This window comes from Oenanthe melanoleuca, chromosome 3 (assembly GCF_029582105.1).
Source record: "Oenanthe melanoleuca isolate GR-GAL-2019-014 chromosome 3, OMel1.0, whole genome shotgun sequence".
Classification (NCBI taxonomy): Eukaryota; Metazoa; Chordata; class Aves; order Passeriformes; family Muscicapidae; genus Oenanthe; species Oenanthe melanoleuca.
In genome coordinates this window covers 62,605,986-62,750,164 of record NC_079336.1, presented here as the reverse complement: position 1 = coordinate 62,750,164, position 144,179 = coordinate 62,605,986, and the positions used below count along the sequence as shown (strand labels likewise).

Sequence of the window (144,179 nt, the reverse complement as noted above, 5' to 3'; positions counted from 1 at the left end):
GGGAGCTTTTATGTTTGCAGTATTCCTCACAGATATGATTTGTGCATAGTTTAAGCTTTTATTTCCATACAGGCAGAACAGCTTCGACAGCATTATATGAGTAAATCCAATGCAGAAGTTGCAGAAGCCCATCAGGCCTTACAGCCAGTCCTTCAAACCATTCGGGAACTTCAAAGAAAGGCAGGTACCTCTTAAAGGCTTTGTCTCTTGACTTCTGTCATCTTTAAATAATATTATTTTCACCTGTTTATCCAGAACTCTATCTGTTTATCTTCTTTCTCCTATTAAAATTACAAGGTCACTTCAGTGTTGCTCTATTAATTTCACAAGGAACCTTGCTTTTTCTGATTAAATGATCTTTTCATCTCCTTTTGGGAGAGAGAAGGAAGAAATTTTAGGACCACAGTATTTCTGTGGCTGTTCTGTGTAGATAGCCTTGGTGAATCTGACTCTACTGAAGGGATATAAAGGTGTGAAGAATGTAGATAGTTTCTTAGTCATGTGTTTACATATCAAGAGAAAATGGGATATTTTTAAATCACACTCTCATCCTCCACTTTTTGTGGAATTAGCCAGTGTTTGACCATGGACTAAAGAGCAGTATATGCCTGTGCTGTATTGAGTAAATTGGTTTTCTGTTGAATGTTCAAGGATAAATCTCTTGTTTTTTATACAGATACATTCAGGTTCTCCTTGGTGGTTGGATGTCATCCAGACAGCAATACAGTATGCCATCGATGAGGAGCTTGTTCAACGTGTGCAAAATGAAATAACCTGCAACTACAAACAACAGACGAGTAAACTCTCCATGGCAGAGAAGTAAGAGGATAACTGAAATAGGCTCTTAAGTAAAATCTACTCAGGTCTTCTTACTAGTTTGTGCTAACAGCTGCAATTAGCATACATTCTTGCTTCAGAGCATCTGGACTGCAATTATGTTTCAAAACCAGTCCCTGAAAAAGCACAACTAGATAGAAGACTTGGAAAGAACAGCAGGAAAATTACTGTTTTCTCTTAGATAAGCATTCTTTGAAATGTTCTTCTGTATTATCTACTGTGGTTTTGCAGTCTTCTATACTTGTAAAACTGCTGAGTAAGAAGAATTCAAACATAACGTAAATTATAACATTAAAATTGAGTAACCTGTAGAAGACATTGGCTTGCTTAAATACAAAGTAGACAGACAGTATCAGAAAAACCTTGTTTGACACCATAAAATAGCATCGGTGCATTTCTGAGCAAAGAATTTGAGGTTGGTTTCATGTTCAGGACAACAGTATACCACTTCTTTTTGGGTTCAATTACAAAGTAGTGAATTCAGAAGGGACATTCAGAGGTCACTTAAATCAACCCCCATCTTTAGGTCCAGACTCCGTGCTGTTCAATCCAGTAAAGTTGCACAGGGATTTGACCTGTTAAGTATCTCCAAGGAGGGACATTCAATAGTCTCTGTGTGAAACCTGTTCAAGTATTTGGCCCACTTGGTGGAAAAGAAAAGGCATTAAAATTCTTTTACCCAGTTAATATTTGCATGTTGCATCTTGTGTACATTGTCTCTTGTTCTTGTGCCAGGTGCCTTTGACGAAAGTTTGACTCTGTCTTCTCTGTACCTTCCAGTTAGATAAATATAGAAGGCAATAAGGTCTTCCCTAAATTTTAGGATGGAATATACCCTTTTCTCTTAACTCCCTCTTGTACATTCTGGATAAAGGTCTGTAGGTTCGTCGCAGAAAAGGGAGACATAGGAAGGACAGTGCTCTGATAGTTTAACTTCAGGCAATTTTCTCATATTCTCATATTCTCATTTTTTATGCTCTTAAATACAGTCTTTCTGAATCATGTTTTAGTCAAATACATTTTTATTATATTTATTATATATATAAATATATGTATATAAATGTATATACATCTGTGTACATGTTTATAAAGTGTGTGTATAAATTTAAATACTTAAGATACACACGTATTTTAATTCCATATGTAAAGATGTATCTTCCACTCTGACTACTCTGCCATCATGATTCCAAAAGGTTGAAATTTCTTCTTGAGGGAAGTAAATGTATCTTTATTTTCAGTACTTAACAAAAATCTATTGAAAAATCTACATAAAGATACAAAACTCTTTTTTCTTCTGCACAAGAGGCAATGGGCACAAACTGTTCCCTCTGAACATCAGGGAACGGTTTTTTCTGTGAGGGTGACTGAGCACTAGAACAAGTACCCTAGAGATGTTTGTGGGGTCTCCATCCTTCAGATACTCAAAAGTTGTCTGGGCATGGTCCTGGGCAACCAGCTCTAGGTCACCCTACTTGAGGAGAGCATTTGAGCAAGACAATACCTTAGGGCCCCTTCCAACATCAAACAGTCTGTGAGTCTGTTTCATGGTTATTTGAGAGTGATAGCATCACATTCTGGTCAAAATAAATATGAGGAAAGGCTTGTTTGCATGTTCATGCAAAACTTTTATGCCTGTGCCTCCATTTGTATCTTAGCTTGTTTCACTGATTTTTTTTTTCCTTGGTTGAAATTAGGTATTCAGAAAGTATCTTCTTAAATTGCTGCTTACAGATTGTATAACTTTGCAAAAACTATCTGTGACTAAACTCTTTTATTCTCTTTATAGTGATAAAACTTATTTCCTTTTCAATTTATTTTAGCATATGAGATAAAACTTAAAAAACAATGTCTTATCAAGTGCTACTGGTCAGTGGTGGAAACAACAAGTACTCTTAATTGAATACTGGATATGATTAATCCATGATATAGTGAAGGAGATTTTTATAAAGCCGGTGTTATTTGGCAACTGATGATATCAACAGCAGACTTGTGGTTGCAATTTAAATTTATTTTCAGACTACCTGGTTAGGCATACTTTATCTATGTTTCTTTAAAATGCACATTACTGAAGTAGGTCATACTGAATGCCAAGCTTTAGTAGGGTTAAACCTGTGCTTTGCTCTCTGTACTGTAAAAAATGGATCAAACTTTCCATATTGTGTAGAAGTACAGTTTTGTAAATCAATGTCAGACCTTTTAGGAATGATGCACTTTCAGCAAGAGACTTCTGCTCTCAGGAAAAGTGGGAAGTGTTTAACTTGTGTTCATGTTTGTGTTCATTACTGCAACACCCCTCCAGTCACAAAAGACAGCTATCTTTTAGGAAAATAGTTTACTGTTGTGTCCATTTAATAAATTTAACTTTGAAAGCTAACTTGCTGAATGAAGTGTATTTTTGTGGTGGGTGCATGTATCTGCTGTGAATTGCACAAGTGCATTGAAAAGCATTTTGTTGCCCAGCAGACACAAGTAAGACTGTAAGTATGTGAAATGGTTAACCTTTAGTAGATTTGCACTGTGGACCAGAATATCACAGGTTGGTGTTCACTACTAGTATTTGGCCACGCCTCTCAAGTCTAGAAGGAGTCTTTCTGTTCTAAAAATACCAGGCATCAGCTCTGGGGATATAGTCAAGTGATTTCTGACAGCATTGCATGTAGTAGTAATAAGCATTTGCTTGTGGTACACACTTTTTATGTTGTCCTAGATTGCTATTTAGCTACTTCTCTTCTACGTTAAAATACTGAATCAAGTCTGGATTTGGTGTCTTGGTGTGCAGTATCTTCCCTTTTTCTTTAAATCAGATTCCGTGACTGCAGAGGCCTTCAATACCTACTCACAACCCAGCTGGATGAGGTGAAGAAGTTCCAGAAGATTGTAAGAGAAGCAGTGAAAAACTTAGAAGGCCCTCCTTCCAAGCAGGTTATTGAGGCTGCCACTATCTGCCACTTGCGACCTGTTAGACTGCCACTTAACAAGTAGGTCTTGAAAACAGAAAATACACCTTAGATGTGTGTTTCTAGATTTTCCTTTATTTGAAATAACATACTTAAGTTTTTATTATGTACTCAGGAACTGTATGCATGCAGATATCACAGATCCATTTGTTAGAATCATGACTTTTGGTTTTATTTTTATAAAATCTAGTGTCAGCTATATTATTGTACATACGATTGTTATTTTGCTCTTTTTAAACAGTTTTGTGTAGTTTTATATGTTGGGTTAAGAGTTATGGTAATTTGGTTTCTGATGAAATTCTGAGTGCATCTATTTTGTGTTTTCTATGTTGAAGCTGTGTCTTTTGTAAGGCTGACGAGTTGTTCACGGAATACGAGTCAAAGCTCTTTATGCATAGGTAAGTTCATAGCTTTATAAATTTTTCACTGTTAGAAAAAGTGAAAGTTGAATTAGTTTGTTTTCTGAAATTAATTTGACTAAATGACAGTGACTTCTTGCTGATGGCTTTGAGAGCAGTTCTATTAGGTTTAATTTTCTTTGTAAATTTCATTTGAGGAAATGGTATTTAAGGAATGAATACATGCCACTTTCTGTCAAGCCTCTATAACATGACCATACATTTGAGATGAAGTGGTGGCATGTTCAGAAAGCATGTGTATAAATACAAGTATGCTAATTTAACACATATTCCTATTTGTGCAAATATTTATTTGCAGTCCAGCTGCAAGTGGTATAATACCACCCTTATTCAATGTTACAATGAGAGATCTCACAATGAAGCTGAAAGGTCACACCAGCATGGGGTGTCAGAGAAGTATGCATAGTGGGCAGTACTGAGAGACATAGATTATAGCTCTCTGCATGCTTTCTCTTGGACTTCTCTCTCTCATATCTCCTACAATGTCAAAATTGGACTGAAAAGTCTTGAGGTTACTGAGAAAACATTTTGAGAAGTCTTTATCTGTTGCCTCATGACTGCTGGAATCAGGAAGAATTGATGTATTTCAGAATTACCATTATTTGTCAAGGAGAGAGCTGGGAAGCTGTACTGTTCTTTCACAGTGAAATACACAGTAAATTTTGCATCAGAGTTTTAACTGTAATTCTTGTTCATGTAAACAATCAGAACTGAAATTTTTTTAATGAATGTGACATTAATAACTACAGAAAGATGGTTTAGATGTGTAAGCATTTACAAAAGCTGTTGATGATTTTGAGCTGACAAAATGGCCTGAGGATTGGTACCGAGGTCACTGTGTTCAAAGCAAACTTTTGGTTAGGTAATAAAACAGCTGTTTATATTTGCTTGATTTGCATTATCCTTTAATCATATATGAGAAGGCTGAAATAGATGATGAATAAGTACAGATGGTTGTGGAAGTACAAAATCAGAGCTAATTGCTGTATTTGATTTGTTTTGAAGTGTTAAAGGCCAAATGGCAATATTTGAGGAGATGATAGAAGACCAAGAAGGGCTTGTTGATGACCGTTTGCCCACCACAAGCAGAGGGCTCTGGGCAACCAGTGAAACTGAGCGTGCCTTGAAAGCGCTTCTCTCCTTTGCCAAAGCTCACCGAATGGATGCTAGGCTAACTGAAGAAGGGACTGTATTCCTGGAGCTCTTTGAAGCATGGAAAAAGGAGTATAAGGTACAGTAAATTACATGGTGATCAAACAGTTGTGTGGTCCATTTAATTTATTATAAACAAATTGCAGCTGAGTATTAGCACATCTAAGTCATATTCCTGAAATTAGGTTTTGCCTACACCAACTTTTTCCACAATGCTTATTACAGATTTTGATTTTAAATTATTTTTATATGATTTAAGAGTTTCTAAAAGCTGTGCTGGCTACTAATCGAATTAGTAAGCAATGTAATTGCATCTATTAAGATGGTATAAAGATAAAATTAAATTTGTTCATCAGTTTACTTGAATGAGAATGTAGCAAGACTCAGCAAATCCAACACTGGTCCATTCTTTAATTCAGTTTACCTTCAGTCTTGTGAAGAAGGAACACAGTTTTTTTTCATGTGCTTTTATGTTAGGAAACAAAAGATGGTACTAATATGCCAATGAGAATGAAGACAGTGTTATAATTCTGTCTGTTGTGACTTGAAAATACTGACTCACTGGCCTGTACTACTCTAAAAATACACTGAGTTACAAGGGTGATACTCTGTAAAATAACTCTTTTTTTATTCAGCAGGGTTTTTTTTTGTTTTGCAAGGCATTTTTTTTTCTGAAGTTTTAGCTACATTAATTATTGTAATACTGTAATAAAATTATTGTAATATTGTACAAAGTAGAAGAAATGAGAGACAGCTATTTATAGTTGTTTATACAGAGAGGCTAGAAAAGAGAAGAGGCAAAATGATGCTTGTTTTCCTTTATAATTAGTTGTTGTTGTGTCTGGATACTGTCGAGATACAACAGGACGCTGTAAAGAAATATTATCTCTTCCTCCAAAAAGATTCTTGCATTTTATTTTACATTGTGTGGCAGAGTCATGTAAATGTAACTCAACTCAGTTCTGCTGTTCATTTGTTTGGGGTTTTCCTACAGTTGCTTCATGAGTACTGGATGGTCCTTAGGGATCACGTGTCTGCTATTGATGAACTGGCAATGGCGACAGAGCGACTGAGAGTGCGTCACCCTGACGAGCCAAAGCCAAACCCACCAGTGCTCCACATTATAGAACCACATGAGGTAGAGTACTGGGCAGGAAAGAATGGTTTCTTTTTGAAGGAACTTACCTCCTACAAAAAAAAAATCCGCATCTGAATCTTACGTGTAATGTCTATAATGTGTCTCTGTTTTCATTTCAGACAGGCTTGATGGAGTATAGAATTCTTACCTATTTCTACATTAAGTACATAGACCATTTTGAGCTTGTAATTGTTCCTTTAATGTATTTTTGTTAGCCTTCTGACAGAGTGGCATGTTTCCAAAAGACTGCTGTCCTTTCAGCAGCAGCAATTTCCTTCCTTTCTCTACAGTTGCCCAGTTTTCCAAGCTGGTGGAAAATTAAGTTGAACTGATTTCTTGCCTGTATTGATACTTTCCACAAACACTTATATAAAACAGAAGTGAACACCTCAAAGAAAAATATTTTTTTCAGTATATTGAAATTTTCTGAGCTACCCCTCACTCTGTTTATGATGATAGAGAAAATGCTGGGTTGATTTAACCTCTTAATTTTTTTGCACCAATAGAAGTATATTTTCTATAGACACATTTTGTGCTTTTTTTCTGTGAGATTGAGTTAGATAAAAGTGCTTCTTTCTATAGGGAAATGAATTTCATCTTTGTATTAAAACAGTTTTTAAAAAGGAGCACTTTGCTTAACAAATGCCTTATGAAGTCTTAAGATTTATGCATGTATATGCAGCCATAAAAGGAACACCAATTACTTTGGCCTTCATCCTTCAGGTCCCCATCTGTTCTGTAGTATTACACTTCTACACTGTCAGCAGTAATTAATCTAAAAAAAAAGTCATTTTGATGTTTCTGTCTTTGTATAGGTTAAATCAAAAGTGGAAATTTCTAAGAAATACAAAGAAAATAATTGTCTCTTACACATTATTTTTGGAACCAGCAGTTGATTCTAAGAAAATAGACAATAAATTGAATGGAGTTCAAAAGAAACTTCTAAAAGTTTGGGTTATTTTAATTGTTTGTTTCTGTAAAGAACCAATAATGTAGATAAAACAACAAAAAGCAGTTTTGTTTATCTTCAGCATCTCAGCCCATTCACAGTGCTGTGTTCATACTAGATACAGGAAAGGAATAGATAATCAATTTTGCTTGGGGAGAAGTATATCTTAAATTTCCAGCATGAGCTGTCACCAGTAAATTACCCAGCTGAATTTCACAAAAAAATATAATTTAAGCCTTATTGTAAAACTCAACTTTTTTTCAGCCTTAACACATATTTAATGTTGTTTTCTTAGGTAGAGCAAAATCGAGTGAAACTTCTGAATGACAAGGCAGTTGCCAAATCACAACTTCAAAAGAAATTAGGACAACTTCTGTACCTCACTAATCTGGAGAAAGTAAGATTAATGATTCCTTGGTCTTTACCTAAGTGATGTACTCTGTTTACCTGTGGAAGGGAAGAAACCTACCATTATTTTTAATTAAAACTTCCATCTTAAAGAAATTCTAGTTTGTGTGGAGATCCATCACATTTTGAAATTCGGTGTGCTGTTCTTTGTGTTACTTTGTGCTCATAAAACTATTTATTGCATTATATATTTTAGTTACTTGCTTAATTACATGCTTATTGAACTATGAACTAGTTTTAGATGCTTAAAGTTTTTATTAAAACTAACTGGGCCATGTTTAGTAGAAGCCTTATAAAATTATGTATGTCTCTGCATACCTTTGGCATTTTACAAAGAGATTACCTGAAATAGAAAGATAATCAAGTCTGGAGTTTAAGTAAGTGTTTAAAAAAAACAAACCAAAACAGACAACCTCCATGTATTATATGTTATTTCAATCACAGTATTCGAGTAAGTGCATTTATGTTAAAGTAAGCATAATTAAGCAAAATTTAACTATTTTTGCAACAATATGAAGCTGATAGAAAATATGTGGTGTTTCTTGTTTGGAGCTTGCAATTTACCAGGATTTTTCAGAGCTGTTATAGAGCTGAAGATGCCAGATAATGGACTGGAGAATGAAAAGTGTTCCTTTTGCTTACCATAAATTACATATTTTTTTACACCCTCAAGATGGACTTAAGTACATGAATGTTTTTAATTTTCTCACACAGTGTTTTGGTTTGATTTGGTTTCTTTTAAGGGCTTCATTATTAATTTTTTTTTTTTTTCTAGAAGCTTGTTTTAAATATAGAATAACAAAACACAAAACTTTTTTTTTTTTTTTTTTTTTTCCTAATTTGTAGTCTCAGGATAAAACTACTGGAGGAGTTAACCCAGAACCGTGTCCAATCTGTGCACGTCAACTGGGGAGTCAGGTAAGATACTTACTCAGCACGTTTTAGTTTTAGAACATCTTTAGCTAGAGTTGAGCCAGTTGTGTGTCAGATTGTCAAGATCTGTTTTTAAATGAATGTTGTAATGAAACAGGGAAAATGAGCTGTTTCCTGTAATGTACCAACCAGCTTCTCCCCAGAAATAACATCTTTCTCAGATATAAGCATTTCTGCTTCTTTTAGCTTTTGACATCAGTGCTTTAGTGTTCCAAAAATGTGTGTTCAAGATTGTTTTATAACTCTGAAGTTATACTTTTGGCAGAAAGATTTATTTCCCATTTATAAGCTAAAAGAAAGAAGTAGTAGCTAAAGTTCTTCTGTATACTATTGTATTTTACAGTAATTATTCTTATTGATAGTATTTTCTTCTGAAGAAGAAAAGGTCATTGATTGTGCAAACAGTAGCAAAATCCAATAGAATAAATACTGGCAATGTGGATTTCTTTCCCCACCACTTCCCTGCTGAACTGCAGGAGCTGAAATTCAAGTGAGACTTAATCTATATAATAAAGTACAAAGACATAGTTTAAACTTGGCTTACTATGCATTAGGGAAAAACATGAAAGGACTCCTATATGGTCAAACTAAATTGTCTCTTTCTTTTAGGGTAGCTATTTTAAGGAGGTTTAGCTTCTCTTTGTATTGTAGACCTATGTAAGCGTGAACTGCTGTCCTGCCATGTTTCCAAAATCTCCTCTGTGCTCTTTTTCCAAGGGTAATACAGGTTTTTACAGAGAACAGCTGTTAGTCCTGTTAACTGCCATTATTCTTTATCTCAGAGCTGGAGGAGCTCACTGAAAGGGAAAATAATCTTACCTTTCTTTATCTTTCCTTAGCAGCAAGACTGCTGCTTTAGATGATAGCAGCTTTCATGTTGCAAAGTAGTTTTAAAATACTTTGCATCTGGTTTCTGCACAAAAGAAAAAACTTTACTAAGCCTGAAAAACTTTCTTCTTGGTAATCAGTGGTTTAGTCAATTCTTTTGATATTTGGTCCCATTAAAACTTTCAGTTTTTCCTCTTGGAATGGCCTAAAGAAATAGTACAGCAAAAGATACTGTTTTGAATTTCAAAACTACTGGTCTACAAATTGCTTCTCTGTTATGGAAGGTTGCAGCTGACATGTAGATGCTCTAGGCTCACAAGGGCAGAACAGCTTCTGCAATGCAATCTTCTGTTTCACATATGTTCTGTCAAAAAGAGATTGAGACACTATGTACCAAATCTTTCTTCTAAAGTCCAAAGATGTTGTCTAGGACTTACCAGTAAGGAAAAATGAAAGCATTTTTTGGTCATTCATTAAATAAGACTAATCTAGTATGAATGCACAGATAAAGAATTTTACAGAAGGCAAATAAAAATATTTTTGGAATTTTAAAAAATTATATAAATACTTAACCTGTGTTTACATATAAAGCATTAAAAATCATCTTTCATGGAAATGAAAGATTGTAATGTCTTTCCTGAAGTTTAAAACTGAGAAAATGCAAACAACAAATGAAAAATGCCGAGACTTCCTTTAGCTCATGAATGTCTCTGTGCTGGAAAACTTTGAAATTCAGGCTTTTTAGCAGCTGAAGTGCCACAATTGTAAAATTCTTCTTTAATCTGATGAGTATCATGAAAATAACATAATTTCTCTATGAAAATGTAATTTATCAGAGATTAGTACACTGTTTTTATTTTTCACTGGTCCAAAACTGAAACTGTGTTGTGTTTGGGTTTTTTGTTTCCTGCATAGTGGGCAGTGCTGACATGTGGACACTGTTTTTGTAATGAGTGCATAGCAATCATCATCCAGCAGTACAGCGTTGGCACCCGCCGCAGCTCAATTAAATGTGCCATTTGCAGGCAGACAACATCTCATAAAGAAATATCTTATGTCTTCACTGCAGAAGCTGCAAATCAGGAGGATGATATTCCTGTAAAGGTGAGTTGTCTGCAGGAGCTCTGTGGTTCAGACTTCCGGCAGTGTATATTTGTTGTGTTTTGTAGCATACTGCAGTTAGGCAGACAAGTATACTATGTGGTTTTGTAAATAGTTTGTCCTAATGGCAAAACCTCCAGACACAAATGTGTAGGAATTCAGTCCTGATTGCACTGTTTTATCTGCTTTTTTTCACTAACAGAGGGTTTTCATTGGGTTGAAGAGACTGCATCAACATGAGTCTTTAGCAATACTGACATATATAGTGCTTAGGTACATGTTTGCTCTGCATGAATGTCTTGTAGAATGTTGCTGAAACAAAAAACCTATGTTTATTGCAGTTGTGGAAAACATAGAGGATTCTGGGCTAAAATGCAATGGTTAAATACATTGATAATACTTTGGTTTAGGGGATACTGCTGTCTTGCATTGAAATATGATTATAATACATCTGGACATAACTTGTCATAATTTTAATCTGATTTATAGTTAAAAATAATAATTAGTTGTGCTGACAGACTTCCATGATATCTGTGCAAATCTTCTTGAACCTTGCACAATTTCTAGGGTTGCTGCCCTGTATTGAAGACAATGTTACCACATTCATACCAGTTATTTCAACCTCCCTGGACAAATGGAATTCCATTTTATGAGTGGTTAATTCCTAACTCGAATTATTAAAGTAGTTGACAGTATATGGCACCAGGGGGAGTAAATGGGCTGTATTCTTCAAGTGCTTCTTCTTAAAACATCACTTCATGCAGGGCTTTTTGCATATTAATTCCATATACAGTTTAGTGATATCACCCTGTTTATAACAAAATTTCAAATATGTTTCATAAATTACATTAAAAAATAACCAGAACAACCAAATTTCATAAGTAAGACACTGAAGGGACATGTCATCTGCTATCCTGTGTAAAGAGTTGTAGTGTTTTCTTTAAGTATTTCTACATCAAAGACTTTGAACAAAGCAAAAATAAAGCAAAAATATAAATTCTGTATGAAATTGCTTGAGCAAAGCTCATTCTTAGTTAATGAAAAATTTAAAATTTACACTTCACTGTATTTACTGTCTAATCAAGCAACATTGTTAAAAATATTTCTACCTCATATTCCCTTATAGCACAGTTAAAAAAGAGTAACAAACTTATTATGGTTTCTATAGAATTCTGAGGTTAAGACCAGTATCTTTTGAGATAGATGTGCAAATTGTGTGATTTATTCAGTGTTTATATTTTAATCTGATCTTTCTCAATCCCTCCAGTCTCTTAAAGTATTTACTATCTCTCTTTTTCTATCTTACTCTTTATTGTACTGACACTAACCATCTTAAGGTAATGCCTTAGATGCAAAAGGACTACTGTAAATGGAAGCATTTTGTACTGAGAGAGATTACTGGCATCCCTGCATGTTTTGGTTTTGTAAAAGCTTCCTGTGTCTGGTCAGTATTACAGTTGCCAGCCTGTCATTTGAGACAGAAATTGTTTGTTAGAGGGTGGTTTTGGTTCTAATGTTAACTGTTCCATAATTCATTTGAACTAGGCAATTTCTTTATAAATAGTCATCTGAATATTCAACAAAATGGCAGACTCATGGCATAGGGGTAATGAGTAGGGTACCATTTTTTAAGACAGACTGAAAAACAAGGGTACTTATGTCAGTTTCATCTCTCCATAGAGAACAAAACTGAAGTCTTTGTGTGTTCTGGGAGCCAAAGTTTTAGTCACTAGTAAGTTCAAAAGGTCTAATATAGTTTAACATAATGTAGACAGAGGGATGAAGAACTTTACACAGTTATCTTGTTTAAAAAATAGAGTAAAAAGACTGTGACCACTTTGAGCCTTGTGCTGTTCTTTTCTGCACCATAGTTCCCCTTACTGATGTTGTGTGAAGTCACCTTTGACACCTGAGTCACAGGAATCTGAAGGGTGGAAAAATCAACAGCAGTGGCTAAAGCTGCTATCTGTTATAGCAGGGAAAAATAGAACCTGATAAGGTCTAAAAAGAGTTTCTGAGGAAAAGACAGTTAGAACAGACTAGCCAGGATTGTCATCACTGAATCAAAGATGAATGGTATTGGAAAAGCACATAAATGACCCTGGAATTATGTAGGAAGTCCTAAAAGCTAGTCTCAGATCTCCTAACTGTAGGTGTTTATGATCAGCAGGCAGCAGCCATAGGGCTGCAGATGTGTCATCCTTTCAGATCAGGACACCTGCCAATGAAAGCATTTCTAATTGTCCATCTGACTTTGCAAACAGTCAGATGGACAGTGTCTACCAGGCGCAACGGAAATGACACTGAAGAAAGCTGGTTAATGTCTGTGTCTGTGACATTGCAGAGTTGGAATCCCTGTGGAGGACCTTGGGTAACAAAATGGCAGTGCTTACTGCAGCCTTTGGTAAAACTGTCTGCAGAAAGTCTTTTGCATGTTAGCTTCCTAATGTGTTAGTGATCAAGCAGCCCAGCATTGGTTCTCAGCTTGTGCTGAGACTGCTGACATCCTTCCCAGCCAATTCTGCAAGCAGCATGACTTCAGTAAATTTGATCTGTCATTGTAGTGAGCCAACATAGTTAATTCAACGTTCAAAAGACAGGTGCAGACAGAAATAAAACAGTATTTGTCCGGCTTAATCTAGCACAGCTTGAAATTACTATGTGTGTAGGAACAAGTTAGAAAGTAAAGGCTTCTTTAAGAAAGACATTAGGAAAATTGCTGTAATACAAAGTATATACTGAAGGAGATGGAAAAAGAATTGCATCTCTTTGTATCCTGTTGCTGACCTAAGGGGAAAGGGAAGAGTACATAAATCAAAATGGGCAAAGATGTAGAATAAAGTATTGGATTTTTAAAGCACTGAAATACTTCTGAATGCAGAATAGAAAGATGTTTTCATTAAAGCTCACCGTCATTCAAAAATTAATTCTATTTAAAGTTCTTTTATTGCTTGAAATATAATTAACAAGCATCATAGTAACATAAGTTTGATGTTGCCAGAATGAGAAACAAAAGCAACATAAATAGCATTCAGGTAGGGTTTTTCTTGGTCCATTTTCAAGAGGTATGAAGGTAGGAAATTTTAATGTGTATTTGAAAGATTCTCTAAAGACTGTACCACAAAGCTAAACTGGAGGAGGTCTAATGGGCCTGTTTGGTGCCAATGCACTGCTTGGGCCTTTTGTTTTGCCTCATGCAGAACTAGAGGGTGTGTCTGATGGCACTTCACTCTTCCATGTGCACCACAGGCTGTTACACATTGCTGATCCTAATGCAGTACATTACAAGGGAGAGGTAAAAGTACTTTTGGTAGTGCTACTTAACCTGCCCTTCCTCAAGGCTGATAATTTTTAACTTTGTGTAAGGTGTATAAGAGATCTAATATAACATCATTTAATAAAGCAATGAATATGGAGGGAGTTTTTTACTATCCTACTTTACTAATGCGCTTCTTTGACTTTTCAAAGGGAAGTCACTCCACCAAAGTGGAAGCCGTGGTCCGAACACTGAAGAGAATTCAATTTAAAGATCCAGGGGCTAAGTCCTTAGTTTTCTCAACGGTATTAATCACCATTTTCTGTCTTGTCTTTGCATGTGTGCTTTGAGTTTAAAGCATTCACAATATTTTCGGGAACTAGTTTAGCTACCAAAATGTTGAATCACTCTGTACAAGCACTTGATTGTTTTGAGGATTTGTAGGGCAAGTCCTGTAACTGGAACAAGAATAATGATCATAGTCAGCAGATGTGAAAGCTTGCTTCTTTAAAGGGTAAATACTTAGATTTGTGTAGAAGCAGTAGAAATTCTAGATATTTTTAAATGTGATGTCGAGATGTTTTTGATACATTGTAAAACTGTTTTTGCAATTCCTTTTATTCAAGCTTATCTTTCTAATTACTTGTCTTAGTTTTATGAAAGATTTGGTTTCTAACACACATTTTTTTTAAAAAATTGCCAATACTAATCTTTTGAAAAGCTTTTTAATCTCTTTGTTAGGGAAGTTAATTATTGTTTTTTGGTTGTCATTGCTGTTTGTAATGTTGAGTTATTTTTATTGTGTTGTGTGGTTTTGTTTTGTTTTTTTTACAGTGGCAAGATGTGTTGGATATAATTTCAAAAGCTTTGTATGACAACAACATGGTTTTTTCTCAGATCAATGGAATTAGTAAATTTCAGGTACATAAAGGATATTTTTCTTAAATTATTTTCAGTGGGAAAGTCGTAGTTCATAGAAGTTAATCTGATCCTTTTTGCTTCATTGCTTCATTTCAGAAACTAAAAGAGCAGCAAATTTTTATGGCAGAAGCTTCAATCCAACTTATTCTAAAAATTATAATCTCAAAAAGTCCTAGTTTAAAGCATTTGGAGAAAAACAGCAAATTCTTCTTTTCATCTTTTGAGAAAGATGCATTGGCATGGAAGTTAATGATGGGACACACTGATCAGTGTTGCAAGAAGTTCATGCCTTCCTGAGTCTGTCATGTATCTGTTCTGGGATGACAAACCTGGAAGATTGTCAGTTTGGAGCCTATATTAGCTACTATAATTTGTTGAAAATATAGTCCTGTCCCCCTTCACTGAGGGACTTCTGTCACACTGCTGTGATTTTTGCCTTTCAGGAAAACCTGTCTGCATTTAAATATGATCCCAACATCAATATTTTGCTGCTGCCTCTTCACACTGGTTCCAATGGACTAAACATCATCGAAGCGACTCACGTTCTGCTCGTGGAGCCCATTCTGAATCCAGCACATGAGCTGCAGGCTATTGGCAGAGTACATCGTATTGGCCAAACAAAGTAAGATTTACAATTGGGTTCAGTGGTTTAGGTATGGTCCAGAAGAGAGGTGAAAAATCCTTATTCAGCTGCTGCCCTCTTTTATGTCTGCCATTGATGCCTTAGTTTTTAATTTTGTAGTTCTACTTGCAAAAATGTCCAGAAATGTTTTAGCTTTGCAAGTCCAAGCAACTCATCATTTATGTCATATATGGCCAAGTTCAGGCATGCTCTTTCTGAGCTTCCTTGAGAAGCTCTTTCTAACTGGTCATTCTCAACTCCACATTAGGAGCTGCATAAATTGTTGAGGTTTTATTTGTTTCCTTGTTTTGGTATGTTTTTTGGTTGGGTTGTTTTTCCAAAAAGAAAGTTATAGCACACTCTTGTTAGAACTGGTAAATTTTTAAATCACCCTCATCCCTGTCTTTTTAGAAGACATTGAGTTTGCATTTCTCTTGTTTGTTTCAGTGTTGTTGCTCTGGCATAGGTAGTACTGAAGACTTTTAGAAGGTTTTAAACTTTCAGGACAGCGAGTTGGTTCTCAACATATAAGATGTATGTGTTTTTCCTAAGGTCTTGTGACTTCAGGAAAAAAAAAACAAAACTTCAAGGCCCAGTATATGAAGAAGAAAAATAGCTGCAGTCAATTCTGGAATAACAATACTGTAGCATAATAGTTCTAAAAAAATAGTCTCTTTGAAATCAAAGAGAGGAGGACATGAAGGAGCACGTATATGAGAGAATGTTTATGAACAGGTGGATATTTGTGTGTGTTGGTAAAGATTTTGAGTTAACATGAGGGCATAGGAAAGATTGATTGCAACAGCCAACACTGCAGTTCTACATGATGCTGGCACAAAAGGTGTGGCAAAAACTTTGCAATAAAACCACCAAGAATACCTTGTACTTTTTAAGAATTAAGATTTCAGCAAGGCTTATTTTTAAAACAGGCTGTGCTCCAAGTACACTGAGCATTAAGTAATACTCTGTTTAGTGTCACTGCTGCAACTATTACCAGTTCAGTTCTTATTTACTTCTCTTTTCTGGGGGGTAGATCTTTGCCTGTGAATCCAAAAGTATTCCCCCTGCATTCTCCTGTGAAATGTTACCTGCCAGAGTTTCAACCTAAGATCTGAAAACCATCTAAGCATTTTCAAGGGTGCTTACCTTGAAAGATGTTTATACTGGAGAGCATAGGGTGCTTTTTCATTTTTATCCCTGGATCTGACATTTTTCCATTTCACTTTCTGATGCTTGGCATTTTTCTAAATGACTGCATTCTTTCTTGAAATTTTATTTCATAAATGGAATTTTCATTTTGTGTTCTGTTTACTGACATTTTGGGTTTCATATATTACCAGTGTTTACTGACTACAGTTATTGACTTCTTTTTGAAAAAATACTAATGTTTTGCTGTCTTCAAAAATAATTTTATTAAAACTCTGGTTTAATTATCCATCACATTGAGCTCTTGTCTCTTGGAATAATTTGTGACAATGAAGTATGAACATTGTATATAAACAGTGGGCAAAACTTTCTTCTTTGGGCTCTGGAGGAATGTTTCTAGTAAGGACACTGAAAGCAGAACTTTGCCCAGTATCTGCATTAGCTAATACAGCTAATTAGCTAATAGACCTTACATCCATTTAGTGTGTGATTGATAAAGTGAAAGTGTGCTTACAGGGAAGCACTAAGCATTATGAAATGTCAATAGAAAATGCTAATCACTTGTAACATTTATTTCTTAAAAACCAGAGGCATATTTTTAACACTTTTCATAGAACTAGCATGAGTTAAAATATGGTTATAAACTTCGGCAATAACAGTACAACTTCTGCTCACTTATGGTGGCATTTTCTTTTCTTCTAACACATTCAGATCTACGATTGTTCATAGGTTCCTGATAAAAGCAACAATAGAAGAGAGAATGCAGACTATGCTGAAAACTGTAGATAGAAGGTATGTGTTGAATTTTTTTTAAAATGTTGTTATTGTACTGAAAATGAAAAGATGGTTCTCCACCATACATGGTTAGGAATGTATATCTTATATATAAACTTCAACTGTTCTTCAAACTGTTTTGATTGGCAAAACAGTTTTAAGACTTCAAAAGTTTTAACCTGGTTCCAGTAACTTTCAGCTTAAGGTATTTTAATTCTCTGGAAAATATTTTGGTTATGTTTTGTATACCTTATTTCATAAAAGACCAAGTAATAAATTATGTGTTATGATATGATTTATCTTTTCAGTTGGTATATCTATCTTTCCATTGGTATAAAAACATTGCAACTGATGGAGTAGTATTAAGCCTGCCACTAGAGCAACAGTATCTGTTAAAAACTCTAGCGCAGGACATGGGTTGTTATTTTTTTAATCCTACAAACCTTGTCCGATCGTGCTGTGTTATACTCCTTGGTTTCAGAGTCCATGCAAGCATTGCCCAGATGCTAAGTCATACATCAGGCTGGTGTGCAGACACAGAAAGCAGTTCTCACTGTGGTTTATCTTATTTTCCTATAAGCAGTGACGGATTGGAGCAGGACCAAAAATGCTATTTACATTCCTTATGCAGACAGTGTAAGAGGTTTGTACCTTTTAAGATGGTACACACATGATAAATATAGGAAGAAGCCTTAGTATAAGGAAATTTTGCTTGTAACAGATTATGAAACTGAAAATTACATGCACATCTTTGGCTGTAGTTATGAAAGATTTCAGTTTTAGCTGTTGAAGAATGATTTATTCTCTTTATCTGTGAAGTAGCACTACTTTTGCACATTAATTTTGAATAAATGTACAGTGGTTGGATGATCCCATGAGGGCTAATGTTTTAAAAGTAATATTAAACCTCATGCTTGGAAGCTAAAGCAAATCCCTTAAATGTTAAGAGGTCAAAGTGGATTATCCCATGTTCTGCTGCCTTTGCAGTGTTTGGTGTTGACCACAGTTGGGGACAGTAGATGGACTTCTTATCTTACCTAGAATGTGCAAGAGCAGTAGCTGATGAGTGTATGTTTTCCTGGACAGAAGGTGTGTTTTCCTGCTGAGCCTCAAAGCTGAGCAGGTGTTGACTCTGAACTGTGTGCTCTGTCTTCAGTGCTCACAGCTCGTTACTTACACTGATTCTTTCTCTGATGCCCACATGCAATTTTTTCCCACAGCCACACAAGCTCTTCCTTGAAACAGTCAGAAGCCTCAGTGTTGACAGTGGCAGATTTGGCCGAACTTTTTACAGAGGAAACTGAAGAACTTGAGTAAAAACATAGATTTGACCTAATGAAATTGGAAAGTACCTTACCCAGTAAGCACCAGGATAAAATCCACTTGACCAGTCATTGCTGTCGACATCATCTAACAGTTGTACATAAGAGAGCAATTGAAATTAAGAAGTCTTAATTTTTACTGATTTATTCTTTGGTGATGTTCATAGCAGCACACACTTCTGATGGCACTGGATAAAAGTTGCACTTTGCACATTATGCAAAAACATGGAATTTTTTTTCCCAAAGAGCATTTGAGTTGGATGCTAAAACTGAGATCTTGGACCCTTGGTTGAGAGGATTTTTACCATCAGGCTTGATCGGCTAGTAGCTCAATCTGAGAGCAAAACTGTGTGGGTGGTTGGGTGGGAAAGGGAAGCAGAAAAATACAAATCTAATATTTTTTATTGTACAAAGAGTTGTTAGAAAAAATGACTGTAAATTAATATTCTTCTAGAAAAGGCCTGTTAGATTTAATGCAGAGTTATTAAATGTCTTATTGTTAACACTTCAAATTACAAATGTTTACTAATAGTTTGGATATTTGTATTAGGCTTTTAGATATTCATAAAGACTTTTGACAGTTAAATATTTCATTGTTAATGCTTACAGCAAAAAGATGAAAATTAAATTATGCTTTTTGTATGTGTGTTGGTCTGGTGATCAGTTAAAGACTTGAACTTGCTGTACATGTTTTCACTTGAAGCTGTGACTAAGTGCTCAGTTTGAAAAAAACAAGAAAAGCATTTGCTACAGAATTTTCAAAGACTAACTGGCTACACTGCTGATCACTTAGTAGTTATTTGATGTTTCTGTGCATTCTCTCACCCTGAGTTTTTTTTTGTCTAGTTCTTCCCCTTAAAGATGTAGCAATCTAATATATAAAATACATGAAATTATGGTTGGCAGGATGCCTGATCTAAGCTAGAAAAAGTGTGGAGAGAAATTTAACTTTTGTGAAGCTTCATCTTTAGATATGCAGTAACATTGTACCGCATCTTTGTTGACAGTAGATAGTTTGGAACAGAAATCTGGGCTAACTTTCAGTTAGCTGAAGTTAGGCACAATACATCTTAAGCCTTTTGGCATTGGATGTGGATGTGCATTTACATAACATTAATTTCTGAAGGTATTACAGAAGCAACATCAGTTGTGCAGTTGGTGCTAAACCCAATTTTGTGTTTAGTGAGCGGGCAAATGTGTATGCATAAGCAACAGGCTACTTCCCTCAGTTTGCAGCAGAGAAATGGAACAGATAGTGGACTCTTCTTTAGATAAGACAGATCAAGCAGTTTACACAGAAGCTGTGACATCCCCATCTTTGAACATACTGGGAACTCAAATAACCCTAAGCAACCTGATCCACCCTCGAAGTTGGTCCTGCCATGTGTGGTGTGTTGGACCAGATGACCTCCATGGATCTCTTCCAGCCTAAATTATTTTACAGTGTACTGGAGATCATGCTGTACAGACACTCCAGGAACTCTGAGGGCAGCAACATTCCAATTTCCTCATTAGCTTCAGATAATTTTGATATTGTATGATACAATATGACTGCACAAGAAGCTGCTATTCACTCTGGGAAATGATGTATCTGTGCTAAAAACTGTGGAAGCCCGTAGTGTTTGCATTCATAGCTCCCATTTTAATTAACTAGACATGGGAAGAATGGTTGTCAATGAATGTAAACACAGAAAGGCAAACTGAAAAATGTCAGCTATGAGAGGTTTCCCAACCTCTTTATGTTTTTGGCTTGATGCCTTTTTTGAGCTTACCTAGAAACAGAGGCCAAAGTTAAAAGGATAAAAGTGGATATATTTAATGAAGAGCCTTCAGGTACATTAAGGGCAGATGAAGCCTCCTCAAGGGGCTACACCCAAAATGGACAATGGTCACAAGACAGATACAAGTTTGGTCTGTTTGCAAATCAGGGGGTTAATCCTCCAATTACACTTTCAGGTAATGAAGTCATATCCCCCCAGTTCGTTCCCCCCTGCCAGTTCACTTTTCTTTACACTTTTTGGGACCTGAGGCTATAGGGCATCCTTGAGTTTTAGGCTAGAGGAATTGTGTCACTGACCAAAAAGGGAAGACAATAATTAACATTTTATGTGGAGCTTAGAGTTATGTACTAATGCAGTACAGGATTTGAAAAATATAAAGGCTAAAATCTTAAGGCATCAGGCTTATTTATATAAATATGGTGGTTTCATTGTTTATTTATAAATATGTGGCTTTTGAATTCCTGACCAAAAGCATAGCTTATCAAGCACTGCATGAGTCTTCAGTCCTGGCTTACTTTGTTTTATATTCATATAACAGCCTGGAATGCCAGAAAATCTGCTTCTAGGCACTCTCCTGAATGCCCTGGAGCAACAGCACCTAGAGGTCAGGAGGTATTACATTAAAATGTGGGCATGAGTCATGTTAAAGAGCCTTCTGAAACTGGAGGGTTGAACCACTGGAGTATATAGCCAGGTGTCAATAGTAAAATGAATTCTTCAAGCTTTACATAATACCAAACAAAGAGACCAAATTTCATGCTTTTTTCCATTCTTTGCAATATTTAATATCTTTGACAAAGGCTTTTCTTTCAGACAACTTAAGAGACTTTTCATAAAATTAATTATTTTTTCTTGCTAAGGGTGTAGATTGTACCTCTGCAGTGCTTTTCTCTTATGAAAGCACAATAAGCTTGTTTTCACGGTGCTGTCATGGTTTTGCTCTCTATCAAAACATTTTTGAAAGACAGTATCTTAGCTGAGAACAAAGTCTGCCCTATCCTAAGACTTCCAGCATGCTCATAAAAATGGGATTTTCCACAGAAGACAGAAACCTATAAATACTGACTGCAGTCTTTCCATAACATTTGTGTGGACATACCAGAGTCATCTACCAGATTCTCGTGTGTTCTTCTGCTAAAACATGTAAATGTGATCCAAGTTAACAGTATTATTTATCCAGTTAAGTCAGCCCCTTGAAAAATGAGGCTTCAGCTGTTTCCAAAGACCTCAGTGCTGACTTTTAATCTCTTTCATTTCCATGACAAAGAATGTTAAGAGTTTTTTTGATTGTAGTTGGTGAGGGTTTTGGGGCAGGTTTTCTCGCTGAATATAAAGTTCAGTGCCTTGTAGAACAGAGCTGTCATTTTGGTATCTGTAAAAGCTTGATGCAAATAATGAACTTCCTGGAACCACACAATATGATCATCTTGGAAACTGAGGTTTTAAAACTTCTGGTGTTAAATTGAGCTCTGTGAATGTCACTGTGGATCTTTAAGAGAATTTCTAAGTTAAGATTCCCCCTTTCTCTCTAAATCAGCAGGAGCCAGGGATAGGTTTATATCTTAACCTGTTAAATAACTTTCTAACATACTAATAAAACTCCAGGATGTACTACCATTTTCATGCAGGTCGGGTACCACAGAAGAATATTTACCTCATTCTTCTCTTGCATGTTCAAGTTTCATATTAAGGAGTGGACAGAGTTGATGATGCTTTTTGTGAGATAAGCCTTCCAAACTACATGTCTGCCACCGTGTAGATGTATTTAGAGTTATCTGTGAGTAGGATCCTACAGAGATAAAAAGTAGTCATGTCTGGTTAAACTCACAATTAGACATAAATCCTCCTGTACAATTCTGTCTGGACTAGTAGCTGGGGACCAGCTAACAGTTCTCTCCCACTGTTTCTCCTGTCCTCTTTTTATCCATTTTTGCAGTCCTTATGACTACATTACCTCTTTCAGGAGTCACAGAATTATTTGTTCAGTTAAAACTGTGCTTCAGTTAATTTGGCGGGAAAAAGGTCTGTATTGGTTAATCTTCCATTGACAAGTGTGGGAAAAAATTAACCTTGAAATTTATTGCTCTCCCAAGGTAAGCAATTAAATGAGTTTCTAAGGAAAACCTAGAAATCTAGGGGTTTGTGTAGCTGTAAATAAAGCCTGTCTCTGAAGCTTAATCTAAAGATTTACTGCTAAAAATCTGTATGCTGTTTTTCTCGAGACTGAAAGGCGAGTTACAAAGCCACTATACCTGTGGTTTTTTCCTTCCTTTTTTGATTGCCTGAAACAAGTGAGATCTTGACAAGATTGTGTGCTATAAATGTAGATGAGATGGATTTCATAATGGAGAAAAAAATAAGGTGCAAGACATCTGTCTCTCCCTCTGCCTGTGTTTTTCTCTTTTTCTGTGTTGGTCATCTCATCCAGCCCACCCTCCCACATCCAGCCCACCCCAGCCCCAGCTTGCTCAGTTTGTTACAAAGAATTTTTATGTTTGGTCAGTGGAAGTAGAGTAAAAGAGTTATAATCCATAAAATGGCTACAGTAATACTAGCTTACCGTATCACAGGAAAAGCATCTGAGGTAAAGGGAATTGTAGCTTGGTGTAAATTCTTTTTTGTACTGATAGTATTTTCATTTACCCCTATTCTTCACCACTGTAGAATCAGATACTGAATTTCTGTCTGTTAACTTGTATATATCTGGTTTTATATTGTACAGCTGACATACAAAAAGGACCCTAGTAGTCTATTTACTGAGTAAGCAGTGAGGCTTACAAGTTTTTACTAGCCAAGTCTATAGTTTTGGAATTCATAAAGTGCACCTGAACTACTGTCACAAATCACAGTGCATCCACTGTCTTGTCTCTAGAGAAGGAGGAAGGAATAGGTAGTCACAATAGCATTGGATTCACGTCCCAAGTACGCACTCTATTCTACAGTCATACACTGTGTAAAGAGGACAGGTAGTTGAAACTGTAGCTTTCAAATGTTGTTAAGGAATTAAGTGACCTGGCATAGATGAAATAGGGTTTCTAAGTACTAGAATAATTAATAGACAATTGGATTTAATATACCTGTAAACCCCTGCTTTGGTTTTCTTCTGTGTACAAGACATCAGCCTTCCAGGGCTAACTTCCAAGTTCCTTTGTTTTGTGTATTTATAGAGTTTACACAAGCAAGTGCCCCGCCCCATTCACTGAACTGGACACAAACCAAATCTTATCAGTTGAGGAACAGGTGTCATTGTTTCCATGATATAACATCTCTTGGTTTGATAACAACCTTCACATTGGGCAGAAACTACCTTTCTCAATTCTACCAAGTGTATGGTCTGACTGCTTATAGGGTGTCTCAAAATGTAAATTGTTGGTGTAAGCTGGCTTCAATAATTGTGGGGAGTTTTATGCTGCTTTTCCTTCTAATGGGATTCGTATTACCTTGCTGTGAATTGTTGCTTTTTTATGCTAACAGATGATCTTCATCTGATTTTCTCTTGGCTATGTCATTTGTTTAAGGAAGGAAATCTAGACTGCCTTTCTTGTTACCTTGATGGAATTTTGCCTTGTCACTGTTGGAGTCTCCTGAGATGGAGGTTCACTAGTGTGAGAAAGTGACTTTCCATTTGTGAATGCTGAAATTGTAAGGGACTAGCTGTACTGACTGAATGTTCGCAAGTCCATGGGGCCTGATGGGATTCATCCCAGCATTCTGAAGGAGTGGTGTATGGTATGGAAGAACCCCTCTTGATCATCCTACCAAAGATCTGGGAAGGTCCCTGCTGACTGGAATCTAGCTATTGTTGTTCCAGTTTACAAGAAGAACGTGAGCAAAGACCCTGGAAACTACAGACTTCTAATCTAACCTCAATTATTTTACCAAGTATTATGTGTTGTTTCTCTTCTAGCCTTCTACAAAATCTTAGTGCAGCAATGTAGGAGTTGTGGACATGATTACACCAGGTAACTGCTGTCCCCATTGTTCGATCTTGTAAGCAGATCTGGTTAGAAAACATTCTATCCTACAATTCCTGTCACAGAGGTAGAAAGCCCAGAGCACTTCACCACCAGCTAGAAAAGAGATGGAGGGACTATCTCTGAGACCAGGTGATCCATTAATTTCTACTGCTGTTGTACATGCTGCAGTAGAGGTGGAATCTGGACTAGATGGAGTTGGAGGAAATTGGAGGAGACTGGGGGGGAAAAATGAGGAATAGTTGTAAAATGTTCCTCTAAGTGCCCTTCTGCTGATTTTTCTGTGGGTGGAATGAGTCACTGATACAAGCAATGAATAAACAAAGGGTGAAAGATTGCAAGTATAGCCTGTTCATTGGAATTAAATGTTCATCTAAATGCAGGGGCACATTTTTGTGTTCCAGATTTGAGATATTAGTCACTTTCTTACTGCACGTTTTTGGGCTGTGAACACACAGGGCTTTGCAGTAGTTGAACAAATGGGAATACTGAAAAGTTTTAGATCCTGGGATACATGTTTTAATGTGCACCTAAGTCATAGGATTCCCTAGTCAAATGTATCCTGTGGACTTTTGAAGGATAATGGTTCAAACTTGTAATATATACTTTTATAGATTAACCTTGAACCAAACAGGCAAGTGCTGCTTAATAGAGGCAAGGTAATTAATCACCTCTGCTGTAAATTAGCAAGTGTCTCTGAAGGGGCAAGACAGTGGACTTTGTAATTGCCACTTGGGAAATTCTGCACCTTATGAATTCCTGCAGTGGGGATGAAAGGCAGTAAAGCCAGCCTAGTCCTCTTGTGCAGGGAAACAAATGCTGAGAAATCTTGCCAAAGATCTCAGCCAGATGTGTCAAATGAGGGACATGCCATAAATAATCCTAGGGAATCTCTCCTTTTGTGTACTGTAATCTTCAAACATCTTGTAAGCATATATTTTCTGAGAAGATTATAGAATTCTTAATATATGCTTCCTTCATCAACAAGCTACCACTGTTCAGTAGGACTTCTTTTTTTTCTCTGTGGAGCGTGTATTTCTTTTCTGTTGCTTGTTCTTAACAAAGGTGAATGACCCTGAATCATTTACAGCTCTCATTAAAAGCCTCTAGAATACAATTAGAGAACATGAAACACCAAAGGGGCAGAAAAAGCAAATTAAGTGAGGGAAGTTTTACTTTTGCTTACTTAGAGCTGCTGCTGCTGTAACAGGAGACAAATATGAGAGTGGGGAAATGGTAGAGAGGGGTGTCCAGCCCTGTCCTGGGGGTTTTGATTCCAAAACAGAGAAGAAAGGTTTTCTGAGTTGTATTAAAGTTTCCACTCACTCGCACTTTAGGAATGCTGCTGTTAGGCATAGGACACCGTTTGGCCATTTTTTGGGGACATGATTCTATAGAGAGCTTTTAAAGTCCAAAGCCACAACCCTGGACTTAAATCTGTAATTACACACATGTTGATATAAAACGTTTTCTTTCTTTTATTTTAAATTATACTGCTACTGAAATAATACTGACTGATGTATTAATTTCTTTTTCTTTCCATCTTCCTCATTTGTAGAAAAATAGCTGGTTCCCCTTCTGAAGAGACAGTGCTTAAATCATTTGTGTTCCCGTTCCTCAGTATGTAACTGAATTATCTGATAGATGTTACCTGTTAAATAGTATTGATTAATAGGAATGCTCTGCATATGTAAATGGTTGTTATTCAAAGCTGCACTTACAATATGTGTAGAAGTACAGGGGTCCATAATTATTCTTTCCAATGTGGTTGGTTAAAGCCAGCTCCAAAACTGCTGACTTCTGGAAACAGCTCACTCTTCCCTAGAGCAATTCTTCATTACAGTCTCCTGCTCTATGGAGACCAGGCCTGTGACATCTCCTCGATAAAGTTATCTGTTGGATCAGTTGTATCATATTTTCATTCCTAGAACTGTAAATCAGTCCTGGTCAATCCCAATATATACAAACTATTTTTAAGAGAGTGGTATAATTAGGAGACCTCTTCGGCCCTTTGGTGTATTGCAGTTCATGTGTTACTGGTTCTAATTTCTTTTAAGATTTTCAAAATTTAATAAAATATTAAAAAATGTGCACTTAGTAATACCTATATAGAACCTAAAGAATAAAGAAAATAACTGATACATTTCATAAAACCAAACTTCTTGACAAAGCATGAGAAGTTATATTGAAAAAAGGTATCTTAACTGAGTTGCAAGAGAGTACTGCAGCAGGGCCTTATTTTTCCTGGCATTGTACAAGTGGGATATAATCCAAAGTACAAATCTAAAACAGGATATTTTCTGTGGAGTTAAGTGGTCTGTGGAGCCGTTATACAGGGAGGGATAACCTGCCACCACAGAAGCTGCAAAGGGTTGAGGGTGGTGAAGGGACTTGCCCAAAGGCAGATGGCAGTGGAGTGGAGATGGAGCTGCAGCCCCCCCATTCCTTGGGGGGAGCAGCCAGCCCTGGCACGGTGCTGCTCCTGGGCTTCTGCATGCCCAGAGCTGCTGGCACGCTGGTGTTGGAGCCATGCAGCACAAGCTGTCGCGCACGGTGCCTGCTGGCACACAACAGGATCCTGTTCCTGCTTTTGCTGTGGTGTTCATTGTATATTGATGCAGCTCCACAAAGGCTTTTGTGACTTGCTGGGCTCCTTGCAACACTCCCTGCTACTGAGTGTGTTGTGCAGGCAGAACAGGATTGTCTTCCATGTCCCCCACACTCGGCTGACAGCTTTCAACAGCCACCCTGCACTGAGCAGCCAGGCAGTCTTCCTCAAGAGGTGTCAGTTCTAGCAATAATGTGGGGAAAAGTGTGACCCTGGGAAAAACACCACATCTCTTAACAGACCAGAGCATGCTACAACCTGATATGCTGAAGTACTTAGAGTGTAAATAGGCAGGAGATAAAGTTTTCCTATCCAGAAGGCAGTACACCAGTCAAAAACACTGCACCCATTGATCAAGGCTTTTATACATCTGTTACACTTTGGAACAAACAAATAGCAAAGTGTTAAGTATGTAAGAGGAAGGCACCAAGGCTCTTTGGGATGCAGTTGTTAAAAGATGGTTGCAGAGAAAGTCTACAGTGGAGTCTTGTAGATTCAGTAGCTGTGTGAATGAGATGCAGGCTTTCATTACAATGTGTTATTATGAGAGCACCTTATGACATCACCTGTACCAGCACTCTCACTAGAGAAGCACACCTATACCTGCTGCAAATATTGTAATGTGATGTAAAGGGTCAGGTAGGATTTCAATGGAATCATCCTGAAAACACCCATTTCATATTGAGGTTTGCCTGGGAAGGAGTTGGAAAGCCCCTCTGGCTTTGGGCAGGTGAGGATGTGTTACCCGTGGCATATGACTGAAGGTTGAATCCAAATCTGGCTCCTGACTTCCTCCTGGCTGATACTGCACAGGATGGTCCCTGTGTCAATTCCACAAGCCCCTGTGGTGAGCCCCTGGCTTAAGGAACTGTGAGTGCATGGCTGGGACCTGTAATCTTCATCCAGGGAGGATGGGAATGGGGATGTGTGAAGTAGAACTGCAAGAAGCAAAGTGGGAATGCATGGGTATTTCCTGGGGGAAAACTTTTTCCTTCTAGAATACACAATAAGAAATTACTGCTACATCTAATTTTCTTTTGCTTAGCTTTCCATGGTATCCTGAATAAGGAAGATGGTGTATTAATCAAACAGAAATTGTTAGGCATTCATATGGCAAAAGGAAAATCTGGACTTCCAACAGTTAAAAGCTAAACAGAAATCACAACTGGAGTGAAAGGTCAAAAGGTAAGGTGTGCTACTGGCTGTTTCCATTGAGATGTTCAAACATGTTGGTTCCTTTGGGTATATTTCAGTATCTAGGGACGTGTTTTGCTGTCAGTCAGTCCACTATAAATCTGGACCTTTATGGAGTTTGTCATACTCGTGCCAGTGCAACTGAGAGTAAACTCTGGCTCTGGTTACATCCATCTAGAGCAAGCTGAAGCTTGCCTTGTCCACAGAAGAATTCCTGTTGCCTTCATAGAAGTTTTTTATGAGTTGGGACATCTGGACTTGGTACAGTAATATTTAACATTGTGATGTTGCTGTAAACACTAGGATGTTTACAGAAAGGAGAGACAGATCAGACCCCTGCTAACTATTTCACAAGGAGCATAGGGTTTCTTCCAAGAAAAATATTTGAGCTCTCTAGGGCAGCATCTGCTCCCAGATTTCTATTCTGCAAGAAAACCTACATTCAGGAAGATTAAAATTAGCCTTTATGGATTCCTGGAGTCAGTTTGAGAATTTCTTGCAATTTCTAATTGTACTCATGCTCCTAAGTGTCAGTGAAACTGTAATGGGTGCTGAGCAATTGTGTCCTGTCCCTTGGGAGTTCCAGACTCAGTCTACACTGAGCCAGTGCATGCATCATTTGATAATTACAGGCTCAGCCTTTGTTCCAAGAGAACTGTAAGTGAACTACTATGAAAATTGAGGAGGAAGATGATGAATATTTAGAAAAGGAAAGCTGTGTTTTAGATGCACTTCCCTTGTACCTGGGCCTGAATTTTTGAGACTTTCTGAGTTAGATACACTGTATGGTTGCATTTCTGTTTCTCAGATGAACCCTTTCTTAAATTCAACTCACCCATTCAAAGCAGAAATTGATGTAGCCTATTTTTCTACATCCTGCAGCTCACAAGCCACTCCAGCATACAAAGTTAATATGAATAGTCACCAAGACAATTTGGATGGCAATTAGTACATAAAAACCATCATAAGCTGCATCAGTTACAGTAAGAATTGGTCCTAAACAAGCAGGAACTTTCTGTGGGAAGAGCATCTGCAGAGCTCTGTGTCAGGGGTTAGCTGGCAGTGAGAGGGAACTGCTGCTGCCAAGGTGGAAGTAACTGGCTGCAGCTTAATGTGGATTGGTCAAATTGATGTTAAGCTGGTGACTCAGTGGTAAACAGAGAGCTGGAGCTCTCCCTGTGTAAACTCTGCAAACACAAAAAAAAAAAATCTTCCCTTCATTTTGCAAAATACCAGAGCTTGTATAAATAATTGCAAAGGTTGGATAGAAAATATCAGGGTTTTTTCATCCTGGCCAATATAATTAAAATGCTCCCTGGCATGATCACCTTCCAGGGGTCTCAGCCCCAGCATTGAACCAGAGATGTAGCTGGAGTTCTGTCCCTCGTTTACCAGAGGGGGAAGTTCAGTACTTCTTGCTCTACCAGCATGGCTTCACTTGGTCAAGAACTGAGCCCCAGAGGATGTCACATTCAAGGTAACATCTCCTGTGGCTGGAGATCATCTCTTCCACATCACCAGCTGGATTTGCTATTCCAACAAAAAGTGAAGCTGAACATTACCTGTCTACTACTACTGCAATACTCAGCATTTCCTTGTTACTTTTCCCAGAGAGTTCATATATACACTAAAGGAAGGAGAAGACATAGCTGGACCTTCATCTGTCAGATAATTTTTCAGCTTGAGGGCTGCCCTTTCCACTACCAGCAGGAGGAGATTACTACAGTCTTCTGTGGAAGTGGCTGTGGGTCACTACTTGGTGCTTCAGAAGTTTTTCAGATCAGCTTCTCTGGTACTCAGCTGCACGTTGCTCAGCTGCCAGTGCAGCTGTAAATCAGAGTGAGCTGTACATGGCAAAAGGAAACTGTCAGGGCTGGTGTGGAGTCCTGTCCATCAGGACATCATCTGGTGTCAGAGTAGACACCTCCAAAGCCTTCTGGTTCCAGCAGCCTTACTGTGCAGTTCATCAAAATTCCCTTTTCATACTGAGAGGCAGGAAAGCCTCTGTGCTACACAGTCTGTGATAAACATTCCACTCTTCCCTACTCCATCCAAAGGTGTCAGTACATCCCAGTCTCTCAGTGTCTGTGCTTGTACCCAAGTCAGCCTTTGGAAGCAGCTGTGTAAGTGGCACACACTGTCCTCAGCACCAAGAGGGTCATTGCAAACAAGAACCTGAAAAACAAGCTACACGTGCCCTAATACAAACTCCACATTAGGATTTGTTTCTTGCTCTGATTGCTGAGGTCTGAGCAGAAGCATCTGACAGGAGAAATAAAGGATGTTCTTTTCCATTCCTGCCTTTTTTTTTCTGGAGACACCGTGTGCTAGGCACAGATGTGAGGGAAGAGGTGCTTCAGCTCCTGCACACAACACATAAATATTCTGGATCTCCACCAACCAGTATCCAGTTCTCCAGGATCTATGTTTAGCAGCACTAATGAAACTTAAAATAAACACCTTGGATTGCATTTAACAGATTGGAGGTTGTTGGATTTTTTGTTTGTTTGTTTGTTTTTTCCTTAATCCCTTAACCATTTTCCAGGTTCCCTCACTTGAAATTTCAGAGCCACATACAACTAAGCCATGCCTTGATTAGCTGCTAGTCTCAACCTTAACTCTGTGCTGTGGCTGTAAGTCCCCTTGGTAAAGCTCAGAAAGAGGAACCTCTGGTGTTACTAGTACTGGAGCATAGGGTAGGCTGGGTTTCTTGTACAGTTTTTACTCAGAAGACTTTTGTTGTCTTCTTAAGGAGACATTGGCATAGGAAAAGTTTACATTTCTATGAATTAATGTGATGTCCTTATTAATGAAATTGTGGTGTGTAGCTTGTGTAAGAGAAAAAAAGGTGTCAGGCCCAAATAGTTGCTTAAATTAACTCCCAAAGGATGTTTTTCAATACTGCAATGTATTTCACAACTGAAAAATTGACCTATGAAAAAGAAAAAAGATAGAATAACAAAATTGTTTTAATGATGGAGGTTGTTTGCTATCATACATGAAAGATTTATTGAGTCTCTATTGCTACCAGTGGAAAAGATAGGCTGGTTCCTAATTTCAGAGATTGTTAACCACATGTGTGACAAGGTGTGGGGCAAAAATTACTGTTTTTCTGACATATTGTAGCAGCCATCTCTGAGTCAGGAACTGCTAAATTAGATAAGAGCATGATAAGATTTCGTGAAGGGGCTCTGAGTCATCCCCTCAAACAACCAGGGATGAGAGTTTCCAGACTAACTTTTGTCTCCTGAGATGTCTATTCCCACTGCATTAGTTTCCTAAAGGAAAGGGCTGCCAAGCAGTCAGCCCAGCAGAGCCAAGGAAACCTCCCTAGGCACTGCTGCCTGCTCTCCTCGAGAGGTGTGTGCTGCACTATTGCTGAGAGCCAGGCACACACAGACTTTGCCTTTCAGCTTTGCAGAACAATGCAGAGCTCTTCAGTAAAGTCCATGCTTGAGATAAAAGACTGATCTGAACATCAGTCGAAGACAATAAATATTTTCCTAAAAATTAAACCAGTACATGAGCTGGCAAAATATTTCATTTTTTCAATGTTTTTGAAATGGCATTTTCAAAAAGCTGTTTTATGGAGAGGATATTTTCTATTCAGGATGTACATAATGATCAAAGTATTAGAAAATTATGAGAAATAGATATTCTGACTTTTCTGCCTTTGCTGTACTTATTTCATTGTACTTTTTGTGACTGAACCACAGAACAGCTGTATTTCTACATAAATTTCAATCCAGAAATCTTTTGTAGATCTTGAGGTAAGAAGGTTATAGTAAATCTGAATTAGAATTAATAGTAGGAGGAATTAAACTGGCCTTGGCTGTATGAAACCAAATGTTTAATTTCAATGTTTATACAGAAATCAGTAAACCCTTGTCTGTGCCAAAGACCTGACTGAGGTGGAGATTCTAAATACCATTCTTCTGAAAAGAGCCCTCAAATTCTAGGAAGTATTCATCCACATGAAACAAATAGGGTACTTTTATGCCTTCATCTGATGGGCTTTTTTCCCTTGTAATCTGTATAACTTCATTTTATTTCAGTGACAATTATGTATTCCTGTAGTCAGACTCACTGAATAATGTAAAACTTACCAAATTTGGACAGACAGATAATGTTAGACTGTGAATGTCATGGAGAAACAGCTCCTGCAGTACTGTGGGCTCTCTAGACTTTAGATGACTGAATGATGATCTGAATTTAGATGACTCATTAGACATCCTTGGGTCAGAAGAAAGAGCAAAAACCATTTTCTCTTTATTTCTTTATAATTCTTTCAGTAGTAAACAAAATAGGATTTTTCTTTTTGAAAAATAGAAATAGTGGTGGTAGCTCAAGGAGACAACTGCAGGCCATCAATGTGGTGCAAGACCAGAATGTTAGGGAAAAAAAATGACAAAACAACTTTTATCTCATTCCTTTTGTAAGTTCAACAGCAAGCCTCTTCTAATTATTGCAAGTACTTTCCATGACACAAGACCTGTCCATCTGGCATAAATCAGCAGAGGCACAGAGAAGTCAGGTGAGGAAGATCTTTCCTAAAGGCTCCTTCCTGAATTGATGAGAGGTTATTCCTGTCACTCAGTCATGGTTTCTGAAGCATTGACAAGGCCTCTGTCACTGTCCCCTCCAGCAGTACCTGGGAATCTTGCCTCATTCACTGTGAATTTTGATGGATAGCATGTTAAAATAATATCAGGAATCTTTAAATACAAGAGAGTTTGCAATGAAACCTTGGTCTTGTCATAGTTCTACTAATATTTCTACAAGAGTAAAGATTTGCTTTGCAATTCCCACCCTGGGATATTTTATCTGTCTCTTTTCTCTTACTTTCACACGAACAGATTACAATCTTTACATCCTGTATCACAAGTGACATAAGATTACATTTGGCTCAGTTTGTCATGTGAAAATCCATTTTTTGTCCTGTCTATTTGAGTCAAATGAAAATGTGTTGGTGGTTAAAAATCTTTATTTCCTCACTTTACCATGCATTTTGCTGAGCTGTGAGAGACTTGCATCTCTATTTGTTACCTGCCTACAGTCAATGGTGCACAGTGACTTGCATTTCAGGGTGCAAGAACAGATAATGTGGAAAATAGCATGAATACAAGAAAATCCAGCTGTTCTTTGCATTCATCTACTGGAACTGGATAGGAAGCATCTACATGGTGTTTACTGTTGTGCTTTGACTTCTTACATAATGTGAGCAACTTACTATTCTTCCAGACCATTAATCAAACCTAGTTGAAAAAATAATTTTTATGTGATAAGAAGGTGGGGTTGAGGGCAGAAACATAGAATTTTAAGTTGAATTTGGCAATATGCTCCAGTTAAACCAAAGAGGGCAGGATTATAAAAATACTGAAATATTTGCTATTTTAATAAATTGTTTCATGTTGGAAAAGTAAATAAATTATTTCAATGCCTCCAGAAAGAGATATATTATATGGCTTTAAAATCATATTTCTCATTTTGCAATTAACCTACGGGAAAAGCTGAACATTTGAATTGGTTCAAAATGTTCCTGTTTGTTGGTCTGCTTGCTTTATCAGAGATAAACATCCATTTAATTTCCATCCAGACAATTTTTTGTTGTTGTTTTCTTTCTTAAGTTTGGCATTTGATTAAAGAAAAGAAAGTGTCTAATTGTCTAAAGGTGCTAAGATTTAGGCTATGGGAAATGCCAGCTGCTGTGTAAGTGTGTGGTTTGACCAGCTGCTGACAAAGCCCCACGCAGACGCTCGCTTCCTCCCCACCAGGGCATGGGGGAGGGAATCAGAACAGTGACAAAACTTGGGGAAAACAAAAGCTGAGTGCATGAGCACAGAAAAACAAGGAATTCTTTCCCTGCTTCCCATGGGCAGGCAGGTGTTCAGCCACGCCCAGGAAAGCAGGGCTCCATCGCGTGTGTAGATTACTTCGGAAGACAAACACCATCACTTCTGCCTCCAGCTCTGTACACTGAGCATGATGTTGGATGGTTTGAATTATCCCTTTGGTCAGTTGGGGTCGGCTATCCCAGCTGTGTCCCCTCCCAAACCCTTGTGCACCCCCAGTGTCCTCGCTGGTGGAGTGGGGTGAGAGGTAGAAAAGGCTCTATGTAAGCCCTGCTCAGCAGTAACAAAGACATCTCTGAGTTATCAACACCATTTACAGCAAAAATCCAAAATAGCAAATCCAAAGTAGCACCAGCTACTGTGAAGAGATTTAATTCTACCCCAGCCAAAACCAGCCCAGTAAGAAAATGTTTTGCAGCAAAAATCAAACAGTAAAAGTGGAACAAGACATACTGGAGCTCCCTAAATCAAGCTCAGATGATTTTATTATAGCTGCCTTCCAATTCAGATGATCCAGGCAGATGATCAGACACACAGGGAGATTGGCTCCTTCCAATCCTACAGCAAAACTCTGCAAGAAAAAACCCAGTGCTTCTGCCTGCAGTATTTCAGGGCTGTCTATGGAGCCAAAATGGGAGCTTTACTCAGCCACCACAGAAATTCTGGGTAAATGAGGGTATTAATCTCCTGCAACTCAGCACCCTCCATCAGTGCAGCTCCTAGATGTCTACTGTGCATCCTGTGGGTGTGTGCTTCAGAGTTCCCCATGCCATGGCTGAAAGCTTGATTCTAAGAAAAGACCCAAGCCCCTATTTTGGTATTTTGAACCTATGGTCTTTCTGCTGTAGAACATAGCTATAATTAATAACTCCTTTTATTTTATTCTGTAGAAATTAAATGTTTCAGAGCCTAGGATATGTGTAGATAATGTAGCTACAAAACCACCCAATGTTAACACATTACAAGCTACTAAAAGTCATTATTTCATTCCAGATCCAGATTACACCTGAATGACCCCAAATGGTTTTGGAAAGGGAAATGTTTGTGTACAGTTTTAAAAAGAATTTGACTAAATGAGGAAGAAGACTGGCAATATGTGCCACGGCCTGCTCTCAGAAAGAAACCTATTTTTCCCTAAATGCTGTGTTTATTTCTTCTGGTGCTGCAGATGGGATGGCTTAAACTGCAGAATAGCACATATTTGAGGATTAAGCACACAGTTCTGTGCCTTCTCTGTCTTTTCTTCACACTGTTGACCTGTCTTAATTTCTTTTTATTCACTTGAACATCTGTGAGGCCTCCTGATGTTTCCACAAAATTTTACGACCATGAAGAATCTGTGTACATTTAATGCACCATTTGAATAACTAATATCAGTAGTAAGATATTACTAGCATTAGGAAAGGAGGGCAAGTATGCCTGTTCTGCAAAACTGTAAATTTTCTTTAAAAGACTGGCAGACACTAAGCAAGAAGCTGATGTTGCTCAAAGTCTATGGGAATAGATCTTTGCATAGACAAGAACACAAACTTGCCATGTGTGCAGTTTCAGAACATATATTAAACTATAAAGGAAGGTCAAATTCAGAAGATTTACTACAGGTATAATTTGAGAGGAGAAAATCCAGCAAGGCATGGCAGCTTTCTACACTTACATTCCTTGGACTAATAGCCATAATTGTAATTTGCAATGTGAATTATTAAAATGCACAAAAACTCATGACAAATAGAAGGGCACTTTGGGGAATTGAGAAGAACAACAGTTTCCCAGAAGCCAGGGTACTCTGCATGTGGAAGGAGGGGACAGGCGAATGAGACTGCCCAAATTCTAGCTTTTGAACACCTATTCAGAAAAGGTGATGTGTACTTTTTGCTTCACTGCCTTACTCAGTGTGGGTTTAATCATGTCTGGCACCAGCTGTTAGTTTGAAATTGCACTAATGAATGTTCATTTTCTCCTCTTAAGCTGCTCTGCTTTGAGAGCTAACAAAGCCAGTCTCCTTATGAATTTGCATGTCACCTCCCACCTCCACCCTGCTGCCATGGCACCAGCCTCTGCCAACCCCACCAACCACTGGCAACCCCTCCACTGCAAAGATTTATTTCCTTTCAGGTTTTCTAGAGCATCTACCTTCTGCCAAGCATTCACAGAACATGTTCCAGAGCCTCTGGGCTGGAAGACCAGTGCTCTTTCCTGGTGACCATGTGGTCCCAGCTTCTGCTGAAAGTTGCAGTTCATCCTGGACCTCATCAGCCCAAGCCTGGAGTGTTCCTTCCCCTAGACATCTGCACAGTGATGCCTCATGCTCTCCTTTACCTCCCTTTTGGTCCTTCACCAGCACCTCCAAGCACTCAGCACCCCCCCCACAGTGGCCTGTGGCTGGGTGGAAGGCAGCTTGGGGCTACTGAGCATCATGTTCATTGAGCCAAAGTGTCAATGGGGCAGCCAGCAGCTCACTTCCCAGGAGAGGGAAGGGAGAGATGTGGCCCTTCTTCCTCTCAGCACTGACAAAGTGTCCCTTCTCACCTGGGCATTCCTTTACACGTGGCACAGGTGGAACCTTGCTGTCCCTGGCAGCCACACCTCTATCAAACGTGGCTGAGTGTGGGCTCGGGGCTGCCAGGACCGTGCTGGAAAATGGATGGGGTGGTGCTCCAGGGAACTCCCTGCGCCTCCAGTCTTTGGGTGCCTCACTGCAATGCACTCAAGTGTCCCCTCAGAGCCACTAGGGTGATATTAGGGTGCTATTAGGGTGACAGCAAAAGCAAGCCTGGAGCACACGCCTAAGGCTCCCCTGAAACCACCCCATTCCAAAAGCCAAACTCTGGAGCAGAGCAGTCTCCCACCTCGCTGCCAACAAAATAAACATAATTGCTTTGAACAGTGATTTCTTTTAATGGAGCTGTGTGTGCATAAAGATGGAAATGTTCCCTTTAGGAAGGTTTGTACAAACACCAGCTGCTGACAAGTCTCCTAATATTTCTTCATTAACCTTCAGACTTCTGCTGGTGCACATACTGTCTTCACAAACACAATACAGAGCAGCTCCTCCAGAATAATTGCAAGAACCTCTATCAGTATTGTGTTTACTTGCCAACATCCATCCTATTAGTTACATGTCACAATGGCCTGAGAGGTAGAATAAAATTGGTGTCGACATTAGATAATTCTACTTTTCCCTTTAACTGGAGCTAATAAACTGTTCTGTTTAAAGACCTAGTAAGAGAAAAATTAAAGTCTAGGGATGTTCAGCACCTTAAAAGAATGCCTTTCCATATGGCCTCTGTAATAAAGGATGAGTCTGGCAGAATGGGCTCTGGTCTGCTTCAAACAGTAAGATCTCATGATTAACTCACTTGCATACAATGACTAAGTGCAGCTGTGGCCTCTCCCCAGGGCACAAAGCCTTACAAATTTTCAGTACATTTACTGGGATCCTACAGATAAAAGTCTCAGAGTCAGAAAGCTCTTGAGCTAATTCTTAGTTTGCCACAGGGGTTGTGACCAACACCTACAAACAGCTTCTGCCCCACGGGGAGAAGATTTACAGGACTGGCCACTTCTTTTTGTGGGAACCTAGTGTCCTGTGGTTTTGAGTGGGGAATTTCTGGGTCACACACTGGGCTAATGTCAGAATCACCCTGCACCAACAGTGTGGAGGGGACACATGCCTGCATGGACCAAGAGCTGATCTGACAGTATTGGCAGCTCTGGGCCAACTTCAGCATTCCTGTGAAAAGTTCAGCCTGGCTTTTCACACCATGGATCCCAACTCAGCAGAGCACTGAGCCCATGCTGCAGTTACTGTGTCTCTGCCCTAGTGACTTGAGTAAGAGTTAAGTTTTAGTTTCTGGCTTTGCTGAACTCAGGTTCATTTATCATCTCACAGTGGCATCAGAAGCACAGTGTGTCTGGCACCACCAGAGTTTGGAAAATATACTGGCTTATGTTATTTCAAGAACAGTCATTTTGTTTCTTAAAATAAGAGGCTATTCAAAGACACAAGAAGGCAAATAAAAACTAAAAGCACTTTACAGCATGGATAGCTGTAAAGCATGCAAAGAGTGATCTTTTCAGTTCAGACATGATTTTTATGAACTATTCATGGACTGTTTCACTTTAGCTATGTGATTGATCTGAATAGTTCACAGAACAATTACACCAAATACAGAAGATGCAAATTTAAGGATATATGAACTGTTACAGCATTTTTAACTCTAAAGGACAGCTTTTTTGTTAAAATCAGTTTGGTAAGTTATATGCTTATACTTTGATTGTGTGATAAGCTTTTGATTTTGTGGGAGGATACAGAGGTGGCTTCTGTGAGAAGATTCCAGAAGCTTCCTGTATGTCTGGTAGAACCAATGTATGTATGTATGTCTGGCTCCAGAACAGACCCACCAGCAGCCAAGATTAAGCCCATCAGTCACAGTGCCTGTGCCTCTGGGGTCATGTATTTAAGAAGGGGTGAAAAACTCTGCTGCACAGCACACCTGCCAAGAGGCATGCAAATGGAGAGGAGCAGCTCTGCAGGCACCCAATCAGTGCAGAAGGAGGGGAGGAGGTGCTCCAGGCACCGGAGCTGAGATTCCCCTGCAGCCCCTGGTGCAGCCCATGGAGAAGCAGCTGTGCCCTGCAGCCCAGGGAGGTCCATGGTGGAGCAGAGATCCACCTGCAGCCCATGGAGCAGCCCCATGCCAGAACAGGTGGATGCCCAAAGGAGGCTGTGACCCTGTGGGAAGGCGATGCTGGAACAGGATTTTGGCAGGACCTGTGGCTGTGTGCAGAGAGAGAGAGGAACCCATGCTGGAACATTTTCTGAAGAACTGCAGCCCATGGGAAGGACTCAGGTTGGAGAAGTCCATGGAAGACTCACTCTCATGGGAGTGATCTCCCACTGGAGCAGGAGAAGAGCGGGAGAAGTCCTTCCCCAGGAGGAAGGAGAGGCAGAGGCAATGTGAGATGAACTGACTGCAAAGCCCACTCCACTTTTCCCTGTGCAACACAGGGGAGGAGGTAGAGACATCAGAAATGAAGTCAAACATGGAAAGAAGGGAGGGGTGGGGGAAAGGTGATTTTAAGAATTGGGTTTATTTATTATTATTTTACTCTGATTTAGATTTGTAATAAATTCAATTAATTTTCCCCAAGTCAAGCCTGTTTTGCTTGCGATGGTAATGGGTGAGTGAGCTCTGCCTGTCCTCATCTCAACCCGTGATCTTGTGCTCCATTTTCTCTCCCTGTCCATCTGAGTAGGGGAAGGATAGAGTGGTTTTGCTGGGCACCTGATGTCAGCCAGGCTCAATCCATCAAAGTGATTTTTTTTTTTTCCTAAATACTTCTGAGGTGAAGGATGGAAGACAGATTGACACCAAAAAGCTTATACCACTACTGTGCTTCACAATCACAGAATCATTTAAGTTGGAAAAGACCTTTAAGATCATGAAGTCCAACTGTGAGAAAAAGAGAGCTCTCATTGATACTCCATAAACATCAACATTTAATCCAGGGAAGAGGCTTAATGATGTAACAAAGGAATAAATTCAGCTGTTAGCACAGGGGGTTTTAATATAAATATTCTCATTAAGAGTGAATTAAATAAAATAACTTTTGAAGGACAATGACTGCCATATTTCCTCTGAGGCCCAAGTGCTGAAATGGCAGTAGATAGAGAAGATTATGTATGACACAAAGCTGTGCCATGGGTTCTGTGCACTTTCTGTCACAGTGACAACCACCACCGTTACCACCCCAAGATGTAAGCCCTGCATCCTTCTCTTGACTCCTGTTTATGCTGTTCTATTCATGCTTCATTCTGGTTTCTAAAGTTTTCTCTTTTCATAGGAAAGTTCCATTGCACAGTTAGATCATGCTTTAGATTAATATAATGAGTGATGTGGCTTGCATCAGGTTTTGAGCCTTTGACTTTCCTATCCTGAGTTGGTGGAAAGGCACCCTTTGTTGTTTCCCCATAATGACAGAGGCAGTCAGATGGGGATGGAAAGTAAACAGCTCACAAGAAAAAGCATTTCATGAGTATTACACATAAAGGAAGCCACCAGAAAGGTTGTATCCTCACCTAGCTGGTATGTAATGCATGGCTTTTGGTCAAGAGAGGAGATCACAGAGAATGGGAGGCTTGAGAAACACAAAGCCTCATCTGACACACCTGCTGCAGCTGACCAAGGGAACAGGCATCCTTGCTGCCATGAGTCAGGCCAAACAGCATCCTCAGTACTTTTGTGGTTCATTTTTTCCCAGGCTGTTTTTTCTCTTGTTTCTGGAGCTCTCTGCCTGGCTCTCCTACTTTTGAGAAGAATATACAATGAAATTGAATAATTTTCCACAGGAATATATTGACTTTCATAAGAAAATAATGGAAAGAATTAATGCTTTGAAGAAAACCAGTGTGCTTCATTTAATAGGTTAATAGGACTTAATAGGTTATGAATTAGGTTGAAGCTATTTCAAACTAAAATCTTTACTTTATGAGATTAAGTACTGGAAAAAGAGCTGCCCAAAATTTTAAAATAGTAATTTCTTGAATTCTTACTTCGTGGAGAACAAAACAAAACAAAAAAAATATCCTTTCAATTCAGGTCAAAAGGAAAATCAAAGCAGAAATCTGCCACAGAGGAAAAATTCTCTATATTGACCAATTCTATTGCAGTATCATTAGCTGAACAACAAGTACACTCTGACCATAAAGCCATACATAATTTCATATTACTATAAGTTCCCATGTAATTTTACTACAGATTTTAATAGAGCATTGAAATAGTCACTAGCTTATTCAGGTAGGAAAGAAAACTTGTTAAGTAAATGTAGATTTTAATTGTGATACCTCTGTAAACCTGCACAAAACACATCCTTCTGCAAGGAGTTTGCAGTTCATCTCTGTGCATTACTAAAATGAAGACTGGCAATAATTTAAATATATTACCTTCTTTCTGATGATAATCTGAGCAGAAATACCGAGCTAATGTGTTTATCTGCCAGCAATAAATGAAATGACACGCCAGGGATGGGCAATAGCTGGTGCTGCAGACTGCAGGGACAGGTACATGGGCTTTGGTCTGACAAACCATCAGCTGCTCTTGATCCAGGTTAAGATATCCCTGGACTGCTGTCTCCCAGCTGCCCACCACATCTTCCTCTCTAAATCCTCATCTCTGCTGGTTTACCAGCTCAGCCCAGAGCCCTGGCTTGCCAAGAGCCCATACCAAGCAAGTATTTCTGTAGCATCAGGTTTTAATGTGGACCACTGTGCAAGGTTACTGACTATGAGCCAAATGGGCAAGCCAGCAGAAGCTGCCCCCCAGCAGGATTCTTTACAATGTATGTCCTTTCCTCAGGGCCTGCAGCTGGGTGCATGTAACTCTTCTTGCAATTTTTGGTGGGAGCACTCACATACTTCTGGAATTAATCCAAAAACAGGCATACCAGTAGTTTTAGGGTAGTCTGTCTTGCAATTTCAAGTTAAATCTTTCCACAAAATGATCATTACAGCTTTCACTCTACGGGACAATTTCAAATTTTACAGTGTGCAGGAAAACTAACAAATGTAAAGGGTTGAAATAAATAAAAAGAAATAAGTGTCACTGAACATTTCAGCCAATGAAAAGCTTTATTGAGGCAAATTTATTTACAGAGTCACTCTTCCCTGTCCTACTCCAAGTATACTAACTGTTTGCATATTTCATTAAAAACTGGAATCCAAATCTGTCTAAGAGCTTTTTGAAAAAATATTAAAATAATTTTGAGGTCTTTGTTCACTCCTAGCATTAAATCACATCCATCTCAGGAGTGACAGCAGACAGGTTACCTGCTCCAGCCCCTGAGGCAGCCCCTGTGGCTGCCCAGTCTCAAAGGAAAAGCCTGGGAGGCATCTCTGAGCCCCAGGCAAACAACAGGCATGGGCAAGGGGAAATGTTGTAAAAACACACCTGAGATAAGTGGTTGTATGACATCCAACACAGGGGCCAACACTGTATAGTTTAGACACCTCCTCATCCTTAGAAAAAGATTTTGTGACTCCACCCCAGGAATTCTTTGCTTTTGGTTTTTGATTTTATTCAAACTCTCACAGAAGAAAGCACAGACAAAAGAACAAAAGATTTTTTTTTTTCCTGCAGTCCTTCACTTTTTCTATCCTCTGGCAAATCTGGAAAAATTAAAGATGTTTTAAAAGTAGTGTAAAAATGTAAAATTATTATTTGAAAATTAAGTGGAAATTGGGACTTCTAATAGGGAAATGGAGTTAGTACCTTTTTCTTAAGAGACTTCTGAATAAGTAACCACTTTATTATTGAAATTTAGCAAATTCTCACTGCTTTTCACCATCTGATTTTGATTCCTTTAGTTCACAGTTAGGTTATTTTGTGGATTGCATGAATATCAAATCTAGTCACTGGATTCTGCTGTTTAGTTAAATCACTTCAGTGTCTGAGAAAACCAGTTCCACAGTCTAAAAGTTTAGTGGATCTAACTGCATCATAGCTTTTATTTTATATAGTTGCCCAAAAGTTGCTAAGGATGAAACCCTGTCTATACTGATGAATGGAATGTTTATGATTCAGGTGTTCAGATTTGTTGGTGTCTCTTGCAATTCCATTTTTTTGTATTGCAGAAGGCAGATGTGCCACAGGAGCTGTTTGCAAGCCCATAAGTTTTGCATGTGTGGTGTGAGGATAAAGATGAAGTTACATTTCCACTGGGCCAAGAGAGCAGGTTTCTTACATGGCAGTTTCTGAATCCCAGCCATCATTTAGCTGATACTTAGCCCAGAGCAGAGTGTTCAACCAGGGGGTTTTAGCATCCCCTTTACAAGAATAATAATTCTTGCAGCAAGCCTGTGCAATGACTTGGCAGAAATGAAACTAAGGAGCAATCAGGACACGTTTTTACTTTAGCTTTACTATTGCAGCTAGAGAGCAAACTATTTAACCATGATTAAAGAGGCAAAGATCCCATTAAAATCAATTTGTGTTTTGTCTACTTTATTTGACTGACACTTTATATTATTTCTAGAGCAGCCTGTCCAGTGATGTGCACAGGAAAAGTTCTGTAGTGATGGTGGTTTACAGCTCAAATGACACACTTGTAGTCCCAAAGGAAAACACACAGTAAAGAATCTGTCTCTGTCTGATCAGACAAGGCAGGTAGTGCCAGAAAGCACATGATAGTACTTGCTCCTACAGGAGTTATAACTAGGTGACATTTACAAGCATTCAGCTAATGAATTATGGGGTCTTGAAACAGGAGTTCTCTGATGGGAGCACTATAATATCCTAGAAGAACAGATTATTTTATGCTGTAGTGATGATAACAGCAAGAAGATTTATTATTCAAAGCCCAGGGGGAGAATACTTTGTAGATCAGATGAGAAAATATTATATCATATTCCTAGTGCTTGAGATACCATGACACAAAATACAATATCTACTTGATAGGTTTCAGGGGGTAGAGGCTTAGTCATTAATGGCAGCTGCCTCATGGCAACAAGGTTTTATGAACTAGTTTATCTCTTTAAAGATATATCTGAAAGTCACCACGCTGACATTAAACAAGGGAAAAAATCAAAGCAGGAGTCACTGTGACATTTTGGAAATGGATTCCAAAACAGATGCTAAGTCTGAAAGTCACAAGATTGTAAACGCACTCAACAAACAAAGCATGAGAAAAACAGTACTAGAGTTTGCTCTGCTTCCAGATATAAATGTCAGTTATTGCTTCAGACCTTGTCATCTAAGTCCACACAACAGCATGACTGCCTTTAAAGAGACAAAAACCCCAAAACTTTAGGAATGTGATCCTCTTAAACCACTGCTTAGTTCATCTTCTGATTCAAAACCTTGGCAAACCAATGCCATCACTTTTGAAGAGCATAAATAAGTAATTTACCATTGCATCTGATTTATTTTATTTTTCCAAGGAGGACCTAATCTAGCCTCATCTAATTATGAAGAAAAGGAGATCATGGTACCATAAGGGGCAGTTCATATTCCACATTGATTATTGCTCATGTGAGAAACAAAGACTCCTCAAGATGTATCTACAGAATGGGTCTTGATTTCATCACAGGTGGTTATCCATTAGTGGTTGAGTTAAAGTGATGTGAATTTCCTTTTGTGTGTATTACTATAAACTATAGCTGTTTTACATTTACTCATCCATATGAATAAAACTTATGGGGATGATAAGAAACCCTTAAAAATGCACTGCTGACCTTTTATCTTCTTTAAAATGTGCAACCTTATAACATCAGCATCTGTTTGCAGTAGCTGACTTCATCTTCTCTTTGTGGATTAGGGTAGATTTTCGCCATGCAGTTTTTTGGGGTTTTGGAAGAAAGTGACAATGATTTTATAGCCTATCATACAGCAAGTGGCCTTCCTCAGCTTTTTGCAGTTGTTAGCACTTGGGAGGTCTAAGGTCCATAAATCTGACAAGATTCAGTCTCTTGCTTCCAGACAAGAAATTGAAGTTCTGCCTAATTAATCCTTCTGCAGACCTCTTCCTTTCGTATTGCAAAATATATTTAACTGGGATATTCCCAAGCCTTCAGAACGTGTGTTTATGAAGCAGGAGGATCAGCTACAGCCCCAGTAACTTCTATGCACAGCTGTGATGGGAAGGAGTTATGGGCTGAGAGCCCAATCAGTGAAGCAAGTTTTTATTTTCGTCTGTGCAGCTGACCTGGATGTTCAGTTCTGGGTATGTTGCAAGGGTGTGAAAGGGGTAGGATTTCTGAATCCTGATCTGCTTTATTATGGATGGTGAAAGTTCTTCCTTAATTCATAGTCCTGTTTTTGAAATTCACTATTTTTGTGCAGAATTGAATCAAGGCAATGACATGCATATTAGGACCTTTCCCCAGATGACTGAGCACTTGGGGAATTCCCTTCCCCATTCCAACCAAGATGCTGAGAGATTCACCAGCATTGCTCACTGGAGTTCCCCAGCATCATTCGCTAGAACTTGATCTCTATATATAGGGCCAGGGGAGAGGGAAGGCTTTGTCCTTGGAAAAAGGGAGTGTGCAGCATGCCAGATTTAACCTGTCATTGCAGGCACAAGCAATTAATATGAAGGAATAACCTATCTTCTCTGTGCAGAGACTCTCAGCTTAATCAGCCTGCTTAGAAAAAAAAAAAAAATGGAACCAAGGACATTACTGTGAAAGGCAAATTGTACAATACTTTACAAACTTTAAAATAAATTGCTACTGTATATAATTTTGCCCATATACTTCTCAATATGAGCATTCATTGTAATATTGGTCTCTTGGTTAAATCCTACTAGAATTCTTCCTTTTAGAATCACATTGACAACCCTGTGTCTTCCACTGTCACATTAAAACTGCCTCTGATTTATCTCCTTGTGATGCATCTGTCAGTTTTGTCATGAAGAGGTAACAGTGTATTAGCCATTCTTTGAAACAGCCACAGTGGTTACTTGTCTTTACATCTGGTCACCAAAACTTAGACTTCTTGATGTACATGGAAGTTTGTTCCATGTAAGAGTAAGAAAATAGTTTCTTACTGGCAAAAAAATAATTTAATTTTATATAATACATAGAAATTGCATTTAACCATGTACAATATAGAAATATAATATTTAAAGGTATTCTATCTAAATATATATTATTCTATATATTACAGACAGAAATATAAGCAAATATGGACATTTCTTCTTGTCAAATGTGCAAATACTAGGGACAAAGAAACAGAAATCTTTCAAGCTCACGAGGTAAAATATCTTTCAAACCTGAGCTCAAATCCTAACACATGTTCTAGTATGTCCTTTGTCATCCTAGTAATTCACACTAATATGTACAAATAAACTTCTCAGTTTGGATGTGAACAGCATTGCTGATAACAGTTCTGAACCATAAGTACAATTGGGAGAGTCAATAAAGCCCCATTATCTTACTTTCATTGTTCTTGTTGCTGGGTGTATCCCTTGTATGACTAAAATCACATTTGATTAGGAATTAATTCTCAGAGACTGTTAGTACCTCCTTGTGAACAATGGTTCTGAAAAGAAGCCCCACAACTTTTGCAAGAAGTGCAATGACTTGCAGTGCTGGAAAATGAGGTCAGTATAGCTACACTTGTGCAAGCTGCCCTGGGCCACCTGGAGCTCCACATCTTCGTGGAGCAGGTTGACCTCAAATGACTTCAAACGAGTCTGTCTGCAAAAAAGGTTAGTGTTCCACAACAAGTCCTCTAAGTAGCAGAGAGTCCTGCTTTGGCTGCAGGACAAGCTGTCCTGTGCCTCTGGAATATATGATATATTGGTTTGTATATACAGGTGGTAGAGCCCTCTTTTGAAAGGAGATAGCTCCTATACATGGCTTATAGAGCTGGTAGAGCTGTTCCTTCCTCTTCTTGTTCAGCTTTTGTTCCTGAGCAAGCAGCTTTGTGCATTAATTGGCTTTTTGTTTTAGAGAAGCATATACACACCTTAAAATTTGCCAATTTTTTATCAGAATTGTACTAATTATGGCAGAATGGCCATAAATAATAAATTCAACTTCATTTCCCACTCACATGGTCTCTTATGATCCTATTAAGCAGAAGCTAACAGCCAACATGGAAACAACTCCAACTAAGTGGTTCACTAAAAACAAGAAATTCTATGTAACCTACTGAAAATCACCATCATGTTTTTAAAGCAAAAAATGTGACAGTGTTTGAAGCCGAATTCTTATCAGTGTCTTGAGATTAAAACTGAAGTCTCCTGTAATCCAAAAAAACTTAAATCTATTCATGCACACGTCATTCCCTTGCCACAGTACTCTTTTGGATTAGTACATGTGGGCACAGCCCAACCAGATGTTCCTGTATAACTAATGAATACACTGCTATCAGTCTGAAGGGCTGGGAGCTACCATGCCTCCCTGCCACCATGCTTTGGTAAAAACTAAAGCCAGATGTTTTGAGGCACAAATGGTTTATAGTTTACTGGGTGATGAATGAGCTCCAAGTGCACTCCTGTTAGTCCTGACTCTTCTTCTCACCTATCATGATACTGCCCAAGCCAGAAATAAGCTATGGTGTTGTGCAGCAGGCAGGAGCACGTATATGATATTTTCATCCTTGGTTCCCCTTGCAGCCCTGCATGACAAGTTCAAACATTTCAATAGTTCCATGACTTGACCTTCAGCTCCTTTCCCCCTCAGATAAAACACTGAAGTGACATTTGTCACACCAGCAGTTCAGTTTTTTTAATAGGAAAAATGAAAAGAAATGAAAAGCAATAGTGGGTGACTGAATCTTTCTAAGTCTTCTGAATTCATTACCCATGACAATGCTAGCTAGATTTTTGCTTTTACTCCTAAAACAAATGAGGTAGCTTGGAATCACTAAAACCAGAGGTCACACAGTATGGCAAGGTTGTCTAGAAAGAACATTCCCAACACATGGAAAAAATAAAAATACTAACAGATAAAAATTGCTGAAGTGTAGCTATGCAAAGAACTTACTAGTGCCAAAGGGAATTACATCCAGAGAAGGCGATATGTCACTGTTATTTTATTTGTTTAATGGGGCACTCCACCTCTGCTAAAACACAGTCTTGGTCTAGTAAGCCCAGAGGGTGCAATGATCCTCCTGAGCACTGCAGCTTCCAAGTCAAACCCGCCATGAGCTCAGAAAGGTCTCCTGACAGCGCTATGTAAAACTCAGCCATTCACAGAGCTCCTTCAAATGTGGTGTCAGAGGCCCCATCTCTTCCCACTACTCCAAATCAGGCACAGTTCCATCAGGTTCTCTATGCCTATGCTGTGGACAGCTTTAGGAGCAATTCAGTCCTGAAGTCCTGTCCAGCCTAGCTGCCATGCATAATGAAGACCAATGCAACTCCACATCATGGACAGTCTTCACTTCAGACTGGAGACTGATTCATCCTCTCAGAGGACGGATCACGCAGGATGACACCCCTGTGAAGCTGCAGAAGAGACTCAGATGACTGAAAACAGCTCTTCCCCATGAAAGCAACTCCTGCATTGAAGAGGCAATATCGAATCCCAGAAAATTGTATCATGCACATATGAATGGCACTGAATTATTTGAGTTTATTTTGTTTAAAAGACCACTACTGTGATGCTTAGTTCCTCTAACAATCACACTCTTCCTCCTAGGTCTACAATCAACCAAGGGAGTCCAATTTGGCAGGATTAAAATTTCATTGACTCTTTTAGGTTGTGGAATCTCCTTCTTTGGAAATACTCGAAACCTGCTTGGATGCAATTTGGTGTAACCTACTCTGGGTGAATCTTCTTTGGCAGGGGGCTGGACTAGATGGCCTCCAGAGGACTCTTCCAACCCTAAGCATGTGATTCTGAAGGTATTTATATCCTGGCACCTGAGTCAGAGGACCAAGAATTCCCACAAAACAACTAGAGTAACCATCCACTGCAGCTTTAATGGTTGAAACTAGAAAGCTGGGCAATTATGCTGACATTGAAACACCTGACCCCATAGAGATTTTCCTACCAAAAAATCCTTCTTTGGCTAAAGACAGAACAGGGTGAAACAACACAGAATCCCCAAATTCATTAGCTTATCATGCAGCTTCTTTTACAATCAATCTTCCAGATGTTCTAAAATAACAACTCAAAAAAGCTTTAAAAAAGGTATTACTATGATTACTATGCTACTTCAAGTCTTTAGGCTATTTAATAGCCTTTTTTTAAATGACAAAGCACCTTGTTAAAGAGGAAAGGCTTTGCTTGAAAAAAAATAACATTAAGGCATTAAAGCAAGTATCAGACTTCTTGATGGGCCTAGGTTGAAAACACAGGCTCAAGAGCTGCAAAAAACTTGTTTTGAGGTCTCTGTGTTTGGAAACATCCTGCTGTCAAAGCTGTGCAGTGCAAATTGCATATGTGGCTTTGTGGGCAGATCTTAGCTGTTTATTTTTACACACTGCTAAACACTCACGCATTAGTAAATCTACTTGCAAATACATTTCGGAAACACTTGAAATTTGTTTTCCCGCTCTCTATCTCCATGTTGAAAGACTTTCCAGACATAAATACCCATCAGTGAAAAGTGACTGTGATAGTTCAAATTTGAAATTAGAAAGTGCTTAAATAATTCACATTTTGTAGGAAGCGACAGCAAACAAATTGCACTCCCCACACGCTTAGGAATAAATGTGGTTTATTTCACATACAGCCACTCACTTACAGAAGATTGTTTGCACACCTCAGCAACTGCCTTGGCATTTGATGTAGACCTTACTTCAGATGAAGGGAAAGACACAAATCTCAAGAATTAATTTACACTTCACTCTCCTGTTGGCTTCACTGACAGTGTCATGTACAGAACAATAGTAGACCGGACATGAATATTAATTTTCCATTTATGAGTAACCAGAGCAAAGTTTCAGTCATTTTGGATTTAAGCTAGTAAAAAATAAACCCTCCAGTGGTTCAACCACTGAATCCTAAAAGACCTGGTTTGTAGGTCAGTGGTACTAGTCAAATTGTATTATTAAAACTTGCCTGTTTACCTTAAACAGCAGTTCATGAGAATGATGATTGTCAGGTGGGGATCATGAGCAAGTATACCCATCTAAGCATTAGAGAAGCAGACTGTTCCCTGAATGACCAGACAAGTCTCAGCTGAGGTATGAGAAAGGAAGTCCAAGCCAGAGAAATTCATTCTCCTCACTCAAAAGAAGCAATTAAAATGAAGTGCCTTGCTTCTGTTGTAGAAGCTCAGTTCCAGCACAGAGCCAGCCAGCCACAAAAGCACTGCAACAGCCCGTGTAATTAATACCTCAGCCAGGCCCTGAGCACACTCCACTGTGGTGAGAGCAAGCAGTGCAGTAACCTCACCTGTCCCACAGCAGGCATTGCCAGTAAGAGAAGTTGTGAAAACCAGTGACTGTCTGCATGGATTCTGCCCAGCAATTTCTGTAATTGTCTGATGAGCAGATGAAACGATTCTGCCTGGCTTCTCTGAGTCATGGTGCCAATCCCTACCATCTTCTGGAGCTCACTTGGCTAGATTATTATATACTGATCCTATAATCAAACCTATGTAGGGATAAAGGGCCTGTCCTCAGGATCAAGGAAGATCAAGGCGATCATATAAGGGTGGGGCAAACCTGAGAGTGCTTATTATAGGAAGTGCTGGCAAAGATGCCTCAATATTAAGGTCATCTTACATAGCTAACATGGAAATGATTACTTATGCCTTTCCTTCGTGCTCTCTTAAAATGAAAACTAAGACTCTTCTAAGATGATAAATGTCAAACTTGAAATAGTCACATTTTTACTTCCTGCCCACACCTGGGTTAGGTGCTGAGAGATTGAGAGGATCTATTTGGCAGGCTCTTAAACATGTATAACCTCTCTCAAACAGAAATTGACACAAACGGCAGGAAATCAGGTCTTCAGAAACGGGGTGCAGACCAACAAGGTTTTCCTGGAAGTTTAAAGAAAAAATAATTATTTTCTTGTCAATTAACTAATTTCCTCACTCTGTCTTCTATGGCCACAACATATCTAACAGTATATTTAATATTTTCCCTCTGAAAAAAAGGGCATGGTCCAAGTTGAACAGTTTTGGTTTTTTTTTTTTTCCTCAGGACTCTTAAGACACTAAGCAGCCCCTTAAAACCTGGCATGCATATGAGGAATAGCAACCCTTGCAGGGGTAACATCCCGTATAATTCCTACACCCTCTCAGCCCTTCCATAGGCTGAAGGGTAGAACCCGCAAAGGAAGGCTCAGCAACCAGCACCTGTGGGCGCGGGGCCAAGTGTCTGGGAATGAAGTCGGCCCTCAAGCCCAACACACTCCAGGAAAGGTGTTAGAGAAGCATTGCCAGTAACACCACAAGGCGTACTGCGATGGCTGGCAGGAGAGTGTTTGAGGTGACAGCTTTAGCAAGGCCCAGAGCCCGGAGAGGCCCAAAAGGTGATTTTGGTTACGGGATGGATTTGGTGGTGGTGGATCTACGCTGGAACCAAGGCCGGTGACCCGGCGCCGGGCAAGCGAAGCTGACAGCTGGGGCTGTCGGCACCCGAGCCTGCAGCCCTGCCCGCCGCGCCCTGGGCCCGCGGCACCGCCTGCACAGCAGGGCTCGGGAGAGCTGCCGGAGCACCGACCCACGGCCGGGGGAGGCCTACGGGCCTAGCGGGGCCGCGGCACCTTCCCAATCCCGCCCCATCCCCTCCCAGCCCCACACTCCAGCCCCGGCCGCCGCCGCCTCCGCGCACGCGCGCGGGGCAAAGCGGGAGCGCGCACGCGACATCGGGGCACCCCGCCCCCTCCGCCGGGGGTAAAACGGGGCCGCGCCGGCGCGCGCGCGCGCTCCCTGCCCCCGGCCCCGCCCCCCGGCGGCCCCGCCCCGCCCCGCCCCGCGCTCTCGCTGAGCCCGTCGCTGGCACGCGCGCGCGCGGCCGCCGGGGGCGCGGCCGGAGCGGGGCCGCGCCGGGAGCCCCGCGGGCGGCGAGGCCGGGCCGGGAGAGGCGGAGCGAAGCGAAGAGAGGAGAAGAGGAGCGGACCGGGCGCGGCGTTGGCGGTGGCGGCCGGAGCCCGGCGGGGGGAAAGCGCGAGGTGCAGCGCAGGCTCCCGCGCCTGCCCGCCTGCCTGCGGAGCGACGGGGACGGGTGAGGCGCCGCCGCTGTCCGCGACTGGCGGGGAGAGCCGGGCCCTGCGTCCCGCCCGGGCCGCGCCCGCTGCCCGGCAGCCGGGCGGTAAACAAATGGCGGCCCGGCGGGGGCCCGAGCGCCCGGGGCCGCCTGCCCGCCGCCAGCCCTGACAGGTCGCGGCTGGAAGCGGCCGCGGGGGCTCGATGTGCGGCTCCGCCGGGCCGCCTCTCCTCGCCCGCCCCCGTGGCCCGCGGGGCCCGCAGCGCCGGGTGTGTGCCGGCCGTGCCGGGCCCGCGGGTGGCGGCGGGCCCAGCTGTGCCGCCGCCGCTTCCTCTGACCCCGCCGTGCTGCCGGCGCTGTCGGGGTGTCGCGATACACGTGGGGAGGGCGTGGGGCCGGGGTCTGCCTGGTGCCGTGCAGTCGGGGAGTCGCCTTTACGTGAAAGGAGGGGGAAGAGAGCAAGTATCCCAGAGGAATTGCTGAAATCCTTCTCTAATCCCCGTGTTCGTGTTATTTCGAGTAGATGTGCTCAGACCGTGCAGGAGGTGGTGTTTTCTCTCTTCTCTCAGTCCCCTTTTTAGTGGCAGTTTTTTGACGTGCGGTGGAGCCTTTGTTTCCCTCCTGGAAGGTAACGAGGGCTGTGTGGCTGTACTCCTGTAACCCCACGGCTCGGCAATCAGCAGCGTACAGGGAGATGACAGCAGCTTGTTGAGCGGCTCGCGTGTTGGAACAGTTGTGTGGCCTCACTTCCAAAAGTTCTAGCGTCGCTGTTGTTCGCAGCAGGCCTTCAAAATTCTTAAGGGAAACAACCCGTGGGCTGGAGAGGTGGCTTTCTTTTGTTCTGTAAAGCTCTGCTTGGATTTTGCTGAGGAGCTTTTCATAATCTTTGCTTCCCGTTCGCTGGTTATGTTGTTAATATGCCAGATAAGTGTTTGTTAGCATACTAGTCCAAACCCAGTGCCCCTGAAGTAACAGCCTCATCTTACTTGTGTTAGCATTTAAGGCAAAGGTATCTCCTCTGCTTTCTCTAGAATTGATGTGGAGTACTTATACTTGGATGGTTAAGGCCTTCACCTGGACACCTTCTGCCTCTTCTTGATGTTATACACCTTAACTTGTGCTGTCATTTGGGTGGATTAAGGTTCATGCATCTGAGGAGGATGTCAGTTATTTATTACCTTCCCCTCTCCCAGAAGTACAAAAATACTAGAAGAACTTTGTTGGCAAGCAAGTCGAGGACCTGGAATACTGTAAAATGCAGTGGCAGCTTTACTCTGTATGCATGTAAATATCAATGTGGAATTTCTCCATAATGGTCAAGTTTCATCGAGGGAAGAAATAGGTTAGAGAGAGTGAATTGGGATTGTATTGCAAGCTGAGACTTCTCTCATTTGCTTCCAAAGTTAGAAGGTATTAGAGAAGAGGAGAATCCCAGCAGAATGGACAAAAGCTATGCAAAAGCAGTGTTTTTACTCTGCTGCCTGAACATTCTTTCTTTTGCACTAAGCTCTGCATTTACTCAATTAACTCATTAAATTCAGGTTATATTTTCCTTCCCTCCTACTTTGATGTTGGAAGTCTAATGGACAAAATAAGTTCTACATTTAACAAGCAATATCTGGATGGAAAGTTTCTGGACAAGATTTCTGCATGTTTTTGGAAAGCCAGGCTTTTAGGTCATAAAGAGTGTCTACAACAGAGGGTGTAGTCTACAACTTTGTGAAGAAGAAAGCATATGCTTATTAATCTTCAAATGAGTTCCTGGGGCTGCTGCAGATTTCAGCTATGTAAGAAACCCCTGTTTTGCCTTCAGTCCAATTGAACTAAAAGGAACAAAATTTCCCTCATATCGATAGACATATTTCTTTGGTTGGCCCTATCTAAAAGGAGGCAAATGCTGTTTGCATTGCAGTGGAATAAAGATGGGAGCAGGGAATATTGTATAGTCATCATTGTACTGGTGACAATTTCCCTTCAGTTTCCTTGTCTGCATAATAAGAATAAAGATAAAATTCTATTGGTGAGACTGTTAGATTGTATAAGGGGTGGTAAGTATTCCTGAACAGACCATAAATAAATGAATATTTACATTATTGATGGTTACAGAGATATCTGTGTAAACTGTCCTTAGTGTCAGGACACTGTCTAGTCTCGAATGGAGGAAAAAGCTGAAAAGTTTTGTAATACAAACTAGTCTGAAACAGGCCAAGAGAGTTAAAATGGCAGGTGAGCTCTAGATTCTGACTTACTTTTCAAGCTGCTGTCTTTAATAGTTTCTGATGTGACACTTGGTGTCTTGTTATAATTTTATAGTAATCTGTTAATGCTGTTTGAAGCTTCAGGACTCTGCAAACCCCTACAGTCAGTAGAACATCCAGCTGAGTAGATTGTGCTGTTTCTTACCAAATGTTCAACATTGATCTAAGCTCTTAATGTGAAATCATGATGAAAAAATGAGAGGTTTGAGAATGGGAGGCATGGTGAGGTAAGCTTCTGGGTGGTGTAGTTACACCTGTTCGTGTAAAACTTTAGGTAGTGGTTAAGGCTGATTGTGATACCTGGTTCAGACAGAGGTGCTGGAAGGTGGGTGGTGTTTTGTTGAAGTTCAGGCTTTTATTGGCCTATTTAGAAACGTATCCAGTACAAACTGTAGTTTTCGAAAAGTCCTGTGTGATGGAGAAGTTTGTTGGTGTGATAGATTCATTGCAAATAGGATCTTTATAGGAGTGTGCTTTCTTGGCAAAGCTTTAATGCTCTTACAAAATCTTGTTTTGTCTGAGTCACTGTTGTCACCAGATAAGGAATGTATTTGGATAGGATCATTCAGCTGGAGTCCTTAGGCAAAGAGAAATAACATCAAGCCTGTTGACATTTGGAAAAGGCAGTCTGAAAAGTATTATCTCTAATGATATTAGAGATAACAAATTGATGAGTAATCATATGTCCTAAAACCCTGTACAAACTTGTAGTGAAGATGTTCGTGTTTTCCAGTTCTTCATTCATGTTAGAAACATTGAAAGAGCTGATATAACATGCTCGCTATGAGATATATTCCCAGCTTTCTGCCATCAGCTGTTTGAGATAGATGAGGCTTTTGTTTAGACAATAATTTTATTTAAAACTGGCTTTTTTTTTTTTACTGTTTTGTTGGTTTTAAAACCAAGCAGCTTGGAAGGGGGAAAAACCTGACAGTCGCTGCAAAGTGTCTTTCATTTGATAAGAAAGGGAAATACTTGACAACAGAATAGATTAAAGTTGTTAAAACAGCCTTATAATACCAATTTTTTTTTGTTTTACTTGAAATTTTTCAAAATATTTTGAGACAAACTCCTATCATTTCTACTTCAGTGTAATCTGATAAGGTATCCTTGTGGGTATGTCTGTTAAATGTTTTTGTGTACTATCTATTTTGCTGCATATTGGTCAGGTCTTTGTCTCCTAAGAAGGGTATATGCTTAACAGAAAAAGTAGCTTGATATGGACAGAATACATGACAATGCACTTCAGTGTAGGATGTTGGAGAGAAGTTGCTTTCATAGGCTATTTACTTTAAAGTTGTTTTCTCATTTTGCTATGGGAGCTGGTTAAACTTGTGTAGTAAGACCTGAAACAGTACATTAATGAGATGTTTGGCCTGATTTCTGAAAGTATGCAGAGGTCAGGAATTCTTCGGCAGCAGCGTGTATGAATTAAAATATTACGTAAGAAGGATTTATTTTTGGTTTCTTTTGGGTGGTTAAAACTACCTACTGTAATACAGAATGCATTGTTTTTTCCAGTGGTTCTGTTTCTGGTTGCTGAGAAATGGCTTATTTTCCTCCCTGCTTTTCTGGAAGATTTGTGAGTTGGTATTTGGATAAGAATATCATTGTTCCTTTGGACATATCCCTCAGTTTCATCTCTCTTAAGTTTTAGTGGTAATCCTTAGGCATGAAAGAATGGAAGAAGCATCTTGTTACAGTAAAAAGCTTTTTAATAATCAGCAACTGCTTAATAAGTTCCCATGTATGAAGAGTGAAGATGGACAAATTTTAACAAGTCTAAAATACAGTTTGTAAAAGAGTCAAACTTTATTTTTTTTTTTAGTTCTCCAGCTGTTGTAGTCTTTCATATGAGTTTGGTTTTTTTTTCCCTGAGGTGGTCAGAGCAGTGAATTAAGTGCAGCAGGTCAGAATAATAACTTTTAATAATCTCTTACAGCCTTAAATATAATTAGGTTGCCATTCAGTGTGACTAACAACTAGCAATAAGCTAAAGTGACAGAACTTAGGTTGTACTTGGGAAGTCTGTTAAAAACTTGTTTATAATCTACAAAAAATTTCAGTATTTGTAGCCCCAGACAGTGTAAGTGCGTGACCTTTTCAGGGGATTGTACATACAGAAGGTAATGTCTACACCTGAAATGAAACCTTACTTCTGATCTCATTTCTTGCAGAATCTGCAGCAGTCGAGGAGTCACACTGTGTTCAAGTTCAGAGGTGCTTTACACATGAAATCTACTGGCTCTCTAGCTGATTCTGCCCTGTCACCATCTCAACAGGTAGAGTGCTTTTGTGCCTGAGCCATGCAGCAAGTGTAGCTGTTCCTCGTGCGGTTGTCCTGTGTCCGTGTGTGGCCAAAGGCACATTGAGGTCTTTGGGTTTCTTCTCTGGGGATTCTGTCAAGGAAGCAGGAATGCATGGCAGATCTGTCACAAAAGTACTCTAAAGAAAAGCCTAGTAGTTTTGCTTTTGATTTTTAGCACTCTTTTGACTGAGTTAACAGGGATAGAAGAAAGTGTTCTGTCATTTCATCAGAGCTTCTATTATATCATGTAACAAAGCCAGACACGTAGGGCATCAGTGGAGGGTCCACTTCAGTCAAAGCAGTGTTATGCTTTGGCTCTTCTCCTCTTTAATTTTTTTTTTTTTTTTTTTTTGGCTGGAATGGTTTGAGAGGAAATAATTTCACTGTATTCTCTGAATGGTAGGAAGATGGTTTGCCACCAGGAAGAACGGACATGTGGGGAGGGGGCAGACATGGAAAAGTCTTCTTTATAAGGTTGGCTTAGTAAAAATTGCAATTCCCTATAATTCTAGTGCTCATTATTTCTGCTGTAGTTAGAGATTTCTCTTTTTTTGGTCTGGTTTGTTTGTAAGGTGTATATATGGTAGTATATATTCCTTCAATGCTAGATCACTGGTAAAACTAGAATCTTTCCAGCAGTGTGTGTCCATCCCCCTGAGGGTTTTTTTCCTTGCAGTAAAAAGACATGTTTTAGTGTAACCTTTTTCTGCCTCTTTTGTGTAATACATAATAATAGCTGTAGACTATGATGGTAATGGTTGAAGTAGCATCCTGCTTACGTAATAGTTTGGACTTTAGTAATCGGAGCTCTTTTCATGTTTTCAGTGATTAACAATAAATTAATGTCGACTCATTCTCGTATGTACAGTATGTGCAGTCACTGCCAGCCAGGGAAGATGCTCTTGTCTTTGTTGTGGATGAATTTGTGTTTGAGAATGCAGTGAACACTCATCCATCAAACTGTTTTGAATATAGTTTTAGATTCCCTGGTCTACCTTGTTGTAACAGAAATCAGGGTTGTCCTGATGAACTTAGGGGCGAGGGGCAGTAATCAGTATCAGCTTGAGAATTCAAGTTTGTCAAATGAAAGAGAAACCTGGGTAAAAAGATGGAGGATGGCATCTTCTGACGCCTTGGGCTGGCTACCTAGAACAGAGGCTAGACAGAGTTAAAGTGAGTATTTATTGAAGGCCTTTAACGGATATAACCTGGGCAGTGCAGGAGCCTCACAGAGGCTACACCCAAGATGGATGACAGTCATGAGTTTTTCAGGCCAGTGTGAGTTTGGCTTGTTTCCATATCAGGGGTTAATTGTCCAATTACAGGTTCAGGTAATGAAGTCACATTCCCCCAATTTGCCCCTTCTCCTTTATACTTTTTGGGCCTGAGGAAGTGATGATGACCTTGGTCCTCAGGCCTGGAAGGATTGTTTTGTCTGACCAAACTTTGATGAGAGCTTATTAAAACTCTATATGAAGTTCAGACTTACACACTAATCCAGTACAGGATCTGAAAAATATAGAAGCTAAAACTTAAGGCATCACTTCTGCAGTGTCCAAAACAAAAGGGAATGTTTTAGTACAGTTTGCATGTATTTGCTTGTGGGTGAATTTGGATGCTCCTGGGAGTTTAAACCTGTAGTACAGCCTGTGTGTCTCTAGTCTTCTACTTCCTTGAAGCAGTAATTTAGGAACCTGTTGGTCTATTCAGTTGAATTTGATAGAAGAGTCTCAAAGGTACTTGAGCTTTATAGGTTTGTTGAATAAAAAGTGGCTGTGTAATGGAGGGCTGCAATAGCAGCAATGGTTGCTGTGATTTCCTATCTTATTGGCCTCAAAGAATTCATATAGTAGAGAATGAGCAAGAAGGCTTTGGGTTTGATAATACTAAGTACAGTTTTTGTCATATAGAAGAAAGTGAGAGCTCGCACTTGCAGCTGAGGCATTGAGTGTGTCTGAAACCCTTATTATGCTATTTTAATGTTTGTGTTACAACAGCAACTGGAAATCACGTGGCTCTAGCAGCTGGAATTTTAATCCTTTTAATTATGACAGATTTTCAAAGCATGTTCTGGCTGATTTAGTCAGCTGACTGTATAGTATGTACAATAACATCAAGTGATGGCACAAATTCTGAGAGCAGTGGTCACCTCACTGGAACGGGATGTATTTTTAGGTTTCTCTGCTAGTAACAGTCGAGTGTATGTACTTCAGCACCCTGAACAGGAGGAATTGAAGCTGGTTGCTGACACTACACTATCAGAAAAGGACAGCTGTTCATTCTTGCTGTAGTCATTGATCTGACACTGTCTTCTGACCATATTGTGATAAGAACACAGTGAGATATAAAAACTAAATATTAGTGATGTTTTAACGACAGGTATTTTTCTCTGTATCAGCAATGACATTCCTTGTTAGACCTTTCAATTTGCTGTATTAGAGGAAATAAAAGGACTTGTTACCTCTAGCGAGAATTTTCTTTATCACCCCTTTACCTAACAGGTTTTTTTTCTTTACAAAGCAATATTTGGGAAGAGGGTGGTTCTTGTTCTCAGTATAGTACTAAGGATACATTGGTTGTGGTTCTTTAATGGGAAATTATTCATATATGAATGCTCTTAATCTGTGAATGAAAGAGGTGCTAAGTTCTGTGGTTTACAGACGTAGCTCACAAAATACAGTGAGTCATGGCCATTTGCTGATTAATCAGTGTGCTAATTGTTGAGGTCTTATCTACTTATTTTACCAGTTTGATAAGGTCATTTGTGTTTTTTTCCTTTGGACTTAATTTGCAATTTAAGAATTGAACTATATCAGAAGCCTAAAGTAGTTCAGGCAGTCCAGGAACACGACTGCCCAAAACAGCTGTTGGGCTTGAAGCTCAAGTATTAAAATGCATAAAAGGATATTTAATATATTTAATGAGACTTTTTAGTAACTTATAAATGAAATGCAACATTCTGACTAAATTGAAGTTCTGCAGCAGGTGCTGAGGAGTTAAGGCTTGTAAGCAGAACACAGAATCTAAATGAATGTTTTGTTGATGATCTACTGATGTCTGAAGATACTTTGTGTTTAGAAAATGACCCAAAGTATTTCAATTTTAAGATAAATGACAACTAATATCAAGCTTCTTGTTGACCTGTAAAATTCTTATTTGTAGAAACAGAGAATAAGTTGCTTCATCTATTTAATTGATTTTGTGCATAACTGTTTCTTGATAAAACCATCCTGAAGCATCCATAATAGAACAAATTAGCGTCTAGCTATTGATAACACTTGGGATTTTAGTGTCAGATTTGGCTTTCAGACACACTCCGTTAGTGATATTTGATGTTTTCGTCTGGTTTTGTTTCCTTCTTTGGAAAGGACTTCGAAAGGTCATTTGATTATATGAAATAAATAAGTTTTGATGAGTGTTAGCTTATGAGTGAAAGGAGCTCAGGAGCCTGAAAAAAGCCAGTATCATTGTGCAACTCAGGTTTCACAATCTGACTTGTAAAGACCAAGATAGTGTGCTTTGGAGGAGGATGTTTTAGTGTCTTAATAGAATGTTCTGTGTAAGCTCAGGCTATTTAAAGATAGTATTTAATGGTGGTTGACTAATTTAGGGTATGTCTCCAGAAATGGTGCAGGCAAACACGATCTCACTTTGACTGTGTTCTTAGCTGCTGCATGTGGGCAGCTTTGGCCTAGAAGCAGTAGAATAGTGCTGGCTTAGCAGTTGTGTGCTGTTTTTCCAACATAAGTGATGTATGTCATCTCTCTGGGTTAAGTGAAGATGGCTTATCTGCCTTGCCCAAAATCAGTAAAATTTTGGCCCAGATCACTGTCGTGCGACACATCTCGACATGATCTGATGATGTCAATGTGAAATTCCCACTGAAGTCCAAGTGTCACAGTTGGTGTGGAACGGGCTGCAGGCAGCCTTGGGGGTCTGGAATGGACGTGTGTCTCCAGCCGCTCCGTGCACCCGGGCTGTGCCCAGCACAGAGCCCTGTGGCAGCAGCATCCAGGACAGCCTAGGCCTGCCCCTCGCTGCTGTGGAGAAACACCCTTGATCTTGGCAGCACTACCCCCAGGCTGCCGTCACACTGTACCCAGCTTTTCCACCCCCTGGGAAAAGGGCATTGGCAGCCCATGACATGAGTGCCGTCTTTTCACCTGGGGCACTGTCAAGTGGATGATGAAGCTGCTGGATAGGGTGAGAGCATCCATAACCCCCGCAGTGAGGCAGAGGTCATCTCAGGTACCCTGCACAGGGCAGGTGTGACCTGTGCAGCTGAGCCCAGTTAGCAGCACACTGCCCCATCTTTCTTACAAGAGTCATAGCTACTCCTGCCCTGAACACACCCGCATGCTGCTCTCCAAATGGCTCACTTCTGGCCAGCTTGAAATGAGCAGGCTGTTGCTTTATGGGAGCAGGACTCTGTTTAGATAGATAAAGCACAGGCTGGACTCTCTATAGAGGCCCTGGCACTTTAAACTAGCAATTGTCTTTTTCAGTGCTATTTCCATTTTACCTTATGCACTTTAAAATATATGCATAACCTGAGAGCTTCATTTTGATCTGTTCACCTGTTAACTTGAGAAGTAGTCTGGTTTCAGTATTGATGGAAGTTTCTGAGATTTTCTTTGGTCTAGCAACAGACCACAGTATTTGGCAAGAATTACTCAGAGAGGGCTTTGCTGAAAGAGCTAAAATTATCTTCAGAGAAGTCGAGTAATTTTTTCATTCTTTACTGAACGTGTTTAATCTCTTTGTAGTAGATGCTATCTGACTTAATTTGCAAGTCAGAAGCAGGTTATGTGCAAGAAAGATTTGCAAAAATGTTGAACGAGTCAGTCACTGAGTCCAGTGACTGATACACTTCACAGTTTATTCAAAACCTACTGTTACTCAATATAAAAATGCTAAAGTATGGTGGGGAAAATTCAGCTGTGTTTTGCCTGCTAAGTGTAGCACATACGCTTTTTTGTTAAAAGTGTTCAGGAGAGTGGGTGGCTAAAATATTTAAGTTATCCGAATTACGATGCATGGGGGGGGTTGAGGACTGATTGCTACTTAAAGTTGGCATTAAATTCAAAGCGTTATAAAAGAATACAAGTGAGTGAAGTAGATTTCTATTTAAATGCTTTAAAGTATTTAGAGTGTCTAAAAGGCACTTTTGTTTCCTTTTACATTCAGTTTGAGGTAAAGCAGTTTTCTTTTTATAGTTTAATTTTAATTTAAGAAGGCTTAATGCATTAAACCTGAAGTGTTTAGTCTAAAGACAATGTGTGAGAGTACTTGTTAGCAGGAGGAACCAGTTTTATTAATCTTAAATTCTTTGAGTGTTTTATTTCTCAAGAAAATTGCTAGAGGGGGAGGAGTAAGAAAAAGATGAAACTGCAATGTATTTTTGAAATTTGGCTCTGTGCAAGTCATTCACTGATACCACTGAACTTTAATCCCTTCTGGTGTCACTTTTGAGAAGGAGTTTGTAAGAGCACAGGGGAGAGCTTGGTAACTTGTGTGGGCCTGCACTCCAGCTGGAGAATAGTTCCAGACTTTCTCAAAGTATGATACAAAGACACAAAGTTTACTCTTCTCTTTTTTTCTTTGTTTTTTATTTATTTTTCCATGCCACAACAAAGAATTGAACTTTTTGTTGGTGTTAATGTGTTTTTATAGATTGCACCATGGATATATATGTATTTTGATTTTTATTGCTGTTTGGCCTTTTATGCAGACTTGTTGATATCCTTGCACTTTGAATTGCTGGTATTGTGATCAAGGCAGCCATAGGATGCATTAAAAAAATACCTTTTGTGGATTGAAGTGGATGTATGGATAGGACGATTTTGGCAACTGAAGTTTTATGTAAATATTTTCAGTGAAATAAAAGGACTTATTTAATATGTAGTGTAATGTTGTAGTATTATTGCTACCCTTGTACAACAGCTGCTGTAGAAAATAGAGAGGCTATAGATGAAAAAAAAGAGTGAAGAACTGTTGTAAAGGTCTGCAGTCTGTCAGAAGTAGAGAGTGGGGAGAGAATGGGACATGACATAGAGTTGAGATGTTTGCTGAAGGCTGCAGCATGCCTTAAACAGAACTTCAAGGAGAGGATATCAGCAGCTTAGGTGGTAACAGGCAGCCTGGGGAACAGATTGCCTCTCTTTTAAAAAATTGGATGTGAGGATGAATCTGGTTTCTTTTATTTTGTCTTTGTACTCTGTGCAATTATATAATTTATAATTTTAGGTAATTGGCTATATAGTCAAAGATCATGCTTTGTTTTTGATGGAATGATATATTTGCAATGGGCAGGGGAAAAGGGCTGTTCCACAGTGAAGTATTATACAACATTTTTACTTAAGTTGCACTTATTAGACCTGGTAAATAAATGCATAGGGTTCTAAAATAAGTAATAAATAAATTCTGGGCTCTGATACAAATGTGTATTTTTAATTTTCAGCTGAACTTTCAGGCATCATTTCTTTGAAATAAGATGTTACATACTTGTTTTCTTAAAATGTCTATTGATCAAACACACAAAACTGCAAATAGTAGCTCGCAGATATTAATAACATTGAGTTAATATTCTATGCTGTTGTCTCCTTTCTCTTTACTCAGAATTGGACTTACAGTCATGGAGGAGGAACATCAGCAGCACTTACACTGTGTGAACTGTGTCAGCCGTCGTTGTATGACCAGACCAGAGCCGGGCATTTCCTGTGATTTGATTGGCTGCCCCTTGGTTTGTGGAGCAGTTTTTCACTCATGTAAAGCTGAGGAACATCGCATGTTATGTCCACTTGAAAGAGTGCCTTGTTTGAATAGTGGCTTTGGATGTCCCTTCATAGTAGCCCGAAATAAAATTGCTGATCATCTAGAAGTTTGTCCAGCAAGTGTAGTATGTTGTACCATGGAGTGGAATAGATGGCCAGTCAGTTATGCTGACCGAAAATCTTACGAAAACCTGAGTAAAGATGTTGATGAAGTGGAGCAGCTAGATATGGCTTTAGCTCTTCAAGACCAGCGCATGTTATTAGAATCACTTAAAGTAGCAACTATGATGTCAAAAGCTGGGGATCAAATACCAGAATCCAGAGAGCAAACCTCCGTTAAATCAAGTGCCCCCGATACAGTGCATACCAATGGTTTGATGCCTGTAGATGAAGAGTCCTATGATGCACTTTATCAAGCTACTGTAGAAACAACGAGGAGTTTAGCTGCTGCTCTGGATATCCTGAACACTGCTACAAGGGACATTGGTATATTAAGTTCAAACCTCTGCATTTCACCACATGAAAAGAAAGAAGATCCCAAGATTAAAGAACAAGCTTCTAGTGGCATTATTCAGGATAAAAAGTCTGACTCTGAAAATGCAGATGAAGATAATGTAGGAGCAGTTGGGGGAATGAACTTTGATAGCCTGAGTCAAAATTCACAAATGGAGCAAAATGGCTCTTGTGATATTTGTTATGATGTAGTGCAAAACCATGACTTAAATCTAAACTTCAATAACTCCTCACTTTTGTGTAATGGCTTTCATGTAGAAAATGAATGTTCAGAAGTGTTGAACCACAGTGAAGATCTTGGTATATCTAATTCAAAATCGTCCAGTGTAGCAAATGGTGAATGTACTGCATCGCATGATGATGAAGCATTACAGTCTGGCAGCTCCTGCCCTGTAACAGCACACGTTGAAGTAATACCAGCTGATCAGTTAGTTAATGGCAATGCTAATGATGTACAACTTCCTCATAGTGCTAATGAAGAAGAAATGTTAGAGAGACAAGTGGAGCAAGAAAGATTGAGAAACATAGATGCATTTTCACTTTTACGACATCGATCGTACAGGTTCCTTGTTAACCATTATTGGTCAACACCAAAAGAAGACAAAGCTGTTGATACTTCAGATTTGGAGATAACAGAAGATCCTATGGGTCTTCAGGGAATTGATCTAATCACTGCAGCTCTCTTGTTTTGCCTAGGAGATTCTCCCGGAGGTAGGGGGATATCGGAAAGTCGCGCTGTCGATGTGTATCATGTTGACTTTGGGACCCAGACATTTTCTCTCCCATCTGCTATATTGGCCACAAATACAATGGTGGGGGAAATAGCTTCAGCTTCTGCATGTGATCATGCCAACCCACAGCTCTCAAATCCAAGTCCATTCCAGACCCTTGGATTGGATTTGGTATTGGAATATGTGGCTAGATACCAAACAAAACAGCGTTCAATGTTTACATTTGTTTGTGGACAGTTGTTTAGAAGGAATGAATTTTCATCGCATTTTAAGAATGTGCATGGAGACATTCATGCTGGCCTTAATGGCTGGATGGAGCAGAGGTGTCCTTTGGCATATTATGGGTGTACATATTCTCAACGAAGGTTTTGCCCTTCAACACAAGGGGCAAAAATTATTCATGACCGCCACTTACGGTCATTTGGAGTTCAGCCTTGTATATCCACAGTATTAGTAGAACCAGCAAAAAGCTGCTTAATTGGACTACACAATGACCATCTGAGTAGTCTACCTTTTGAGGTGCTGCAGCACATTGCTAGTTTTCTAGATGGCTTTAGTTTATGTCAGCTCTCAAGAGTGTCACGTTTAATGAGAGATGTGTGTGGAAGCTTGCTTCAGGCACGTGGAATGGTGATACTGCTTTGGGAGAAGAGAAAGTGCCCAGAAGGAAGTTCTTGGCAGGTAAAAGAAAAGGTAAGTTGCTACTTTTTTTTATTTTGAAGGTGAAAGGAAAAATATTACTTTGGTCCTGTTTCCGCTTTTTCTCTTAATATTATGTCTGTTACTACTGGATTTTGGTATAATCTTTCAAGAAGGAGATTGTTGTATAGAAAGAGAGAAAATTGCTGCAGATTGTCTGAGTCTTCTCCACACTTGGAGAAGTAAAAGTAGAGTCTGTCTCATTTTTCCTAGATGTAAGTAAATTAACTTCAGTTTTTTCCAATATTTTAAAACGTTAAAAGGTTTTGCTTTGAGATCAATATCCCGTAGAGGTGGGAAAGCTGCCTACAAAGTCTGCTTATCTTGCCTGTGTAGTGTTTACAGCAATTTTTTTTCAAACCTTTTAAGATCATATCTATTGCCTTGGTACTGAATGCCTTAAATATTGAAAAAACTTAAAACCTTTGGATGACCATTATGTAATACAGGTTTTAGCATTCTCCCCACCCCAAACTGCAGAGCATTTGCAAAACTCATTTGAAGCTGCAAGTTGATAAGAAACGAACTATTGTGGCTGGTCTTGAAATACCTTGTCATTTAACTTCTGATTGTATCTATCTTGTGGAACAAAAAATACTACCTTTGTTTCCTCCCAGTGTTCAGAGTTGTCTTGGAGTCTGAATCAGCCTGGGACTAACAATATTAAATTCTGTGTAGTGTTTTTTTGTCATACTGCTTTTTAGTACGAGTCATTGACAATATTTCCTGAACGTTTTCTAGCACAAGCACGAGTGATTTCCTGCTCTGAGTTCGGGTATCTTATAACACTGTGGGCCTAAGTGCAGCTTATTTTCTAGGTTTGGCGCTTCAGTACAGCCTTTTGTACTGTGAATGAGTGGAAGTTTGCTGACATCGTGAGCATGGCTGACCACTTGAAGAAGTGCAGCTACAACGCTGTGGAGAGGCGAGAGGAGGCTGTGCCGCTGCCTTGTATGTGTGTGACACGAGAGCTCACCAAGGAGGGACGTTCACTGCGCTCTGTTCTGAAACCAGTACTCTAAGTATTGCAGCCACTCCAATTGCACATACACTCAAGCACCTGATATAACCTCGGTAATATTACGAGACACTTTATTAATGTACTAAAGATACTTTCTAGCTGAATCTACTCTGTCACTGTGTATATAAGGTTTGAAGTGACATTTATTTTTTATAAAACTGTTTAGCTGGAAAGTAATGAAAGTTGCCTTAACGTTTGAAAAATTCGGAACTTGCTGGACAGGGTAGTTTTATCTAACTTATATAATTTAAGAACAAAATCCTAAGGTGTGTTTTCTGATTCACTGGTGCCCATGTAGCTGTTGACTGATATAATTTCCAAAATGGCCTCTAAATGGTATCCACATTTGGATAGGAGACACTGAATTGTAGTGAAAGAAAGGTCCTGTCCAATTCCTGTACCTTCTGTGTCTGGTCCTTTTTTTTAAAAAAAAATTTATAATCCAAATATTTGAAGGATAAGGAAGAATGCAAAACTATAATAGATGTTTCAAACACAGCTTTTAAGCACATCTTTTCTCATTAAATCAGTGTTCTACTGCTCTTCCTAATTAACAAGTGTTCTAGGATCAGCTTTTTTTTTAAAAAAAGGTTTTTTAGGAATGATCTAAGTGAACTCAGATTTACAGCAGCTTAATTTTTAGTACAACTTTGTTTTGACATGTCAACAATTGCTGTTTTTCTTCTGAACTCTTAACAGTTGTTTTACTTCTGGGAGCAAAACTTTTAGAGCTAAAACCATGGAATACTTGATTTTACTCTCACACCTACAATGTCAAATGTTCAGAGAATTTTTCCTTGTCCTGCAGTTGGCTGAGGGTTAAATTGCTTGAGCAGTCAGAAATTCAAAGTATGTGATGAACAGTTATGAATTTATAGTGCAGCTAATGAAAGGGCTTTACATGTTCTGTGGTGTTGTGAGATGTATTGTCTCCTTTTCTGTTAATTTGTCTATAAAAATGCTGCTTTTTTAGGGAGCATTTTAAATTACTGGTATGTATAGCAAATGTATCATCTTCATAAGATGAGACATGATTTGTTAATTGCATAAGGCATATCAGAAATGTTACGTTAAATCACATTTGTTAAACCAAGAACTCCAATTTGCTTCCAGTCTTCCATAAGAAAAGATCTTACAAAGCATTTGTGAACAGAGAATACTTGGTATGAAAAATGGCCTGGTATAGCAAAACTTTAATAACTTGAACTGACTTTCCAACTTGTTTGTATTAATGTTGGTGTCTCTAGCCTGTTGCACTTAGCAACTGTGCCACAAAGCTAAAACAGAAACAGACCAGAGCTTGGAACAATGAAATACAGTGCGTATTTCCATTATAGGAAAAAAAAAGAGATAAGTAAGGAGGAGTTGTTTACAAAAATGGCTAAATTTATTACTTGTAATTTCTGTACCGGACACTTGTTTATGGCTAGTCTGGCTGCAGTTCACAGCTTTGGTATCTGTACATTTCCCATTCTGGATTCAGTCCAGCGAAACATTCACTGCCTTTTTTCTATTCCGAGTGCTACAGGTGCCCAGAAAAAAACAAAACAACTAGTTCTTCAGTGCCATGAGTTGAAATTATAAGAACTCGAATAGAAGCTTTGCCTGGATCTTCAAACTGCATGTTCTCATTCCACAACTTCTCTTCTTTGTTGTGTGAAGAGAAGAAAGGAGTAAACCCTCCACAGAAGTTAGTGACACTTGCAGTAATTCTTAGCTGTTACCACAGAAAGGTGAATCTAGACTCACATACAGATCTGACTATACCAACTGGGTTTTAGGTAGGAATCTTGCACCCCTAGCCCTGTTCTTTGAATGCACTGAAATGCTCATTACCCACAAATTCTTCAGTACAAGGCAGGAGACAGACTTTGATCAGTTCTTGTCTTTTAGCTCTAATGGCTCCTTGCTGCTGCTCTCCAGTGTTTAAAAGTAATTGTGTGACTGGAAGGATCCTGAAAGTTGAGGAGATGATGCTTGCAATTATGGCTAAATCTACTTTAAAACATCTGTCTTGGGTTACTGGTGTTTTTTAGTGAGCAATATGGTGGTTTTGGTACTCTGCATTCTTTGTAACTCCCCAGAACCCTGATAAGTACAGTAGGCAGGCACGTGTCTTGGTCCTTATGGAAAAGAGGATGTTCAGTTAGAGGAACTGGTGTTAGAACCTCGATTGTAGCACAGTGCAGAACTGCATCTAAAGTATCATCAGTTGTTGATCTATTAAAATGAATTTTTAAAGTACTCTTCTTAAGAAATAACACTATTTCTCAATACATGCACTTTTATTTTCAAATGTAGATACAGGCTTTTTTGTTAAATTAGTTTATTTTTTATGAGAATCCAGAGCTATTAAAATATCAATGTTGTAAACAACATCTCTGCCTTGTAAACTGCTCCAAATGCAGGAATACAGTATACTTAGGATAAAACTTTTTTTCTTTTTACACTGCTATGCAGTTTGTAAAACATCTGTGGTGTATAGTCAGTCTATCAAAATGTGACCTGTTCACATTTGACTTTGAATTTTAAAAATGTCATATCCCTTTCCTGGTACATGTTCCATGCAGCATATATAGAGAGCTGTTCCAGTCTTTCTTTTACTTGATACCACATTGCTACTTTGTTAAAAATATTATGTTTTCAATCATTATGCAATATTTTTTTCAATGTCTGTTGAAATCCTAATAAAACTTTTGGAGGTTCTCTTTTAGTATGATTGTATTTTCTTTAAAGCTCATCCCCAGCCTTTGGGTGTTCAAACATGGTGCTTTGCCTACAGGCTTACAGTAAGTACTCCAAGGAAACTATTTACAAACATTCAAACATGGCAAAATTCAGAAGCGATTAATATTTATACACATTTCAGTATGAAGATTAGTCATTCCTTTTCAGATTATCTACCCATTTCTATTGCTTTGGTCCATTATGCAGCATAGATTCCCTTCCACAATTAAAGATTTGAGTACATAACATTGAAGCACATATTGTAGCTTGTAGGTTTGTTCTAATTGATTTTTTGGAATAATAAATTGGAAACATTATCTGATTAATCTGATATGCTGCTGGTTTGCAAAGAACATTTTCAGTGTGTTGTTTAATGAGTAAAGCTTTCTGTTGAAAGTTGTTGGTTAGAATAGTACAGAAACAAAAATTTAGGGTGTTTAGATAATGGTTGTATTTCAGACTGTTTATAGAATGGCAAAATATAAAACATTAAAATAGAAGACTGCTCAGAAATTGATGTTTTACCCTGACATTTGCTAATACTGGCATATTAATAGTCTTTACAAGTTAAAATGGTACCCATACTACACTAAGTTCAACTTCAAAAACTTTTTTTAGACAGACCACATTTTAGTTTTCTCTCTCCATAACTGGATTAGATATTCTCCTGTGTAAGGAAATATTTTGCTTTAACTTTCTTGATGCTTAAAGTATTGTAGGGGATTTGCCTGTATGTTTTAGGTTATTTTTCTGAGATTACTACTGCTGAAACGTCTTCTGTGCTGCATGTAATTTTCTGAAATGAGATTAAGTTCAGTGGACAGTTCAATGCCTGCTGTAATATCAGATTTAAATTCCTTTAGTCAGGATGTCTGTTCAGGCGGCTTTGATCATTTTCAGATGAGTAGTTTACAGCACTGAGGAAAAAGGTAGTATTCAGATAGGATTTATAAAAAGTTACAGCATGTAAAGCAGAGCTTGAAGAATGGCAGTCTCATACTGTGACTTTCTGGCACATGGTGAATATTGAAACAATAATCCAAACTGGAGAGGGAAACTGAATGAAGAGATAGAATAACTTGGGCATTGAGTCCCAGCATATACAGACTCTTTTGAGAGACTGTGAGAATGCTGGGAGTTTGACTTGTACATGCTGCAGCTGTGTTTCAGTGGTGATTTATCAGTTTTTCCATAATAGCAGGAGTGATCCTGCTGCTACTTGTGCTTTAATGTCATTTAGTTGTAAACTGTCTCCAAGCACTGCTTGCATTCCTGAGTCAGATACTAGTTAAGTTGAATGCAGTCCTCCCTACTGAATACAAAGTATGTATTTGATGTAAATTCTACATGCTGGTGGTATCAGAGGCAGTATTTGCTAAGAATGATAGAAAATTAAGGTCCTTCAGAGACAGAGGACTCATCTGCTTGGTTTTTCTTGATATTTGCCAGAAAAAGAGACCAAAAATGTGTTAGGAGTGAGACTGATAGCATTCAGTATAGCTCGCTAATAACCAGGTAGTCAAGAAAATATTATTAATCATCATTAGATGCAATATGATGGTAAAAGTCCACACCTCTGTCGTTTTGACAGACTAAATTTTGACACGTGCAGCAGTAGGTATACAGTCTCCTTACAGCCTCAGGTAGTAGGAAAAAAAAAAAAACATATACAAAGTTTAACTGCAAAATATAGGAATGCTAGAATTTCATTAGGGCTAGATTGTACAGTGAATCAGAAAAACGTGATTTCTTCCTTGAGGATATTTCAGTGTTCTTAGTTTAGTCCTAAACTGGACTGGCAGTTATATATTTATCTAAATCATAAAACAAATGAGCTACAGGAAAATAGTAGTAGGAAAAGATTAAATGACCTCACAAATTTGTTTCAGTTTCATAGTATCATAATGTTATATTGAACCAAGAATTTTACAAGGTGTTAGAGAGAGGAACTGAAGAAATAGATTGATACATGCTTTTCATTTAACACTTGCCTTTTTTTTTCCATAATGTAAGTTTTTAAGTAAGTAACAGCAGAGCTACCTTCAAGTTTATTGTGATTTAAATGGAGGCAATTCTGCTGGTAAAATGAAAGTTGAGTTGCATTAGTATTCATAGCACAGGAGTAGGCTGCAGGACAAAACTAATCTGATTATGTGACTGGTTAGCAAATGAACAATCAACGACCTGACATGAACCTACCTTGGACTTTGTTCAGAAGTGTTAATGTTTGATTGTTACATGTTGTGTAATCTTCTGAATATTGTGTTCTCTTTAGTATTTTAATTATAATTGTGTTCCACATGTGATTCTGGAGGCCTTTGCAACAAACAGGAAATAGTGTGCTGGTTAAAGAGATTTGAACTTTGGTTAAGGTAAAATATTAGTGCTATGAACTCTGACAGCTGTTTATGAGCATCAGCTGTCTGGAGTTTCACGTCATTGTGTATTTGAAGAGGAAGGGATGTCTGGGTGCCGTGTTTCCTGAGCAAGGTGGCTTTACTTACAAGCAAGATTTTTATAAGGTACAGCACTGGACACGTGGTTTTTAATATACAGATGGGTAGAATATTCTTGAATTAACAATGCAGTAAGACTAATGAGTAGATGGGATTGCATACAACAACAATTGCTTCCATATTTTGTGATTAAAACAGACACTATCCAAGTGACTTGCATTGTTAAATGGAATTGTAACTTTTCATTTTTCAGCTGTTGCCATTTTGGATACACACAGAAGCCTTTATATTAAAGGTTAGAACCAAACCAACTGAGAAAAAAAACACACACTAGAAAGAAACCTACCCCAACAACTGAAAAATTCTCAGTGATATATTTTTTTAAAGTATAAACAGTGCTGATTAATGGTTGTTAGGAGAGCTTACCTGGTAAATAGAAAACTCAGTTTCTGTATTTTGTTCAAATGAAATCTCCTACCATGTAGATAAGCAAGTGCATCTTTTTAATGAAAACCAAAGCCAAAACAAAACACATTTACAAAAGATGTATGATTGGCAATACCACTTTTCTTCCGTCCTTTTGATCTTCAAGTGAAACTTTAATGATCCCAGATTTTCTAATTGTAAGAGGGAGGACACTCTGTGCGAAGAGAATGGACATTTAAGAAAGTGCGAAAAACACTATGTAGCAACTGTGAGAGAAGAGTGACAAAAATGTGAAAGAAACAGCCCTGCAGAAGACACAAAGGGTCAGGGGAGGAGGTCCCTGATGTGGGAACAAGGATTCCCCTGCAACCTGTGGAAAAGACCATGGTAGCTCAGGCCATTCCTCTAGCCCAGGGAGGGCTGCAGAGGAGCAGGTACCAGCTCTGCAGCCAGTAAAAGACCCCACGTGGGGTGCAGGTGGACCTAGCTTGAGGGAAACTGTGGTCTGTAGAAAGCCCCCACAGGAGCAGGCTTCTGGCAGGAGATTCCACCCATGGAAGGGAGTCTATGCAGGGACAGGTTTTGTGGCTGCTACATTTCTATTACGTTAACTAGTCCCAGAATAACACACAGAAACTTGTATGAATTAGTTACCTTATGTAGAGGTGTGGTAAATAAGGTTGGCCAGAACCTCCATGTATGAAGTAAAGTGTAAGAAATCATTGAAATAGGTGGAGAATGTGGAATAATTTATGTTTTTTGACAGTTAAGGTACTGGTCTTCAATTTTGCTCTGACCATGCATATGCTCTCAGCAAAAGTTGGTTTAAAAACCACTACTCTAAAGGTAGGGCACAGCCTGCCTTTGGAATATTCTGTTTGAACTTTAAGCCACTCTTGGTTGACAGCAATTGAACTTACTGTTAACTATGGTACTTGGTGAGAGCAACACACAAAGTGAATGACTATTTCCCTGGCAGCTGTGGTGACCTAGCAGAGCTTGGGGAAAAGTTAACAAGTTGTCAACTGATGCATGCCATGCGACTTCAAATCTTGAGCAAAGTACCTCATGGTTGCATGAAGATCATATGAGTGTGGTTTTTTTCCATATTTTGATCAAGTTAGAGTGACTAGTTGCATCCATGGTGGTAAAGTTTTAGAGCTGTGCTCAAGCTGAAACTATCACGAGGATCATTATCTGGGGACTCACCCATAGTAAGAGTAAGCTGCTCCCAGACACATGGGACAACACAGCTTGTAATTGCAATTGCTCTCATGAACTTACCCATAATGCAACTTCTGTAAGGGAATAATGTAATGGCTTTTTTAAGGGAAAACATCTATTACAGTAATTCTTTGAACCCATGTAGAGTTACATTAATCCAACTAAGCATAAAACTATTGAATGAATTGGTTTCTATCTCCTTGAATTTATGCAGGTAGTAATGTTTGAGCAAAGATGTGGTACAGCAAAGCAAATAATAAATACAGAATAATAAATGTAAGATAAAACTACTCATTCTCTAGTGGTATGGACATAAACCTTAACCGAACATAGGAAAGACTACCAGTAACAACCAGATGGATTTATTATGTAAATAACAATTTCTCACAGATTTTTGAGTGGTTTTGGTCTCAGTAGAACACTGAAGTCAGTTTATGTGTTGTTATACAGATTCATGGCATAGACATATTCACATTCTGTCATATGACAACACTATTACTAAATTTACATAAAGAAGTATTTGTGGGAAAATGAGTGGATTCATTTTACTTCCATGCAATTTTCAGGCTGTTCTAATCCAGGTCACATAGGTTGCTGCTTAAAATAGATCTCAGTTCTAAACCAAAGTACTAACTCTCCAGGTCTAAAATAAGTCCTTTAGGTAATAATGTGCCATTTGTCCATCTCTCTAATCCATTGCCATGAAACAATTCAGTAGCTTTCCCTTTTACAGGTCTCTAGTTGATGATGTATCCCTAGAGAAAAAGCTGTTGTATTTGCAAGCATTTCTGAATGGCAGAGAACTGCAATTTTCAAATAAAAATTTATATACTACCCAAATCAGTTGCTGAAGTTTAATAGTCCCCTTTACATTTTGAGCTGATTGTGAGCTTTAATGAAATCTACAGAGTTTTGCAAGAAACACAGCTGAGGGAAGCAGTAGAAAAAGGATCAGTCTCTCTTGATGTCTGCATAGTTCAGACCAAGAAGAGCTTCTTTGCAATATTCCTTTTTTCCTTGATTTCTGTAATTTTCTTGGCATTGTTCAAAAATAATAATATCCCACTGGCTGTTCCCACTGAGACTTTTAATCTGCAGTCATACTAGTGTAAACTATATATGTAGAAGAGGATTTTGCATAGATTTATAAACAGCAAATTTATTTTCATTAAGTCTAGAGTTCAAACTTGCACCTATGTAAAATACCCATGGCTCAAAACAGATGATCTGAAAGTACAAAAAATGAAATATTTGTTTCCAGAGGTACATAATCCTTTATGTGGTAATAAAGTCAAAGGAGGGTAAAGTCTTAGCTTTTGCCTTCCAAAAAAATAATGGATTTGCTAGACTCACTTTGAATCTTTTGACTAGCAAATGAAGGCAGTGACAGTCAGTGCTTTTTATTTCATGCTTTTTAAATGCAAAGAAAGCAAAACCTACCTTCTGAGGTTTAGTGTTTAACACAGTTAGAGAACCTCATTTGAGTAAGATTGGTTTAACTTTTTCCCTGCAAAGACCTGGAGACCAAAATTATATGGATACTGGTTTCTCGCTCTCATTAAATACATTAGAAGGAAAAGCATTAAGGTAGATATAATTGAGTTGTTACTATCTGCCACCTTGGCTCAGTTACTTTTGGAGGCAGTGACTAAAAGAGCATGGAAATCAACATGCAAATATTAAATTGTCTTTTGTGTGCATAAGCACTCTTTAGAAATAGTGTTGAAGGAAACCATGTAAATTACTTTAGCTCATTTTTTTATATTGATAGAATTTACCTCGTTTGAAAGCAATGTGTGTACAGCTGAAAGCGAGGTTGCTCAGCAAGCAGAGGTAAGACAAGTGCTCTGTTAAACTTGGTACCCACAGTCAGTACCTCACAAAATACACTCGTGTTCTGGTGAGGAGAAACTGTGCAATAACACCTGTCAAATTCACCAAGCCAGAAGTGATACTCTCAGAATTTCTGATTATGGAAGCAACAGATTGAGTTATCACATCACAGTCTGCAAAATTCTGAAGGATAGTTTAATTTATGTGTAATTTAATGCAGTTCAGGGTAGTGAAGACTAACAATATCATTGATCATAAAGGTAAAAAAAGTTATTTTATTTGCATATTCATACTTGCAGTCAAAGTGGAAATGCAGAGCTTAATTGTTGCTTTCAGTTTAAACCATTTAAAATGTGACGCTTCCAAAGGAAATCTTTTAGTGGCACATCAAGTTCTTCACTGTGCTGCCACTGTCAATCCAGACTGGCCATCATGCCAGTCTAACAGCTCTATTACCTTTGCCTTTTTCTCCATAGAAATATTTTAGCCACTAGTATACCTGCATTTGGTAATAAATTAAAATTACTCATAAATGTGTGCAGTGTAAAAAAAAACTGTTCTTTAAATAAGATTAAGTTCTTGAGAACTTGGAACATTATATTCTACTACATGCTGTAAAGAATTGTTAGTTGGCTGACAAGAACTTAAAAGTGCTTGAAGTTTGCATGGAACTAGTTCCAACAATCCCTATATAAATATATTTTTAAAAACTCCCATTTCATTGTTTTATGGACAGGAACCTAAAAAGTGAGAGATCAGATCAGGATTTATTCTACAAGTTTCACAGGCAAGGAATTTGCTATCAAGCAAAAAACTAACTGATAATTTAAGAAAATAATTCCACTTTCCTGGAATTTGAGGTCATGAGTGTAATACTTGAAGAATATGCAATTTTGACCAAATAAATACCTGGTATTAATATATGATTCTGTTAACTTTTTTATTTAGATTTATCTCAGAATAGGAAAGGCATTTGGCAACAATATTGTATATAGCACTGAGCCTTAATGATCTTAGCTTGAGAATTTGTGCTTATGGAAGAGTGCAGATTAATTAATATACAAAAGTAAGCCAAGAAGGAATTTCTAAAAATTAGATCTCAGCGTCAGTGCTATTTTTCAGTAAACTTAAAATTTAGAGGGTGCAGGTGTAAGAAGTTTCAGACAGCTTGCATAATTATAGAAAGATAATGTCATTTAAAAATTCAAGTGTTCTTATAGCTGTTGAAGACAATGCATGTGTAATTCAAGTGTAACTACACAGAGAATATTTGAAGTGTGTGCTGTACTTCAAGGGCTGTTGTAGTACTGTTGAGTAGCTTGACTGATCTGGTTTTGGGCTGATCTTCAAAATCCATTATTCTTTCAAAGAGGTGAAGAAAAACCAAGTCATGAGCTGCTGACTTAGGGGCAGGTACAGCTCAGCTGTGCTTTCTGTGGCATTACCTTGAGGGATGGCTGTGCTAATGGGGAGGCATCTGTGTGAGAACTTGAGCTCAAGTGGAAACAGGTTACTATGGTACACAGCAATATACACATACCAAATTAAGTAGCAGGAGTCCCCTGTCTATGATCTAGTCTGCAAAGTATGTCATACACATCTCCTGGTTCTTGGCTGCAAGCTGTTGCCATGGCCAGTGGAAGGTTGCTAAGTTGCAGGCTGTTTACACTCATTCTAGACTGCAATTCCTATTTCCAAGGGTTTCTTTATATCTGGATGAAAGCAGTGTTTGTTTCTTAACAAGGATTATTTGTGTGCCAGGTAAGTGAATTTAGGGAAGCTTGCCAAATCAGCCAAAAATAAAGTTTCTTTAAAATAAAGAGATGTGCAGTGGAAAATTTGGTAAATACATGAAACCAGTAAGATAAGCAGCAGCAATGTATTGTATTGATGGAGTGATACAGCAACAGATTCATATATGGAAAGAAGAGAGTAGATATTCTATATGCTGTTATATACACTTGATCATTAAATCTCTGTTTTATTAGATTTAGCTGGTGATATAACCTCTTAATTTTGTAAGTGGTGGAACTGTTGGGTAGGGAGCAGGGTGCTTTTCAATTTTTTTTTTCCTGCTGCCACTTTTCCTAGACCTTAAAAATAATGTGTTGATTTAAAGATAATTTCTGGATTTATTTTTTGATCCAGTTTCAGTCTAAGAAAAAGACTTTAGGGGTTTTTTTTAAGGTGTTGGGGTTTTTTTATTTGTTTTTACTTTACTTTTCTTAATATAAATGGAAAAATAAATTGATTGGTAGGGTCAGTCACCAGTAAGTTTGATTTCTTGTATGAGGAGCATATAATAACCACTGAGAATACTCTAAATGAATAATTTTTTCTGTTCCCTTTTCTGATATAGGGTCATGGCTTTAAGGATAACATCCTTCAGTTTGTGTTTGCTTAATTTTTTAAAAACCAGTAAAGGTTTCCCTTTACTGTTCCAAACAGCTTTTGTTCCAAAGCTGTTTAATCATTATACAATGGTTATATATAAAAATATATATAAAAATAAAATGGTTCTATTTCTAACTTACCAAAATCTAGCTGGACTTTTCAGCAAGACTTCAAGTTTTTTTTAGGCTGTTTATTAAATTCCAGTCAGTTTTGGAGCTAGAAATCTATTGCTTAAGCACATATTTAAGAAGGAAGTTTTCTTGTCAAAATTCCTTTCCCGTGGTTGGTCATATATAAAACAATTGCAATTAAAAAGTCTGCATAATGAAAAGTAAGCAAATAATTTTTTCTTAAAATGGCCTCAGGAGTATAATATACAGGAACTTTCTATCAATCAGTAATTATGTGGGGATCCCAAGAACAGTGAAACCCTGCACAGGTACAGAGGGTGCATTAGACTGGAGCAGAGTTATTAGGATCTGTGAGCATCAGCTTTTGAAAGTCTCCACAGAAAAAAGGCAGGCACATTGTTCTACTTAATCTGTCATATTGCACATAAATTTTGGGTCAGATTGCATTCTTCTTACTAATGAAATAAAGTTTTGCTATTGTTTCTAAACAACGAAAACACTTCTTTTTTCCCTTATGTAGATACTTTAATTAGAAACTTGATATAACATTGGTGGCAACAGGCTGGTTCCAAAAATGAAGCTTACAATGAGTTAATATTGTAGTGATTACTGCTACATACTGTTCTTCACTCAAGAAGCTCCCAGTACTTTGATCTCCATGTAAGCACTTGGCCTCCCTCATCCCTTTGTGCCAGGCAGAAGAGCCATGCTCCTGCTAGGGCTATGAGAATTCTGGGTTGGCTTGGGTCACAGCATCCCAGTGCAAATGCACCACAGATGACATGGAGTATCCCTCACTCTGGGCAGGGAAGGAGCCATGTGCTGGACTAGTCTGCAATATTTGTTGATTTCTGGACATTGATAAGGCTGATACGACAACCTGAAAGGGCCCTGTGCTGAAACATGCTGGGACTTTTTCCAGCTCCCAAAGCATATGAGGATGCAAACAGCTTTATTGGATTTTGAAAAAAGAAACCTACCAGTTATTCCTGTATGTATTTCTGTAGTGTTTACTGTAATGTTACTGTGTATTTATACTTCCAAGTTACTTCGAAAAACAACAAACTGTTTAAAAACATGCTATGCAAACCTCCATGAAAAAGTGGAAACCATGTCTTGTAGTGTCCTGTCTTGCTGCAGAATAATTTCCCAACACAATTCCTGAAATGGTCAGTCCTGACAGAACTTCTGTATCTTAGTCTGCATAAATAGTTGCTCCTAGCAATAAGCAGCTAAAATGGTTCATGCAGTTATCACTGCACTGACACAGCCAAAAACTAAAAATTATGGATAGCAGTGCTTATCTGTTAACAAGTTCTTTAATTCTTAGTCTTATTTCAGTCTTCAGTCAGTAAAGATACTTCTTAGCTGCTGCATTTTCAAATTAGAAGTATTGGTGAGAGCATTAATTCATAGTTCTATCAGAATTGATATAAGAGGGGCAGTTAGAATTCAATTAGAAGGTCTGGGTCCATATATTGATTAGGTTAATCAACATAATCAACTTTCACTTAAACCAGTGGTCTTAAATTATTTGCACTAGAATAGGATTTCTTTTATATTTAGCTCAATCTCTTTGAAGAAATACAGGCTGTCTAAATTTTCCAGCAATGAACATTTTACCCAAATCACTAATACATCTAAATCAGCTTACACATAATATAAATGTTTGCCTTTTTACAAGCAAGACTGTGTACCATGTGCTGCCTTTCTCTTTTCTATAATTAGCAGAAATATTTGGAAATTGCAATAACACTTTCTCTGTATCTTTACAAGAAAGAAAATGACCTAAAAAGGAAAAAAAGGCAAGTCTAAGAAGGAGCACTGCTAATCTAAACATCACCCACAACTTGCAATCAGGGACACCCCCTCCCTTCTCCAACCAGATCTTTCTGTATTTGTGTTTTGTTTTTGTTACTCAAACTCTCTTCACTACAGATTTCCCTACTTGGAAATATTATCATCTGAGATCACTGTACAGCAATAACAGATAAAGCTGTTCCAAGCTGCAGACTGGGTGATGGGGTAAAAGTTTGGAATCAGTAAAGGATACACTGCAGACACAGGCTGCCCCAACATGGAACTATTAAGTTCATCTGTCATTTTAGTAGTGTTCACATTGATCAGCTAATTGTGTGCTGTCTCTATACCTTTATGGAGACACTTTTAGTAGATGCTTTTCTGGTAAGAAAATTGTAAAGAAAAATATGACTTCCCACTTGGAAAGCTGAATTTTAAACTGCTGTATACTGTCAACTTCTCAAGTACTGTCTTTACTAAAATTTCAGCTAGCAATATTTTGCCCAAGTTTTCTGATTACAACTAATTGTTTAAAACTCTTGGGTTCAAAAAATACCATGACAATTTTATCCCTGAAAGAGACACTGTAAGAAATTAAGAGTTCTGCAGAAAGTTAGAACTGTGATTCTGCAAAAGTTTAGTGCACAGCAAATGAAAATATCTTTAAACATGTTTCACGTGTCTGCAAATAAAGTCACAGCCCCAGTTTTTGGAATTCTGGAATTTCTGGAAAAGTCTGGAAATTGAGACTTTTCCCTAGAATTCTTTAAGATACAACTATTAGGCAGAAACCTGAAGGCATAACTAATGGTTGGTTGATGTTAAGTTGGTACATAGCCTTGGTGAGTCCTCCTGTGAGGACCTGCACAAATTTTGGATAATAAACCAGCTAATTGGCTGGAAATTACATAAGGCTACTATGTATTGTACAATTTAGGTGAAATCCACAAGGCAACTGATTCTTGCAGAAACTCATCTCTCGAGTCCCTTCTTGCACACTAATGCTGTGTAAAAATAAGCTTTTTTCCCCATACAATTCTTCCCTTTTTGCCAGTTAGAAACAACTTTAGCAAATGCCTGGGATGATAGCAGAGCAGCAGCAATAAACTGAAGGCTTTAAAATAAACCTGGCACTAAGCCTCACTGTGTTGCTAGTTCACTGTTCGATTTGAGGTCAATTGAGGCTTCCCCTCAGCAAGTGGCTGCTGTAAGTCAAATATCCTGAGAGATCCTAAACAGCTGTGAGGAGCACAAATGCACAGCGTTTATTATTTAATGCAGACCACTTAGTTGGTAGTTTGTTCCCACAGGAATTAACTGACAGTAGTTTTTGTGAGAGTTAAAAACAACTTGATTATTAGGGTTTTTCCCCTTTGTGCCAAAGCTTTTTGATGGGAACTGTAAGGCTTGCCAAGTTGGAATGAGGACTTACTATAGCGGGGAAAAAAAAAAAAGGAAATAGTCATGTTTAATTTGTGGTTGTAAAAGATGACTGGATTATAGGGAAAGCTTTTAGGTTTCAGAATAGTGTTAAGGATGGTAGGGGAAGAGCACTGGCCAGGCAGTACTAGAATAACAGGTCATTTTGGCAAAGGAAACTATTGTTAATTCCTTAAGAGGCTTAGGGTGACACTTAAAACTAAATTTAGGGTTATGGCAATGTGCTCAACTCCTTCAATCCCAAATACTAACACTAAATTGAACTCCTCCCCACCTCCACTGCCTTTACTCCAGCTGAAATTCCAGTTTCAGAAGATGACAAATCACAGGCCATGCAAATCTAACGGGGGAAAAAGATGCTACTTGACACATCAGTCTACAGAACAATTTTTATTGTTCTACAGGGCTTACTGGTCTAAGATGAGGACTCAATATTACAGATATAAAGCAGTTCAGATTTGTCCAAAGATAGATGTTGCTGGTGTTTCTTTACACTGGAGCTTAGACAATAGCCAGGGACTCAACAGTCAATCAGATGTACTATTGGATCCTGCAGTTTCTTAGCTGAGACTGTGACTGGAATGAACAGAAGCATATAGTTTTATGTAGACACAATATGCTGGGGTCATTTTAGGACTTCTATCATGCTTGAGCTATAGGATAAAACGCCAGAGTTGTTACATCCTGTCTCATCCACACTGCTAAAATTAAGGTGTATGGTAAAAAGACAGATATTTGAAAAACAAGTATGAGATAGGGTATTGGTAGCTCGACTGTAAGGTTGAGCAAAAACAAAGATAAAAATCTACTGCAGTGTTGCACAAAGGCAGCAGTGCTACAGTGAAGCCAGCAGAAATGGAGGAAAGTGACAAAAGCAAATTCCATTTGCTTTGGTTACGTCTGGAAAAGTGGTGGAATATCACTTAGACAAGTTCAGTAAGTATCAGTGAAAATTGGCTAATGCACTCTTAAAAATAAATTGGCAGCACATACACTTCAGTGTCATCACCTCTGAATAGAGGAAACAAACAGCCATCTTTTGAGGCAGGCTTTCTTTTGACTCATTGAAAGGCCTTCATCCTGTTCCCAGAACTTGACCTAAATAAAGTTACTACTCCTCTGTTTCTGTCCTTAAAAGCTTCTGAAATGGGCGTATTCAAGCAGGGACCGCCCTATAAATGGTTGGATTGCATCCTCTTCCTCAGTCTTTTTAAGTCCTGGGTATTGCTACGCGTAGGAGTTGCCAAATGTTCCCCTTCTGGCTGTAAACAGAACGCGTGCAGTGAAATGTAGATTTTTAAAGAAAGCTTTCTAACCTCCCTCAGCATTTTACATTTCTTTCCTCATCACGGCTGGCTGGCTGTCAGCGGGGAAAACAAACTTCATGAACACTAAAGCGTTATTTGCAGCCAGTCCTTGTTTGTAGCTGCACGTATGGCAATTTTTAATTATGTGTTTGCTGCGCTAAATTAAGCCTGGGCTCTTGGGAGTTATTGCAGTGGCTTCCTTTAACGCAGCAATAATCCTGGTTAAAGTCAGCATACATGACGCGTAGCCTTTGGCAACCACGAGAGCCAGCGTTAGGCTGCGGAGAGCATTTTCCATCCCCACTTGAGGAGGCGATCGGGGGTCGGTGCTGTTTGAACTCCCAGCCGCTACTTTCGGAGGGGAAGTGCCCTCGGCTACGTGAGTGCGGCAGCCGAGAGCCCGAAACAACCGCACCGGGAACAGCCCGGACCGGAGGAACCACCGCCGGGCCAAGGGGCAGCAGCGGCGTCTGGGGAAGGGGCGGGGGCAGGGACGGTGTCCGGGGCAGGAGCGATGTCCGGGGCACTGTCCGGGCGGTGTCCGGCCCCGGCGGAAGGGCGGGCCCGGGCGGCCCCCCAGCGGCGGCCCCGCTCCCGGCCGTGCTGCAGCGGCGGCAGAGCGCCTCGTCAATCCTCGTCCTTAGTGCGGCAGTACAATGCTGTTCCGCTTCGGCGTGGTGCTGCCCGGCCGGGTGACGGAGGGCGGCGCGGAGCTGCTGGTGGCCGGCTCGCGGCCGGAGCTGGGCGAGTGGGACCCGCGGCGCGCCGTGCCCATGAGGCGGGCGCGGCCGAGCGCGCCGCTGCCCGCCCAGGAGCCCGCGCTGTGGCTGGCGGAGGTGGCGCTGCCGGACGAGGACGCCGCCAGCCCCTTCTGGTACAAGTTCCTGCGGCGGGAGGGCGGCCACTTCCTCTGGGAAGGTACGGAGGGGACCCCTGGCCGTCGCTCGCAGCGCGGCGCTCCCGCCGCAAGGACGCGCCGGCCGGGCGGGCTGAGGGAGGGCTCAGGCCGCTGCCCGCCCCGAGCCCGCCCGGGGCCACCGCAGCCTGTCCCGCTGGCCGGGCCGGGCCCACCGGGAGCTGCCGGGCTTCGGCACGGCGGGGCCTGGGCTCTGCTTGCAGCTGACGGGCGTGACGGGCGTTCTCGCCAACAAAAATATGTTTTAACCGTGTGATGGAGGCGGGTAAATGCACCAGGAGGCTGCCGTTCTAGGTTGGTAAAAGTTATTTGGAACAGTTTCATTTTTCCTCCCTTACTTTAGGCATCCATTGTCATGATGTTTAGTTTTGTTTTCTTTCTTTCTGCAGAAGTAAAGAATTCAGGATCTCCTACTATGCACATACTGTGGTGTGGGTTGTTATTTTATTTTGCTAAGGTGAAATGTCATGATGGCCTTTTCAGGCTGATAAATATTACTATTGCGATTTCTTAAAGAAAAACACAGGGAGAAATTCAGTTGCGGCTTTTCCAGTCTTCTTGCTGTTTCAGTTGCGCTTCCACCGTGTTTTCCTCCTATTCTGTCTTTTCAAATGTTGAATAACTCTAGTCAGTTTCCAGGTGCTGTTCTAGTGTATTTAAGTATCTTAAAAACGAGAGAACACTCAGACAATTGTCTGCTGAACCAAAGTCAAATTGTCTGCTGAGTCAAATATAGCTCCTGTTACTGAGGAATGGATCTGACCTAGTGAAAGGAAGACAGATCACTTGGTAGTTTGCGAGGGTATTTTTTTAACTCATAGCATGGTAATCCATGTACCTAAATAACACATTGTAGAGCAGTTGCTCTTCACCCATTTTAAGAATATGTACCACACTTCTGAACTGCCTTTCTGTCATGTAGACTAAAACATACATGTTGTCATAACTGTTGCATTTGTTTGTTCTTTTTATGCTAATAAAAGACTTCGTGTTAACGTTGCATTCACAGAAGTTTACATCATGAAGGACTATGAACATCATGCAGTAGTAATTATTTTATTTAGCAGCTAAAACAAATAGTATATTCTGCTTGTTTTAACCATGTTTTTCTTTTCCAGAATTGCAGGAAAAGTGAACTTTATGGAATAAAAATCTTTACGTCTGTCCAAGGAAGCAGAATTGGGTCTCTTTGAAGGTGCCAAGTTGTACATAATATGACATTGGTATTGGTATATAAAGCGGTCCTCACCATGCAGATTATAGAAATAATAGTAGAATTAGAAGTAATTAGAATTTTATAGAAATAATAGAGAATAACTGCAGAGAATCAGCAGTTGTAAGGTTGATGGTTATTCTCTGACTTGGAAGTAGTGGTATCTCTAATTATTGTCTGTTCCAGGGAGCACTTTTAGGAAATGTAGTCAGAGTAATAAACACACTGTGTTTTCTCAGATTTGAAGTTTTAGGATTATCCTGGGTGGTATTTTGTTTCTGTCATTGTGAATGCTCCAGAGAGTTTGGGCTCAGTGCTTAGCAGGAATGATAGAAAGCAAGTGGGCATATCATCTAAATGCAGAAGAGTTTTTTAATTAGTCATTCATGTCAACTGTTTTTTCCTCAATTGATATTTTCAGGAGAGCACAAATTTGCTTAAACCTTGAAATTTATTTTCTTCATGTAACCTAAGGATGCTTTCTTACCCAATAATTGAGCAAAGTTACAGTTCTTTTAAATCTAATTTGTTTTAATGTTTTTTGGATTTTTTTTTTTTTAAACTGTTGATCAATGAATGTTTTGGCTGTCATCTGTCTATTCTTATAAAAGTCACAGCACAGCAAGACAACTCCCTTCTTAAAAGAACTTTTTTTTGTTCTAAACAAATTCTGTGCAGTCTCTTTAGTATCCTACATGTTTAGAATTAAAATGTGCTTAGGGAAACACTTAGCTCTTGCAGAACATCTGTAGTTTTGAAGGCATGTTTATGAGGAAAGTGCACAGTGATACTCGCTCTAAGCTTATGAGTTGAGGCATTCATCTGTAACCAGAGAAAGTCTGGTCCAGTTATGGATGTCAGATGTTTACATATACTGGATGTTGAAATCATGTACTGTATTTAAGAAAATTGCTTCAGTTTTTTTATTAAGTCATGTATGTGTCTGAGAATTTCACTGGCAGAGCATATGGTTTTTATAATAGTATAGTACCTACCATATCATTTATTTTGAGTACAAATTGCAGCCATTCCAATGCAGTGAATTGGACTTAAAGATAAAGTGAGGGTAGTTGTTTCTGTGGGCTAGAAGAGTCAGATTCACTGGCCAGTGTTCTGTGGCTTTTGGTAAGAAGCTTTTAGGCAAGACTTGGCCTATGTAAAATTTGCTGGGTTGTTGCTTGTGCCTGGAGGGAACAAGTTCCTCTCCCTAGGAAGATGAAGTGGGAGGGGAGACTCCCCTGTGCTCCTGAAGGATCAGATACTTGCCTCTTCTGTCCCAAGGGGATGTTGCTGGTGTGCACCCAGGACCTGTCACTTAAAGCCATTGAGCATTTGTGGCTTAGGTCACAGGAGCTGTAAATCACAGGAGCTGTGTAGGGTTTCTTCAGGGTTGGCACTTGCTTACCTGCTGTGAAAGCTGAAGTCTGCTGTCCAGGAGGATTTGTGATATGCTGTGGTATCTGTAGAAACAGGTTGGTTATGCTGAACTTTAGAATCTGGGAATAAGTTTAGAAAAATAACTAAATTCATATATGTACCTTTTCTCCCCCCTAGCTGCATCTGTGTGTCTGTCTGTGTACTTTGTTTTTGATGTCGATTCTTCAACTGGACATAAACACCTCTCAACTTGGAAACTGAAAGTATTTCGTGCCTACTGTCAAAATTAAATAAATACAAGATGAAACTTATGCTTGAATTTGTTTTTGTGAGTTTATGGTGGAACACTCATCTGTGCCTTTATCCCCTTACTTTAATCTAAATAAACTGTAGTTACTAATCAGGAAACATGCAGCATGAAAAAACAGGGAATTTACTAGAGGTATGCCCCACACTGTATTTTGAGATGATGGAATACAATCTGCTGACACTTTGTATTTTTGGGAGAGTGAAAAATAAATTACACAAAAACCTACATAAACTTGTAGTACATACATAAGCTTGTATTGTGAAATGTTGATCCTTAGTTGGTGAGAGAAATTGTAGCTGCCCCTTCCTTGAGGTGTTGAAGGCCAGATTGGATGGGGCCCTGAGCAACCTGTCTACTGAAATGTGTCCCTGCCTGAGGAAGAGGGGGGAGGCTTGGAACTGAGTGATGTTTAAGGCCACTTCCAACCCAAACAATTTTGTTATTCTTTGATTTTTGTGTAGCTCTTAATTGGGTGTAGATGGAGCTTGCTTGAAGCTTGACATATACGAAATCACCAGTGGAAGCTCAAAAGCAGGGTCAGCTGATATTTTTAAAGTGTGTTGAAACGTTAGTCAATCTGACTTTTGGCTTCAGCTCTTTGAACAAAACAGGTAAAATTTCTTAATTAAAAGGCAGAGATTCTTTAAAGCAGTATGAGAAGGTAAGGTGTAGTTGCCATTTGCAATGGAGAGATTATAACTGAAAAATTCTTGGGGCTAAGCTTTAGCAGGATACACAAAACAAAAGTTCTTTTGAGGCCGTTCTAAGAAGTACAGTTGGGTACAATGTTAATTTCTGTGGCAGATCCATGGTTTTTTTTTTTCTTTTTTTCTCCAAAATTAATCTACATATCCCCAAAATAGTTAGCAGTTCCATTGTTAAAAACAAAATGAAACTAACCAAACCCAAGTGAACCCTGAAGAATTATATTTCTTCATGGCTCGTTTAATGCAGATATTTCATGTGGTCCTGTTCCCACTGGGTGGTGCCATATTCCCTGTGTATAGCCAGTGGCTGCCTAGCCAGCTTGCAGCTACTTGCATGTTTCATTAGTGTTTTTCATTAGTATTTTTCATTAGTATTTAGTGTAATCTGTTCTGCTTTTGAAATTTTTTTTTCTGCTTTTACTTATTTTCCCAATCCCAAATTGTTCTGAAGTAGGTAGTGACTAGAAATGAACATAAAGCACAAATTATGTGATAGTTGAATAATTGTACATCAAAGGCATTTTGCTCCTGCAAAGCTGTTGCTTTCTGGACAGTTCTAGATACCTTAATACCTTTCAGATGTGACAAAACTTAAAGTAAAAGTGGATAGCTTTGAATTCTTCAACCCAATATTTCTTTAAGGGATGGAAAGAAACTTTGATAATAAAGTGCAATAGCTCCTGGTGTCTGTTCTTCAACCCCCTCAAGACATATACATAGCATGCATTTTGGTGCAATTAAATGGCAGCAAGATTCTCATTATTTTCTGTCTGCTTATCAGCATTAAGCAGCTTATACTGAGCAGACAACCAGATGTAGATGTCAGTAAAACAATGTAGAGTGAGTGGCCTATGTGAAACTGCAAAAATACAAGAATAAAAATAAATATATATACTTGCATTCCTCTGACTTTGGCAAGCATGTATCTTCCTGACCACAGAGATAATCAGAGGCCAATTCTGATTTCTGTGAGAGTCTAATTAAAGCCTTTGTCGTTATAATGGCAAACTTACAAAAATGCATTGTTTATGCAAATCTTGTATTTACCATTTTTAACTGTCCCTCACTTCCAAGTGGTGGTAGCATGCAATAGGGCTCATCAGCTTATTTTCAATGACAAAAAACACTGAGAAGTAAGTGATAAGTAACTGGGATGATACTTTGGTTAAGTTGTTGCTGTGGTTGCTCTTTTGATGTAGCTCATTTCACACAGAATCGCACAGGAACAAACAGAATCACTAGGTTCCTGCCCTTTCTTTTGGCTGATTAAAAGTAGCAATCAGTAGTAGACAGTATAGTAGCAAGTGTCAAAGCAAATGGGATGACTGTGTTCGATTGTACATTTTGTTGCTATCAGCCATTATTCTCTCATCTGTATTTCCTTTAGTCTTATTTCTACCATCTGTCAGAAGAGGAAAATTTCCTTTTAGTTGCTTTTCTCTGACATCTCCATCATTAAACGAGGCATTTGGTGAAAATCTCTTAGTATGGTAGAAGTCCCCACTGAAAAACACTTGGGCCTGAGCAGACCTAGAGAGAGAAATAAAACATGTTTTTGAAAGTTGCCTTTGAAAATTCTGATTTTCTTATATCTGATTTAAAAAAAAAAGAAAAAAAAAAAAAAAGACGTGGTGATTAACAGCATTAAGTGTTGAGAATGGCTTTCTTGTAAACTATTTCATTTTAATTCTGGCATAATTTCAAAATATAATTCCATCAAATAATTTTCTTAGGATATTTGAATAGAAACTAAATATTTGAGGCTAAATATTTGATGAGACTAAATATTTGAGACTAAATAATTGACTAAATAGAGACTAGTATTTGAGGCTAAAAAGTCTCAAATTCATCTGGATTTTACTAGAATTAAAACTTTTTTCCATGGTTCTATATAGACACTCTACCAAAAGGGAAGTTAAACAGGCTGCTTTAAGTCTGGTGGAATATAAATGTGGTGTATGATGCAAATGGTTTTCTTCTTTTTGGGTATCCCTTCTTGGCTTGCAAATTTCTGAAAATCAAACCAGTTAAGAAGGAGTTACTAAACTAGGTGTGGCAAATGAACAATTTTGCCTTACATTAATACTAGGTATTTAAGTAATATGATAAATTCATCTACCACTTACAGGATCTAAGGGGAAGATGGTTTACTGACAGCAGAAAAAAATAGCATTCATACATGGCATACAGAATTGGAGCTATTTGTCTGAGCTGTAAACACAAAGGGTTGCTACCAAGGGCTTTGCTGAGACTTGAGGAAGGTGGAATTCCAGAGCCTGTAGCAGACTCAAAGTCTCAAAAACTTGACTTTGCTCGGTTCCAATGAGGAGAATTCAGCCTCCCCTACCTCTGTTTTTTAAACGATCAATAGCAATTCAGTCTTGGCAAGATTGAGACAGATCCTATTTCAAAGCATCAGAGATTGAATTTTGTTCACAAGCAGCAGGGAGACTTTTGTGACAATCTGGTGTGAAGGGTAAGTAAATTTGAATATTGTGAGTGTACTGACGGAAGTTCAGTTAGAGTGATGTGTGATGAAAAGACTGCAGTTGCACATTCAGATAACTGAGAATTGTATCCAAAATAGGACTTGAGACTTTTTTTGTCATAATTTTGGTATAAAAGATAAGCAAACTAGCAAAAATTTATTCTGTAAAATGCTTTATTTTGGAGAGGAGATTTTTTGGGGGCGTATATTTTCTTTACTTCCTGTTCTACTGCTATTTTTTAAAAAATAGTCATTTATTCCTTGACCCCTCCCTGTTTATTTGCCCACAGAGTGCTTATAATATTAAACTCTTCCAGGGGAATTTCTAAGCATGAACTTAAGATACTCATTTACCTTGTTAAAGAACCTCATTTCATACACCAAATGGAATTACTTAAAATATTTAGACATAGTTAAAATTTTGAATTGACACTTAAAGTGTGCTGGTTCATGCAAAATATATGACAAAGGCTATAGGAGTTAGTCTGTGCTCTGACTGATTTCTGAGTAGGTGATCTGAAAATTGCCTGTCTGCTTGTGATTTGTGGGTTGGTTAGTTAGTTAGTTACTTACTTAATGTGTTTCTCTAAGGTTATCTAAGTAGCCTTGTGGTTTTTAAAGAGGTAGCAGTGAACTGAGAAACACCCTCGCCTTACTGGGGTTTGGAAGTTGTATATCTGTGTTTTAGGGTCAGGCTAAGGTAGGGATGAGACACTCAGTGCCTTTATAGCTGCTGTTGTGCCCTGGAGTTCCCACATACCTTCCTTACACAACAGAACAGAAAAAAATTAAAACTTTGAGCAAGTTGTGCAACAAGCTGATAGCTGGGAGAGCGGTGACTGAGCAGAGCCTTTGCTGCAAAGATCTCTGCAGAGACAGTGGAAGAGGCAATCTTATTTTTTCATTTATTCATGTGTTTTTTGTTCACCACTCTTAATAGTGGTAAAAAATTTTATTGACCCGTATTTTTTTCATCATCTTTAAAGATCAAGCTGGTAATTTCTTCATTCTTTTTGCAATCTGTGTGCAGTTCTCTTCTGTATTGAGGTGAATTTGTGCTGTTGGAAGACTATTGAATTATACTTCTTTCATCCCTGCAGTACAGCTGTAATAAAATAGTAACTGCAGGTTTTTTCTATGTGTTTTGTGGTTGTGCCTCCTTAGATTGAATTTCAGAACATCCTTTTCTAGTCTCTGCTTACCTTCTTCCAGTCCTAGATATTTTCACATCTTGTATTACTTCCTATATCTGTAGCTGGTTTTCACAGAATCACAGAATTCAACAGGTTACAAGGGACCACAGTGGGTCACCTGGTCCAACTTCCCAGCTCAAGGAGGATCAAAACCAAAGTTTTCTTTTGCTTCATTCTGGTCTCCTCCTTTTACCAGCACCATTTATCAGTTATACTGAGATCTTTGGTTTTATTCTTTTGTTTAGTTATTTGTATGCTCCTTTGATCATCTGCATATGCATTAAACAAGGAGCCATAAACTGCAGTCATACAGATTTTGAAAGAGTCCTCTGTGAGGCTTGAGCTGTGAGTGGGGCAACTTGGTAGCTTTGCTCTCCAGCAATTCCCTTTGTCAGTGGATTCTGTGCAAAACCATCTGCAGAACAAGGCAACAAGTACAAAAGCAATGAAAAACTACAATTTAATTCCTGGAAACTTATTTTAATCTTTCAGATAAGCATTTTTGCTGTGAAGAATCACAAAGATGGGTTTTAAATAAAAAAAAATAGACATTATTAAAGGAAAAAAAAAATGCTAACCAAGAAGTTAAACTAGGACCTGTATCTTCTAATAAACTCTTCCAAAATGCTTTTCTTCTTTAATTAGGAAAGCCCACATGATCAATTAATAGGAAGATCAGTACTATTCAAATATTTAACTTATCCTTTTTTTCTGATTGAATTTTACATGTTTGATTGTATATTTGCTTCCAAAAAATAAATAATTAAATCTATCTTTTGCCACTTGGAATACTAATAAAAACAAGATGATAGAAAATGCTGATATAGAAATGGGTTTAGCTGTAAAACCATATATTTGCTATTGTGTGAGCCTTTTCTCAAAGGACATTTGTGTTTGTTTTCCTTTTTTTCAAAGATGAGCAGTTGAATGAAACATTTGATGTTCTTATTTTTATTGTTTCTAGGAACAGAAAAGTAGAAATACTATAAAAATTGCATTGTTGTGTTATGGCATCCAAAATATTGTGGATTTCCTGTGATAAATTGTGTTAGCAGAAGCATTATGTAGACTTGTAAAACAATTTTTTCTCATTTTGAAACTTGTTAAATGCATATTGTGAAACAAACTGTGGTGAGAAGCACTCGGGTAATCATATGGATATTACCTGGGTAGTAAAACCTGATCTTTTTGGGTAATTGCAGATATTCATAGTTCCCTTAAGAAGTCTAAGGAATTCAGCTTTCTAAACACAATCCACTTTGGTCATACTGTTCCTCAAATTAGTATTTATTGAAGATGGTAGCACTCTCTCCTTCCTGTGTGAGCTATATTGCATATGTATATATATATATGTATATGTTGAAAATATATGTCTGTTGCACAGATGTCTTATTTCAGTAGGAAAGTTGTTTAATTCATAGATCAGTATATAACATAAGGAGTAGTAAAGAACTAGGCAATTCTCATGAAATATGATATGAACACAAGCTGCTACTGTTTACCTGATTATTGAAGGCAAACCAGAGCCATACCTTTTGAGATTCAGGTTTGACTGTATGCCACAGTGGGAGGGCTGAGTATGAGTGGTGCAGAAAAATCAGCAGCGATAAATACTGATTACAGAAGAAAATGTTTCAGAATGAGATTTGACCAAAACTGTTTGAGGGAACAACTAAAATAAACATCTCATGGCAGCTTACTCTTGTCCCCATTTCCATATGTGGTTGTAGGCTGTTTAAGGGAATTAATGATGGTGAAGGTGATAAGGTTACAAGGCAAGGAGGTTGCAGCACTTAAGAAGACAGAGAGAGGGAGGAAGGTCATAGAGGAGGAAGAAAGGCAAAAAAGGGACAAGAATTAAAGCTAGAGAAGGAGAAGGATGATGATCTGCAAAAGTGGCAGGTAGCAGAAGTGCACAGACTTCAAGAAATGGGGCAGTAGGAAGCACATGGTGGCATACAAGGAAGCACAGGGCTGAGAGTAGCAAGAAAGCCAGAGATCCTGAGAACCAGGGTACAGTGAGGGCTGGCAGCTCCCTGGGGACTGCAGGGACACCCCATGGGACTGCCAGTCAGGAGCAGGCAGCCAGGGGCACGAGGGCAGCCCCAGGCCTGAGCATCAGGCATCTCCCTGGGGACTGGCTGAGGCTGGGACAGGACATGGACCCGTGGGCATGTGGGGGTCAGGATCAGACACAGCCTTGTGACAGCAGGACTTGGCCATGGTGATGTGTATCACACAAACAGCTGTTGGAGAGTAGAATGGGGAAGGCAACGTGGTGTTTGTGGCTGTATTTTGCTGAATGCATGAAGTCATTACTTAAAAGTTCTAAACATCCATAGATTTTGTTACACTGCTGTATTTGCTGATGTATTCTCTTGTCTTCTTGTATTGTTTAAAAGTGGTAAGAATATGTAAAGAATTAGAAACGTGAGATAGAAATGTAGTGCTAAGATAAGTAGCTTCTGAAATTGTGCTTACCTTATTTATAATCAAAATAATCGAAAACTGTAATGCATAACTGCTCAGCAATGTGAAAGAGAAAATAGTTCTCTGCCTCATATTTTATTTTTCGCTTTGGTAAATAGTAATATTTCATAATTATGATAAAATGGCCTGCATGTCATCTGGAAATAAGAAGATGATTTGAGCTTTTCTCTTAAATGTTATTCTTACTCTCTAATCATTGCATTAATACATCTCCCAAAATGCTCTTGCTCTAGCAAATTTCCCTAGCTGTGGTGCTTGAAAACTGGTCATACATTTACATGCAATGTGAAATTGAAGATATTCCTTTGGGCATAATTTTTCTCAGTAATATTTTAACATCTTTAATAATGTATAAGTGTAACAGGCTTAAGCCAGCCATAGACTAGGTCACTTCTAATCTGCACGATAATTATTCCTACATGGCAATTAGTATTACAATAAGTATGTAAAAATGGTGGTGGAAGGGAGAATGTATATGTACTGTATTTTTGGAGGCTGGATAACCTTTTGATTGATGACATGACCCATTTCAATTCAAGTTGCTTACTCTGGTATGGTATTAAAAACAAGTTTTCAGCTAAAGCTCACACTATTGCTGTAAGAGAAGAAGAGGGGGTAATGAATATTAGTGTAAAATCATAAGAATAAGAATCTTACTTTAAACTAGGCCATTTAAGGTAGTTGTGGTCATTCACCATTGCAATTGTGACCGTCTGTGGGTCACTTTGGGAAAGTGGGACATGCATTTGAAGACAACAAAGTGAGTGCTTATTGGTCTGCCAACATAAAACACAGGATTTAATGAACTCCTTGTCTGAATAACTGTATGTGTCTGGTCTGCAACAGGAATCTGAACAGTCTTTGCTGGCCAGGCAGCTGTGAATGAGGTGGAAGAGGGCCACCCTTCTTTGCCCCTTTAAACAAGTCTGCCTTGTTTCTAGGTTGCTATCTACCACCTTCTTTGGGCTTTGATGCCTTTCTACATTGATGTTTTTCCTCTTGAATCCTTAAGCTGGTAACAAATCCTGTCACCAGTCCTACCTTTTGTTGTAGTTTTACCTTTCTGAGCATACGTGGCTCTCCTCTGAACTTTCTCTGTGGTCTTTCCCATATCTTGGCAACTTCCTTAGAAGTCAGCCTGAACCACGCTCAGGTTGCCATGACATGTCTGAGACACAGCAAGACTGATACCCTAGAGAGAGGTCACTGAGCAAGAATTTTAAACACTGAGGTCACATACTGTGAGACATCAAATGAGAAACTTAAATGACATTAATTATTCCTTAAATTTTAAGAGATTTGGGAGTTTTTAATATTGTGGAGGTTTTAAAGTAAATAAATTAAAATACGTTTTTAAAAATAATCTACAAAGTTTTATTTTAATGCTGAACATTCGCTTTGTGGCAGTGTTTCTGTTGCCACTATTTCAGTTGTCAATAATGCAGTTTGAAGAAGCAGGAAGCACCACTCCTGGCCTTGAAGGCTCAGTTCAAATCTCCCCATAGTTTTTTGTGAAGGTTGTCCAGATGCACAGCCTGCAACTGTCCTTTCTTCTGTTCTAGGTAGTGGGCCCCACCACGATCGAAGTTGTGTTTACGACCAGAGCAACATAGTAGATGGAGTTTACTGCCTCCCAATAGCACACTGGATTGAAGTCTCTGGGCATACTGATGAGATGAAACACACAACCGATTTCTATTTTAATATCGCAGGACATCAAGCTATCCATTACTCCAGGTAAAAGAAATGTGCAGAGCCTGGCTGGTGTCAAATGTTACAAACAGAAAATCTGAACTGGCGTATCTGAAAACTACATTTGAAGTAGTGAATGTTTGTATGTATGTAACAGTAAACTTTAACAAAGATTCAGCAGGTCTTTGCAATTAAATGTCAGCTTAGCAGATCCTAAATTCAAGGATACCTGTACCCTGTACTGATCTGTTTCACATCTGAAAAAGTTTTGTGGGGATTTTTGGGTTGTCATTTCCAAATGCTTGTCTATATAGATGTGTAAAATTGCATGTATGTTATGTGTTTGTTTTGGGATGATTGTACCAAGAAACATGTCCTGGGAAACAAAAATAATATAATCCAGCAGCAGAACTTACTGGTGACATGTTGTCGCTGGTGTGGCAGCCACTGCAATTAGTGACAGCCACTTTCAATTAATTCCAGTTCTGGGCATGTATTTAACAAAATACTAAAACTTAGACAAGCCTTAAAATGTTTGTATTCTGTAGTGTTCACTTGAATCCACTGTCCCAGGACATCCTGGCTTGAATTAGGAGACAGTAAAGGTCAAGGAGGACACCCATCCCTTTGGGCTGCAGATGATCAACAGGCAGAGCACTGGTGTTTAACAAAGTGTCACTGAGGAATTTGGGACCCTGTGTAGCTCTTTTTTCCCCATCTGCAGTCAATTGATACAGCAGGAAGTTTGTGGATTGATAATAGTTGTGCAAATGCTGGCAGTCCTGATATGCCACGTGCATTACAGAGCAGTTGGTTATCCCAAAGGGTTATGTAATTTTTTAAGAAATGAATCCACCTTGTATTTTCATTAGGCCCTAGCATTGTTTTGTATGAATTTCTTCTGATCACTTTATCAGCTACACCAAACTCACTGTCTTGTCTCCTCTTTGTGTTCTTTATCTCCACCCTCTCACAGGGTAGGAAGGGGAATTGTCTTTTCCTCGTTGGACTTACAGCATGCAAGGGGAAGGTTTCTTCCCCTTGGTATCTTTTAGAATAGCACGGATTCATAAATATGACTGTCATGTAGGTATTAGTGGGACCTTTTCCCTGAGACCCCCTCAAGTTACATGGTACACCTGATAACTGCAGTGTTATGTGGATCTTAAACATCTGTTTCCAGCATCCTATCAGAGTAAAGATCTTGTTTATTCCAAAGCACAGACTTGTCAATCCCAAATAATCTTTGCTTGGCAGAGAAATTTTTTGGGAAAGAAGAACAGCTGTCAGAAAGTGAATATCTAAGTACCAAAGGCTAAGTTATCTTCCTTTCCAGAGGCAGCAGTGATCCATTTAATGCTGCCTTATCTGCATGACTATGTGTTTCAAAGATTAGGTAAAAAAGCTGCAGATACTGCTAGAGAATATTTGAAGAAAATTTTCTGAGCTGTGTAGTCTTTTGCAGATGAAGATCTTGTCTTTCATTCCCTTCTCACACACACATACCTTCATTGAAAATCAACCTTATATGTGCATCTTAGTAATTCTTATCTCATTTCTTTGAGCTATATTAAGTAAGGATACTCTGTAACAGTCCTGTTACATAATTGCTTCTAATACTTTGAAGATATTCTGCCTTAAATGTTTTTTTAATTATTAACAGTTGGGGGCAGATTCACCATTCTGCTGGTTATAATAAAGCAGCCCAAGAAAACTAGCTATTTTAGATTTTTTTGTTGTTGCTGGCAGAGCAGCTGAAGTGAGCTGATGAAAATGCCCTTATTTTGCAATGGATTTATTGATTCAGAGAAGTACTGTGAAGATTGATCTAATAAATAAATTTAAAAAATACCTATATACCCCCCATCCTCCATAAAGCAAAAAAAAACCCAACAAAACCCAAACCCAAACAGAAGCAAAATGCCAGTCCCTCTGCATTTACAGTTAAATCTCAGAGTATGATCACATCATGGTTTTCCAGCTAAGATTACTTTATTCCATGCTGTAGTGAAGGCAGTCCTGGGAGCATTATGACCACAAATTCTGAGTCTTGTCACTATTTGTAGGGTCTTTACAGAGTGGTGGAGGCTGGAAGGAGGTGATTAATCAATGAAAACTTTTGATGTGTGCCCATCCTCTATGTTGCTCCACTTAATAGGGCTGCCATGTGTGACTTAATGAGAAAGGAAGGCTTTCTTCTGTCAAAGGGGCTTCCCTTATGAGTCCTGGGACTGATTTTATTTATCCTCTGTTGAATCACAATTAGAAACAGTTGCTCTGAGCTTTGCTGCCATCTTGTTTCTTCATAAAACGTGAGCTTCTGCTTTAAATGGGCTGCAGCAGCATGGGAAGAGCCTGCTTCTGACTGGGGCCAAAACAATTTTGCATTATTCCAAATTATTGCAATTAGCTGAGGCTAATGACAGTGCTCTCAGGAATCAGATTTTTCTTATTCGATGTAGATATATCACTCACAATTTAGTAAACTTACATTTAGACTTATATTTAGAGAACTCATTTTGTGTTGGTCATTCAGGTAGGAGAGTATATAATGTGGTTTTTAAGCACAGCAGGATTTGAACTAATTTCTTCTAAATGTGAGATGGAGCTTTCCCACAGCTAAGGGTCATGACTGAAAGCTCCCTGGCATTAATATTCACTTGGTTTTGAGATGTAATGACACCTTTAACCAAAATCTGATTTAGGGGAAAAAAAATAAAAACCAAAAAAACCCAATCAGTTTTTCTTTTATGTTAGATATTACTGCAATAAGATGGCTTCAAATTGCAGGAGAATTTGGTTAGGATGCAGTAATTTTCCAAAGTAAATTAGAGTTATTGTAATCTTTTCTGGGAGAGGATGAATTCAGAAAATTTGCCAATCTAAAGCATATTATCCCTGTTTCAGTTCCATCTGTGAAAGGTGGAAGTTCCTAATTTGTAGATGTAGTATACCTTATTATTTATATAAAAAGTCTGCATTTCTCAGAAGAAAGGCATTACATAAGAGCAAGAGAGGGAGTGACACCTGAAATTACAAAATCCTTAAATAATATGTTGAAGACAATGATGCTTGTTGGCAGAATTAGGTGCTAAGGAAATGAATATCTCTGATAGGAAAAGCTATCTAAGTTTCCTATTTTCAGACTAATTTTAGGTGTGTGCTTTTTATGACTCATATTTCTTAAATATGACAAAGAAAAGCAATTTTTACATGCTTTGCATGTAAAATGCAGATAAACTGGTATATACAAGTGAATTCCTCAGACAGCAATGATAGCTAATCTGTAACTGTGGTATTGTATGGCTGTTAAATATTCTGGAGGAAAATACAGAATTAGCAATCCAGTCAGGGGAGTCACTACATGGGAGTAGCCATGGGCCCTGACAACACATTTTTGTTGCACAGGTTTCTTAAGTACCTTTTTTGCATAAAATATATATACATAGACCATTAAATACTAATATTTAATGTTCATGTTTATGAAGTGATTGGGAAGTTGACAAATGTGTTGCTATCATCAGTGTTTTTTTCTCTAAGACAAAATTAGGGTAATGATAAAAGAAAATTGACTCCCATGCTTGAGAATATTATTTTTGTTTTTCAGTGGTTGCAAATGAAACACACCTTATGATGCAGTATTTACAAATGTTTTGTGGCTTGTTGGTAAGACAGTTTCCTACAACACTTCCAGTAATGTAGGTTAGAAACTAGGTTAGGCGTTGAGTGGGAATGATCAGGAGGGTCACATAAGATTCCTGCCTTGTAGTAAATGTTAACGTGAATAGGTAAGTGAATGAAGAATGATACAGGGCAAAATGGAGATGCTTATTTTTTACCTTTTGGAGGCACTAGAGCAGTATTTGCTGATGGAGCAGAGAATTTCTTTCCATGGGAGAAATGAACATTTACCTGATTTATATACATCTTTAATTAGGTGGAAAACAAGAACTTGTTTGAGTATATTTGGTTCAGTCTGAAATTAGAATTACCTTTGAAAAAATACAAGAGAGAGCACTTTATTTAGTCTTTAATTTCTCTTTTTACCGGTTGTAATTAATTCACAAAATAAAATACATTTTTGTTTTATATATAATTCTTAGCTCTTTTTTATTACTGAATTATAAAAAAAGGCTTTAAAGAGTAAGTTGTCACAAAAACCCCCTAGAGGGCAGTGACCTGTGCTACCGCAATAGGAAGCTGCACTGATATTTTATGCCTACATTATGAATTAAGAGATGATGATGCCTACAGAGATTATCATAATTAACATTAAAAGCTGAGAGCTAACTGTCCCCTGTGCCTAAAGAATGCTTGTGATATTAGAGAAAAGAATAAGAAATAATGAGCTCTGGAACAAAATTCATTGATTGTGTTCTAGTAAAATAATCCTGATCAAAAGGACTTAACATCAATAAGAGTTCATCCTTTGATTTCACCACTTGGGACTCTAACTGTAAAATTCTCTTGTCATTTTATATATTAAGTAATGAAAATATTCTAAGGCACATTTTTTTATGTTTATCCCATAAACTAGGATATCTGACTACTTCTTTGAATATTGTTTTATTGTACTGAGCTATAGTCTGAAACTACTAAAAATTGGAACCATTGTTTACTTCCCAATGGCAATCACCTTTTATAGAATGGTTTAAAGGTTAATTCTGTTTTCTGTCCTTTGTGTGTCTTCATTTTTTTTCTACATCACCCCCAACAATTCTGTGTCATTCTGGGAGAAAAAAATAGAAGGAAGATTGGGAACCCTCCATGGAAAAACCTGGAGGAGTAAATGTTGTTCGGTTTTTCTCTGTGGGATATAACAGAAAAATGTTGATAGTCCAGTAAGTATGAATTTTATGTGGGGTATCACTGCTAGGGAGCAGAAACTATTGTTGCTTCCAATTTCCCTCTGTGTTTTACTGTGTCTCCCTGCCGCTTGTCCATATTTCTTCTGAGGATTTTCAGCCCTTTTTTCTGCCTCTTTACTCTTTAACATTCAGGCTGTCAGCGAGGGAGTAAAGTTCTGTCTCCATTGGAAAGCAATTTGCTGGTGTTGCCGGCTGTGAATGAAATTGACTGAGATTGTGAAATCCTGGGCAATTTAGCTCACAGCTGGGATGACAAGGAAGGGGCAGCATCACTCTCTCACTGAAGATGATGTTCCAGTTCTCTTGCAGATATTTATTTCCTCCTTCCTTTTACATGCATTTGTTAGGTGCTGGGTAATTGCTGGCATTTCTTAATGCAGTTTATCTAAAGATAGCAGAACTCTTTCTGAAAAACAGAGATTGTGTAAACATTCTTATTGCTATTTAGCTTACCAGGAGAGAGTGAATTCAGATTGCTGGTTGTTGTTGAAAAACTTCACTTACACAACTCCATAAGGTTGAACCTGTTGAACCAGGGATGTGTGTTTGCAGAATAAACCCACTCTGCGTCCCCTTCCTCTGATTTTTTTGGCAGGCACAACTGCTAGGGCACATTGGGCCAGGCAGCCTGAGGCTGACTCTTACAGAAAAAAACCTCAGAGCAGAAGAGTTTTTAGTCCCCAAATGTGAAAAGTTATGCCATCAGATGTTTTATCACGACCAGCTGGTTTAGTGTATACTTACTTGCTCAGTATATACTATATTTCTGAAAGAGGTGATCTGAAAGCCAAAAAAATCTGAAATAAACAATTGCATAGTTATTTCAAATTAAATGGGAAAATCATTAAAGATACTTCGTTTGAAACATTAGCAAGCTGTAGTTATTAAGTTATGAATTCTACCTCCATCTTCAATAATTTTTGTAAAAGCTGAGAGTTATAAATGCAAGTTTTCATGCTTAAATGCTCTAGATATTTACAAGATAATATAAAAATGTGCCTCTGTATGAAAATATGGATAGTCCTACTTAAAGGATAAAAAAAATTTATTAGAAAGGAAACTGGAATATAGCTCTAGTTCCTTTAAAGTGTGTCTCAGAAACATAAGTATTTTATTTCCCAAGAGTAAATAGAGATTATCAAATTGTTGCTGTATTTTCCCATATATAATTTTCTCTCTGTAAGGAAAAAAAAAAACCAAAACTCAACAAAAAAATGAACTGCATTTGTCTTCCCAGGGAACATATTAGGAGGCTGAACTGAAAATCTCTTGTTCCCTCCTTTAATGCTTGTACTTTGGGAAATTTAATTTCAGGGAGTCAGGTACATAATCCCTGCTGTTGTTCAGAAGTTTAATGTGTGTCCTCCCATGAACTGTGATAAAAATTGAGTCAAATGTCATAGACATTGCCAAGCTTTTAGAAATGTGGATTTCTTCTTTATTGGTTCAGTAGACAGCATGGTTTATAAGTTAAAATGAAATGTCTTTTATCTTTGATGTGAAAAGCCGTAATAGAATATATGATTTTAAGCATCAAGAAGAGAATAAAGGCAAAATATGCATTTCAGTTTTAATACAGATACAGGAAAATGTGGGATAGATAATAAATTAATAATTAAATAGATGCTTGCTTACTTTCTCCCTTTCTCCCCTTTCCTGCCCTCCTCTTCCCTCCCTGATGGATATCAGCTGTGGGTCAGCAAGGAGACTCTCTACGACTGTCATTCAGTTCAGCGTCTGGATTCTGGGCGCTAGTACAGAGCCTTTTCTTTTTTAATTATTATTTTTTAGTTTAACTAACTTCTCCAGGACTGCCTTTTAAAAGCTCTTCAGAACAGTGCCTTCATTTTCTCAAGCTGATGATCTGATGAAGAGGATATGCAGCTTCCCTAACAAAATAATTTCTCCAATGTTCCTTCTTTCTGTGGTCTGGCTGCCAGCTTGAAGGGTTGGTCATATGCAGACCAGTCCTAAAGAATGTTAAATACTGCTTTCACTGCAGAAGACTGAATTTCTCTGCTTCCTTGTAATAACAAGTTACTTCAATCTGGTGAGATAAAAGGAGGAAAAAGCTTTTCAAATATATTCGTAGTCTTGGTAATAAGGTTGTCCAATATGTTTAACAAATTTACAAAGTCAAGCTTCAGCTAATAATGTAAACATATTTAAACAAACTTTAGTAACAGTAGATCACTTTAATATATTTGTTCAAATGCTTGAAATTTCAATTTCCAAGCAGGTACAATGATACTGCTAGGAAAAGAAAGAAATATGAAAGAAAAAAAAAAACATTTTTACAAAATAGAGAACCTCTGGTAATTCATGGCACTCATTGAGCTCCAATAAAAACTGCAGCATTGATTGTTCATAAATTTAACTCTCATGATTTTTTGCTGTTTTGTCATCCAAGACTTCTTCAATACATTCCATTATACTTGATGGTTTTGTGTTAATAAGACACACATAGCTTCTTCTGGGGCCTCTCAGTAGCTCCATTACCATGCCAGCCTCAACCTTTGGTGTTGGCTACTAATCCACCAGGGTTATTAATCTTATCTTTAGAATCTAGTAACCACGTACATTAGCTAAAATGCAGATTTCTGACAATTTTGTTATGGTAGCCTATACACATGTTGTTATTTTGATTTGACTTTGCTGTGAGAACACCTTATTTTATTTGTTTTTACCACAGCAGACTGTGGTAAGGCATTAATTCAATTTTTGTCCATATTTCTAAGATGTTGTCCTCCAGCCTGTGCTGTTCTAGTATGCATCTGTCCCTCTTTAAAATTCAAATAAATGAACTGATGTGGGTTTAGAAATTCTGGATAAATTGGAATAAACGTAGATACAGAGCTCATCAAGGCTGTTTTCGGATGATACCACAAGAGATGAATGTGCATCTTTCTCTGCTTGCTGTAGTTCTGAGAGATTCCATAATTTTGTATATGTGCATATGGTGCCATGTGTATCACAAGGCCACCTAGCAATGATCTGTGCTTTGCAATTATGCAATTTTCATGAGCATGTATTTGTTTCTGAAGCATTGGACTGTATTTCCATTGGATCTGAAATGCTACATTTTGAAAATTGTATTTATCTTTTATAGTTTTTCCAGTCTAGATTCCTAAGCAGCTGCTAATAGGTAAACTCTGAAAGGAGAGAAAATATATTTTTACCAATGATTCCCGAATCTTCTTGGGCACTAACTTAAAGTTCATTTGTAGCAGTTTAAAGCAATTTTGTTAAGATGGTTTAACTTACAGGTGCCAGCAGTGGCTTCATTCCCATTGTAAGCATTGATGTTAGAAATTCTCGTTCCTAATGCCAAGAGATTCATGGCTTATTGCGGTCTGGCTGAGTTTAGCAGCCTGTTGTTCTTGTGTTTCCGGGTATTTGTTCTAATTCAAAACAAATGGGAATGCTGGCAATCTAACGGGGACATATGTAGGAAGTAACCATTGGCAACCATGCTTGCATGAGACAAGATTCTATAATTGGAGCATTTAGGCATTAATGCTCACAAGCCAATGGAGGAGTCCTTTCCAGGTTGTTCAGTGCAAGCCTTTGAAACTGATTCTCTTCTCAGGCTGTGTTTTTGTAATTGGCACACTGCCTGCTTTCAGAGAATGTTTATAAAATGAAAATACAAGAAGAGTCATTCCTTACAAAGGCAGATCTTGCTTTCTGCTCATACAGTGCTCCTTAGGCGTCAGTTGAAACCTTGTGTGTATGTTTGAAAATGAATTCTGGCAAAGTCCTTTAAGGGTAGATCTGGACACCCTGTCCTACAAGGCATTGGTGTGCTTGTGATTCATTACTTTCTTATCTTCACAGTAGAAATAGATAGAAAAATGTGACATAAAATATTTCACTTTGGATGCAGGAAGAATAATATTTAATCTTACACATTTCAGTTCATTTACGTACATAAAGTCTTGTGTGACCACATTACTTTAGATCATATCTAGACTAGAGAAAAAATAGATTATAAAAATGTATATGAGATAAATTAATTTGATTTAAGCTTTTTAATGGAATGAAGTGAAGAAGGGAGAAGAATTGATGTTGTGGGTCTTTTTGCTGTATAGATTTGAACGTACTGCGAGGCTGAAAACAGCAATTCCACTGAACTTACTGAAGTACGTGAGCATAGTTTAGAGACATAATTAGATAAATTTGATCCATTATTGTGTCTGGAGAACAAATATGTAATGAATGAGAGTATTTTCCACAGGATGTGTAGCTTTTATGCCACTGGAGTTGAAGCAAAATAAATTGGCTTGAAAGAAACTCTGTGCTACCATAGTTTGACTACTTCTGGTATATGGGATAGACAGCATGGTTTAATGAAGATTAAGAAAGAGAATCTATTACTATTTGTAAAAGATATTCAGGAATTACTACATAGTGGGAAGAAGAATTATTGAAATTGAACCGTCTTTAAGATCAAATGGATATTAATTGCTTCTGAATGAATTGAGAGTGTAAATTAGAACAAGGTTTCTGTCATCAAAGGAACGATGTCTGAATTCTGGTATGACCTTTCAAATAGGGCAGGAAAGACAAGGAACCTAAATTATTTCAAGATGGAGCTTGATAAATGAATATACGTAGTGATTCCAGAAATGGAAATTAAAGTTTATGATTATAGTATCATAGATCATAGGCTCAAAGAGACCTCAGAAAGTATCCAGTCCATTTCCTTGCCCCAACTTAATCTCAATTACATTTAAATCATTTCAGGTTTATCCAGCCTGATCTAAAATATGATCTCATCTTAGTGATGAGACTCTATAGGCCTGTTACTCTCCCATTCAATTACCTCACTATTCCAACCATTAAAAAGCTTTACTAATCTCAATTTAAGTCTTCCTAGTGCAATTTAAGTTAATCTCTTCTTGTTCTCTCCTTAAAAGACTTGGAGAACAAATTAATATCCTGCCCTTCTATGGCCCTTCAATATATGCTTGGAAACTCTTTTTTTCCCAGAATGAGAGTGGTTGACTTTGGAATATCTCACTGTGTTTATTCTGATGTTAGTCCTTGGATCTCTCAGTCTTTTTTTCTGAAAAATTGTCTTCTATAACTCTGATTGTTCTGGCACTCTCTTCTGGGCTCTCCAGGTGTTTCTCTTCCTTCATCCCATTTTTTCTGATGATGGTCTACCAGTACTGAATGCAACAGAAGGATTATTTTGTGACTTTCAAGCATAGTGCTACTGCTTATCCAAGTACTATCGTCACTTTTGCAGTTTGGGATGTGGTTTACTTCTGAGTTGTCTACGTGTTTTCATCAAATAAGTTCCCTGCTGTGGCAGGGAATAGGTTGTCAGCAATGTCCTTGATCTCTGCATCTGTTCTTATGAATTGTTTTTTGTGAGTTTCTTCTAATAAAGCTCTTATGCTCCTTGCAAGGGAATTTTTGGTATTGCTGTGGAAGGGGAAAATGGGCCATAAAGAGAAAATTTTGTGGATTTGTCTAGACTAAAGTCTTATGTGACTTTGATTCTTCTCACGTGGATCTTGTTTTCTGTATCCCTGGTGAATTCAAAGCTAGGACAATCCTGAAGCACACAGAGCCTACAGAATGCACTGGAAGGCTGTGAATGAGAAGAGCTGTGCTTAGGCATGGGCATGGCTTCTCAGTGTTTCATCACCTGAAGAGTGCACCGTGGCACCTGCTGTAGGAGCAGTTTGGTGGACTAAGTGAAGACAATATTTTGTACCATCAAGCTGGTGCTATGGAAATCTTTTCCTGAGACAGCAGAACTTGAGGGCAGAGCAACACTGGAACCACTTTGTAGCTGAATGTCTGGGTAATACTCTATTTCAGTTACAGGTTTGATATTCCTACCTGCTTTACTTGTAGCACATTGTCAGCATGAGGTTAAACCTTAATGGCTTATTTGCTTGGCATATCATTAAATAGAATAGTTTTGTGCCAGAGATTTGTGAACATGGAATAAATAAGATACTGTTAAGCATAAGACCCAGAATTCAAGGGCTTGAAAAACTTTGCATATCGCTAAGCTGACAAAGTTGTTCTAAAGTGATAAAAGCAGGTGTTCCTTTCTACATTCCAAGTCTGCTCCCATGTGAGAGGCTAGATAAGTAGTTCAGATTACATCTAAGAAGGAAATTTGCCAGACCTTAATTGCTTTTCATCAGAGTTCCAAATAAGAAGGAGAAGTAAAAAAAACACCTTGGAACTACATTTTAGTCTGTCTAATTCTCCTCATTTAAAGCCCTGAGGTAGAATTCTTAACTTCGCAATAAACTGCAGTCTTTCAGTGGTAAAGCAGAACAAATTTATAAGCAATGACTTGTACTCCTTCTACATTTGACATTTAGGTAAGAGCAATTCTTTTGTTCAAGAATATAAATAGTTTCTACAAGGTCTGCAGCTGTGTCATTTTTAGGATATAGTTTTATCATGAATCAGTGCTTTTCTCTGGTGGCTTCTGCTAAGGTTATGGCCATTTATTTAATCTTTCTTGATAAGAGTGATCTTATTAAGCCTGTTTATTCTATCTTGGAGTTAGACCATAGCATCATCAAACCTTGCTCTTCTGCTCTGGCCACTACTGCTTGACTGTGCTGGGAAATCAAATGCATCTGACTTCCCAGTCAATCCTGCTTAAGTCAGGCATCTCACCACAAAGGGTCCATCAGTTTGAATTCTGCAAGGAGACTTTATCAGTAAATCAACAGGAGAAGGTGTTAAGACCACAGCCATTTACCCTTGTGCCCTCTGCAATATGCAATGAAATGTCAGTGTCGTAACCCCTCAGTTCTACATTATCATGTCATTGCAAAGGAGGCATTTTGCTGAGAGATCTTTCAGTCCTTTGTTTAAACAGACTGTAGGGAAACCAGAATTCCTGAACAAAACCAAAAAAGGGACTCCTCTGTTTTGATATCTGCCCATGCTGTCTGTATTTTGGAGGAACACATAAGACTAAAAAAAAATATTTTTAAAATGTAGCCATTTTTCTCATTTCTTGGTAGTTACTTTATAGGTGAAGCTATATGGAATTTGATATTCCTTATGTCTTTTATTTAGATAAAGCCAGTTGGTTTGTCTTTCTAATATGTATTATCTTTAAACAGTAGTTAAATTCCCTCTTAGGAATATGAAATCCTTAGTCTGCTCTCACTTGAAAGTATTTTCACAAGAAATAGCTGGAATCTACTGTATTTTTAATATCTTCACTTTTCTGTATTTTTCTTGATACAATAAAATATTAGTAAAAACTTCAAAGTTTGAGTGTGTAGAATAGAATCAGTGATTTTTAGACCATTATTATAAATTTTCTGTTACTTTCATTCAATTCTTGGAACAGGCTCATATTTCTACTTTGACCTATTTAGAAGGCAATGCTTTCACCAAGTGTCACTACCAGTTTCCCTTTCTATTTGATTATACTTAAAACACAGTGATGTGCATATGAGATTATTTATTCCAAGACATATTGCTGAGATGCATTCATCAACTGGGAATCTCATCTAATCCTTTCCTGCATATTAATTTAGTTTAATTTTACACCACTTGGAATTGAAACTAATAATGGTTTAGGCAAACTTTGGTCTCTCCTTGAGTAGGTTCATGTGTTTGGAAAGATCTTAACTGGAAAAAGGAATCCCATGTTGAATATAGGTCAGCAATGACATGCTGTAGAAGAACTGCCAGGGAACTATAAAGAGGGATAAAGCCTTTGAAGCACAAGAAGTAAGTAATCTTTGGTTCTTCTCAGAAATGCACTCTTTTCAGTTCTGGGCATAACATATTCAAAAAGAGAGAGAGTCCAAAGGCAAACAAGAGTGATCAGATGCTTTGAATATATGACAAGCCTGTGTGTGTGTATGTGTGAAGAATGCAAAGATGTGTTGGAGTGTGTAAGTAACTTAGAGATAAGTAAAAGGATTTTACAGATTGGAAGGAAATAATCTGTTCTTTGTGTGCATTGTGGAGACAAGAAGGTGTCTGTATGACCTTGACTGCACTATTCATATCGGACAAAAGAATTTTTTTTCCAAGGTGAGGATAGTAATCAGTGTGTTTTCCACATAGCAAATATTTGAACATGCTCAGATATTTCACTGCAGAACAGAATCCAGCCATTTGAAAATCCTCTGTGAATGCATTTCAGGGCATTAGACAGCAATCTAAGTAATGTTTCTAGATTGCTCTGACAGAAGTAAAGGAACCTCATCAGATTTCTAGGAAGTGCTTACTGTCACAGGTTTAGAAAAAAGAACAAGGAAGGCCTGGAAGAGAGATGTCTAATTTGGTACTTGAGGGAAGGCACACAGAGACCTATGAATAAGCTGCTACATGATGTTAGAAGGATGCCACAGGCAAAAGAAGGAGCACATGAAGGATGATAGTTCTGGGTCATCATAATCCAGTGGTATCACCATTTAAAGTGACGTGCCTTGTCACAAGGCAGAGGATACAGAAAAGATGAAAGAGCATCTCAGCTATAGCTGGTAGGATTTCCTATATTCTCATTTTGAATATGCCCAAAGCAGTACTTCTGGAAATCTCTTTTTTAAAGTGTCAAATGAGACAGGAAACAGACATCTGGTCTCTGAACTAGTTTGAATTTGGCTGAAAGTTGAAAATTTCTATGAAGCTTTTGGTTCAGACAGATTATAATTTTCCATAAGAAAATCCGCCTTATAAAAATTTCTGAATGAGTTCCTACTGCAGTCCCATCAGGGGAGGAAATAGGAATGCAGTGTAATTGGAAACAGTCTCTAGTAGTTCAAGTGCTGCAAAAATCATCTGTAACTGAGTTGTACTTCAGGCCTATATTCCCTTTAGGCTTGTACTGGTACCAGAGTAAGAGCATTACACTGGTGCAAAAAAACACTCTGTATGCCTAGAAGCAACACAAAATGCTGGGGGTAAATGGGCTGAATTATATATGTTGCTCTTCTGGGAATGCAGAGCAAGTTTTACTTCAAGTTTCTTGTAGCCGTGGTTGCATGCTATACCTTTAGGAAATAAGAGTCTCTTGAGGGACAACAGAGTCAATTGAATCATTATTTTGTTTGTTGTTTCAGCTAAATTTCTCTTTTTTGTTGTATGTGTATATTAATACTTATCTCACTGTCATCAGATGCTTAATGGGATCTAAGGAAGTAGACAAGTGAAGTGGAGTGCAAGCTTTTACACAGGCTACACCTTATCCTGGCACTGAGGGATGATTCAATCCATCACTTTTCATTTAAAATAATAGACTAGACCTTGGTCAAAAATATCACTGTTATAAACAAATGGCATAGCTGATGGATCACTGTTGCCAATAACCAATGACAAGCACTCTACTATGTTTCCTTAGTTTGGCAAAGTCCTGTCTTTTGATTAAAGCTGGCAACTATAAGGATTAAAGGACATCTGTCAGCACCTGATAGATACTCCGATGAAATATGTCCCTAAAGTGTCAAATCCTATCCTTTTCTATAAGAACTGTAACTCTTAGAGGATTGATTGATTTTAGGGTAGATTCTAAGATGCCTCCTCCTAGCAGAATGATGATTGTTCGGATCTGGAAGCAGTACCTGAGTCATCCCAGCTTGCAACTCAGCATTTTAGGATCTCTTTGTCTCAAAGCAGTAGTAGCAAAAGTAAAACAGGAGCTGCTGAAGAAGCAGAGTAAACATTGGTGTCATGGAGGAAGAACTGACTGCCTGATGCAGTAACCTGGTGTCTTCCCCTGGGTCAGATCACCTTCCCTGGGATCAAATCCCTGCAATTGCAGCTGCTGGCCTGGTTTTTGTACTGTACTAAAATTGAGAGGTATCATGTGTCATGCTTTGTGAACCAGCCTGAAAATTAGTCTGCAGCATTAAAAAGTTTCACAATGCTAATTTTTCATTGTCTCAGACTCATTTTCTCCTTAGGGATGGGAAGACCATTTGCATACACATTGATTAAATGGAATTCATTTGCTATTTTAGATGCATTCACTCTGAATTGTTATATTTTAATCTAGACTGTGCAGGGTCCTGGGGGAAAGCCAACAAACACAATATATGTCTAGATCATTAAAAATAATTTAAATGTACTGGAAGTGTACAAGTTTTTGCAGGGTATTCCATATTTATTCGGTAGTAATTATAAATAATTGTTGATTTTCTCAGTCAAAAAGCAGGTTTTAAATATGTCAGCCTTCAGTCTGGGCTCTGTAAAAATAAACTGAATAACATTTGCTTAATATTTAGTCCTTGTTACCACAAACTCAAGCTTGAGGTAGGTAAATATTGTATCCATATCTCTGGTGGAGAACTGAACTGTAGGGAAGGCTGAAAGTAGCTGACAGAAAGTACCTATAAAGAAAGGGTTTATAGACAATCTGCAAGTCTTAATCTCAGAAGATTGCTGACTATCATTGATGTTTAAATCATTCTAGGTGATTTCTTCATTGATAAACTGTCTCTGACTGAATTTTCCATGTCTTCTGGAGCCAAACATGGTTTATTATCCTTGACACAGAGAGTAAAGATGTACAATGAAAAAGTGTCATTTTTATATTAAAGCAAAATTTAAAGTAGTGTTTTGCTAAAACCCCATCCTGTTTTGATATTTTGGGAACATCAAAGGAGTTGGCTGGAAAGATTAAGGGTCTATTGATCACTAATAATTTCATAATTTTTTTGATGTGTTTAGGGATTACATAATCTGTGTCTGGAATACACCCACATGTGATCTTGAAAGCAGTGGCTGTCAGAGAGCTCAGAGCACTGTAACTTGACAGTTCAGAGGGGAATGTAAAAGAACTCTCTTTCCAATGCAAAATAGTCTTGTGGCTAAAATCTGGCTACCAACTGAGGTTCAGTGGCAACTTAAAGAAGGACCACATTGAAAAGGAAAACTAAAAATTATATCATTAAGGAAAGAGACATAAAAATGAAATTACTACATTCTTGCTTGGTACAATATGTATGTTTCCTGATCGTCAGCATAATGAAGCCCCCCAAAAAAATCAATATATAAAATATAGCTGCTGAACTCTCCATTAGTCTTTGTACTCGCATATGCACATTCCTTCCTTCTGATGGCAGAAAAAGGTAAGGTTTGAACTAGATAAAGCTAAATAGAAATATAGCTTCTATGCAGTAGGATTGTCCTAAAACTTTTGCATAAATTGGCTGATAGGACACCTCTGCACTACTATTTTCTGCATGGTAAAAGGGTGGTTAAGACTTGGCCAGCATGACCAAGAATTACAGATAAGGGGCTTGTAAACCAAGGTTAAGACTACATCTTGATCCTCTCAAAGGCTAAACTTTAGGACCTGATCATTAAATAAATTCACAAGAATTGCCTGCCTTAAATACATCTCCTAGGTCATTCTCTGTATGCCACCACTAGTTTAGTTAATGATAGGGAAAGAAAGTGATAAAAAATTTGGTAAACCTTTCAGATTGTTCAGTAAATGTAATTGGTGTTGTGCAATACAGGAGATCTTGTCATGTACAAGACCTGTTAGGATGCAAGAGCAAAATAAACAAATGGTCTATATCCCAGGGGTCTTGCAGGTAGCACAGCTGTGATGTTCACCCATTGAAAAATCATTGGGGGAAAAATTATAAAGCACTGGTTTATCAGTAAGCAAGAGTACTACCCAGAATTTTATTTATCTCAGGAATGCTTTAGTCACTTTTAATTCAATCACATCCTAGAAAACACAATTTTTTTCTCACATCCAGGTAATTTAGTGCATTAGATGCTTCACAAAGTATCAGGTGAATTACATATGTATGAGTCACTAGGAAAGCCTTTGAAGGGAGGGTAATAATGTTCTTGTTCTTGAAATAATGTCCTCATATTGTCACAAGGTATTAGTGATATTGCCATTTCTCTGTCCCAGGAATGTAGTTTTGTGGGCATTGCTCATCTCCAGACATTTGTCAGCATCTGTTAGGGCACTGTGGCTTACATTCACCACCTTGAAATGCTCTAGTCATTGTGGCAGGTTCCTGTGGCAGATTCCTGTGGCAGAATCCTGAGAGCATTCACTCACTCAGGTTAGGATGGGGGCTGCTGTGGGGCTGGCTCATGGGAAGGGGGGCAGTGAAGCAGTTGTTGCAGTGCACCTTCACCCATCCCTCTGATCAGTGAGGATGCTGGAGCTGGTTATGTTGGATTTTGGGCAATTCTTGAACATGTATGTGAAACAACAACCAAGTTAAATCTTTTCAAGTGATCTCACTGTTGGAATGTGGTTGAAATGGTTATTTGCTATGTAATATATTTGTTTAAATTGGTCTCAGTTACCATATATTGAGATTAAGTGTTTTGTCCCATTGAAACAGGGGCTGTTAAGGCCAAAGGCTGTATTTGTGTATGCAACTCACCATGGATGCAGCTTACAGGAAACAATAATAATTAGTGCTTCCTGGATCTGAATTTTTCTTTTTGATAATATTGCAGTACTAATAAGGCAGGATTTAATTATTACAGCCAATTGCAGGTCTTAATTAAATGCCAGTACTTATTACTGTGATAGTAAAATGGAAATAGCTACCTGATGATTTAAGAGTGGTTTATAGGTTTCTGGAAAAAATGAAACTTTCCTTATTTTTTGCTGAGGTTAAAATTGGGAAAGATCATAAGACATACATGGCAGACATTTTATTTTTGAGGATCTTGCTTTTATTGTAGATTTGCATTTAATTGTGTTTGCTTGGTTTGCAATCAATTGTGTTACATAATTGTTGCAGTTAATAAGGTTTGCGAAATTTTATGTTAAGTGCAGGGGTATTTTGTTTAGTTTGTGGATTGCCCATTCAAAATCAAAGTTAATGGAAGCATAAAGAAATTAAAGTAGATCACTACTGATTTGAGCATCTGAATAATCCATTGTAGATACCATCATTTTAATTGCATGTGCATGTTAAAAACCCTCATTTGAAAACAAGTTTCTTAATATTCAGTTTATAATGTCAACATCTGTTGAAGTATACAATAGGTTTATGATAATTAGCAATGGGAAAACCATAGAAGTTTTGAAGTTTGATTTAGATAAACAACCATATTTCTGGTACTTTCCCATCCTACATAAACCTCTTGTTTTCCTGAAAAATTTCTGGTCCTTCAGGCCTTGAAGGAAGCTAACATGTATTGTAATTCTGTATCTGATTCCCACTAGACTCAAAGAGATCAGAGAAAAATTAGAAGAAAATTACTCATTAATTTTTAAGTTTCATCACAGAAGGGTAGTTCAAAATGCTTTTTTTCCTACTTCCCTCATTATAGTGGTAGCTAAAGAGTTGGTAGATTTCTTTATGTTTACTTATTACTAAAGTAATGCAGATCTGGATCATGTGAATTCTTTTTTTTTGTTTGTTGGTTTGTTGTTTTTTTTGTTGTTGTTGTTTGGGGGTTTTTTTTGTATTTTGTGTGTGTGTGTGTTCGCAAATTGCACACTTCACAGTGAAGAAACTCTGAAGTTTTCAGAGTTTTCTTATTCTAGTCCCTGATGTTAGTAAGCTTCTACTGCAAGTTTAGTGATGAATGGTGCCTTGGAGATCTCTGCTATAACTGTGCTCTGAAATTTTCTCTAAGTTCTTCTGGCTCTTTGTGGTAGTCAAGAGCTTGATCCCCAGCATTAGACATCAACAACTCAACTGTAACAAAATAAGTTGTAATGAAACAAGAAGTTTCTTACTGCCTGACATGTAAAGTGTGTGCTTAGCAGTGTTTGTGTGATGATGTCAAGCAGGTTTGGAACTGGAGCACTGCTGGCAGTTTCCTTAAGGTATTGTAACCAATCCCACTGCAATGTTTTCTCAATGCTAGGATTCTGCCAAACATCTGGCTGGGAAGTTGCCCTCGGCAGCTGGAGCACGTGACAATCAAGCTGAAGCATGAGCTGGGTGTTACAGCTGTGATGAACTTCCAGACTGAATCTGACATAGTTCAAAATTCCTGGGGCTGCAACCGCTACCCAGAACCCATGAGCCCCGAAATCCTCATGAAACTGTATAAGGAAGAAGGTCTTGCCTATGTCTGGCTGCCAACTGCAGATATGAGCACTGAAGGTAATGCTCATGTCACTCTTGCAGTAAATTAATAGCAATAAACACTTTGAGTTACTAATCTGTCACTTTCATGACAGCTGGTGGGGGGAGGAGTTCTGTGTACATTTTGCATGAAAATATAGTTGGCACACGAGGTATAGTTTCTTTGTGTGCTGTCTTTAACAAATTATTCATATTTTCTTGTAGGCAGAGAGGCCATCTAAAGTACTTTGTGTCTGGCAGTATTACGTGTGTTAGAGTTTAAAGCCATTTGACATCAATAACAGCTTGACTATTTTTGCTTTCAGCTTGAGTTCAGCCTATATAATGAAAATATGCTGTGTAGGTGGAAGGCTGCAAGTGTGCAGAGCAGAGCAGCTTGCCACCTTTGCTGATTAAAAATGGAGAGGCACTGCTGTGTGTCTGCTGTTCCCTTCCCAACAAACAGTTTGTCTATAACTGTCGTATCCTAGCCTGATGAAACTCCATAGACACATTTAGTTTGCAATTAATTGAAAATACTCATAGCACCTGAGCTGTAACATCAGTTACTAGTACTTTTAACTCCTTGGTTGGAATGCTCAGTTCAAAGTCTCTTTTCCAGCCAGAAGGTTAGAAAGTGAGTGTGTTTTGAAGTGAGCAGCCTGTCAGCAGAAGAGAGTACTTTCAACACAGTGCCCCAAATAGATAACTGTCATGTCAGCAATAGGACATCAGGGAAGACAGGAGACCTTAAAACAGGGATTTGAAATGGTTTCATGTCAGTGCTCATATTTGCCATGAGGAAGAGTTGGGCTCTGCTGTTTGCAGCTCTGGTTTCCAAGATATCCAGAAGAAAAGTGTCAGAATATATTCATCCCTTTGGGAGAGAGAAAGGCTATTCTGTGTTGTTTACAAATATGCTTTGTACACTATGAAATCATAACAGTTTTAAGTTGTACAGTAAAATGTTCTTCTGCTCTTCCTCCCTCACTTACTGAATTAATGACCTTCATTACAATGTTTTGAAAATCAGCAGTATGTAGGTACCTTCACAAACCTCTGGTGTTAAAAAACATTTCATTTTTGTCTTGCTAACTTTAGTGCTTTGTGCTGTTCTCTATAATGTGCTGCCTTGTCTCAGTTCCTTTGAAAATGAATATGCCACACACATCTGATGCTATCAGAATGTTTATTTAGAGAAGACTTGGGGCATTTTACAGTTTTGTGTGATCTGATTCTATATTGCAAGAAAAGAAAAACAACCAAAACAACAACAAGTTAGCCTAGAAGGTCATTTGAGAAAAGAAAGAAAAAAGTGGAATATGTCAGGTTTGTCATTATATTTCACAGTTCATCAGTCTGTACAGGCAGAATCTCAGCCATGAACTGGCTTTGCCCAGTGCAAATGAACGTGCCTTGTTTGTGACCTTAGGAAGAGCGCAGATGCTGCCACAAGCCGTGTGCCTCCTGCACGGGCTGCTGCAGAACGGGCACACGGTGTACGTCCACTGCAACGCCGGAGTGGGCAGGTCCACGGCCGCCGTCAGCGGCTGGCTGAAGTACGTGGTGGGATGGAGCCTGCGAAAGGTGCAGTACTTCCTGGCTGCCCGCAGGCCGGCTGTCTACATAGACGAGGAAGCTCTCACTCGTGCTGAAGATGATTTCTACCAGAAATTTGGGCATCTTCGTTCCTCGTGCCAAATACAAGAGTAGGAAAGCAGAAGAGGGAAAGGAAGGGGAAGAGAAGAATCCTTACATTTCAACCCCAAGGACTTAAAAATTTCTGTGACTCAGGCACCCGCCTCACCTCTTCAGATTATAAACTTCTTGTAAAAGTTATGAGAATTTTGTTTTAAAAGTGCCTTAGAGTGTTTTTATTTGCTTTCTTTAAGCATGATGTTTCCTGTTTTCAAGCGTTTTGGTGCAATTATGAGACCTAGAAACTCTGCAAAGTGAAACAAGATTTTCTTTTAACTACTTGCCTACAGGAACTGAGGTTTTAGGGGTTGACACTAAATAAGATATGAGGTGAGGTAGAGTTGGCAATATTTCAGTGACAAGAAAAAAATGCAAAGATTGACTGGATTAAGGTTCAGGTTAGGATGGAGCAGATAATCACCAAACTTCTCTGTTATTTTAAGCAGATATTATATTGTTGCAGTGTTTTGTAGAATTCTGTAGTCAAGTAGTAATGATGAGAAAGACCAGAAGGAAATTGGCTCTTCAACTCAGTATTTAAAAACATAAAGCTAATGTCTAACGCAGTGAACTAAGATTTGCTCTTTGTCTATCTAGTTAATGTTAAATATTATGAGCTCCAGCTGTATTCTTTTATGACGTTGGGGTTATGCTGGGCTGTGGCACGAAGAGAGGACACAGCTCCAGCTGTGGCAGCCTTGCTTTGTTGTGGGGCAGGACCACTGTTTGTTACATTATCCTGGGCTGTGGGTTCTCTGAGTTGAAGCTGCATTTTGCCCTGCCAGTCCATGCAGTGTTGCACAGGGTCAGTCTGAGCAGTAACCACTGGAGTAAGACAGGACCTATAGGAATTGTGTGATAAGCAATGTGCATGACTGGCACCACAGCCTCTGGGCTCTTGACCTACTTTAGTATCTTCAATACAGCAAAAGCCTCTCCTTGTGCAAGCAGTGGGTGTGGGTTAGGTTTAGCTGACTGAAGCTAATGCTGGACTATCTGGGCTGAATGAAGTGGATACATTCCTCATAGGAACAAAGAGCAACTCAGGAGCTTATCCTCAGTGTTGGCTTTGTGGATGATCCCTAATGTTTTCCATTGCTGCTTGGTCCCTTAGCTAAACTAAGCAGTGGCACCAACAGCTTCCAGTCCTGCTCAGATAAAACCAATTTGCTGCAGGTTGAGTTCAACAGAAAAGAGAGGATTAAGGATGCATAAACATTAAGAAACATGATTTCTATAGGTTTATTCTTCAGTGAAATCTCATTTTTTCCAGCTAACTTGATGCAGTCAGTGACAGAGAAGTTTAAGTAGTAAATATTGATTTTCTGAATACTTAATGGAGAAACTATTAGATATGAACTGTTTATAGAGAATGTCCAAAATAATACATTTTATTTATCTTATACTTCAATCATCTTAAGAATAAAAATGTTTATTTAAGTTATTCTGTCTGTGGTTTTGATCATGACTTTATTTTGATTTTTTTGAAATAGCACTGCCTGTTTAGGAAATGGATGAGAAAAGTTCTCTGTTAAATAAAGAGAAAATGTCCATCCAGCAGCCCATTCTGTCACGTGTCTTTGTCTTCCACTTTCACAAATTTCGAAATTGATCCAATGGGACAAATATTTCTATATAGAAGTGGAAGCAGTCACTTTAATGGTAACAGCCCATGTCTTGTCTGGTGTGCTGTGTCGGTTTGATGTGAATTCTCAAAAAACAGCACAGCAAAGGTGTGTGGATCATATGGTGCCTCTGGTACCCTCAAAGGGCTTTTCCTAGCCCAGTGCAGAAAGCAGAGGGGGGTGAGTGCTCCTGTCTGGCTGTTGGGCTACAGCTGCCTGCCCAGGAGTTACCTCATTTTGATTGAGTTTAAAGTAAAATTGGTGAGCTTTTACTACCATGTTCTCCTTGAAATCAGACACTGAGAGGAGAATGGCATAAGAAGAAAAGAGTACAACTTGTTTAAGTTTTACATTTCTGCTGAGGTTTATTTAAAACCACAAGCTTAAAATGTGTTTCCAAGAATTCCTGTCAGACAGCCTTTCCTCTAGATGTGATTTGTAATAAATGCTGGGGCAAATACTTGTAGATTTGATTCTTGTTTCACTGGTGACATATATATATATATTTCCTTTCAGGAAAGGGAATGAGATCTTGTATTTCAACAGGGATTATTTGGGCAAGCTTTGGTCCATTTCCCTGCACTTCTTGTCATCCCATTTACTTTTAGTGTTTTAACTTGGTTTCGGAATTTTCCCTTTATGTTTTTTAGCATTTCATTTCCTTAGCATCTTCTCTACACTCTTTTTTAACCTTTCTTCCTTGATTTCAGGATTTTATTTGGAGTAATTTTAGCAAGTTTTGGTTCATAGCACTGCCCCTCCTGTCATGTCAGTCCATTTCGTTGTAGTCACTCAATTTCTAAATTTTCCAGATTTTTTCCATTGCATTTTTTTCATCATATCTCCTTTCCAGAGAGTTTGTTAGACTTTGTCCTCTGATTTTAACAATTCATTCCCTTTCCTGAAAGCAAGATGGAAGCAGACTGATGCTTCACTTTTAGGGCAGGAATTCACATGACACAGGAGTCACAGATTCAACGATGCTCTAGCAGGTTGTTAATTCATTGTTTGCTGTCATTTCAGCAAGGGGTTGTTGATTCATTGCTTATTGCCACTTCAGTTTGCTTCTCTGCTGAACTGCTTGGGAGTACATATCATAGAGATTGCATTAGCTCGTGACCTGCATGGAAGCAACTTGCCAACATCACGTTAACAAAGAATTGCAAAGAGAGCCCAGAAGGATCCTTGCAGTCCCTTTGTACCTATTTGTAGCATCCTTTTTTTCTCTCATTGCTGCCTTCCTGCCTTTGTCAATGAAGGCCACTCTGTCAAGCAACATTGATTCAAAACGTTTTCTGTGGAATGCAACTAGGAACTTAAATGGTAAAGGGATCATTGCAAGAGACTACAGCAACAGGAAAATCAATCATATAAAAATATTCGATTTCTTCAAATGTATAATTAGATAACGAATCTGCATTTAGAGATTATGTATTAGAATTCCAATTTGTAGTGCATTTTTTACTGATTGGATCATTAGCTCTTTCCACAGTAGCTACCCTCTTGATGTAATTTGGACAAAAGGATCAAGACAGGCTTTTGCATATTTTCTTGCTACTTTTGTCCTAAAGCACTACAAAATTTAGAGATAAACAGCTCCTATAAAAAGAATTAGAATCAGATAGACAGTAATGGTTATTTTGGAGGGGGCCCAAGAAGCCTGTAATAATGGGAACCAGGTAAAAATGTTTTGATAACTCATCAGTGGAGAGCATTAGTTGGGGAACACAGCTGTGATGCTGTGACCATCAGTGTTCTCTGCCCTGTTAGAGCCATGTTTTTACCTCCATTAAATTAAAGAAGAAAGTAGAATTTGATGCTTGAAATAGGAACATTTATAACTCCAGGTAGTTGGAGTATCTCAATGTCATTATAAGGCCAAACAATAGCATATATTCTTACCCAGTGCTATGCATGTGAAGGAGCTAGGCAATTCTCTAATGAGTGATTTTGTAACAAGCACAGCCCCTTGAGGGATGGGTTGGGCTTTGGTGGGTGTAGTTTCATGAATATTTTTACTTTGGACATAACAAAAATACTAATGACAGACTTCTGCAGGACATTTCTACAGGACAGACTGATGATGCAAGCTGGTGAAAGGGAACTGGTGTGACTATCGAATACCTTCCTTTCTCCCTTACTCCCTTCTTCTTTGAACTTTGGTCCCTTTGCTTATGTTGTAAGTTTATGATCTTCCCTTCTGTGTACAGCATCAAGCACAACAAAGCTCTGGCTGCAGGTTTGATACCAGGCTGTTCTCCACGGTTGAAAAGTCTCAAACCTGGCAGCTGAATTGTGTGTGCTGCACAAAATCATGTGCCAAGCAGTCTCTCTGCTCTGGAATGAAATTAAAATTTGACACTGCCAGTCAAGCCCACTTGGGCAATGATAAAGAAAAAAGGCTGTAGATTGTTGAGGAGCAAGTATAAAAATCCCTATTTAAAACAAGAAGGCAAAAAGTCAGACTTATTCTATTACCTATCATGATGGCCTTTTTGAGCTCTAATCTATAAAACCCACTGAATTTACTGGTCTGTGTTTGAGGAAAAAAAATAAATAAAGTAACCAAAGACATTTTCTGTAAGTGTATTAGCCTGTTACTCCTTTTATTCTTCATAATTAAATTGCAGTGAGATGTTTCAAACCAATGATGAAGTTACAAAAACCATTATTCTTTAAAAAAATACACTGTGCAGCAGAAAACAATGAGAAAATACTTAGAAGCATAATAACTACTGGAAAAGCAGATATTTGGCAAGCAAGATTTACCTTCTGGAAAGATAATGAACATCAGGCTGCTGTTGGCTAAAATGGAATTGGATTAATGCAGCTGAATGTCTCCAGCTCTGTTTACATTCTCAGTGGTAAATCACCTCTCCAGATATTCCTTAAAAAGTATTCTGCTGGAAAGAAATTGTGGTTTATTTTCCACATTAATATAACATAAAGGGTAATGGGCTGCCCTGATGGAGCAGACTGGGAATGGTAGAAGTGGAAAGGAATTAATAATTTTTATGTGTTTCAGCAACAGTGTGACATCATCAACAGTAAGGCCAAACCACATGACTTCATAACTGATCTCCTTCCTAAATGTTTAGAGGAAAGCAGTATTTTCAAGGGCAATGACAGTACTGTGTATTAGCATAATTGCAGGATTTTGATACAAGTAACCAAAATACATGTTGCTGGCACTTCAGTTGTGCTAACAGCGAAACTATGGGTGCTTATTCCTAATTATACATATTTTCCTCTTGCTCTTCCTTTCACCTCAAGGTCTTTCATTAGAGTCCTAAATGGTTTACTTTTTAATTTTGTGGCTAAAAATTCCCATATTTTTAAGAATGAGTAATGAGTATTTTATCAAACCCTTTTGACATACCAAGACTTGTCTTATGAAGTAAGAACTGTTATACTCTGTAAACTAAAGATGGTAACTAACTTAACTTGACATGATTCAATCTTTATGTGCTTAAATGTGTGTCTTATTTGGGAGATTGAATTTATAAAGATTGTGGGATAATGTATATGATTTCATAATTACTTCAGTGCTGATGTTATATTTATGTCAAGGAAAATAGAAGGCCTGTTTGCTCACAAGCTGGTAAAATATTTAATGCTATCTCATTCTTGATTTAGATAATGTGAGGAAAAAGCATAAAAAAGCTTCCAAGAAGAAATTTCTAATGCTGGACAGGTTTTTGTGGCCTTTACTTAATGTCATTATAACAAAATTTATTTTGTGGTAATGCAGTTTCAGCAGAGAAATAATTAATGGTCAGGCCATCATCCAAGAGTAGCAGCCATGTTAATTTGGGCAGCCAGCCCAAAGTCACTGCAACAAATCAAATGCTGAAAATTAATCCAATCTTCAAAAATTCAATAAAATACATAAACACAGAGGTAAATAATGAAACACTGTGTTTAGGCTTAAAATGCAGTTTGCAATGTTTAGCTGTATAAAAAAGAAAGGTGGAAAGGTAAGCTTTCAAGAACACAGACCACTTGGATACCTTCTCTTGGGCAATTAACTCATACAGTGCACTCAAGCTGGTGAAGCTTCCTGAGCATAAAAATGGTTGCTGGTGCCCTGTGGTTTGGCAGTCACATAAATCCTTTGTGTAGAGATGTGTGCTTTGGAAATAGGATCAATGAGGCTATGCTTTAGAAGAGCTAATGGGAAGGGCATCACTTAAAACATGCTTAAATTATAGCTCTAGATGGAAGTCTAAACAAGAACACATCTTGATGGAGTCTTTCTCTCCACATGTGTCTTGCTGAAGCAGGCAAGCCTCTCAGATGTCTCCCACCCTGCAACGCCTGTGTTTATAGCCAGAGAACCAGAAATCCTCACACAGTAGCGTGGCCCTGACACCAGCCAGACTCTGCAGGTGAAATGGATTATTTAATCTCTCTACTTGAGTTCTTCTGTTTCTTAACATGACACAAAGGATGCTTAACCTCAGCCCCGTCACCAGCAGCTGAATGGGAGAACTGCTGTTCCCAGTGCCTCCAGTCCCAGTGGCTGTGGGGGTGCTGTGAGCCCTTGATCAGAGTATTTCAGGTACTTTGGAACTCCATGTTCACATGGTTTAAATGACCACCTTAAACTTCATCGAGAGTTACTTGTCCATGACCCCCACATACACTCCTGCCACACCTGTGAATGCTGCAGTTTGATGGCACTCACAGGCAGCTCAGGGTCTAGCAATAAGAGCCAGGACTCTGATTGTGCCTTCTTCCCACCTGAGGTGTCTTACCCACCTGGAATAAGGGTGCATGAACAGATGCTGTCATCTTTAGCCAGACTCAGAGCAGGTTTTTTGGTGCCTTATCTATCCAAGTGCCTTCTTCAAAGAATAATGAAGATAATCATGATAGGGTATTCTCAGCACCACTGAAAATCTCATTTGTGGGGTGGTTTTAGTTTGTTTGGTTTTTGGTTTTTTAAATTAAGCTTAATTTAGGTATTCAGCTATGGGCAACTAAAGCAGAAAGTGCTGCTCTTAATTTCTGAAGTCTTCTACTCTTCCTATATGGTAAAATAAATGCATTGTTTTGCAGCAATTTTCATGCAAAGGACTGCAAAACGTCTTGAAAGGCAATAAGTAGATATTAGCCCAGGAGAGGAAGATGGAGAAACAGGAGTAGGAAAATGCATGAACTGAAGAAATTAGCAGTCTACTTGGATAAGTGGCTAGGTAGCCTTCCTTCCTTCCTTCCTGAGCTGTCCTGCCACCTGAGAAGAAGCAGGGGAGGAAGGGAGGCTGGCAGCACAGGCTGGGGGCAGGGAGGGGAGCCAGGAGGAGCTGTGTGAACCTGGAGTGGGTGGGAAGGAGCCACGGTCCAGGGCAGGGCTCAGGGCTGAGCCTGTCCTCTGGGGCAGCAGAGCCACAGCCTCCCATCCTCACTGGGGTTTCACAGCACCTGGGAATACCTCATTCAGCTGTAAGACACAGGCATGGGTACTGAGGAAATGCAGCAGTGAGACACAAATGCATCTCAGCACCCAGCAATCACCACAAGCACACAACACCCTTGGGAACAGCAAAGCCTGGCGAGCTGTTTAACAAAATCTGCCAATATCATTATTTTTGAGAGGAAAAAATCTGATTAGGTCTCTCTTGATTGCTGGGAACATGACTTGAGTACACTTTAGAAAATGCTGAGCTCTGCCATTTGTGTATTCCTGCTTATGAACTAAAATCAGTAATTTAATTTTAGCTATAAACACAGTTTGATTTTGCTTTCCTGAATAGCTATAGTTCCAAAGTATCCTTCAGTGGCACTCTGATTTAAAAAGAAGAAAAAACAACCCCCCAAAGAATTGTATCAGAAATTGATGGAAATTGTATTGACAAGGTAATTTCTGTGGTTTTAAGTTTGGCTTATTGGGGTATTACTAAACATAGAATTATCTTCTTTTCACTCAACTGTCTATATTATATACTTATAACTGTCTAATATTACTGATTAAAATATAATTTTGGATAGCACAGACAATATAAAACTATGTTTGAAACTGATGTATTTTTTGTGTTAGAAAGATCCAAGGTTCACTGTGTTAAAATTTTTGTTAAAACCTCCACATCTGTAAAATAAACATTGATGAGAAATGTAGCAGTTACCAGAATCTGCTGTTTTCATGCTGAACCTGCTTTTCATTTGGTAAGGCAGGAGCAAAAAGGATTTAGAAAAACTTGTTAAAGTCAAAGGGAAAACCTACCTAGACACATCAATGTACCTTTACTCTCTTTTCTCAGCACTGGACTTGGGCAGGGGATTGGCTGATTCTCCTCCTGTGCTCTGAAAGGCTTCCCTCAGATCACACAACCTTTAGAAACAAATTGATCTAACAAAATACACACAGCTTGTGGAAATTTAGGTACCAGAACACTCGTGGGGATTTCAAGTTGAATACTTTACACCTGGAGCCCAAAAGTTTGCTTGCATTCTCCACTGTGATGTTTGATGGAACAAACTTAAAATTGGTTCATTGCTGCAACTAAAATGCCCCCAGAAAATGCCAGAATTTGAGAATAAGGAAATTCTCATTACATGACTCTGTGACTCAAACAAAGTATGTAAGGTGGCAAAGTGAAATCACTTCATTTTTCAAAGTTATTGGGTGATAATAAATGCTGGAACTTCTTTATGCAAACAATATCTGACAATATCTGTCCCGCACACCAGCAGAATTTTCTGAGTATCTATGTTCATGTGCCACATGCCTCCCTGGTACACAAATAAAATGAAGAGCAAGCCTACCCAAGATCAGGGTTTTCAAGACTGCAAATTAAAAGGATGGAAGTGTACATGTCAGATATGTAGTGGCTGGAAATGCAAGTAATCTCTGCAGTGTCTTGGTGAGAGTCTGCAATTTTCAGCAATATTGCTGTTGTATTTTGCATGAGCATCATTTTTCTCTAGTCTGTAAAAATTTACTCCTGTACTTTTCTGCTTAATTTCTGCCCCTGCTACTTCTCACATTTAAAGTGACTCATACTACTGAAATTTTGAGGAAAATTCTTTGACTTGTGGAATTTTTTTTCTCTGTGGACTTCTGTGCTCTGTCTTGGTAACTGTTTATTCCAGACTTGCCAAAAAATTCTGGTGATTTATTTTATTTGCAAAAATTCTGATGCATATATGCACAGATAAAAGACATAGAAGTAATGGAGGATAACTTAAAGGAAAAAGGGTCCTCATGTTTATGACTAGAGCCTCATAAAGTCCTTTTCCCCATCAGTTTCCCCAAAGATTTATTTCTGAGTTTGTCACTGCACTTGTAACAGCCCAGCCATAGAGCAGACACCAAGAAGTTTCTTAAATATTTTTAATTACCAGCTAAAAACTTTATCAAACCACATAAGTTTTAGGGCTTTTATGGACCAGATGAAGCTGTATTGTTTGGTGTCCCAGTGCCTGTATGCCACCTGTTTGCTGAAAGAGGAATCACCTGAAGACACTGAATAGAAAATCAGAGGTCAGAGGCAAATCTGATGCCTGTTCCAGCTTGGGAGAACAACTGATAAACACCTCAACCTGTCTGGGACATGGGGCACAGCATCATCCCTGGGGAGACACCTCTTATTTGTAATGAATTTGCTGACTCCTGATTGCTTTTTAGGGTGGTGGGATAGCTCTAGTGCTCATTGCAATTATTCAGGGCTTAAAATGCTGGCCTGGAAAATGGGAGTGTAGGCTTAATCCACTTTTCTGCCCAAAGTGTTTCACAGCTGTGTCTCCCAGGATGTGGCCCTAGATGCTGAGCTGTATGGCATGTGAAGGAAGCTTACATTGAATTTATGTTGGCTTTAAGAAGCCAAAACATCCTGGAGAGCAAGCAGGACACACCGGGCTCCTTGTCAACCATGAGCACCCAGATCCCACCATCAGCATTTCTGTTGTGCCTTCCCTCTCTGGCCCAATGAAACTTGAATTCTGTTCTGCATTCTGGCATCATGCTGTGGGAATTGGGTGACTTGATCCCACCATGCATGCCTGGCCTAGAACATATTGGTAAAGGAACTCACAGATTTTATGCTCACTTCCAAACCAAGTATTCTTAGAAGAAAGCTATTATGACAAAAATATCACCATTATCTCAGATGTTTCAGAAGAAATGAGAGAATGGTAGCAGATGTTCACATCAGCATCAAGAGACCGACAGTCAGTAAATGATATTTATGCCTCAACCCACTAAGGAATCTGCAATGCTGTAAATCCCAGCCCTGGGAGCTGATGTATACAAGGTCTGGAAATGCTCTGTGCTGGCACCACCATCATCACTCCAGAACCTAAGGAGGTTTTTGGATCTTGGCTCCATCTTCAGCTGTCATCCATTGAAAGTGACGAAAAAAGTGTGTAGGTGCTATCACTGTTTAACTCAACAACTTCCAACATCTTCTAGTGAGAAAAGGAAGAGGAAAGTTTGTGTGCTGCCTCACCAAAGGAGAAATGTTTACTTTCTTCCTATTCTTAGCCCATATAAGACACCATATACTGCCAGCAAAAGCTGTACTTGGAATGGAGAAATGATATAGGTTCATAATGTAAAGAATTTGATTTTCCTGTTGTCTTTTTATTCTTTTCCCCAAATTGAAAAATCATTTAAATAATAGTTTAAAGGGAAAAATTATCTACTAAGATGGAGAGCAGTCATAGAAAACACCAGTTTACTGGTGGTTTTCTAACAAGGGTATATGTATGGGGAAAAAAGAAAAGGAAAGAGAAAGGACATGTGCCTTTGCAGCCATCCCAACAGCCTTCACCTGCCAGTCTCAAACAGCTTGTGCCACGGTGGGGGAATTTGAACTAGGCTGAATTCCCTCAGGAAATACATTTGTGGAAAATGGGACATACAAAATCATGACCTGAAAGTGGGTGTCAAGGTGAGGGATGACTTTTTGGTTGCTGTGGGAGTTCAGTGCAACCTGGGGGAGCTCAGCTGTGCACAGACAGGTCCTGCCCCGCTCAGGGAAGTACCCACGTGCCAGAGCATCACTTTTGAGAGCAGCCTCACAGCAGGCACTGGCCTCTCTCCCTGAGCTGTAGACAATTTTTAGGTACTTTGGACCCAGGCTGATGAGTCCCATTGCAGTGCTGGTGTGGACTCTGGCAGTCCAGACTCCTGGCCTGGGGCACCTTGAGGGGAATGGAAGGGAGGAAAGCAGAGCAAAGCCATGGCAGGGAGCCCCTGGCTCAGCTCAACATGGCTTGTGGGGACCAGCCCTCAGCAGAGTTTGCAGCAATGCCAGCTCCTGCAGCTGGACACAGAGACACACTCATGCTTAGAAAAATCCACACAGTAGCCTCCTTATATGAGCAAGGTTTTGAGAGTCATCACAAAATGTGTTTGGACCATTGTGCTGGAGTCCTGCTCAGCCACCTGCCAGCACATTCCAGAGGACATTGGAGAGCCCAGGGCTCCTGCCAGCCTGCCCCACTGCCTGTCTGGGCAGGCAGAGCAAAACACAAAGATAAACTGCTGTTTGATTGTATAGAAACAGGGTAGCTGGAGAAACCAGCTTGGAAAGGAAATGAGAGACCTGCAAAGTCAGGCAAAATACACCAGGAGATGAAACTATGAGAGAACACCCAGATATGTGCGTGTGTGTGGTTTAGCAACTCTGTCAAAATGTTCCACAAGAAAGTATGAGGAGAAAAAGGGTCTAGATTTACAGCTCCTGATGTTCATAGAGTCCTAATAAAAAGTCCCCCACATACTCATCAAAGTCTGTCCACACATCGTCCCTAACAGAGATTGTTGTTTATTGGGGTTTTATTTTGTTCTGTGTCTTGCTTATGGAAAAATCTGAAAAGCAAGCCCCTCATACTCTGAAATATTCTGTTTCAGTCAATATTTGCCATGCTTGAATTGGTTATTCCTTGGCATATTACCCTTTAGCTGTATCATTTCATAGTCAATTCATAGAAAAATATCGAGCTGGCTGACTGGAAATCTTTGCTGTAATATATACACCAAGGGCAGATCAGTAAAGTGACAGGGAACAGATACACAATGCACTGCTTCTGGCTGGGCTAGAGCTGGTGAGGTGAAGAGTTACTTCCACTGGGACTGCGAAATTCATACCCTGCCACAGGTGATTGTGTTGCTTGGGATCTCAAACATATGAAAACTTCCTGATCTCCTGCTTTCTGGTTGAGGTTAAAAGTATATTTGATCTCATGGGACTTGGCACTGCTTCAGATGTGCAACATCTGGTCTATAAGAAATAGGGTCAAGTGCATGTGAAACAGATGTAGTGTGAACAACAGTAAGTGCAGAATGAAGTTAAACCAGCACTTTGTCAAAAGTATTACGGATTTAAATGTTGATCTGAGCATTAGCACCTTCTTTCATTACTGACTAATGTGCAGAACTGGGAGCTCCAGAACACTGTCTGTACTCTTTTCTGAAAGTCTCTTCCAGATTAACTTGACTTCATCTGTCTTCCTTCTCTCCTTCCCTTCTCAAGTGTTCCCTTGCTATGCAGTAATTGAATTTTTAAGTCACTTTAGTTTCTATTGGTCTGTGAGGGGAAAAAAAATGCAGCACCCACATGTGGGTTTGAGCATCCTGTTTTTCAGGGCTTCATTTTTTAGGGATGTGAGTGACAGTTTCAAAAGTTTTTCTTGTGGGGTTGTTGAAGTTTTTTCCTACCTTCATGAGAATATTCCTCTTTTCATGTTTTTGAAATGGAATTTTCATTTTCATTTCTATTGCTTGAGGAAAATTAAATGGAGCACCAGGGAAGGTGACTTTCCTCATTCAGATTAGATTGGTCTGGTTTCTCATTTAAAAAAAAAAAAAAAAAAAGATAAAAAAGGATAAAAAAGATGAAGCACTTGACAGTCCAGCCATATCAATCTTATCTGATCTTAACTTTTTGGGGAATGAGGGTTTCTGAGTTAGTCTTTCATCAGGCTGTCAGGACATTATTTTCTCTTATAAACTATAGGTCCTGTTTGCATTTTTGTGGCATCTTCAATCCCAACAGACTGACAGCACTTCACCTTCTATCCATCTGCTCTGTCTTCGCCCTCTGTTGAGGTACAGCTGCCACAGTCTCTGGAGCACAAATTGGATATGTGTTTAATTGTGTATAACAACCCTGTCCCGTAGTGAAGGACAGAAGCAAAGCAGAATCCAGCAGAAACAGCAGGGGACCTTCACATAAAAGTGTAGCTAAAAAATGAATATTCAACTGAAATAATTTTCTGACAATAAATTTCACTTCATCTCATCCCTTATCTGATTCAAACCTGTTTGCATTACAGGTATCATGTGGAAGGTGTCTGATCTGCCTGTCATACCCTATAGCTAGTATTTTGATCAAAACCCACAATTTTCTAGTTTATTCTGAATTTATTTTGATAGTACACTATTTCTGACTCTCAGAGGTGCTCAGTGTCCTTGCTAAAAATCAGTGGCTATTGATGGAGCCCTGTTCCCATACTCATGCTGCTGAAACACAGGCTCCCTAGACAGCCCGAGTCAGGAGTGACTGATGAATTCCTGCTCCAGGAAAGTTTGATCATTGCAGCAGGACCCTGCTAACACACAATGAACACAAAGTCAGAAAAGTGGTCAGAATCATAACACCTCTTCTAGCTAATAAGGCAGTTCAGCACCTGAGATAAGCACTGGCATTCAGGAATTACAGCTGCTACAAACAGTGGCACTTCTAATGGCAGAATAGCAACAGTGCTCCGGGGCTTTAATTCAACAGCTGGATGGTCAGCTGGATGGTCATTTTATGTGGCTTCCACATTGTTGTCTGAAGAAAACAAGCCAGCCAGCACAGCAGCCCAGAAGCACTGCTTCAGTGTCCCTGCTTTTGTTGGGAGGAGGCTATTCTGGTGGTGAAGGGAAGAAAGCAGAGCAGCAGCGTGCTGGCAAGCACGGGCAGGGGTCCTTGGTGAACAACTCCAGAGGAAACACCTTTTTACAGGAAAATTTTCAGCCCAAGTTAGCTGAAATTGTAGGAAAGGGTATTTAGCTAGTGAAAAAGAGTTTGAATACAGAAATTTGTAGAAGTCAGTGAAATGCTGTTTAAGGGAGATGAAAGTAGTGAGGTAATTCTTGTAGACAGCTTTTTGAGAGTCCTGATCTCACCAAGGTTATTCTGATGTAATTATATGCTGCATCTCTAAGTTGAGGCCATGTGTGTGGCAGTGTGTGCTCTAGAGGTATCTTTAGCATGGGCCATTTTCCTAATTGTATCTGAGCATCATTTATAGGTGAGTCAGTCTGCCAAGGAGATTTGGTATTTGTGGTAGAAATCCCCCTCCCTACCTTCCAGTAATCTCAAAGGACTCATTTGGCCATGTCTATCACATACAATTATGTAGGAATCCTGTTAATTAATTAATATTAACTTCTGACGGTTATGCAGTTAATTGCATTTGGAAGAACATAAAAAATTAGTAAATAACCTCAAAGTGTTGAGTCCTATGTGGCAAGATAGTACAGCTCACCCTTCCCAATTACAATGATAAGATTTTAAACTAATTGAACTCACACTGTGCCTCTCCATTACCTGACACAGAGAAGATTAAAGGGATTCAGGGCATGGTGTGTTTATGAAACCAGGAATAGTCACTCCTGATTCTTATTTAAGCATAAATACATTTTAATTCACAACTGAACGTTACTTTAAATGGAGTTTTCCATATAAATTAGCATGTTGAGAAGTTTGGGGCTTTTGCTGATGTTTCAGGTTAAAAATAGTGACCTGGGATACTCAGGACCTCATTACACAATGGCAGGTGCATATCCTGCAATCAGCTGCTCACCACAGCACCACAGGAGCAGAGGGCTTGCCAGACTGTATTAAATCATCTGTTCATCTAACTTGACATTTTGCCTTCTGCACTGATATTCTTGAGGAAGGTGGAAGGCTCCCATAATGCCTATTACCTATCCAATTATGCTGTGTGGTGTACAGGGATGAAACATCCTTCCAGAGCCCTGCAGGCAATTAGCATACCCCCAGAAGCGTGATATTCAATTACCCTTATTATTTCAGCGTGCCAAGCAGCAAGAGGTGGTTAATGATTGCACAAAATTATCTAGCCTTTTAGGAAACTAAGCTCAAAGTTACTGGAACCTTACATTGCATATCAGCAAGACCCATGTGAGGCCCACTAACAGCAGTAAAGCTGATGGAAGGCTGTGACAGATTATTCACTTGCATGGCAAAATTTGTATTTTTAAGCCTCTTACTCATACCCACAGAATTAGTCCTGGGGGACATTTTACAGGATGAAAATTTTCACCCAGAAGCAAATGTATTACTCTCCCCAGCTGAAGCTCAAGGCTTTTTGTTCACTATGCAGAACTGGCTATTTTTCAGGAAAGTTTTGGGCTGCTGAGCTCTCAGATTCTACTGCAGCACTTTGGACTCAGAAGCTGATGGTGACAATATCCACGGTACCCCAACATCTTCTGCCACTCACAGCAAGACAAACAAACTCTTGAAAACTGAGTTATCTTTCAACCACTAGTTCTAGAAACTTTGCAGTAGAGTTTGCACTTGAATGGGTATTTTCCATTGCTGTGGAAAAATTGGGTCAAAGAGGCCAAGGTCTATGTAAGCTGTGTAGGAAGACAGTATAAATCCATTCCCATGCCATAGACCATGCAAGAAGAGAGGTGGTAAATAGTAACTGTTGTGAGAAAATATACATGTGATACCATTTTTACCAGAAAGGTCTGGGCTGGTAACTTTATGTCCTTCAGAGGAAGCATAAGGGAGGTGATAATGAAATGAATCTACATTTTTTCATAATACCAACCAAGTGCTAAACTTTGTCAAACTGGTGTTACAAGTGGACTGCAGGTGAAATTTCCCAAGACCTTCAGTCTCTGAAGGACATATCCTCTGACTAAGATGTATTGAATCATTACTTATTCCGTAAGAGGCAGTAAAGTTCTTCCTGCTAAAAATTCAAGCAAAAAGCATTGTCTTTAAGGCTTAAAGAAATTATCTTCCTTTTAAGTGAGAAGCTGTCTGCTAAAACCAAAGGTGGGGTGATGGCTGCCTCTTACAGTTTCAAATCATCATCCAAGTTCATGGAGTGTCAGGATCCCAGTTAAAATGCAGTCTCATACCTTTCACCAGTACTGATTGGATGAAATGTATATTCTGTAAATACATATCTATCCACTGAGGTTCATGGCATTGCCTCAGGACGGATTCTGATCTGTTTCATACTTAACTAAGAAACAACTTAATTCCAAAGTCTTTATAGTAAAAGATTTTTTGTCTAAATGGACTTTTGCAATGAACTAGTTAGGAAATGTGAATTCTAGTCTCTCTTTTGGGCATAGTCGTGGGATTCAAAAGGAGGACATCAGGATTTATATTCCCAGATGACAGACCTACTGCTCATGGCAGATAAAAACCAGCTCCCTCCTCATGGGTCACAGTGAGCACATGGAAACAAAATACTGCTTTGCCTAGATGACTTGAATATTGCAAAATTAGTTTCCCTAATATCTCCGTTTCCTGTAGCATATGATAGGAAAAAGTGAGACTAATCAGCTAAAATGTTTTCTTTTCCACATGAGGATTAAAATTTCACAGTGTGCTTTCAATTCAAATATTCTTGAATACCTACAACTGTAGCTTATTGAATAAAACGGGTTTAACTAGAAAAACATATGGGTTTACTTCTCCCATTAATCAGAAGAATAAATTGCATTAAGATGTTGATGTTTTCCTAGAACAGAAAACAAATGGTTCTGTGAATGACAAATAGGAAGTAACACTGAACTGCTGCAAGTTTTGTAGCAGCAGCTGCCAAGAGCCACAAACATCAGCGGTAAATGAATAATCACCAAGAGAGCAGAGCAGCCATCAGACATAATGATAGAAAACCTCCTTTCACACTCATGGGTGTCAAGTTTTCTGTGCAATTAAAAGTTGGCAGAAGCAAACAATTGGCTTTAAAACAAGACAAAGAGCTATGGAAAGAACCAGGCTTTTTGCTTCAAGTGAGTGGACTGTGAATGAATTCAGTTGCTCTGCTTGGAAAGGGAGCAAATGAAAGCTATTAAAAAAAATTCAGTGTAAGGAAAAAAATCAAACTATTTAATAAATCTAAAAAGTATTACCCAAAACATTAATTTCCTGCATTTCTTTTGAAGCAGAGTTAGTAATGCCTCTCAAAAATGTCTTTAGATTAGTGTTCCTCTTGAAAAGGACCCAGAGAAGTGGGTGCCAGGGGTTGTGTCAATAACTGGGAAGAGCAAGAGAAGGATAAAAGGGGATCACTAAGTGTCTTCTTCAGCGGTATCTATTTTGTTCTGGTAGAGAGCTATTGATCTCTTAAGCATCACTCACACAAGTGAGATGAGAGTTATTTCATGTCCTTTGTGGCTCAAACTCCTTTAAGCACTATTTGACTGAGTATTTTATTGCAAGCTACTTCTATTTCCTAAAGGAAGTTGCCAAAGAAGATGGAATATGTTATTTGGGTGGCACCACGTAGGAGATACTGACTGAAGAAGGGGCAATGTGGAAAGAAAGGAAGTGTGCTGGAAACAGGAAACAATTGATCTTCTCAGTGTCACAGAGTACAACCAAGACAATGGGACTTTCCATGCTGATTTCCTTGTGAATGCTTTTCTTTCTGTCTGGGCTTGTGAATTTGCAATACAAAACTTGGAATTTGTCTGGTTTCATTTTTGATCTTGTTCTAAATTTCTGGTAAATTCTAATTTCCTGTAAATTCCAATTTTCACATCCTAATTCCTTCCAACACTAAGTGGATAACAGTAATTCATGGATAACCATCTTTAAATGATTCCAGCCATTCATGCTAAGAATTTTAGGCAAATAAAAACCATATATCTCATCACCGAAAGCCTAACACATAACACTAACCCCTAACCCTAACCCGTAATTGTAACCGTAACCCTAACCCTGGCCCTAACCCTAACCCTAAGCCAAACCCTAACCCTAACCTTAACGCTAAGACTAACCCTAACCCTAACCCTAACCCCAACCCTAACCCTAACCCTAACCCTAACCGTAACCCTAAACCTAAACCTAAACCTAACCCTAACCCTAACCCTAACCATAACCCTAACCCTAACCCTAATCCATACACTAATCCTAATCCTAATCCTAACACTAACCCAAACCCTAACGTTAACCCTAACCCATAAAACTAAAGCCTAACCCTAAACCTAATCCCTAAGATTAATCCTAATCCTAATCCTAATCCTAATCCTAACCCATAACACTAACATGTAACCCTAACACCTACCCATAACCCTAACCCGACCCAAACCCTAACCCTAACACCTAGCCATAACCCTAACCCTAACCCTAACCCTAACCCTAACCCTAACCCTAACCCTAACCCTAAAACTAACCTTAACCCTAACCCTAACCCGAACCCTAACCCTAAACCTAAACCTAATCCCTAACCCTAACACTAACCCTAACCCTTAACCTAACTCTAACCCTAACCCTAGCCTTAACCCTAACCCTAAACCGAACCCTAACCCCTAACCCTAACCCCAACCCTGACCCCTAACCCTAACCCTAATTCTAACCCTAACCCTAACCAAGAACACTAATACTTAAACCTAAACCTAATCCCTAACCTTAATCCTAATCCTAATCCTAATCCTAATCCTAATCCTAATCCTAATCCTAATCCTAATCCTAATCCTAATCCAAATCCTAATCCTAACCCGAACCGTAACCTTAACCCTAACCGTAACCGTAACCGTAACCCTAACCCTAACCCTAACCCTAACCCTAAAGCTAACCCTAACCCTAACCCTAAACCTAACCATAACCCTAACACCGAACCCTAAACCCCAACCCTAATCCCTGATCCTAATCCTAATCCATACATTAATCCTAATCCTAATCCTAACCCTAACCCTCATCCTAACCCATAACACTAACATGTAACCCTAACACCTGACCATAACCTTAACCCTAACCCTAATCCAAACCCTAACCATAACCCTAACCCTAACCATAACCCTAACCCAAACCCTAACCCTAACCCTAACCCAAACGCTAAACCCTAACCCTAACCATAACCCTAACCCTAACCCAGAACACTAATCCTTAAACCTAAACCTAATCCCTAACCTTAATCCTAATCCTAATCCTAATCCTAATCCTAATCCTAATCCTAACCTTAACCTTAACCCTAACCCTAACCCTAACCCCTAACCCTAACTCTAACCCTAACCTTAACTCTAACCCTAACCCTAACCCTAACCCTAACCCTAACCCTAACCCTAACCCTAACCCTAAATCTAACCCTAACCCTAACCCTAACCTTAACCCTAACCCTAACACGAACCCTAACCCCTAACCCTAACCCTAACCCTAACCCTAACCCAAACCCTAACCCAAACCCTAACCCTAACCCTAACCCTAACCCTAACCCTAACCCTAACCCAAATGCTAACCCTAACCGTAACCCAAACCCTAACCCTAAACCGAAAACTAACCCTAACCCTAACCCTAACCCTAACCCTAAAACCAAACCCTAAACCCCAACCCTAATCCCTAACCCGCATCCTAATCCATACACTAATCCTAATCCTAATCCTAACCCTAACCCTAACCCTAACCCTAATCCTAACCCTAAACCAAATGCTAACCCTAACCTTTACCCTAACCCTAACCCTTACCCCAAACCCTATCCCTAACCCTAACCCTAACCCAAATGCTAACCCTAACCCTAACCCAGAACACTAATCCTTTAACCTAAACCTAATCCATAACCTTAATCCTAATCCTAATCCTAATCCTAATCCTAATCCTAATCCAAACTGTAACCCTAACCCTAAACCTAAACCTAACCCTAATCCTAACCCTAATTCTAATCCTAATCCTAATCCTAATCTTAATCCTAATCCTAATCTTAATCCTAATTCTAATTCTAAACCTAACCCTAACCCTAACCCTAATCCTAACCCAAATGCTAACCCTAACCCTAACCCAAACCCTAACCCTAACCCTAACCCTAACCCAAACCCTAACCCTAACCCTAACCCTAACCCTAACCCTAACCCTAACCCTAACCCTAACCCTAAACCCTAACCCTAACCTTAACCCTAACCCAAACCCTAACCCTAACCCTAACCCTAACCCTAACCCTAACCCTAACCCTAACCCAAATGCTAACCCTAACCTTAACCCTAACCCTAACCCAAACCCTAACCCTAACCCTAACCCTAACCCTAACCCTAACCCTAAACCAAATGCTAACCCTAACCTTAACCCTAACCCTAACTGGAACCCTAACCCTAACTGGAACCCTAACCCTAACCCTAACCCAAACCCTAACCCTAATGCCTAATTGTTTTTTGTTTAAACAGAGGGGACAGTGTTTTAAGGGTTGCAAGCTGACTGAATTATTCGTGTGCTCTGTCCTGTTCTGCCAATGGCTTCTAAGTGACGTCTTTTAACTGCCCAGAGATTTCCTCACCTGCTGACCCGGCGTACATCCTAGCAGATTGATCTCCCCACTCCTGGTTTTGGTGTGCACTATCCTTAAACTAAAGGATGCCTCAGTTTGCATGTCAGCTGTGATTTTGTAGATGTCTGTGGATTGACTGGTAAACTGTATGAATGAAACAGTAGAAGGCATTGCTCCACATCTTGGAGAGAATCATAATGGAAAGCACCAAAATACATCAGGCCCAAAAATGTTGTTCTCCTTCTGCAGGACCACAGTTTGTCACCATCTCTGCATGAACAAGTGCTGTTTGTTTAGAGCACGTACACAGAAACTTTAGTTTCTGCATGCCTCTTTTAAAAACCTCTTACCCTTCTGCAGTTAGCAGCCTCCTGTCCTGATGTCCACAGCAAAACCTGCTCTTTCCAACCTTTTTGAAATGGCTTTATGGCAAAATCCAGAATGAGCAGCATAATGCAAACCAGAATGGAACAGCAGCAAATGGACTCATTATCATCCCTCAGCCCTTTGCTTCCTTTTACTTAAGTGGTGCCTTCTACATGTTAAGTATGGAAATGAAGGATTGCAAGTAGTCTGATTCAATTTTATTAAGTATTAAGTACATATTTAAGGCAAGCCCTTGGGATGTTAAAACATCTTTAGACAGAGATCCTCTAATAACTGAGAACAGATTGAACAAGTCACTAAATGACTGAACAAAAAATTGTATGATTAAAAGGTAAAAGACATAGACTTACGTCTCATTTTAATGAAATCGTTGTACTTCTCGTGGGTGTCTCTATGCAAGCTTTTTTCTTCCTAATCATCTTGTTTAACCACTAAAATGTGACCCCTACTTTGTATGTATGGGCTTCCATGCATGAGCTTCTTCAGCTTCCTTAGTGGTATTCACTGTAGTTATAATTTATTCAAAACTAAGCTTATGCTATTCAGGACCTGAAGTGTTTTTGTGGTGGAACAGGACTTTTAAATAAGTAATGCAATGTTTAAAAAGCATACTTAGCTACACTGTCAAAAATATTTATTACACATATGTCATTATTTTTAACAGATGTTGAGGTAACTTTGTGTTAATATCTGGGGATTTTAGACTTATGAGAATAGCACATTTAAATGATAAATAGTTGTGTCAGTTTATCTAGTACATACATTTGCAATCTAAGCTTTCTTCCTGAGGGATGAGATGAATACAAATATTTTTAGTATGAATTTCCTTCATCATTTTTCTTTACCTTCTAGACCTTCCTGGTGCTATCATCACCTTCAACACATAAATAGATGCAGCAGTTAATATTTCTGGAAGTAATTAACCTAAGGTGTTTTTTCTTAGAGTTGTAAAGATAATGTGTTTTAAAGTTTGATTCTAGCCATCCATGTGACCTTAGAAAAGCAGATAGCAGGCTAATTCTGCATTTCTGTGAAGTTTCCCAGAAAAATGAATTTCATGATGGCATGCCAAGATCAAAGCTTATCTGAAAGCATCTGAGGTTACAAAGATGCCAAGTTCATCCATATCTTCCCTAAAGCAGTTTCCAGCAAATATCTGGCCTAGCATTCCCCTTTCATGAAAGTATAGCCATATGCTTAATTCCTGGAGTGAAAAATGTTTCTATTTATTTAAAACCATCAAGAGATAGGGCTCTCTTGTTGCCAGCTCTGTGGACAGTTTAATGACCCTGTTAATGATGCACTACAGCATGGCAGAGGCTGGGGCTGCCTTTGGATGGATACACAATGGTCTGCAAAGGGAAGTGCAAGGTATCTTGCTTGGCATACAGAAGAAAGATGCTGAACTTAGAGAGACAACACCAAGGCTTCCATGTGGGAGTCAAACACATCCCAAGGAAGTTAAGGGAAGTGAGTCACCTGGAAATAGTCAGGGATGCAGTTTCATTATAAATTACTAAATACTACAAAGCTCAACCATAACCCTGCTTTATGTTGCCTTCAGGCCTTGATAAAATAACTTTTCCTGCTCATACCTCTTCTCATTTCCTCTTGCCAATCACCTCCTTCATAGCAGTGGATTCTCTCTTCTGAAATGAATGTTGAGCTGTTTACTTTTTTAAAAGGAGAATCACTGTGTTTGAATGGAGCCTAAATTCCCAGCTGTATCTCTGCTATGGAATCCCATTGATTACATACACTGCTCTCTACATTGGCAGTAAGAAATGCAAGTAGGTATTTTTGGAGTTGCAAGTGTGGAAAGAAAGTGTTAGGATGCCTGATAAGAATTCTCAAAATGCAGCCAAACCACATTTTTTATAGGGCTGCCTGATGGGAAAGAAGCAATACCAATGCATTTCCACCTGGTGTTGAGATATCCAAATGACTGTTACTGAACAGTTCAGAAGGAGAGGTTTTCCTTTTCTGTACTGAACTTCAGAATAGATGAATATTCAATATAGAAGTTTGCCTTGATCACTGCAGTCATAAACTAAAGTTGTTTATGAAAAATATGTGTCCATGGGACAGATATTATCTATTAAATTTTAAAATTTTATTAAATTTTAACATGCAAGACTGAGGGGAAACAAAATCCCTTTTGATAATTAAGAACATTCTGGCATGCAGTTCTGGCCCTACCTTGGCAGTGCCTTTTCACACTTCTTGTCAGAAGTAGAGGCTCTAACATGGGAATTGTATAGGTTTGGTAAATTACTAAAAAACTTTGGCTGTTAACTAAGGGATATGGAAAATTTTGCTTTAGTATTTTTTAATGTAAGTTCCAAAAAATTGAAATGGCCTTTGAGTTTAGGTTGGACTACAAAGTAGGCACTGACTCTCCCTTTGAACACAGTACAGAATGCAGAGTTCACTTTATGCACAATCTCAGCTCCTGCAGTGAAAGGGCAAATAAGGCAAGAACCTTTTCCTTGCAGCTTTTCCAAACCTCTCTTGCAGAGTTTTAATCCAGGCCTGCATTTGGAATATGCAGCAGATACCCCACCACACAAGCTAATATGGAAACCACATGTAAATTAGCCAGACTATACCTTGTGTAGCTTCAAGGACTTGCAGTACATTACTAGCTGTGATTCTCCACTGAAATTTTTTAAGGGACCTCAAGGTCACAAGATGGAAATAAGGGAACAAGTAGCCCTATCTCAAAGGTGGTTTTGAAGACTCTTATTGCTGTAGTCAGGATTAACTCCCCTCCCACCCACCCCCACCCAGAAACTGCATTTATATTTTTGTGACTGAATATAATTTGTTTGTTGAGGTACTGTGCCTTTAATTTTAGACAACTTTTTGTAGCTGGTCAAGCAAGACACCAAAGTTTTGTTGCTCTTGAGGTGTCACACCCACACAGTAGCACAGCCCAGCTTTGGAAGGCTTCTCTTTTCAGCTCAGTGCTGTTCATTATTCCCTTATTGTCTGCCCAGCTCAGCATACACAACCTGCAAATAAATAATGAGACAAAAAGATGGATTCTGGGACCAAGAAATGTCTATTTTCCCAGAACTTATGGATTTTATCCAACAGCAAGCTCTAAGGCTGCCTGATTTATTGCCCACAAATATGAGCCTGTTTGCAGGTCTTGTCATCTGACACACTTGTTTTAGTAGTCCATATAATATAAATTGACTACCAGAAAATGCATATTTGTTTCACAGCCAAGATGAAATACAAAATATATTTCCAACTCCACCATTTTCCCCCCTGTTTATTAATATATGAAGCCAAATGCTATTACTCTTCCTGAAGTCAGTGGGATTAGTTGGGCTAAGGAATGCTCTCATTTGCATGAGGCTATCCATGTACATTTTTCTGACCAGAATAAATTTAGGAGAGAGATTTTAGCAGCATCAGACAGAGCAAAGCAGGAGATGAAAGATGACAGGAGAAGGTGATGCTGCTGGGTGGCACAGCAGCAGCAGGAGGGGCAGAAAGCATGGGAGAGCCAAAGACCCTTGAAAACTAGCCTTCAGGTGTCTCCCTAGGCCCCACATCACTCAGGCTTTAATGATCACCAGTTATTCTGGTCACTTCAACCACCTTTTCTTCTGTGTCCTGGTTGTAAATCAAGCATGACAAGAGCAGTCCACTTTGCCTGGTTGTCATGACACCAAGTGAATGATGCATTCAAATAACAGGATGAGCAACCCAAGAAGTCCACAAAGAAAACAATATTTCTGCCTTTAGTCCAAAACTTACGTGGGGTGAAGCAGCAGAAGAAAAATACTAAGACCTTTCTTTTGAAAATGGAGTTAGAGACAGGGATTCAGGAGAATGCTGCCTGTGTCTCAGGGAAGCTGATCTTCACAGGAGCTGTCACACCGTGGTTGTCAGAAAACATCCAAAAGTATCAGCTGAGCACTGCTCAGAGCTTGGGAACTAGGCTGGTCTAAAAGTAAACTGGTCAGAAAGCTGAACCCCGCTCAACCACCCCAGAGAGACTGCATTTGGAGTTACAACTTACTGAAGAGATTTCAACAAACACAACAATACAGACAGAACTGGTTTTAACCCCAGTATAGAGCACAACCTGGCTCCTGGAGGTCAGAATGACAGTCACAGCTTGGGGAACTTTCTGGTCCTCCTCTAAATCCATCAAGTGGTGGTATCCCTAGTTCCCAAATCCAAAGATTTATATATGCCTGTTTTCAGGTGGGAATGCTCAGCACCTCCCCCAGGGCAGGGAGTTGCTTGGATTAGACAGACATGAGTTCTTCATGGTGGTGAACCAGCAACTAGTGAGAGACAAACTGACTGCCATCATAGTTGTTGTGTATTAATCCTTACGAGATCCTTTTTTAGAAATGTCAACATGCACAAAAGCAAGAGGAAAAAAAATCAACACCAAATCACCTGCTGCTCAGCTCCTCAGAAGTTAAAAGCCAGTAGCTGAAATTTTTAAATATTTTGCACCAACATCTCATTAGTACATGTCTCTGAGCCATGATATGAATAACAATTTTAACGTCAAATACCAAACTACATTTCTATTGTTTGATTTCTGTGTGATGTAAAAGCCTGACAGAGAGAGAGCACCAGGCAACACAGGTGAGCTAAGGTGCTGCTACAGCTCTGAGAACCTGAGGCTGAGATTAAGAAAAGAAAAAGAATAAGCCCATATGAAAGTGAGAACACATAGCAAAATAAGAAAAGTAGCTTTCAGTTTTAAAGAACACAAGCCTTGCTTCTGGCCCCAGCATTTTTGCTTTTGTTCCTGGGCAGCCCTGACACAGGCAAATTTCTCTTAATTCTAGAAGGTGCCTTGTACCAGATAAAAATTTCAAGAGGTCTAAAACTTCAAAAACTATTTGTGCAAAGTTTGTTCTCTTTTGGGATCTCTCTGGGGAAAAGATCTGCCTCAGCAATCAGGAGGGATCTGTTCCAAGATATGTTTAAAGATGTTGTTGGGTTGGGGGGTTTGTGTTGTATTTATTTTACTGTTTGTTTATTTGTTTGTTTTTAAATGCCATATATCATTGACAAAAAAGCAAATAACAGTAGGAGGTTCCCCCTTGATTTTAGTCTTCTCAGATTTCCCTGTTTTAGGAGGGCAGAGGAATCATTTATCTCCAGGATAAATGGAGTGCCCTGGCACCTATGGTTCTAAAGAGTGTAGTTTAGTAACCAAGTGATGCAGGACAAGTTATTGTTCTGGTTTGACCAAATGAATAGATAAAAAAGTAGTTACAAGATACTTTTACTAAGAGAATTATTGCATAGAGCAAGGAATTACATAATCCACTAGCAACAAGTAAAAAATTTGGTGTAAATATATAGGAAATATAGTTTTGAATATACACACATATTTATATTTAACAAGGGAAGTGTTACATATGTAGCAGGGAAATTACACTACTATTTTTCCAACAAGAGAACCAAGCTCAGAGCCTACTAGAAGTTTATTTTGTGTAAAGTTTTCATACTGTTAAATATCCTGTGATAATAGAAGAACAATCACATTTCACAGGAGGGGTCCAAGCCAGCAGGTTGGTTCTGTGTTTACACTGCCTAAGTCTATAGTTGGGGCATGCAAATGCTATAAAAATTTGTTGGAGTTTTAAATGCCTTGCTGAATGAAAATGAAAAAAGCTACAGAAAATCAAGCTCTACCTGCAAATGTTTCCCATAAACTTACTGATAAAAGCCATTTTCTGGCAAAGCTGAAGAAGAATGTTTTTTCCTGGTTTAGGCAATCTGTGGGGAATTCAACAGTGAAACTGAACTCCAGATATTTACTGGGGTAATAAATTAGCACAGAAGTAGCAAGAGAAAATATTTTAATTTCAAATTGTGTTTGAAGCACCTAAAGCGTTGTCTTGGTACCTGGGTGATGGACATAGCTGTCACTCTGCTGAGCTGGGAGTGATGAAGGACCATGTCCTCCTCTGTCATTGCACTGGCAAAACTCAGGGTGATCATTTGTAGGACAGGTACTGGGAGCCAGGAGCTTGGACAATTAGTTTTCCTTCTCATAGGTCCTGGCATCATCCCTCAGTGCATCCACAGAGCAATCTGACTGCAAGGATGCTCAAACTATTAACATTCAGGTAGCTTTTAAAATCTCAGGTTCACCATCAACCCCTCTTGCATTTTATTTCTATTAAATTTAAAGGGTTTTCTGTCTTTCTTAGCCTTTTCCTTTTGTGTTTTTACTTTTCCTGTTTCAAGCTTAGCAAGGACAGGCCAATCATTCATGATACCTGATTAATCCAAGTGTTCACTGGGAAAGACTTTGCTGCAGCCTGAAGGTGTGATGAATTAAGAGCCTATCTTTTGAAAAACTTCACTGAATCTGAAAACAAAGAGAAAACTTTTTCCAAAGAAATTTTACTTTTTAAAATTTGTCCATTTAACTTTCACCAGTATTTATATAGATCTCTGGAAACAGAGGAGGGTGGAAGGTAGCTGATGTCTCTGTGACAGGATGCCTAGACCCACAAGACTCTGATTCTGATCTTGCATTGATCAAGTTGATCCCCTCTTGAGGTAAGGGGACAGGATTTTATTTTGTGTTCTATTTTATTTTTTTCACTTTTCTTATTTTCTGGTGCAAAGCATGCAATATGATCTTTTCACATTCTTGAGAAGTTTCCTTCTTTCTAGGTGTCCCTATCTGCTCCAGCATTACATACTCACCTATGTCAACTTGCAATACAATTTTAAATTGTAGTTTCAATTCAATGAAACACTCAAGTGTTGAAATACCATCATGTGCTAATAGTGGTAACGGTTAGGGTTAGGGTTAGGGTTTGCTGTTTATGGGTTAGGGGTTTGGGTTAAGGTTAGGGTTGGGGCAAACAAGGCCGTTTCAGGCAGGGGACAGGCAGTTCTGCTCCTCACCATCATTTCTCTGCTAGGGTGTGAGCACACATCTGCAGTGAGAAGAATGGCTGCAAGTTACTTTAACCTGTCTATTTTTTGGCCTGCCAGGGGACTGCATAGCAGTCAGAATGGCCTGCAGGTTGCTTTTCCTGGGGCACAGTGCTCTGCTCAAAGAGCAGGTGTCTGACAGATGCTGGCTTTGCTTGGTGCCATGGTTCTTGCTGCTCACCTTGTGTAACTTAAAGCCCCCACAGAGCATTAGGGTTGGGTCTCACAGGGCTGTGATAGAGCCCCTTGGACACCTGGCAGGACACCTGGAGAGGTGGGAAGTAGACAGGAATGTCTGAGACACTTTGTGCCCTTGAGCAGCCAGCACACTGTGCAAGCTCAGCCTTTCTACTTGTGCTAAGGGGCCGCAGAGAGGCAACTTAACCTCCTGGACCATCAGACAAATCAGATTGGTGGAGGCATCAGAAGGGTTCACATGCTTAAAGCAGGGTCAGCCAAGGTCAGCCCAGGATGCTCAGGCCTCTGTCCAGCCATATTGCCAGACACTTTTTTTTTTTTTTTATTTATTTATTTTTTTTATTTTTTTTTTCTCCCCAGGAAAATGAGACATAAAAAGCAACAGAAAAATAGTGAAAAGCCCTGAATTTTTTCCTATTCTTTACCTTTTCCCCTGCATATGGTCAATTTCTACAACCTTTACTAAGGTGTACTGCTCTTTGAGTAGAAGATTTCCTTTGCAAAACAGCCAGGTATTGCTGCTTTAAACATCTTCCTCATTCCCCTTCTGGTGATGACAACACTTATTGGTTTACATGACAGATGTTTAATGTGGGCTGGAAACAGATGAAGAGACAAATCCTAATAAAGGCTACAGATCAACTGATAGTTTCTATGAGTTTAGATGCTCCATATCTCTCTCCATTGCCATGGATTTTAGATTTGAGTAACACAGTCTATTTCAGATATGGAAATTTCTATAGGGAGCTAGAGCACACCCAGGAATCCACTGCACAGGAAATAGTCAGCTTTAAAGATGAGATAGCAGGATATGCCCAGAAGATCTGACCCTGTTTGTTTCCATCAGTGACCTTCACACAAACAGGATGACTGCAGCACTGACCGAATTTGAGAAGCATCATCATGCAGAACAGTGTGAGAATACCAGCACAGGACAAGGATGGTGAATGTGGCTGAAAAATATTTGAGTACAGGACATTAAAAAAAAAAACCTTTAGGACTAGAAAGTCACCATTATAAACTTCCACTGTAATCTGATCAGGGAGAAGAGACTAAGGTAGACTTGAATGTATTTGTCAATGACTTCCAGTGACCTTACCCACATGTCACCCAGCAGTACCAGATATTGTACAACCTCACCCCCCATTACTAAAACTATAAAATTCTTCTTCCCCAAAAACCTGTGGAGAGAAGGAGAAATTAAAGCTTTACAGAGGGTCTTTTGGGAGATTGGGTGCAGGCTGAACCATGACTGTGGGCTTCAGTGGTGGAGGATTGCCATGGACTTGTGTCACCACAAAATAAAGTCAGGAACATCACTCATGCCCTGCTTGGTTTATCTTCCCCAGGGGTATTTCATTGTGGGACTGAAGACTGTACTGTCTAGTTAAGTAGAGCACCAGCAAATGATGATTGTTCAGGAATTGCTTTTCAAGTTGATTGGATCAGTGTTTAGAAAATATAACTAATGAGAAAGGGCAGAGAAAAAGATCACTTCAAAGTCTGATGCATCTTGATTTAAGACAATTCTAACTGGATATTTTTTAGGATTGTACACAGTTGTAAGGAAACTTAAGAAATTTTGAGAAACCCTTTAAACATAAAATTGAGAGTTCTCGTGGGGCAATTTAAGGTGGCAATTGAGGATCCCTTTCGTTGTAAACGTATTTAGACTTATGGAAACTGCCTGATTTTCTGTGCAAAAAATAGATTTTTAAAAAGACTTCATGACTTTTAGGGTAGGAGATGTGACATAAACTTAAAAACTT

The 144,179-nt window shown here is 38.9% G+C and overlaps 3 protein-coding genes across 6 annotated transcripts in view; all 3 read left to right on the top strand.

Annotated features, from left to right (window-relative positions):
• The window catches only part of SHPRH (SNF2 histone linker PHD RING helicase), a 55,952-nt gene extending 29,431 nt beyond the window's left edge, over positions 1-26,521 (top strand). For both annotated transcript variants that reach the window (XM_056487882.1, XM_056487883.1), the window contains exons 17-30: positions 73-180; positions 677-819; positions 3,642-3,815; positions 4,130-4,192; positions 5,219-5,444; positions 6,360-6,503; positions 7,748-7,849; positions 8,707-8,778; positions 10,537-10,725; positions 14,191-14,283; positions 14,813-14,899; positions 15,343-15,521; positions 17,379-17,459; positions 18,662-26,521. In XM_056487882.1, coding sequence (XP_056343857.1) covers positions 73-180; positions 677-819; positions 3,642-3,815; positions 4,130-4,192; positions 5,219-5,444; positions 6,360-6,503; positions 7,748-7,849; positions 8,707-8,778; positions 10,537-10,725; positions 14,191-14,283; positions 14,813-14,899; positions 15,343-15,521; positions 17,379-17,459; positions 18,662-18,758 — 1,758 coding nt within the window. In that variant the 3' untranslated portion in view covers positions 18,759-26,521. The remainder of the gene's footprint in view (positions 1-72; positions 181-676; positions 820-3,641; positions 3,816-4,129; positions 4,193-5,218; positions 5,445-6,359; positions 6,504-7,747; positions 7,850-8,706; positions 8,779-10,536; positions 10,726-14,190; positions 14,284-14,812; positions 14,900-15,342; positions 15,522-17,378; positions 17,460-18,661) is intronic.
• A 25,099-nt stretch (positions 26,522-51,620) lies between these two features.
• FBXO30 (F-box protein 30) lies at positions 51,621-68,801 on the top strand. Of its 2 annotated transcripts, XM_056486653.1 has the most exons (4): positions 51,645-51,803; positions 56,221-56,325; positions 62,970-65,061; positions 65,886-68,801. In XM_056486653.1, exons 3-4 carry the CDS (start codon positions 62,986-62,988, stop codon positions 66,087-66,089), a joined length of 2,280 nt encoding a protein of 759 aa, XP_056342628.1. In that variant the 5' UTR covers positions 51,645-51,803; positions 56,221-56,325; positions 62,970-62,985; the 3' UTR covers positions 66,090-68,801. The 2 variants fall into 2 exon arrangements, with proteins under 2 accessions (XP_056342629.1, XP_056342628.1); XM_056486654.1 differs by lacking the exon at positions 56,221-56,325 and having other exon boundaries at positions 51,621-51,803.
• An 11,543-nt stretch (positions 68,802-80,344) lies between these two features.
• Positions 80,345-116,352, top strand: EPM2A (EPM2A glucan phosphatase, laforin). Of its 2 annotated transcripts, none has more exons than XM_056486651.1 (4): positions 80,345-82,744; positions 94,083-94,257; positions 112,893-113,134; positions 114,528-116,352. In XM_056486651.1, the coding sequence occupies exons 1-4, from the start codon at positions 82,483-82,485 to the stop codon at positions 114,806-114,808; spliced, it is 960 nt and encodes a 319-aa protein (XP_056342626.1). In that variant the 5' UTR covers positions 80,345-82,482; the 3' UTR covers positions 114,809-116,352. The 2 variants fall into 2 exon arrangements, with proteins under 2 accessions (XP_056342626.1, XP_056342627.1); XM_056486652.1 differs by having other exon boundaries at positions 82,652-83,036; positions 114,528-116,346.
• Positions 116,353-144,179: the final 27,827 nt, after the last annotated feature.

What these genes read in the sequence shown, in the direction of transcription:
- FBXO30 (XM_056486654.1), top strand. Translation starts at nt 62,986, where the DNA reads ATGGAGGAGGAACATCAGCAGCACTTACACTGTGTGAACTGTGTCAGC. An exon ending in CTTGGCAGGTAAAAGAAAAG is followed by an intron (nt 65,062 to 65,885) that starts GTAAGTTGCTAC and finishes CTTATTTTCTAG; the next exon opens with GTTTGGCGCTTCAGTACAGC.
- EPM2A (XM_056486651.1), top strand. Translation starts at nt 82,483, where the DNA reads ATGCTGTTCCGCTTCGGCGTGGTGCTGCCCGGCCGGGTGACGGAGGGC. An exon ending in CGGCCACTTCCTCTGGGAAG is followed by an intron (nt 82,745 to 94,082) that starts GTACGGAGGGGA and finishes CTTCTGTTCTAG; the next exon opens with GTAGTGGGCCCCACCACGAT. An exon ending in CAAGCTATCCATTACTCCAG is followed by an intron (nt 94,258 to 112,892) that starts GTAAAAGAAATG and finishes TCTCAATGCTAG; the next exon opens with GATTCTGCCAAACATCTGGC.